Consider the following 142,107-nt stretch of genomic DNA (forward strand, 5'->3'; position numbering starts at 1 on the left):
TAAATAATTACAATTTAGAAGATATCATTTGGCAGTGAATGTATTTTTTTCTACCAACTTGAAAGGTTAAACGATGTTCATCCCTTGTCAAACATTTTTCAGTATAACCCCCCAAAAGAAATTCTTTCAGTTTAGAAATTAGAAGTCTTTTATATGCATTTGACATCATAAATTGGAATTTTTTTGTGCAAAATACACCTTATCCCCTTGTGATTTAGTGATTTTTCACATAATCCCGCTATAATTTTAAAAACTATGCATAACTTTTTCATAATTCGGATTAAAATATCAAAGTGAGAAAAATGATCCCCTATAATGGAATCCATAAAAATGTCGAGATTATTCTTATTTAAAACCAAAATGGTTCAAGTGATCAAAAAATATATATAGACATCAAAAAATTTTTATAAATCATTTTATTTTTATCTTTATCATTTATTTCTATTTTTTACTTTTTTTAAAACAAATTATTATTATTGAAAAATTAAAAAAAAAAGAAAGCAAAAAATTTAGTTATTTCATCTCACTTGTTGTTCTTTATTATTATTGTTTGCAGAAAAATCAAAACAAAAGAAAAGAAAAAGAGAACAACAAAAACCAGAAATTTTGTATAAAAAAAAACCTCCGCGCGTCTTCTTCATAAGTTGGTACAGAAACCAGCATGGAGTACGCTTTTCATGCTGGCATTTTGGAACAATTTTGATGCATTTTTGCTTCCTTTTCTTTTCCTCCAAACCTTGCCAGTACAATGCCAACTCATATCAATCGGAATCATCGGAAAGATCTAGAAAAAAGGCCATTAAATGGCTCCAAATGAGCCACAAAAACCCAACTCTATCTCCACCTTTGTTCTTAGATTTTGGGGATTTTATCTCATATAAATAGCAACAAAATGCAAGGATTAGGGTAAGAAAGGGTGGGAAAGAGCGGCGGAAAACGCAAAGAAAAAAAAGGAGAGGGAAAGAGAGAAAAAGAAGAAACAGAAAACCAAAAAAATTTTTTTGGAAAACTTCTTGACCAGGTTGAGCTATCAGCCTGCTTTATCATCAAATTCGGATCATATTTGGAGCTGTTAGAACGATGTCTTTGCTTCTACACTTTCCTGGGATGTAGTAGAGGAACTTTTATTTAGGAAATTCCCCGGAATAACATTTCCAAACCCTCCAAATTTCAACTTGAAATCCGCCCATCATCAGTTCTTAGACACTCATCAGCAGATGTTTGTTGGTTCCAATCTTGCATTCGGGTGCATTTTCTTTAGCCTCTTCATGTTCATTTGGCTCCATAAAGTACTAAGAGTATAAATAGGGCGAATTCCATCCCATTTAACCACTATTTCAAGAGAGGTATGTTCTATTATTATTTTAAACCCTTTTATATGCTATTATGTGTTTTTATGCGCGATTGCATGTTTTGAGTGCTTTTTCTTTTTTTTTTTACTCATTTTATTCATTTTAAATTTCATTTATTGTATTTAATTTTGATGATTATTTGAGAGACATTTAAATGTCAAATTGTAATAGATAGATACCCAGGAAATGTATTTAGTTAGACTATATAATAGATAGATTTTATTTTTACTAAAAAAATATAATTAGTTAGATAAATGTAATAGTTAGGTTATTATTTTTCAAATTCTCCCCTTAGAGTAGTTAGAGTTCCAAATATAATAGTTAGATTTTTATGTGCATTTCTTTAGTTGTGTGTATATGTGTTTATTCGCTTTCTTTAGAATCTTTGCATCTAAATATTATGTTTATGTGTTATGTACTCTATGTGTTTATTTTCTTTAACTATGTTTTGTATAATTTATTTATTTATGATAAATACATGACATCACTACACTAGTCCAATGCTAGTTATGGCATTTCTCTCCGATTTCTCACTAGTCCAACGTTAGTGAGGACTTGTGAAAATGGATTAGTCCAATGCTAAATCCTTTAGGCCGTTTTTACGCTAGATTTATATTTTTTGCATAACATTCATCGTGCTTCATACATATTTTTTCATTTTTAGGATCTTTTCTCATCTTGCATGATATTTTCTCTGTATATTATCTCTCTTATTCCTATATGTGCGAAACATGACATTTAGACTTGTATTCTATATAGAAAATTATAAGTAGGCTAATCCATTTGCTTGATTAGGTTACGAGAGTCACCTTTCAAATATGAAAAATGAATGAATGTGGTTTCTTAACTTTAGTACGCTCTCCTCTATAAAAAGGCAAATTGAGTCACGAATCTTAGTCTCTCATACCTGTTATGTTGCATTCCCCTGTCATAGGTTACATATATTTATCTAATATTATAATTTTTCTTTCCTTCGAATGTAATCTTTTGCATATTCGTGACCTTCTTAAAGAATCATTTTTGGGTTTCACAATTAATGTGATTGATCCCAATTAAATTTTATAAAGACATTTCGACCCTCCCGATATTTTCCTAGGTCTAGATTTGCATCCATAGGAAAACATTCTAATGTGATAAGTTTCTAGGTTAGATTAGGAAAATTTTTGACTAAATCTTGTAACTAATCTTAATTAGATTAAAAGGGTGCCTTAGATCAAAATTTTGACTTCCCTTTTTGTAACCGTGACTCCCGAACCCTTTTATCTTGTTTTCGAAAACCTGAAATTGTTTAAAAAGGGTTTTATTTATTTTATTATTTAAAAAATATATTTTGGTTGACTTGGTACACCTAAATTTAATATCAAATGACGACTTCTATTTTTTCTTAAAAAATCCTTTATAGACTATTATTTTGGATCCAAATTGTTGCATATTTTAACTCCCATTTCAGACGCTTCTTCTTTTAACCACTTTAGACCCTTTAAAAAACTCATTTTTTAAAACCACTTTTAACTTCCATTTTTCCAACTTCACTTTTTTCACTCATCTTTTTAATAGAAAAATTTCTACAATCAAAAACTCTTTTTTTTAACAACACTAAATTTATATTTTTAAAAATGGGATGCGACAGCTGGCAACTTCACTGGGGATTCCCCAAATAAGTCCAAACACTTGATTTAGTTGATCTTTTTTTCTAATCTTTTAACATATTACATTAGGATGTTTTAGATTGCATTTTTCTTTTCCTTCTTCTTTTTTTTTTTAGGATTTTTTGCATTCCACACACGTAATCGTTCTTCGTTATCCGTATATGCGATGAATGATTTATTTATTTACACATATTTATGTATTTGTATCGTACTTTGCATCTTGGGTAAGGGGTATAGCTATCCTAAATCCTTCACACGTATTTAATGGTATTTAATCTCTTCCCTTGAAGGAAGTACTTCATAATTCATATGTGTATGTATTACTTTTATCTTATTTTTATTTTTTTCATGGGTACCATCCCACATTTCCTTACAGGATTATGATTGATTTCCTTAGGTAGGCAAATGATGTGCTCTGCGCCCATAGCGATGCCTAAGAGATCACTCAAGCTACCAACTGAAGGCTTTGAGATTGATGACCCTTCGCATCTTGGTCTAAAGGTTCGGGAATCTAAAATCTTATAGAGTTTAGATGCATTAGTGAGTTCAACCTCATGCATCCATGTTAGAAATCGTCTAGAATCGAGTCAAACTTACCTTATTAGGCACACTAAACATGAGAAGAGGGATATTACCCCTTTTCTCTTCTTATTTTTGTATCATTTTATTGCTCCAATATGTTATGTGTTACTTATCAATTGAACTAATCTTTTTTTGGTTTTGCTTTTCTTGCATTCACAAACCTTAGAAATAAGAGTTCTGGTATGGTACTCGTTTATGACAAACCACCATTTTGTAAAAAACACGTTTAAATTTTAGTTATTGCATTAATAATACGTATATATTGCACATCATTTTAGGTTTATCCCAACATTTAAATGGGACAATTTTAGGTCATAGTCCAATTATCGCATTGTATATTTACTCGCTTTAATAAAGTATCGTCATACATCAACTATAGAAGGAATACAAAATAGGGGATCCCATATTAGAGATAAGCCACCCCATGTCTGGAATATATAATCCAATAATACTCGCATATTTATAATTTAATACTTCCTAAAGGGTAAAATCCTGAGATAAGGTATTAAAATTGAATTTCTACTCAGATGACTCCTAGCAGAGTGCTGAATCAGATATCTCAAGAACTAACCGACTAGAAAAATAACATGTCTAATGAGACGAAAAATTGTTCAAATATATGGGCACTTGTCAAGTCTTCTGAACGTGACACCTAATGTTGCAATCATCCAAGCTTTACTTGAGTATTGGGATCCAGAGAGTTTGATTTTTCGATTTGGTGAATGTGAACTGACACTATCTTTGAAAGAAATAGAATGACTGTTACAAGTACTAGGGAAATATCATCCTATGGTATATCCAAATAGTGGAACGAGAGAGTAGTTTTGTAAATTTTTGGGATTGACAAAATAGCATGGACCAACATCCGGATGCAAAATCATGCCCGTTAAAATTTTTGTATAAACGGTTTGGGAAAAGAGAATCCTATAAACAATGTCGCGTCGATTTTTTCAAAAGTAAGAAACACTGGAAAGAGAAGCATGCTCAAACATTTGGATTAGTTTTGATCAATTTGTTATTGTTCCCGCGAAGGCATGAAAAAGTTACTTTTCAACTATAAACATGATTCAGAATCTCTTTTTGGGAGTCAATGGAATGACACCCACTTTTGCACTTGTCATTATTGTCGACATCTTCACAGCCACTACTGAATGTCAAAAAAAGATGTTCTTCTATGCATCAAATTTGATACTTCAAATATGGGCAATGGAGCACCAAACGAAGAGAATGCTCAACCCCTTGAGATTTTATCTCCCAACAGAAAATTAGATCTTATCACATTGAGAAAGGGTCAAAAAGTATTACTGAATAGCATCTCCCAGTCAGTTTGTTCAAGAATTCGATAGCTTGACACTGGATAAATACAATGGGTTCTGAATTAGAGAAAAGTTAGTGATCCAGTTTTCAAAACTACTTAGCACAGTTTTATCCCTCTAGCGGGCACCAATGGATTGGTCGCATATATGCCGTAACGAGTCATGAAATAATTTGGGTATCCACAAAGAATTTCGATGATACAAGAGATTAGGAATATCAAATTCAACACAGTTGTTGAGTTGAAACATGGTACTAGAAGTCTGGGGGACCTTCGTAGTTTAGAGAATCTGCACTTAGATCAAGTGAACAAATCGGAACCTAAAGTCATTTCGGAATATGATGAATGGATTAAGCTAACAGTAGAACAAGGAAGAGAGAGGTCGCGGTCTACTCACACCAGTCTTGAAGAGCAGATAAAGAAGCTATAGAAGGACTTAGAGAACTATCAATTGCAACTTGTAGTAGTCGACCATGCCTTGGAAAACGCCCGATCGCAATTAAAGAGAGAGACAAGAAAAACTAAAAAGTTGGAGAGAGCATTGGATGCATTTGATAAAATCCAAGAAAAAAATTGAAAGTTTAGTATAGGAAAATCTAGAGAGTCTCAATGTACTGGTTTAGGAAGGCATGAGAATTTTGTAAAAATGGTTAGTCAAACCATCAATGAAGCTGTAAAAAATGATTGAACTTATTAGTGTTTAATGAGAATTTTTACTTTGGTTTCTATATTCACTTACAGGTTTGAAATTGAAATTTTATCCCGAAGGAATTACATCATATTAGGCTAACCCTTGGCATAAAAATAGCTCCCCCATAGGACATGCATCCAAAATTTATTCAGATATCTACTAACTCATGCCTTTTTTTTTCTTTGAATAAACTACAGTAATCTGATAGAAAACGCAATTCTGAGCCGATTTTTTTCCTTATCCCTAGGTACTTTCCAAAATAATTACCCATAGAAACTCCATCATTACGCGGTCTTGCAGTTGAGTTTTGAGAAATCGTGAAAACATGAGTTCCTATCCGGAACCATCGGAGAGGTCTGCAATAATTTCATTATCAGACGTTGCAAATCTAGGGGCCCAATTAAGTGAGACACTGAACAAATTCAATGAATTAAGTGCTGAAATGGCAGCGCAGAGGCGCATGATCGATCAACCAGTCTTGAACAACACTGGCAATGTCCAAAATGACCATATACCTATCGACAATAACCAACATAAGGTAGAAAACTCACCACCTCACATGTCACACATTTAAACCACTTTTGTCCCGTCTTTTACAAGTCCACCCGGAGGCGCCTTTACTTATCCTATTGCTAGTTTACCACATACATATTCGAGTAATATTTTCGTCAACCCAACTAGCTAACAAATTTTTCAAAGTTACCCACAAATCAATCTGAACATTCCATCTAACTCTCAAGGATCCCATCACCCCGCCACAAAGCCATTTATGTTGAACACTGTCTTTCAAGAGAAAGCAAAAATAAATGAGCCCTATGCTCCGATTCACAAGAATCTACTAAAAAGGTTGGACCGATCGATGAGTTTATAAAGAAGAGCCAAGGATTAAACAAACATGGAGGATTAGACTATAATGAGCTATGCCTTTTTTCGGACATGTAGATGCTTTTGGGTTTTAAAACTTCTAAATTTAGCAAGTATGATGGAACTAGAATGAGTTGGTGGGATAAAATTCAAATCCAACAAAATAACGGCTGGTGGGATAAAATCCAAACCCAACAATATAAATATAATATGCATGACACTTTAAATCCTTATGATATTGTGTTTTACTACATAACCAACTTATCACATCACTCACCTATCAACTAAAACTCCTTCTTCTTCCTCTTGCCTTGGCCGAACTTTCCCTCCCCATTTCCCCTCAAAACTTTCAGCTACTTGTTCTCCATTTTTGCTCCACAAAAGCTCTCCAAATTTGCTTCTTGTCTTGGTTCTTTATATAAGCTTGGAAGAGGACTTGAACAAGGAAGAAACTTTGGTGATTTAAGAGCTCAATCCCTAGTGTTTGCTCTTCATTTTGGAAGCAAGGTAATCATCCAAGAAACCCTCAACTTTTCCTCTCAAATCTTAGTAGTAAGTTAGTTTTGTTAGTTTAGTTGTTGGGTTGTTGATGGGTTCACAAGAACCTTGACATTAGATAGTAGACTTGAGGTGGCTTGATAGGTAGAGGCCTTGAGGATTTTGTGTGTTTATTTGCTTGTTTGTTACTTGCTTTAATGAGATATGGTGTAGTTCTAGTTGGAAAGTTAAAAAAGAAAGCTAAAGGATAAGAAATGTTTGCTGGCCGAAATTTGCTGGTTGTTCTTCTCTTGTTAATTTTAAAATTTTGATGTTATTTTGGTGCAATAATGCTTGATATATGATGGTGGTTATGTGTGTTAAATATCTCCCAAAAGGCTTTTATGTTAGTTAGGGTAAAGTGGAGTGAAAATGAGGAAGAAATCTGGAATTTTTCTGATCAGGTATTGCCCAACCAGTGTTGTTTTTTGTCATAACTTGTTGTCTGGGAGTTGAAATAGAGTGCCGTTTGTGGCATCCAAAACTAGAGCTGTAGTGAACCAGTAAAGATCACTGAAATTCCTCACTGCTTTCATCCGAGATACAGTTTTAGCTGCGGCTTGTAACTCAATTTTGCCTATCTTGCAAACTGAATTTTAAGATAGTTCCTTCTAGTAAATTGTATAATTTTGAATCTAGTTTCCAACACCATAAATCACACTAATTTTTGAGCTGCGTAGCTCTAGTTTTGATCAGATTTTGAAACTCTATCCAGTACGTCAGAACTGGAATTTCGTAAAACAAGTCCTGAAAATCAGTTTTTTTAGAACTATTGTATCTTGGTGTAGAAAGGTCCCAATTGAGTTATGTTTGTTGCATTTGAAACTAGATTTGAAGTTCTAATTGTGGTATAAATTTCAAAGGTTGATTCCATTTCTGCGAATTTTGCCAAATTTTCAAACTTTACTAAATTTGCAAGCCTGTTTTGCTTTGTCCTGTCTAGAACAGTGATTTTGAGCTAAATTTTGAATGACTTAGACTTGGATTCTGAGAAAAGTACCTTCTAGAAAGTTTTAGTGCTTTGAGTCTAGTTTCCAACGGTATAAATTTTTCAGTTTTTCAACTTACGAAACTTGAGATATGATTTTTCCAAATAGTGTTGCACTAAACTGGAAATTTTCTGGTTTCATACAAAGTACTCTTTTAAGCACTTCCAACCTTTCTTTGTGATTGTTGGCCCGTTTTAAGTTTAATTTCATAGTTGGATACAAGGTTCTTTTGAGTTTTAAACTTTCATTTTAAATCTTGGTTTCTAAAGGATTAAACCTCTCTTAATGCGTTTTCTTGGTTGTTCAACTTCCTTGGTTGATGGCACCTCTTTTCATATTTGAAAAATGAACTTCAACCACTAGTTTTATGCCCTTGATTTCCCTGACATTTAATTTTAAAAGTTGAACATTTTAACTAGAGCAAATCTTGGAGAATTTTAACTAGTTTTCTACTCAAAACTTGGAACCTTTGGCTTTGACATTTACGATGAAATGAGTGAAGTTTTGGACGAGTTTTGACTCCATTAGTTTGAAAATGTGAACGCTCTTTATATTTTAAAGTTTGAACATGAGATTAGAAGTTTTGAGGAATGAGAACCATCTACTCTTTTTCTCGATTTTCATGCTGAAAGTAAATATGGTACTTTCTTTTGGAATTAAGATTTACTTACCACGACATGAATCAAAAACGAACTTTCTTCTTTGTATGCTCGATGATCTAGGATATCCGTGAGTGATGGTTGGTTAATATTTCTTCAGGTACTCAAGAGGGATTCGAAAGGAATTCCAACAAGGAATTTAAAGAAATTTCCTGCTCATTTGTTTTTGAAATTGGTGAGTGTCAAATGCATGACTTGTTGCATAATACTTGAACTATTTCTTGTTGAATATGTGAATTGGACTTGTTGAGATGAGTGTGTACTTTATCGCATTCGTTCTCTTTTACTTGACTTGATAATTGATCTGCTCGTACTTGACAATTATACCTGTGTTTGACTTGGCGTCAATTTGAGAGTAATCTCATCGACCACTCATACTCGTGAGGACGCCCAAATCCAATGGCTAGTCATTTAACTCAAGCCAGTAAGGGCTTGGTTGAGGAGTTTGGTGAACCATGGGATACTACAAAACTTGATCTTTTGAGATCTTGCTTGGCATACTCGAGTAGTATTGCCATCAAAACTTTTGACGTTTGAGCCTAGTTAGTGGGTGTAACGGTGGACGGAAAGTGATGAAAAGTGGGGTTCTACGGACTTGTTACTTGTTCGGTTGACGAAGTGTCAACAGTTGGAAATTATGGATTAAGACTATCAATGAAGCAGTGTGGATTTAGCTCCTGAGAGCTCCCGTATCCTTATTGATTGTGCATTTAATTTCTCTTGTGAGTTTACCAATGTTATGGCCGCATTTTGATTTATGTGTTAACACTGCTAGTTGTACTTACATGTTGCCTGCTTTTCTTGGTCTCACTGAGCGTTAGCTCATCCTCTTAAGTTTGTTTTCCTTAGAAGGAACTTGAAGTGGAAAGATTTTGGAGAAGCTAGCTTTGATTGTCTTTTGGCCCAATTGTGAATGTAAAAGTTCTAGTCAACTTTTGGTGGTTGTATTTTGGGAAATTTAATGTAACTTTTGGAAATATTATGATGTAGAATTGGTTGACTATCGAAGGAAGTGACTTTCTTTATATTAATCTTCTTATTGGGCGTTTAGTTCTAAGTTATAATATTGACTTGTATTGAGTCCTAGCGAAAGCTAGGCAGGCGGCCTGTCGAAACCCTAAGATTCGCTCTAAATAGAAGTGGGGTCGTCACAATTACTCTTGATTTCTATGGAGATGATGCACAAAGAACTTTTTCCTTGTCTGAAATTCAATTGCAAGAGGCAAAGGCTAGCAACCCTGCACACATACTCTTTAAGTTAACTTCACATCTGAAAACATATTACAATACATTTTTAATTATACATATACAACTGAAACACGATTATTTGCCATAAACTGCAATAAAACAACTAAAACCTAAACAACAATATTTATAAATAAATTAAAAAAACAATTGTACACCTATAAACTAATATTCCACAACAATAATAAAAAATCGAACGAAGCAGAACGAATCTCATGCCATCAAGCTTAAAAGTCAGATTTTTCAAGCTATAAACAGTTAAAATTTCAGGCTGCAATTTGTAACCTTTCATACAGACCACTGCAGAAAACTTCTCTCACACCATTTTGACACATTTGAAAAGTATAACTGAATCACAAAAATAAGGACAGTCGTTCCCAATTAGCCATAGTGTATATATGAGCAACTATTTTGAAAATAGTTTCTGTTCAGTAATTACGATGAATATAGTAGTCTTCAATGCAAAACCGTAACAGCTAGTGGATGGCATTAAGAGTTAAAATAAGGTGGAAATACGCTTCCCATATTAAAAACTACAAATGGTCTTTAAACAAATTTAGAGGCCATAAGTCATAATAAGAAAAGTTCAAAGAAAATAAGTGTTATATATCTAGTCCAAGGGCAAAAAGTTCCCCGAGAAAAGAAAAGACCTTTTCAAAAATTTTCCATTAAGGGTCCGTTTGTTTCGGGTGAAAATGTTTTCCAGAAAAATATTTTCCTAATTTCCCGTGTTTGGTTGCACAAAAGTTACTGAAAACATTTTCCTATGTAAAATATTTTCACTCATCTTATGGAAAACAACTTCCCTTCCAAACTTATTGAAGTTGTTTTTCGAAATGCATGCATCTTGCCTGTAGTATGTTCCAAATAGGGTTGCAAACGAATCGAGCCGCTCGCGAGCCGCTCGAGTCAAGCTCGAGTCGAGCTCGTTATTAATCGAGCTCGAGCTCGAGCTCAAAATATTAAGCTCGTTAGCTCGCGAGCCGGCTCGCGAGCTTGGGTATATATATATATTTTTTATTTTTATTTTTATTTAATAATAAAATTACGTATATTATATATATATATATTTTTTATTTTTTATTTTTATAGTAAAATTACATATATATCCTTAATATTTTATTATTTATTAAGAAAAAAATATTATTTTATTTTTTTTAAAAAATAAAATAATTATTTTTTATTTTTTTTCGAGCTCGAAATTTGCCGGCTCGTCGAGATCGAGCTCGAGTTCGAGCTTGGTAAAATTTAATCGAGGCTCGGCTCGATTAGCTCAAAGCTCGATTCGGCTCGGCTCGTTTGCAGCCCTAGTTCCAAACTTACTGAAATCATCTTGTAGTATATTCTTTTTTTTTTTAGTGTAAACAGGAGGACTCGAACCCAAAACCTCTTCCTAACACTCCCTCCCCCGTACCACCCAACCCAACCCAACCCTCCCCCTAGTATATTCAAAATAAAAAAAAACCTCATTCTGCTCATCCTATACTAGTAATTAATTATGTATAATAGGGACATTCTTTTATAGAGAAACTTTCAGCAGTGAGAGTGCAAGATATATGTCACAATAAGCATTGCATGTGATTGATATTTGACACTAAATGGCCATCAATTTGTTTATTACTTAAGGAGATATTTTTTATTCATATATACATTTCTCCAAGATTTTTTAAAGTTAAACAATGAGATAAATTTTCTTATTTTGCATGGGAAGAAGTATGTAGTTATAATGTGTAGAAAGTAAAGATAGAAATAAAAGTGAAAATATTTCAAAAGTTAAACAAATACCAGAAAAATGAAGTAAGAAAATATTTTCAATAAGCTAACCAAACACCTGAAAATGATGAAAGGGAAATGATTTTCATGGAAAATTACTTCTACGGAAAATATTTTCCCAAGAAAAACATTTTACTTCCAACCAAACAAACCCTAAGAATACAAATTTCTTCCAATATACTCTTTAGGCAAATGTGCTCACCAATTATACCAAGGGGCTAAAGTGCAACTGCCCCCAACATTTGGGTGGATTTACGTTAATCAATTCTTTGATTTACTTGTCTTGCTACTTCCAAGAGCTCATCCTTTTTATCAGAATATATCACGTATCGTTCGATACATAATTTCATGTGGTGGTTAAGTAAGACCATAGTCCCTAGTAAATAAATCGAGTTAAATCGAGATACTTGTTAACTTACTCGTGTTGACCCAAATTGAGCTAAGCTCAAGCAACTCAAATATTTTGGCAAGATCAAATCTGAGTAAATATATAACATCAAAAGCTTGTGCACTTTAATCGATGCCGAAATGCATATTTTTTTTTTTTTTTGTCCTTATTTATGTGATTTGTTTCCCTTATACAAAAACGTAAAATAATTTTTTTCCGTACTCAAAGAATTATTTTTTTTGTCGATGCCCAATGGATCAACTTCGTCATCCTGGAATTCAATGACAGATTGCCATGTAAAAGGTGTGTAGTAAACAAAGTTGCACCTTGCACGCAAGAGTCGACAGCTGACTGGCTACCTGTAGTCCCAGCTAATCAAAAAGATAATAGAACCATACAAGAAATGAGCTCAAACAAGCAAACAACACAAAAAAAAAAACACACACACACACTAAAACAAAAGGCAGGAAAGAACATATAAATTGCACCAAAAATAAAACTTTCTTGAACCAAGTATAAAGTAAAATAATGTAGTCAACTGATAATTAAGCTCAATCAGTGAACTATAGAAAATAAACAAAATAAGCAAAATGTAAAAGGGTAGGCAAGACAGAGTAAAAGGATTTCACAAGGATTTACCATCAATGATGGAGTTGAATTATTCTACACACTTGAGATCACGAGAAGCTTCTGCTGGATCTTGCTTGTCTTTTGGTTATGCAATGTCTAATTATTTGTGCAAATTGGTAACATCAATTATCCACATGATGAGTAAAGATGCATCAGGAGGAAATTGGATCAAGACCTTGACAAGGCAAGGTTGGATTATATATTTTTATGAGTAAATCTTGGATACATTGACAGTGTATACACTATCACCGTTAAATCCATGGCATATGTTTAAAAGTTAAATTTTAAATTCAAATTTTGTATATTTATAATTCATCCAACGCTAACAATATATACACTATCAATGTAGGAAAAATTAATCATATTTTTTATTACCTAATTGCTACTTGGAAATAAACATAGGATACTTCATTATTTGATGTGGGAGGAGGGTTGGGTTGCTTGGTAAGATGGATGGGATTGTAAGTAGGAAGTTTTAGATTCAAGACCACCTACTTTATTAAAAAAAAAAAAAATGGGACAAGTCAAGTGTAGCAATAATATTGCCATTAAAATTACAAACAAGAAAATAAATCCAACTTGTACATATGCTTCAAATCAAGATTTATACCTTCCGATGCAGGAAAGATAGCAACTCTTAGTTCTTTATCATACCCCAAATGACACAAATTGGTAAAAGTGAATGGTTAATGGAAAACTGATCCACTGAATAAGAATGGCCAACCATTTAAAATTTGGGGCCATTTCATAATATTCGTATTTTTTCGTTTCTGTTCTTTTATATAAATAGAACGAAACAGATGTTCTTTTTTATGGGTAAAACAAAACATGAACATGTTTCTTTTGTAATATCATTTGAAATATAAGAAAGATAAACATATTTAGTTGGATGTTTTCTTTTATACCTTTTAAAATAAAATAATGATTTACTCTCACAAATTAACAGACCAACAAAATTTCTACAATTGCATAACTTTTCAAGGAAGCATTTTTTTTCCTGTCATAAATCCATTAAATAATGTTTACTTACAAATTTGCATAAGAAATTCAAGCTTTACCTGATTTGATCAAAGGTCACTAAATTGATTTAAGACTTTTTTGAAAATTAGATATAGTTTAAAGACTTTAATATAATTCAGCTGAAGTCATTAATTCTATGATGTCTCTACTTTAATTGACAAAAAAAAAAAAGGATTTTTTCCCCTCTTTAGATTGTCCTACATAGATTTTTTTCATTTTTACCCCTCTTAAGCCAGTTCATATCTGTCACATGCATTGCTTTCCGGCTTAATGCTGGATTTTCATGCAATAACCAAAAGGTTTTTTTTTTTTTTTAGTTAAATGACCATTTTGAATGAAAAAAAATAAAAAAGGGATACGAAAAGAGAGTGCTAAATGCTATAGTTACATTTCATGCCATTTGCTTTGAATAATACTAGGGCTTTCCAAAATGCCAATAAATAAATGTTTAATAGGAGGTCTTTCAAGATTAATATGCCACCAACCACACATAAATTACTTTCTAAAGTAGGGAAAATGGCAATTCTGATCCCTTATCTTTGAGGTCTTGGCCAATTTAGTCTCTTATCTATCACTACGATCATTTTAGTCCCTTATCTTTAAAAAAAAAAAAAAAAAAAAATCAATCTTGGATGTTTGATGGAAAATTAAAATTTCTAATGGAGTTGGACACGTCAATACTTGTGCATTTTTAAAAATGACCGTTTTCATCCATTATCTTTAAAGTTGTATCTAATTTTATTCTTTCAACAACTTTGAACCCCCATCCTCACAAAACAAAGTCAATATGGGACTTTTAATGAAAAATTTAAAAACCCTAATGGAGGCGATTCCATGCACTGTAAGTCTAACTTTGAAATAAAAGAAGAGTATAATTTTTTAAAAAAATGCAAACACACACTAATCAGTATATGGTGACATACAAGGAACAAAATTAGACATAACTCTAATGATAATGGAGCATAATAGCTATTTTTAATAGTGCACAGAATGGGGGGATGTGCATGAGACTAGTTCCATTAGAAATTTTTAATTTTCCATTTGAGGGCATAGTTTGGCTTTTTATAGAAAAGAACAAGGATTAAAATGGTCACAGTGATAGCTAAGGGACTACAAAATGGGTGAGTTTCAAGTACGAGAGGTGCCCAGACTTCTGCTACAATTGTGGAATTGTCGGGCACAGTGAGAGAAACTGCAAGAGACTGGTCCTTGTAGATAGAGGGCATTTAGAAAACCAGTATGGGACGTGGATGAGAGCTGGCAATGGTAATGGTAGAAACTCTCCTCAAAAAGAACCTCTGGTCAGGAGAACTCCCAGTGATAAGCATCATTGGAGGTTACATAATGGGATTTGGGTGGAAGTGGTAAAAAATAAACAGATGGACCCTGGCCAGGGTAGCAGCGTTCCAGGTATAAATCAAGGGGGTGCATTAAGCAATGCAGTAGAGCTACAGAATCAGGATATCAGAAAAGATAAAGGGGAAAGTGCTACGAATAACAATCCAAAATCAGGCCCGAAAGCTATGGTTGATAGACAGAGTAAGGAAGCCACCATTGTAGCTTCTCTTGACAAGTTGAACATGGAATCTGAGAAGGCAGAAGGAAGGGCAGCGAGGGTGCTCTCTGTCAGGGAAGAGGCCCCCACCAGCATGGCTATGGGGGAATCCTCCCAAGATGTGAGCCAGGCAGATGTACAGATGAGTGAGCAGAAGTTGGCTAAAGTAACAGCAAATCAAGAGGAAGGAGGCATAACTGAGAACATGTCAGGTGAGGTTACTATAATGGACTTAATGGTCGAGGACAAAAAAAAGGTAGCTGTAACAAGACAGAATAGGAGGATAAAGAAGCAGCTGAGAACTCCTACCAAGAGAACACCCCTGAAGGAAATTTGCATCAATTCCAAAGAATCAGGAGTGCAAGGTAAAAGGAAGTTTCAATTACGTGATGAGGAAATGGAAGAGGCAGATGACAGAGAGATAGGGGGTAAAAGAAACAAAGGGTGTCCTGAAGGTTACTATGATGTTCAGGTTCAAGAGGGGGAGGGGACCAGCCTACTCTGGGCCCCCAAACTTCAATGAAGGCTCTGGTGTGGAATTGCCAAGGTGTTGGGAGCACCTTGACAATTCCCCATCTGAGGGAGGTTTCCAACCTTCTCTCCCCAAGTATGCTGTTTTTGAGTGAAACTAAAAATAGGAGTAAATATATGGACCGAGTGAGACAAAAGCTGAATTTCGACAGTAGTTGTGTAGTGGAATCTATGAATAGATCTGGGGGCATGGCCCTGATGTGGAAAGAGGAAGTAAAAATAAAAGAGATAATCAAAACGGCCTTTACTATAGAAGCTCATGTGGAAGACAGGGAGGCAAAGACTACATGGTGGTTCGTTGGAATATATGCAAGCTGTGACAACCTGATCAGGAAGAGTCAGTGGAAGGTAGTGGAAGCAAGGAAAAAACTGTGGGGAGAAAAATGGATAATAGCTGGGGACTTTAATGACATTCTATCAAATGAGGAGAAGTGGGGAGGCAGATGGAGAGAAGAGAAGAGTTTCACAGATTTTAACAACTTTATAAATGATAACCAATTGATTGACATTGGATTTGAGGGGAACCCCTGGACATGGAGTAACAATTGGGAGGATGAAGGGGAAGTCAGAGAAAGACTCGACAGGGGCCTGTGTAGCATAAACTGGTCACTTGCGTTTGATAAAGCCAAGTGCAAACATGTTGACACTTTTGCTTCTGACCACAGCATGTTAATGATAGATACTAATCCGGATACTAGGAAGAGGAAAAAAAGGTTTTATTTTGACAAAAGATGGCTCAAGAAAGAAGGGATCCAGGATGTGATTAGAAAAGCATGGGAAAAAGATTATGAGGGGTCCAGAATGTTTAGGGTCAAATGCAAAATCAGAAACTGCAGAGTTGAGATATTAAAATGGAAGAATAACTCCAACTGCAATGCTAAAAAGAAGATCATTCAGATCAAAAGTCAGCTGGAGAAGCTTCAGTCTAGCACTCAGTCGGGCAACAGAAAAGAGACAGTGTTCCTAAAAGAGCAATTGAAGGAGGCCTACAAGGAGGAGGAATTGTACTGTCACCAAAAAGTTCGAATAAACTGGATAAAGGAGGGGGATAAGAATACTAATTTCTTCCATGCTCAAGTCAAGGAAAGGAGAAGGAGAAACAGAATGTTGAATCTGCAAAAGGAAGATGGATCTTGGACTGAGAATGAGCATGAGTTAGAGAAAGAAGTGGCAGATTACTACAGGCAGCTTTTTACTAGTAGTTGGAATGGCAGCTCAGAGGAGATCCTTAGAGGTATTCCATCCACCATCACGGCTAGCATGAATGAGCAACTGGCTAGAGGTGTTGATGAAGAAGAAATCAGAACAACTATTTTCTCTATGTCTCCTGATACAACTCCTGGGATGGATGGTCCCCCCATTTTTTTTCTAGAAATTCTGGTTTATTATTAAAATGAGATAGTCCAGGCTGTCCAGAGCTTTTTTCATTCCAATTCCATGCCAAGAGCCCTGAATCACACCCTAATCTCCCTCATTCCTAAAATTAAAGATCCTGTCAATCTGAAGCATTATAGGCCTATTAGCTTGTGTAATGTGCTTTATAAAATGATTTCTAAAATTCTGGCTAGTAGGCTCAAAGCTGTGTTAAATATCTGTATTAGTAAAACCCAATCTGCCTTCATTCCTGGTAGACAGATTCTAGACAATGTTATCCTTGCTCATGAATACATGCACTTCCTGAAAAATAAAAGGCAAGGGAAAGAGGGGTACATGGCTGTTAAGTTAGATATGTCTAAAGCTTACGATAGAGTGGAATGGCATTTTTTGAGGGCAATGATGCAAAAAATGGGTTTTTGTAGCAGGTGGATTAACTGGATTATGAAATGTGTTGAAACTGTCTCTTATTCTTTCAATATTAATGGTGAGGTGAAGGAATACATTGTACCTGAGAGAGGAATCAGACAGGGTGACCCCCTCTCACCCTATCTCTTCCTAATGTGCTCAGAAGGCTTCTCAAATCTGTTGACAAGAGCTGAAGAGGAAAAGAAGATTTCTGGACTCAAAATCAGCAGAAATGGACCTAGACTAACTCACTTATTTTTTGCAGATGACTCGTTAATTTTCTGTAAAGCAGACACCAACCAAGCTGAGGAGCTGAAGAGGATCCTGGTGACATATGAAACGAGCTCTGGACAGTCGATCAATATGGAGAAGTCCTCTATTTTCTTCAGCAAAAATATGGAGCAGGACAAAAAGCTAGAAATATGCTGCAAGCTGGGGAATATCCAGATGGTCAGCCAAAGCAAATACCTGGGGCTGCCTATGGTGATAACGAGGACTAAGGACCAAATCTTTGGTTTCATCAGAGATAACATTCAAAAGAAGTTTGGAAGCTGGAAACAGAAATTGCTGAATCAAGCAGGGAAGGAGATTTTGTTAAAAGCAGTGACTCTAACAATGCCAACTTATGCTATGTCATGCTTTAAACTACCTCTGAAACTGTGTAAAGAGATCAGTGCACTAATGGCAAGCTACTGGTGGGGAGATACTGATGGAAAGGATAAGATGCATCTTTGCTCCTGGAAGAGAATGTCCCAAAACAAGAATCAGGAAGGACTTGGGTTCAAAGACCTGGTCAATTTTAACAGAGCATTGCTTGGTAAGCAGATTTGGAGGTTGCTTGTAAATCCAAACTTGCTTATCTCCAAGGTTATGAAAGCGAAATACTACCCTACAGGATCCATCTTCAACTGCAAGTGCCCACAGAATGCTTCATGGATCTGGCAGAGTCTAATGGGAGCTAAACAATTGGTGGAGGATGGCACCTGGAGCAAAGTTGGAAATGGTTGCAGTACAGATGTCTGGGAGGACAAGTGGATTGTTGGGAACAAGGAAGGAAGGCCCTCAACACCCAAACCTCCAGAATGCAAAGTGCAGAGAGTTCAAGACTTAATCATTCAGAAGAGGTGGAATAGAGTGGAAGTGTTCAGAACTTTTAATAGTGAGGATGCTGAAAGAATCCTAAATATTCCTATAAGCTTAGCAGGAAAGGAGGACCGTAATTTCTGGATGCACTCTCCTACGGGACAGTACACAGTGAGCACAGGTTACAAGGTACTCATGAAAGAGAAGGTGGCACAAGAAAGAATTGGCTATAAGGGTGTTGGTCCTAGTACACAGAATGCAGCAAAACAGATGTGGTCCTGCCTATGGAAACTAAACATCAAACAGAAACTAAAGACCTTCATGTGGAAATGCATCAATAATGCACTCCCAATCAAGGAAGTAATCTTTAGTAGGTCTAAGAAAGGAGATCCCATCTGTAAAGCATGTGGTGAAGGGGAAGAGACGGTGGAACATGTGCTGCTGAACTGCAGACAGGCTAAGCAGGTTTGGCAGATTGCTCCAATACAATGGAGGGGTGCTAAGGACAAACAAGGCTGTTTTAAGGCCTGGTGGACTGAAATTACAGGAGCCAAATCGAGGCAGGATGGTAAAGAACACCTTGCTCTAACAGTTAACATCTTGTGGCAAGTATGGAAAAGCAGAAATGAATGGGAATTCAACAACAAACAAAGGCATGCAATGGCAACTATTCAGAAAGCTCAAGAGGAATGGATGGAGTTCAGCGAAGCCTACAAACAGCAGGAGCAAGCGAGCACAGCAGAAACAGCTGCCTACCAAATGCAAAGGATAGAAGCAGAGAATGCAGAGGTGATCCAAGTTAAGGTTGCTGCACTGAGCAAACTAAACAGCAAAAAGGTTGGCATAGGTGTGACTGCTATGACTGAAGGAAATGTTATTGTTGCAGCTTGGGCAAGCTACAGTTGTCCACAATTGGACGAGGCCGAGGCTATCAAGATAGCTATGAGTAAACTGGCTGTCAAAGGCTGGAGAAAAGTCAACATCCAGAGCTGCAACAAACACCTACATCAGCAAATTAGTGCGGGGAGTGCATCAAATATCAAGCTGCATACTCTAGTTGAGGATATTCTTAGCTTGAGAGTGTTGTTTCAAATGTGCTCTTTTGGTGTTTTATCTAAAAATGATAATCATGTTAGTACTACAGTTGGGGAGTATGCCTTAGGCATCTTACATGATGAGGAATGGATCAATCCTCTGTGCTATTGAACACTTTTGTATAGAATTAGGGGCCTTTGCTCCAAGTGTAAAGTTTAGTTGAAGGTTAATATATGACTAATATCGTTTCGGAAAAAAAAAATAGCTAAGGGACTAAATTGGCTAAAACACCAAATATAAGGAATTAAAATGGCCATTTTCTTTTTTTAAGTAAGGCAAAAAAGAACAAACTAAATAACCACAATATAAACAATAGCATCCAAAATGTATTAATGAGAACCATTGTGAAAAGGAAAACTAAGGCATCAACACATGAAAATTGTTATTTGATTTGTAGGCCAGACAATAGCTTCATCACCAATTCTAGTTCCAAGCTAAAGGACAACTGAGTCTAGCAACTCTAGGGAACATATTCCAGCTTTGTCCCCAGTGCTAATTATGGTCCTATGCCAAATAAATGAAATCACACAAAGTTAGCAACCAACATAAATCAGTTAATAGTTCATATTCTCAATCATAGTATGTGTGTGTGTATATATAAATATATATGTACTTTTGTATGTATGTGTATGTTGTACATATATGTGGCATTTTAAGCTTATAGTTCCCAAATATGTCGTCGACCCATAGCAAGTAATTCAATACCAAAACAATTGATCAAAGCACCAATTATAGAGCCCGGCACTCAAAATTAGGTGTTTGCAACAACCACGTACATACATACCCTTCAATCCAATACCAATTTGAGGAGATTTCCTTCCTTCAATCATACAGGAATTCAAACTTTACCTTGATTCTCTATTGTGGCAAAAGTCTGAACTCCTCCTCTCCACAACGCCTTGAACTTCCTTGGTTTCTCACTTGTGGCTGTTGGCCTAGGTCTCAATGAGGTAATGGCAAAAACACATCTACAAGAAGATACGAATTATCTTACATTAGTTACTACCTCTAATAGTCCTCCTCCAATTTGGGCTCATAAAACTTATCCTTTCTGTAAGTCTATCCACATAGCTATTGTATTCTCGGCTCAAAAATTCGGGGGCCAGGGCATAACAACTTTTTTCAAGTCTTTGACAGAGACATACGGTCAATAAAATTAACAAAAGAAAAGGGAGAAACATTAATATCACCCGTCATCATTAATTGTACAAATCAGCAGATTTAGAATTTTTTACAGTGTTATGAGCCTACACAAATGGAGAAATGGAGGAAAAAAATTACACCTTGCATCTAAAGTAAACTAAAAACTTAACTGCAGAAGTAAAATAAATAATTGGGAACTTAGTCAAGCTATTATTACACATTCTTCTATTCACCTGTTGAATTTCCGCTAAACTATCACTATTAAACCTCTATATGACAAAAACTATTCGCGGCTTGAAGAACTCCACCAGAATAATGGCTAGTAGCTGTTATAGATGGTACAACCGTGACTCCTGATCTTTAAGCTTTCATGTGGCCATTTCCAAGGTGACCGTAAGTTGCTAACAAAACTTAACAAGCATATTTCAAGGCATCTTACTTTGTATCTGCCGATGGACATGTACTAGAAACTCAACGTATGACAGGCCACTCTGGATCTTGTCTTCTACCATGTAGGAGAAGAACAACATTCCTGACAAATGAAAGCAACATAAAATAGGAAGAGCATGAGAATCCCAGGATAACCTCCAAAGAGAGGAACAACATGAATTCAACTATTCATGCCAACACATCAAGAACGCCTTTGGTCCTGGATTTGGCTAAAGTTCAATGAACTTTCTGTGTAATTTTTTTTTTTGGGTAAAACAATCATATGTTTAATAAGACAAAGATATAGTTAGCAGCTTCAAAGAAAAAAAAAAGCACAAAAATCAAAGTGTAGATGGTGAAAATAGGAAGAAAGGAAACTGGTATTCCAAAAAGAGGTTTTAGTGTTATACTAAGCAAATGCAACAGGCCAATCTTGGGAGAATCATACCTCCTCTGCATGCACATGTTAGTCAGGCAAATACCACAAGACAAGCAAGTGAAAAGTTGCAAAGAAAGGCAACAGTAAGCGACTTGCAGTGGCAAAGGAAAATGGTGGAAAATGAATAAAAAAGTGTTCTTCAACGTTCTAAAAATAACCTTCATTATTGGGATATCATTCTATATAAATGATGTAATGTCACTTTAATGGATTTCGACAATGGTCGTATAGTGTAAATTTACTTTCCCCTGAAATATGGAAATAAGTAGGGATCCTACAGCGATGAATAAAATCCCCATAAAAATACCACTAGATCGAGCACCAAATGATTTCGCATCGGTCAATATCTTGGATAAGCATTTCACTGGTAATTTTGTGAATCAACTGTCACCTGCTCTCTTAGTTTTTAGCACATTCAGGGAATGTGCCTTGATCACTAATATCTATTCAAAACAAAAGACCGAATTACCAACCTGATGAGTCACCTTTCTTGCATAACCTCAAGCTGCATATTAAAGAACCAATGAAAACATGATGAGAAACAGAAAGGTTCCATAAATCAATAGACAAAATACAAAATGCATATTCTACACTAATGCAGAGCTTCCATGGAAGGGGGGAAAGGGCAGGGGCAGCCGGACAGAGTCGTACCGGAGATAGGAACACCTTTGGCGCCTTATCTCATTCATTACTTCATTTAACTTCTTTGACAACGGATTGTCATACTGCTGCAGTACAAACTGAGAGCAAAAATGTTAAAATTCGAAAACGTAAACAGACAGAAGCTATCTGAGTATAAACAGATAAATTAATACTTCATTGCAACTGGTGATAAGGGCACACCCAATGTGTATACAATTTAAGAACAAACACTTTTTATATGGAAGAATTTAGTATAAAATTTTCATAAACCAAAAGATAAACTTTGATCTTTTAAAATTTTTTTTAATAGAATTTTAACTAACTTAGTGGTTACAATGTTTGCAGGTGGTTATGGGTGAAAATTAGCTTTGGTTACATTAGTTGGCAATATGGACATCCTGTAATCAATGGTAAAGGTATACTTAAAAGTGATTGTGAGGATAAAGTTGGAAATCTAAAAAGTGACGAAAAAGTTTACACCAAACCCACTGCTCTCCCTTTATATATAGTATCGAAACATCAACTGCTTTCACTGCCCAAGAAATATAACCGATAGATGTTCCGGTGAACCTATTTCTAAAGTTCTATCAACCAAAACTTTGTAATATTAAAGTGATTGCAAGGGTAAAATTTTGAAATCTAAAAAGTGACGAAAAAGTTTACACCAAACCCAATGCTCTCCCTTTATATATAGTATCGAAAACATCAACTGCTTCCACTGCCCAAGAAATATAACCGATAGATGTTCCAGTGAACCTATTTCTAAAGTTCTATCAACCAAAACTTTGTAATATCAAGCAAGCATAAATGTACAGAAAAAATAAAAGAAGAGATAAGAAAAGATGGGAAGGGGGTGTAGGCTCAAAGCAAGTCAAACTACTGGCCAGAAAAAATTTAAAAAGTCATTGAAAATGGTACCTGAGTAGGAACTTCATCAATGGATGAGAAGCCTAAAAGTTGTCGCATAACATCTTGATCAACGTTGGATCCAACGTAAATCAAGCAATCCTCACCATTCTCAAGAAGATAGATTCCATTGTCATTAATATGCTCACTGGAAAGTGGAATAGAAGGAGGAATCAGATCCTCTCCCGAATCCTGTCAGTTTGAGAACCAAGCAGTAATATTAGCATTAAAATAGGGATAATAAGAACACGAAGGGATATGCGGATCCATACCTTTGAGCCAAGATCATGAATAGCTATCATCCGTGGATAAACCAGAGGGATTGCCAGAAGAACAGAAAGAGGGGCAACATAATTTATCCAAAAGGATCTATCATCTACACGAGCATCAGTTCTTAACCCCACGCTTTTGATCAATGCTGAAAAGAATGAAAAAGCAAAATCACTCATCTAATCCAGATAAACACATTTTATGAGGTGTTCTCATTCAGCAAGACAGTGTTTCTTTCCTATAAACTGAATGCGAAGGTAGGTAAGGATGAGAAGAACAGCAAGAAGACAGAACGTGAAAACAAACATAAGTCATAGCCAGAGCTCTGGCATTCTTTCTTCATCCATAAATTACAATTTTGTCTGGAATGCACTTCTGTTATTTTACAAGTCACAGCAACAGCCAAATTCATGGGTTAACACCCAAAGATTTGCTGCTTCAGATGTAAGGTTATACGACTAGGGCAAATTAAGTGTTGCATTAGATCTTTATCCAGTTTTCCATTTCCATCACTAGAAGATTTGCAAGTTGCTAAACCTGAAGTGGCATTACTTCAAAATAAATAAAAAGAATTTAAAAAAAAAAAGATGCAGTACAAAACCACATATCCAAAAGCAAAACAGCTTAGGACATACCAAGCGTATACAGAGGCAATAATTTAAGTGCCTCAGGGAGAATGAGCTGTCCAGGAGATGTTACTGTGGCACAGAATTTACGGTATGAGTGCAGAATGTTGATACAAAGGTTTGTTACTTGCTCTCTTACTTGCACAAGTGGAGTAGAAGGAACTTCATTAGCCGCTGTGGACATAAAGAAACTCAGTCAGAACTAGCGCTAAAGGTATGAAAAGGAAGAAATAGAAAGCAAGAATGTGCTATGCTCTACCAAAGTCCTAAAAAAGGAAAATAGCAAGAAAGTTACTTCATTAATGACCAAACTAGGCATAAAAAAATTAGGAATGGCAAAAAACATGAGAAAAGAATGGCACATAATCTGCAATAAATCATATTACCTTGCTTCAACATACAACCAAATTGTGTATCCAAGTCTGCTGAGCGGAACAGATTGCTCAACATGTTTGTACATGGCAGAGACAAAGTTGAAATACGGATTCTTCTTTGACCATATACAGTTGTGTATAGAAGAGCAGACTGAAAGGAAAAAAAATCATTTAACAGAAAACAGCTGCTGCTTCAATTTTCTTCATTGGCAACAAAACAGCATTGGTGAAGACAGCAATAAACTTTCTTATTCTTTATGATAATTTCTAAACTTTAATTTTCAGAAAGTAAAAAATAAATTCTAATGATCAGGAATATATATATATATATATTTGCTTTTTCAAGATGATGTAGTTTTATGAAAACAAAGTGCTCCTAGAATAAATGTCTTCAGTCCCAGTACCTGAAAAGCACATTCAGAGCCATCCTGCAATTTGTCATCATGTTTTAAAGTTACCATGATTGTTTTGTCACAATCAATCTGCACCAAAAAAAACTCACTCAGGAAGGGAGCCGATCAGTCTATTATTCTACCACAATAGCCTAAATCTAATCCAAGCACAGATTCAGACGCAATAAGTAAAGGAAAAATTAGATGAAATACTTCTGCTGTAGTATAATACACCAAGGCACATCTAGACAAGTTTCATGAAGCAGCGTAATAAAAACCAGAGACATGAAAATGGTCAATTTAAAGCCCTACCCAATAAACCTATCTATAACACAGATTATGCTAGTCTGGATTATGGCAGTGAATACATGACTACAATGGGCTTCATCTCGTTTTGCTTCATCCTTTTCACAATCATTCAAAGAGGAGGGTTTTGGAAATACAGTTTGTTTGGATAGGAGTTTATTTGGATGATTTATTTGAGATAATTACTATAGCACTTTTTGTGATGTGATGTATGTGAGATAAAAAGGTGATTGAAATTTGTGAAGTAAATTTTTTTATTTCAAACCTTCCTAATCCAAACACACCCACTATTTAAAAATTGCCTTTGTTGGTTTGATTTTATAAGAAAGAGAAATGGCTATTAGCAAATATCAAGCAAACAAGAAAACCTGGCCACATAACCCTCACGAAATTCAAAAACAGTGCCCAACAAAATCATCATTGAAACTAAACGTAGTTCTGGCAATTGAGTGAAAACCCAGAAAATATAAATCAGCCATTACAAGAATGAGACCCAAGATAATATCGTTCTGAAGGGTTTTCACTCATTAGACCAAAATAATATGTGATTCTGAACAGTTTTTAATCATTATCATTCTAACTTCTCTTCTGAGCTACGTGAAAAAAAAATTGACCTGTAAACTTGGTGAACAGTTCAAAATTTTCACTTAATAAAACCTCAAAGCAGGTCAGTCCACTACTACTACATTATTCATAGCAAAAGAAAATAGCATCTCTTACCATATCCAAACACGTAACATATAAATATTTTAAAAAGAAATAAAAAATAAAAACACGTTTCTAGCCTTCAGGGTGCCAGGAACTACATACTAAACTGATTCCAATGACCAAAAAGGAATCAAAAACTGCATTTGCCATACATCACAGACTTATAACTTTGAATTTCAGAAATTTCCATCAGTAAGCTAATGCACCAGGGTTATAACATTTGCTATATCTAGAGGAGATACTATTAAAGAAAATCTATCGAGATAAATATAAAACAATTAAAATAGGAAAATCACCATCAGGTATTAATTGACAAAAAGATTAAACCACTCTTAAATCAAATACCATTATATATCAAGCAGTTGACCAAAATACTCAAACCAAAGAAGTCTAAACTTGAGCATTAGCAGCCTAGTACAAAGTCGCTAAATCTTATTGATAAATCACCATTCATACATGCGAAAAAGTGTTATGCTACTCATAGACGAAGCAACAGTCATTAATACCCAGCACCATCAAACAGAATACAGTTGTGACACGCACGCACACACGCAGAGAGAGAGAAGAGTGGAGAGGAAACATACCGCAGGTAGATCAACATCTGTAGGAATATGTTTACAGAAATTTCCAGAATAATCCTGGACTTGGAGACCCTGTCAAACACAATGAAATTCAATAATAAGATAATAGCCTTTTGTCAAGCACTGGTCACAAGTGACTCTGTCAAAGACTCCTGACGAATAGGAGAATTTAAGATGCAAAACGATCCCATTACATAAATGTAACTCACCAGGCTGCATCTAACACGCATTACAGCCTCAAAGCCTTGTGGCCTTGTAATATTCCACCGGAGATCGTTTGCAAGCTTAGCCGGATCAGAAAGTGCAGAAAATGGGTAATAATAGTACACCTAAAGAAGGGTGCAATATTTCAAGTCAAAACCCCAAGGACCACATACAAAAGGCACAAAAAAGTATGCAGCTAGGTAGAGAGGAAGACAGACATGAAAAGCATTAAACACGCACATACAAACACAAGGCAGAAAAGAGCATGATTTTCCATTTACCTGTCCTCCTGTAGTTCTTGGGATAACTGATATAGAAGCAATGTCCATGTATGATTGAGTTGTAATAAATAAATCAACAGAGACCTGACAATATTTGTGACATGATGGAATAAAATCATAAACTATAGATTCATCAAATTACAGACAGAAATTTGTGTAATTGTGTGCAAATATATAATTGCGACAAATTTTTCAGAATTTGAAGGGGACAGAGTGGCACAGGAAAAAGGTAAACATACTTGGTACTCAGCAAATTCAATAGCCATGGTTTTCAGAGTTTTATCCACAGGCTGGAGCAACTTGTGAGCCTCCTGAGATCAAGCAAGAAACTTAGATCTTACAAGCACAAGAATTCTAGTGTTGAGCACTCATGCTTCACCATGAAAGGCGTACCATCAGAATATAAAAAGAAAAAACAGACTTTAAAAAAGTGCTGACTTAAGTAACAAATTTAAGAAAAATCAAAACCAGAAAGCAGAAGTCATACAAGCTGTAGCCATATACATTTTGTCTCATACCAAACGACATATGGTATGGTAAAAAGCATCATACTCAATGAAAATTCAACCTGAGATGGGAGAAAATAATTAACCTCATACAGAAACCTAGATCGGAAGACGGTCAGAGCTCAAAAAAAATCTACAGGATTACAACTTGTTAGTACTTAACTTGCTCATGTCATTGACAAGAATGCACGACAGACAACAATTGGCAATAGATTTAGCACTTTGAGGGACATAAATTACAATTAATAGGACAACAAACAAAGAATTATTCCAAGAGCTAATCAGTGGATACTTGTTTTCTTTTACACCCGGCTCATCAGTGGAAAAATACTTTAGTCAAACCCATCCAAGAGTCTACTGACTGTCAAAACTGATGAAGGTCTCGATTCTGCATTACAGGAGTCATTTGAAGATTTAACAGTTCCTGGCCATGTTCCTTGTGACTCCATCCAAGTTGAAGAATCAAATTATAGCCGAGACCTAGCATTATGGTATGCATGCTGATATATGAAAAGATCAATGAAGTATAAGATGACATTGCCTAGGAAATTATTAAGGGTAACTGTCACAAGACAGTTTGCATTTCCTTCTTTAGAGGGAAAAAAAAAGAAAAAAAAAATGAACAAGAGGAAACCCCAAAAGGATCTGAAGACATCTCCCAAGTAGCCAATTGGTTCTGACAGTTTACTTTTGGGTCAGGCTCCTGGCAGCATTAGGTTATCATTTGCAAGTATGAGCCACTAGCAGCAGAAAAAAGTGAATGGTAGATTTTTGGATTGCATTGTTCTTGAAGCTATTTGATCTTCTTAGTTCTACATCTTCTTCTCAGTACCTAAATTTGTTCGTGAACCAAAATATATAACCCCCCCCCCCCCCAAAAAAACAAAAAAAAACCCACAAAAATGGGGAAAAGTGACCAAGCCTAAATCTGCATGAACGCTTCCATTTAAGAAACAGATAAGTGGAATTGAAGCAGGCCTCCATTATTTCAAAAAATAAGAACCAACATCGAAAAGAAGCATGCCTCCATTATTTTAAAAGGGTAGAGGAATAAGAACATTGCTATGGAAATCAAGCTGTATTTTTCTCTTAACGCAAAATTTAGAAGTCCTTGCATTCACAAACTCTCTGAACTCTGAATAAGAAGGGGTGCAACAAAGAACTTGCATCAGATAGATTTATGGTGAAAGTAACCAGAGGTGCAAGAATACCTTCTCCCCTGCTGATATATTAGTCCTTCCTTCTGCCTCTCTAGCTGAAAGGGCTCCAATGCCAACAGATGGCAAAACTGTAACGTGAACAGGCAATCATTCAAAAAAGATGCAGAAATTATCCAGCCAGACAGCATAATTATATACAATCATCAAGATCATGCAAAAACATTGTATAGCACAAATCAGAAGACAAGGCTGATGAACTACTTTATGAATCTAGTAATGCCTAACATAGAAAACTGGTAAACATCTTCTTTAAAGTTTTAAGATGTGTATTTCACATAGATATACTGGTTTCAAACTTAAGACAAAGCATAACAAAAATGTACATCAAATTTAAAGCTTATCCCAAAACATGCATAACCATAAATATTCAAATCAAAACCTTAATCTGTGCTTATGCAAGAGGTTTATGAGCTTGCCTGATTGAAATACAAGAAGTTTGCCTCCAGTACTCTTGATTGCCAAAAATGCTGCCTGATAAAAAGACAAACACCAGAACAAATGTCTGACTTATAATTTTATTAATCAATGCATACATATGCATCTCTAATGCATAAGAAAGGTCTGAAAAACAGAAATGAAATCAATGCATAAATAGTTCAGGATGCGTAATGCAGACACACTATTTCATACTAATTAGAATTTGTTTTTCCTTTTTCAGCCATTTTCACCATACTGAGCTCTCACCAAAAAGATGATAAGTTCCAGATGATTATACCTAGGAAATCCGTATTACTCAACGAAACCATTTTAAAGAAAAAAGTGAGCTTTCAGAAGTTATTGGTATATAAGCATTATCTAGCTAAATATTTAATAATCGAAATAATCAAATACCTTGACTGCAGCACCAAAAGCGGAATCAGAAGTTCTATTATTCTGAAACATTGTCGGGATACTCTCCAGTAACAGCTCAAGATGTTGACGACACTGTTGAACAGCTAAAACAACCCAATTAGTAGCACTTAAACATAATTCCACATCAAAAACATTGCCTTCCATTGAAGTCATATTAGGTTGGAAAATAACTTTTTTGGAAATGCAACAGTTTCTACTGAATAAAACTCAAGAGCAAAGAATTGTAGGGATGACCTCAGAGAGTTGAACAACAACATCACTCTCAAGAGGAGTATATACATCTTGCACATCAGGGACTATGAGCATCAATGGCTGCAAAAGAAGTAAGTTCAGTCAATAGTAAGAATTCCATTCAAAGCACATTCAATTTCAGATTGTATCCAGGAGATAGATCCGCTGAATAGGGAATTACGAGGCAGCATATTAGATTGTCTGACTTTCATCAAGTGAATTACTCAACAAATATCTTGAAGACATCAACAACTTCCACTTAAGGTTCTTGGTTACACTTTTTTAGCTTACCAGACGTCAATTTGTACCCATCCACTCCAAAATTCAAAAAACAACACATTTCTAAAAATTTGTTCCTATCACACATATAGAAAAATGCATTTTGTTCTCAATTGCAGGATAGCATACAAGTTTGCAATCCTATGTGGTCAAAAAGAAATGAAGGTACAAGAGCTGTGGAATTGAGTAGTAACCTGCTGTAATGCACGTTTTAGATTGTAGAAGTGGATGGTAGAATCAAATGTAGCGATTCCCACCATTGTACGAGGTCCCTCCTGCACCATTTAATTTTCATGTTACAATTGCAAAGTATCTCGAGGTCTATTACAACTTATACAGGTAGCAAAAATTAAGAAATAAAACAACAAAAATACAATTTACTTGTTTCTTGTGCAATCTTCTTTTCTTATCTGTTAATCCAAGAGATGGTGAAACTTTACTTTGTGGCCCACGGTAGGAAGGGCAATATACAGCACAAACAGCTTATTTTATATATTTCTGTGCTTATAAAAGCCAAAATAAATAAAAGAATAAACTGCTTTAATTCTCCACATGGGCAAAAAGCATCATGCACAGAGTTTTCCCTTAATATCTACATAGGAAACACATTGCTGTCATAACGTATCACATCCTTTTATCTAGTACATTTGATATTACCAATTAAATCAAGTTAGGTCGCCATAACATTATGAAGCAGAAAAACTCACAGGAAGATCAGCAATAACTTGGCTAATTGCACTACAAGCTGCTTCAGTGGCACCAGTCTGTATTGAGTTCATTGATACATCAATGAGAAAGAAATATACAGCAGGCATTGGATCCCTCACCTGGAGTACGAAAAATATATAGTTCTTAATATTTTTTATATGGGCCAAAAGAGCAAATAAAATGAAATTCTTGGTTCACTGAGTAAAGCAATTAAACTTGCGACAATCTCATCCAATCATTTCAGAAGCAAAACACAAAAAATGATAACAAATTATTTGTATCCACCAAATGTAATTCATATGCGAAAGCTACAACTATCATCAGAGACTATGCATTTAAAACAAGACCAATTACGTGATAAGACAGGGTAGATGTGTGTTCTCCTCCTAATGTCTCTTGAACAAGCATTAGAAAGTACATGTTAGACTAGGACTCTCCATGTTTAAAAAAGATTTATAAGGTAAACCATTAGCAACTTCCAATGCCACTTTCAATTCAGACGTCAGACAAAGACCAAGGAGTCAATCACATGTAGGTATGGACTTTATGGATCTTAAGAACAGTAAATAGGAACTCATTAGGAAAATATAGAGGCAATGCAAGTACAGGTCATTGACAAAGGGCCCAAAGACCATATCCTAGTCCCAAGGAAATTAAATTTAATCTCAAGTCAATGAATATTGAATATGAACAGAAGTAAGCGAGGAACAGTTACTAACAGTAAATTCCTTAGTTGCAACAAATTCAACTGTTCCTCTGCAAAGCTCAGGTCTTTCATCAGCATCTCTACGCCTACCATCAGGACCTAAATTGCATTGATATTCACGAGGAGTCTCATTTGTAGCTCCTGCAAAAAGTTCAGAGGATCATAAACTCAGCAGACCATACTAATGTTGATGCGTAATACATGCATGTAGTACAGAACGTGAAAATCACTAGAAACATGAGGAAACAACCAAATATCAGACATTACTTGAAAACTCCCCTAAACAGAAATGAGGATATATCCAAATCATACCATTTCAAAGATAATTACAGCATTAAGCGGTTAGCAATAATTCTGAGAGTATGGTCTGATTCAAAGGAAAGGGAGGAGACCAACAAACAACTCCAGCCATGACGAGAGCTTCACAAATTATGTCCTATTTGGAGAAGGTCAAAGGCAATGGTACTTTTGTTGGGGATTTAAAAAATAGGTGATATAAAAAATACTCCAGCCATGACTAGAGCTTCTTGTTTACTTTCTTTCATGGAGCAGGTTGACGGCAATGAAATTTTGTTGGGGAATTGTAAGGAAGAAAATTAATTACAAGGAGAATATGTGGTGTAGAAAATAGTTGACATGGCCAAAAACATAAGTTTGGGGGAATAGAATATTTGGAGACTAATAGACCAATTTTTTCATTTTTCTCTTCACAGATCCTCCTAGCCAATCAATTTGGCAAGGAAGATACAAGCTACACAAAAGGATTGATAATTTTCCACTTAATGTTGAAATTCATCGTGAGTTCCTCGTCAAACAAAGGGCACATACTATTCCCTGTCAATACACACCCTAACAATCCTTCCCTCCCACTTTCCACAACAGTCATATTTTAGTGAAAGCAACAACTTTCACATCACACCATGATGAAGTACTTTCTGATATAATCTGAACTGTACTTGGAGCAACCAGCTAAATTAGGCACAAAATAATAGGTTGTGAAGAGAAACAGATATGTAGCAACAAAAACCACATGATCATCAATAAAACAAGGAGTATGTACTCACCACACAAATTGCAGATGTAACGCCTTCCCTGATCTATAAATTTCATGAAAGGATTAATGTAAGCTTTGCAATGAGAACAACGAACAGGACCAGCTTCGCCAAAATCAACAATCTAAGTGGAGCAATAATGAACATGACAAAGGATTAGACTGCAATATTTGTAAACTAGGTTCATCAAAGGAAAGGAACATACTTTAACCTCTTAAGCCAAATAAAATTTGAAGTACAGAAATGTTAATTAATAAGCCATTCCAAAGCGCAATCGAGCCTAGAAAAGATTTTGATAATAACACCAGTTATTGAAAAGGCTGTCTCTACTCTATTAGAGAAATATTCCCAATCTTCCAACATAAGTGAACAGAAATACACCTTTTTCTGATGTACCCTTGCTTGATTTTCTTTCCATTGATAAAACTGCCAAGATTCTAGTGCATGGCAGAAATAACATGAGCCTCAAATCATGTTCATTTCTAGCAAAGATAATACAAACCATGCACTTTATTTTATCACCTAAATGTTCTTCAATATACAGACAAACAAAAAACCTAAATGACTAGACCATGAAAAGAGGCAAGCCACATATCAATACAGAAGAGCCTTGGAGGGATAATCAAATAATCTGAACTGTATTGAAGTGCTTAAAAAATGAACCCCTTATAAATGAGGAACCAAAGCATAGAACAGAACTGAATGGACTAGCTTTACTTTTTGTTGCAGGAGTCCCAAATCAGAACATTTTCAATATTTTCTGTTCATCTTACATTGATACCAGAAATTGTTAAAATGCGCACAAATTCTTTGCTTTCCCAAATTCTGGGGTTCAGCTACTTGGGGTATTTGCTCATGGATAAGATTGTATAGAGTTTTAAATCTATTTGCAGCACCACCTCTAACTTCAGCAATTAAAAATGTGAAACACTTATTGGTGCATAAAAATGTCCACCTTTTTCAAGAAACAAATAATCCAGAGTTAAAAAAAAGCATTTTGGTGCATAAATTTGAAATCCGAATTATTGTCAATAATTTGTTATTTATAGCAGGTAATTGGAAAATGCAAAACATGTAGTCCTGACCAGCGGAAGACAGCACTTGTCTTTCTACAATCAACAGAAGTAGGGAGTACTGCAAAGGAAAAAGCCAATCAGAATACCTGGATTGGCTCCTCAGAAGGATGAGGGAGGGCCATGGGCTGCACCAGCAAAGCCATCTGCATTGCAGATGTATTCAAAAGGTCAACAGTACAAGGGACCTGTCAAAACAGAATAAAAGCTCAATACCTTCAAAATTTGTAATTAGTCAGACAAATACAAATGCAATGCTGGTAGGAAAACATCAAGCTAACACTGTGTGGGTGCATCAAAATGTAGACAACAATAGTATTGCAAAATCTATGGGATGACAAACCTGGTTAATAGTACACCTCATGTAGCGGGGACTGCAATTGCCAGTGTCCCGAACAATGTAGTCACTTGTTGCAGGCTTCCAGAGAAGATGAATGAGAACCAATCAGATCAAACTTACACAGTAAATTATTAAATAATCTCCTAAAACTACAACCATAACTGTGAACAAGCGAAGCTATAAGTGCCCTTTGTGACGTAGCAAATAGTAACAGAAACTAACAAAGTGATCAAAACCTTGCTATAAAGAAAACATTGCCAAGCCTACATCCACTACCAACAGTACATAATTCATTTCTTTTGCAATTACTGGCATAATTCATTTCTTTTGCAATTACTGGCTATTAAATTACCGGGGGAGGGTTTGCTTGATTGTTTTGACGAGTTTCATGCAGAATCACTGACGAACTAGGAATTGGACGCGGAATTTGATTAGGGTCAATTTTGGATTGGCCAGATACAGCAGCGCCAGTATGAGCCATTGATTGGCCAAGAACTGGACCAGCTGGTGGTGGCATTCCATACATTCTAGGTGGTTGCACTGAACCAGGAACTGACGGAGGTGGGGCCACCTGCAGAAGTCAATGAATTTAAAAATGACTCCAAACTGCATCAAAAAACAAAACAGGGAAAAAGCAAATACAGAAAGAAGAAAAGGCATACTAGGCATCAATGAGTATAAGCAGCATAGTCATCCATCAAGCAGGTATTACCATGATATAAACAAAACTAATTGGAAATGAAATAATGGAAAATAATTCAAGACCAATAAGTACTAAATAGAAAAAAAATATTCTGTCATCAAGTGCAATTCTTAGTTCTCATTTCTGCTTGATTCATTTTGGACATCCCACAATAGAATACAAGATGTATGTGTAGGTGTATGTGAGTCTCTCTATGTGCGCATGCATATCCACAGCAAAAGAGTAACCAAACTGCTTTAAAAGTATACTCTGCAGTTTGGCTGTAGGACGAGCTCTAGGAAGAACAGAGGATGAATAATTTCTTAGGAGGAAAGTGCATTCAAGATGAGAAAGACTGAATAGCAATCTTCATAGACCAAGCAAGGCAAGTGAAAATTAGAGTAAAACCCACTCCCCAAATGGCTAGAAAAGAAAAAAATTTAGAGAAACCAACTTTATTGCCGAAGCTCTTAGGCATACATGAAAATCAAGGGAAAAGGTGCCTCGAAGGCTAGAAAAAAGGGGGGGAGGGGGGAGAAGAAGAAGAAGAAGAAGAAAGTCGGACTCTATTGCCAAAATTCTTAGGGATACAGGAAAATCAAGGGGGGAAACAACTTTAAATCAATGTTGAAGCATCTACAGATTGATGGTCAGATCCCACTTCTTTAGCTCCTTTCTCGTCCTGTCTCCAAACTTCTATTGCCATATGCTCTGCACTAAAGAGATTCTAGAATCAACTTTTGAGTAGAAAATCATTAAACTGTGGCATTGATGCTTCCTACCTGCCTAAAACGTCCAAAAACCAAAAGCACCACTCTATTTACTGATAAGTGAAAAAGCAGTGTTTCTATCTTTTCATTTCTCCAAATGGGATTGATAAAAATGAGGTAGAAGAAAATCGCCATGGAGTTAGACAACTATCATGATATGATAAATGCTTATAATCTCAGAATGACCCAGAAAAGAAAACAGAAGAAAGTACAAGTAGCACAGCCTAGAGACTATAGTACAGCTCCTGTTTCTGAAGTTGAGTATCAACACAAATTTAGGAGACCACTTCTGTTAGCTGGAGGGTTTTGTAATCTCTCTTTATGTTTGTCAAAACCCCATACTATTTGGGGTTAATAGACAGTAGACGGAATAATGCTCCCATCTTGATACCTTTCCAATCTAAGGGTCATCAGACATCACTCAGAAATTTTTTCCCACTTCATTGGAAACATCCCAACAAATACAACTTCAGACATTTTTGGATAAGCACAAAGTTATAGGTCACTGGAACTCAATGATTATAGTAATCAAGAAAAGGTACATAATTGTCGACCATGTCATTCAAATAGAAGGGAAAAAGACAAGAAAGTGGACATTAATTACTTGAAATTTTCCAATGAAATCTGACAAATTTTGTCAAACAACAAATAGAAGGAATTTGTTGCCTATGAGAGAGTTAATCAGAATAATTTTTCCGCAAACTAAATGCCTATAATTATAGTAAGTTGGTTTTGTCCATTCACTAAACTCTACCTCAAGCTCTACTTGGATCCTAGATCTAATAAAAGTAGAATTTGGTACAAATCAATTTCCCATAGTTCGCAAAACCAAGTTCAAAAACCCAGAAATTCCAAAATAGAGATCAAGTATTGAGAAATTTGGGTTCCGTAAATTCCGTTAAACTACTCATGTTTATTTAAACCAGCCAAAGAAAAAAGAAGAAGAATGATAACGAAGTCAATAATAACTAAAAGGATCAAATATCACAGTACTTGTGGTAACACAATCATCAAAACCAACAAAAAACACATGCAAATCCCCAAAACCTTCTCTTCCTTGCTTCACTTATCACAAAAATCGTAAAACAATGACAAGGAACAAATTTGTTTTCAGGATTCTGAAAATAACTTTAATAACTTTAACCAAATAAAAAACATTGGCCTCGAGATATCCTTTAGATTTCAAACAACATCAAATGTAACATTGCAACTCTTCATCACTAAAACTATTGAAAACAACCACTTTTGAACAACAGAAATAAAATCGCTAAACTTCTTTTGAGGTTCCTATTTTCAGTTTTCTACAACCAAATATCTAGTTTCAATCCCCATTCCTGCATATCCAGTCAGCAACTAACTTAGGTCTGGAATTCACTGAATCAGATGAAAATGAAGGTTTACTTATCTATCCTAAAAAGTGTTTGATGTGCAAAAAAAAAGGTTGGATCATCGCTATAGCTTCTGGTAGCAAACAAATTCAGCAAAGTTTTAGAAGAGATATCTATCTCTCAAACTATTGAAGTAACATTCCAACAATGCAAATAGAACCTAAATGCTATAAAATTGGTCATGGAATTTGCAAACACAAACTAAAAACCAAATTTATGATCATTTTTCTCATGCAGAGAAGCACTAACACATGCCTTTCATCTATTACAATGAGGAGAATTGTTATACCATCCAAGATATGACAATGATAGCATAATGAAGCAAGCCAGGTATACTTGAGTCGAATCAATAGAGGCCCCCTAGATTAAACCTCTAAAAATGGATACTATTGTTAACTCTCCAAATTTCTTGTATGCAATAACTAGTTGATGTTTCTCTTTGATCAAGGTTTTACATAGAAGGGAAATTATATCAGAAACAAGAGTACATGGCAATTGAGATGGATATCCAATCTATCTCTAAACATACAGGTTGGACATGAAAGCAAAATCTTCCAAGATAGAAAGCTATTTTGCATGTCTTATGGAAAGTTGTTTTGATTCCTTTAATGACACAACACTGCACATACTAATCAATTCTAAAATTTAGTGGACAAATATTTTCTGTGGGCAGCACAGCTTCAGAGTGAAAGTACAGACGATTCATGTACTTAGGACATATCAGCATGTAAGCTTCAACCGAGGAAGATGTGAATTTCTGCAACTAATAATATCAATAGATTCCATGTACTAGAGGGACATAATAGACTCTTATTTTTATTCTTTTTATTTATTTTTTCAGCATAGAAACTTGAATTACTCCAACTCAGATCAGAGCCCAACAGCAATATTACACATAAAGTAGGAGAACCATTATAGTGCCTTGCTTCATTTGGCATTTCTAATTCTAACACCTTCAGCCATTATTATAGGAAAGATTTGACTGAGTTTCTTGTAACACGTTGCTAGTCATAGTAAATAAATTTTAAGGAATCCTATTTTGAACATGGGAAAGTACTTAATTTGATGTATTTGATCTAAAGTATTTAGATCTTTCGGCACTATTATCAGAAAATAAAACACTAGTAACTTTGTCATAGTGGGAATGCTATGATTGACAGGATAGAATGTGCCAGGCTGGATAATCATGCGCGGATATCATGGTCTCTTACTTCCTAAATCTTTTAAACATAACAATAGTGTTTTCTATAATTCTCAATCAACATAAGAGAAGGCACAATTAATAGTTCCAACTCTGTGGGCTTTAAATGTTATCCCACATTAAACTTCCAGAGAAGTTCAATAACTGGTTACAATAGAACCCATGCATTATTCAAAGTAATAACAAAAAGAAAAATAAAATCCTCATTTCCAAAACAGCAGAACATGTAAAAACAACAAGTACTTAATATAGAATTTGGTAAAATTACCTGCCCATGTTGCATCTGCCATCCATGCATGGCCGAGCCAGAAGGCGGTGGCATCACTTGACCTTGTTGCGCAAATGGTGAGGAACCAAAAGGAGGTGGGACGCTTGGTTGTTCTGACAGAAATGGACGGGCTGATTGTGCCATACCACCTGATGCAGTAGCAGGCGGACTTCCAAACGGTGAACTCATGCTTGGAGGCTGCAGAGCAGAGGAATACATTGTTTGCGGTGGACCTGCCATTGGAAATCGAGGTGCAGTACTAGCAGGTGGTGCACGAGGTCCAGCCTGCACTGGTCCAGACCCAAATGCAGGTGGTCCATTGCTCATCAGGCCAGCAGTGCTCGAGGGAGGAAAAGTAGGACCTGATGTTAGGGGCCCAGGAAGGGGGCCCTGGCCTGGAGGTGGAACAGCACCAGAAGGTGGAGGAACAGTTGAGCCAGCAATTGGAGGAACATAGCCGGGAGGTGGAGGCCTCGAAGCAAAAGGCGGAGGAGGCTGACTCATAGGAGGAGGACCGGTGGGTCTATTAAGACCAACATTTGAAGGCAATGTAGATTGTGGGGGCCCACCAGCAGGCGGTTGACCTCTTGGAAGGACACCGGCAGGGGGTGGACCAGGACGGGATACTGGTGGCCCCCCTGCAAAAGGTGGGGGCTGTTGGCCAAATGGAGCAGGATGTCTTGGGGCATTAGCATTCATACCTGCAGTGCTAGGGGGTTGGTTCGGCCTATTGATTTGTAAATTCTGCATATTATCAGCCAAATAATTAGGGTTGTAATTTGGTGGCACATTCCCTGGCCTAGGCCCCCCTGGAGATGCCATTGTATTTTACAGCAACTCAAAGCAATGATCCAAAACCCTACGGCCTTCAATCACCTCCACCTGTGAATTCTCCACAAACCCAACTCCCTGCAAATACAAACAATTCCATTCCAATCCTTAAAAAAGTTACTATTTTCATCAAAGTACACCCAACCTCAATTTCCCACATGTATTCCCCATTTCCTACTTATTCAAAAGCATGCTCATCATCGTAAACCCTACAGATAAGACACACTTTCCAATTTGAGAAACAAAAAGGGGGTATCTTGGAGAGCTCCCGGAGGCAACCCAAATGCTTTGATCGAAACAGCAGCGGTAACCATTTTCAATTTTAAAATCAAGCCAAAGCAAAATTAACAGAATTGAAATGGCAAAGGTTTTGGATCAACAAATCCAAAAGATTTACAACACGAAATTCGCAGAGACAGCCCCCAATCTAAATCCATTCCACCTATACCCGAACAATAAAGACTTAATCTTTATTCAAAAATCCTCGAAATTCACAAACAAAACTGAGCCCTAATAAATCATCCAATAAGTATACACAATCCACAAAATCTACCTAAAGAGCATTATTAACTACAGAGAGAACAGAAATACTTGCATAATTAACATTCCTGCAAAAGGAAACCTCGAATTACCTGCGATTTTGCTGGTTCGAGAAAGCTATATGGAGAGGGGAGTCCTTTGAGGAGTTTTTCTCGTAATCCGGCAGTGCACGGCGGTGGATCGCGGGGGCGGAGTAGGAAAGAGGAGTCTGAGGGAGAGTAGAGCCGTTGAGACTTCAATACTAACCAGTTACGGGGTTCTTAAAGGCTCGCCAATGAAATAGAAATATGGCAAGGGAGTTACCAGTGTTTTTTAATGCTTTTTAATATTTTATTATTTTTTGGTGCATTGCTATTGGCTGAAATTTAGCTTATGACATCATTGGCAACTACTACTAATTTTATTTGTTTCCACTATTAGGGTGATGAACGAGAAGTATTGAGATTTTAAAAAGGAAATTTGCCAAATTGGTCCCTTATATTTTCAGAAAAAACTTTTTTATTCCATCACATTTAAAATCAGGTACAATAGTCCATCATATATAAAAAAAAAAATGTTCGTCCAAATGGTCCCAAAGCTCATTTTCATTCACTTCTCTAGCCAAAAAAAGCATGCCTCTTTCAAGTGCTCATAATTTTAATGGTAAAAATGAAAATCACTTCATTGCTACAATGACAACATGTTTGCTTCCATTGTACTTTTCAATAGGTAAATCTCTTAGATATCTTTTCTTGCTCTTCTTCTACTATTTGCAGGTAGTCATGCTGAAAATTTTCTTCTTTAATTGGGGCTTGGTGGCTTACAAATAAGGTTTTGGTAGTTGAAAATATGGGAGGAAGGGTTAAGAAAGGGTTTGGTGGCTTAGATTTTCTTCTTTTTTTTTAAAAAAAAAAAAAAAGAGGAAACAAAGTATATTTTCATTTTTGCTCTCGAAATTATGGGCGTGTGAGAGAGTGTGCACTTTTTGCCCGGAGAAGTGAGTGAAAATGAGTTTTAGGACCAATTAGGCGGACTTTTTTACATGTGAGAGACCAATTTGACAAATTTTCCATTTTAAAACAAGGTTCTATTTAATTATTAATTATTTTCCAAAACTAGGATTTAAACCATAACACAAATTAAATAATCAATTGAAACAGCAAAGTGTTTTGCTATATGTGTTGAGTACAGTTTTGCCCTTTTAACTAAATTGGGGTAATAATCAGATTACGGATTGACTGGTTGGATTGAGATCCAAGTACAACAGGAAACCTGCTGACTCAAACAGGACCTGCCAACCAGCGACAAATCATGATACCTAAGCTGAACACGAAATTTTGAGGTTGGCGGGTCACCCGAATAACCTGATATGACCTGAAACATAACTCCAATTTACTAATTTACCGTTGTAGTTTCTAATAAAACCAATTCCGCGCAAGACTAATTACATAATCAAGTAATAAAAATTTTGATAAAACAATCCCAAGTCAGATCTGAAATAAATTAAGACACCATAGAAGTGTTTTATCCCAAATTAGATCTGAAATAAAATTATGACACTATAAAAGTAGAAAATGTAATACACCATTTATCCAAACATAACAACTCCAACTTCACTAGTCAAACGAATTCTATTAGGATTAAGTGGCTAATGCCGTTGGGAAGAAATGAATAACTTAGTTTAGTTAGATAAAATATTTTTTATATTTATTAAATTATTTTTAATTCATAAACGGGTTATCGGATCAATCCGTGGGTGATTTTGAATTCGACTTGTTTTCTTTCTGCATTCATTGGATTCGACCCGATTTTGACCCAAACCCGTGAAATCTCAATCCAAACCTATTAATTTTGTGTTTGATTCGTGCCGTGTTTCAAGTAGTATCGGAAATTGCCACCCCTATTTCAATAGTAATAAAAAGCTCGGATACGAGAGATTTCCTATTATACAAATGTTCCATATAGATGCATAACACTCCATCTATATTTAGACGTGAAACTTTCTCAAAAAATAATTGTAATCTAGCCTTTGGTTATTCTGATAGTATTCCCATTTTGGTGTACTTACCTTTGATACCAAAATTTAAAAAAAAGCTAAAAAACTTATATGAGATAACTCGACTTGTTAAAATAATATGTAACTCCTCAAAATCCAAAATAGTCATCAAGATTTATATCGAAAGTAATCATGAATATTTGTCTACATCAAGTTTATGTAAAACTTTCAATTGTGATAAAACTTTAAAAAAAAAAAAACCTTAAAACTTAAATTGTTTAAATTGCTAGAGTAATCATGTAAAAACTAATTTCATTTTTTTGATAGTTAAGCTTATTGCCAAAAGAATCTTCTTCTTAATAACCTATATTGTAAATGCATGTATCTTATGACTTCAAATTTCTACTTTTGGACAGTCTAAAAATTTGATTGAATTTCCAATTATACTCGACTCAATAACTTTTTTGAGCCAAGTGAAAAATTTTGTATTTTTTTAATACTACTTTATACAATCTATAGGTTAATACCTCCTATTAAAATGTTGGTACAAATACCTCTTAAGAAATACCTTCCTACATTGATGGTGGAGACCAATTTACATGAGCAGCCCACCACAATGGCTCACCTCATTAAATGAGTTTTGGTTTCCCTACTAACTTTTACTTTCTATTAATTATCATAGATTCATAGTATATAGCATGGTAGATTTTGCCAAAAAAAAAAATCAAAAAAATAATAGATTTTAATTTTATTGCATACCCTTTTAAACCTTTTGTTTAAGTTGGCCAATAACAAATGAACATGACTTTACTGGCCCTTTGTACTTGTTCCTACGAGCATAATACTAGATTAAATCCACATCATCCAAAATTTAGAGCTTGATGCATTAGTGATTTGTAGTAATACCTATTAAAACTCGTACAATGTTCCGATTTAAGATGGAAGAGTGTTAATTCAGTTCCTCCCAAAATATTACTACATTGATATTAAGCAAGCTAAGTTTAGACGGGAAGAGAGATGAATTTGATGGTTTGGCAGGGAGGAATATAAACGAGAGGTTTCGAATTCAAACCCTCCCACTTATACTAAAAAAAAGCTAATTTAGATGGTATAACTTTCTTTTAAATCGTCGTTTTCTTTCTAATCTTGACTCGATGAATGGTTTTTTGGCTTTTTCTTAGTTCCAAAATTTGGTAACTGAAAGTATGCTGACTATATGAATTGGGACAAATATGATTGAATTAGATGCAATTAGGTACAATTGATATATATTTACATATACAATCGTATTTATAAATTGAATTGATGTACATCAGTAAAATTTGTGAGTATAATAACAAAGTAATATAAGAGTACAATTGCCCTGATGCTTCTTTTTATTTCTTTGCTGCCACAAAAAAATAGACACTGGAGGGTTGGGTTTTTGTCCTTACCAGCTTTAGGATGCTTTCTTATCTTGTGTTAATGGTAATAATTATTTGTTGTTGGGTTTTCTTGATCCGTTGGATTTCTAATCAATTTTCAGCCAATAATTGCCTTTTCGCTTCCAATGCCGCTTGAGGCCACAAAATTTTCACCTTAGTTTTTGTCGACAAAAGTCACAAAACTACTGCAAATTGGCAATTGCTAAAACAATTGGAGCTTCTACAGCTGACCTATTCTATTCCCAAATTGTGCTTTCTGCCCTCAAAGTGCCAGTCAAGAGTCTCTACTATGTTGTATTGCATTTGCACTGTGAATTCACATTCAAGTTATTTATACACAGTGAAACATTGAAACTCACCCTTGTTATTTGTTGTTGTTCTTCTTCTCCTATAGAAAAAGTGGGAGTTGCACATGGTGATGGTGTTTGGTCCCCTAAGCTTTTTTGGGGTTTTTTTGGTTTTGTTTTAGAATTTGTCTTTTTTCACATGGACTGGTCCATTATTGCTTTCTTTGTGCTTTTATTTTTACTTTGTAATCAATTGTAAAAAATTCTAAATTTACACATGTTAAATCTCACGGGAATTGTATCACTCTGTTTGGATTAGCACTTTTTTTTGAAAAACTATTTTTGTTTTTAGAATCTACAGTAACACTCAAAAAACAACTTAAAAAACATGTATAATTTTAAATCCAACTTACGAAAGTAGAAAAATCATGTAAAGAATTACTAATTATTATCCCATTTTTCTTTTTTTTCACCCACTGCCACTATTCACCACACATCATCACCATCACCTCTTTCTCCAAAATTCCATCAAAGAACAACCCCCCATCCCTATCTCCACCATCTCCCAAGCCAAGTAAGAAGGAAAAACGAAAGAGGCCATGAGGGAGGCCCCATATAATTATTTACCTCTACCCGTAAATAAAAAGGGAAGACATTTTTAAAAAAATAAACTTGTCCTATGCTTCCATTAGATGGTTAGAAATTGGACTGTTTGCCTTCTCGAAACAACAAATTGGCATCAATAGGTAGAAGTTTGAAACGTGCTAACATGGAACCTTTTAGGATGTTTTAAAAACATTACTAAACGGACTGAAAAAAACAACGAGAAACATCAAACAAAACAAAAGATTGAGAGAGCCTTGACTAGAAGGGGGAAAGGGAGGGGAGGGGATTGCAAGGAAAGAGAGAGGAGGAGAAGGGGAACGGAGAGGAAAAGGGATAAAGAGAGAGAAGAGAGGAGGGGAGGGGAGGGGAGGAGAAGGTGGAGGTGTAGTGATAGTGGTAGAGGAGGGAGGAGGAAGAAGGGGAGAGGTGGTGGGTAGGTTAGGTTTTTTTTTAAAAAAAATTAAATAAATTTCACTAAAGCCCCCTAAATTCTAAAAATATCTCAAAATATATTCTTATAAACATCCCAAAAACGCTCTCAATAATACTCCCAAAAATACCTAATCATCTACAGTAAAAAAATATTTCATATACATCACTACAAGCCTTGTTTGGCAAGCAAGTTTTTGGCCAAGTTTGTCTGCTACAAGTTTTTCAACAACTTTAGCTACAGTAACCTCAAAAAACTTCTCAAAAATTTTAAACTATAAACTTCAAAATATCCAAAAATTAACACACTTCAAAATTTTTTTTTTTACTTCTATAGTAAATTACAGTAAAATTTCAGACAAACACCCAAAAACTTCACTTGCCAAACAGGGCCAAAATTTTTTAAAAACAGCTTATCCAAACGGAGCCATTTTTATCCTTCCAAATTATTGGCACTAAGTTTGGCAAATTCTTTTTTCAAGTAGTCAATGCTTTTCTCTTTTCCCCTCTTTTCCTTATGAAATTCGGATATTTCAAAGTAGCATTAAAATGGATTTATATAGCACAAGAGCCTTTGAAAAATCCGTGGTATTTGCTCAAGTGTTTGGCTATCACCATTCTTAAAACAAACCATAGCTTCCTTCTTTTATTTTGTTTACCTTGCATAAATGTTTTGCATCTTTTGGGTTGTAAAGCTTGTTTATCTAAGACAAGAGACTGTTTTTTTCTGTCAAATAGAATTTAAAAAGCACAATTCATCTTATGCATAAAGCAAATTCAAAAGATTGACAGAAATAATTCAATTCAGACATGGCTAAATATCTAAATTGTGTATTGATTTCAACAACAATGAAAACACACTATTAATCCCACAAAATTTGTAAAGGATCTTCTTTCCCACTGTTTGTGCTATTCTTAGTTTCAACATCTATTAAATTACCATATATTTTTCATAGATATCTCTTTTTCTTTTTCATGAGAATATTCATGTAATATATATGGTGATTTAATAAATATTGAGATAGAGAATATGAGAAGGGAGACAAATGATCCTTTGTGTACAAAATTGATATCAAGTAAAATTGCCAATTAAATCGAAACCGACCAGACAGTTTATTAAACCGGAACTGGAACCAAAATTTGGAAATTGGAACCGGAATCATATTCATAGCTAGAGGTTCAGATTCAGTTTCACCAAAATTTTGAACCAGAACCGGCAGTTTGTGACTGTTGAAACTGTTTAAAAAAACAATTGTCACCTAAACTTAGTTATTCAGTTTAGATTTTGATATCAATAATCATCACTTAATACCAGCTGTTAATATTAATCCAACAATCCATTGTCCTATTCTATTAATAAGTCTATACCCTATGACTAATTTAAATTGAAAATCAATCTAATTTAATCAACAATGAGATATTTTTCATAAAATTTGCATCATTTTTCTTTTTTCTTGCACATGATAATACAATAGAGCTTTTTAATGTTCATTGTCATAATTTCTTAGAATCAATTTTATAATAATAAGTGTTTAAACATAACTAAAAGAATTGAAAATGCAATCGAAAAAAATCGGAACCGATGATTCAAGAATCATAATTATAACCATCTCTATAAGAGTCAGTTTAAGTTCCACCTTTCAAAAGAATTGAAATCATGAATTTTTAAATCGAAATCGTAAGTTTTGGAATCGCAGTCATATCTACCTCCCAAATTCTAAGTCTAGACGTGTTCGGTCCGGGTTAGGGCGCCGGGCCCGAGTCGCAAGGGATTAGTCGGGCCTCGTAAGAATTGACCTGGACACCCTTGTGTCGAAAAAAAAAAAAAAAAAAAAAGAAGTCTAGACACGGTCGCGCATCGTGCGATGCCATGCAACAGGCGTTCAAAAAATTGGACAGGTTGGGTACTTGCAGGTTACCAAATTTCAATGTTTGACCCACTATGAAACAAAACCAACTCCGTCTGAATGCAGCTTGGGTACCCGGACTTTTGATCATTACTTTTTAAGCCTACCCCTCGCATGAAGCTGAAGCCCAAGGCCCCCCACCAAAAGTTCTAAAGCATACTTCAAATGCAAATGAACATGTTTTGGTTTTAGGTCCCTCAAGTTTATTTATTTCTTAAAATGTCTTTAGTAACTTTCACTTATCTTTCGAAAATCAGAGTGACCTCCCCTTAGATTTGTCAAAATAAAGAAAACATACTGTTGTATACTTTAAACCAGGCTAATTCATTTATTCAGTTGCCAAATAGTGTCACACTAGTATTGGTCTATATTTGTGGTTGTTTGTTTTAGGAGGCTGCTGCATTGAATCAAAACTTACTCAAGTCCCAAGAAGGTTTAGGCTGTCATTGGGTTCCTTAGGAATCCAGCCAGTAAATGTTTGGATAGAAGATTATTGGAAAAAAATTATTTGGAATAATACTGTAATAGTTTTAATATCTGATATATATGAGATAAAAAAATGGTTGAAAATTATGTTTATGATGCAAGTTTAATAATATTTGAAAATTCTTTTTTGCAAATCATGCTAATTAAACAGACATGGAAGGATCAAATTTTGTGAACCGACATAGAAGGATGTCATCTACGTACACACACACACATATATATATATATATATATGTACGTACGTTGTATGTATATAGATACACACACATACCAAGTTCTCTCAAATTTTATATCTTGTTGCATGACTGCATCAACGACAAGAAATAATTTTGATATTATATATATATATATATATATATATATCAGCCTATATCGTAGAAATGTGGCATATTCAGTCCTTTGAAAGGAGATCCATGGCACATATTAAGTGTCCAAGGTGGATCCCAGTAGTCGAAGCTCACCACAGAAATTAGCATGTAGGCAAATTTGCCAATGGGAGTGAGGAAATCTCACCTTATCCACACTCCAACCACAGCCTCAATTCCATATCACCATCCAAACCTTCCATGTCAGACATAATCAGCTGTCCATAAACCAAAAATCCACTCTCCATTCTTTCTAAACTAATCCCTGCTCATCTTTAGTGACAAAGAATTTCTTTTGATCAAGAAATGGCAACCATGAACTCCAGTGTATTGGCTTGCAACTATGCCATTTCAGGCATGGGGTCATCAGACCTCAGCCCAAAGCTTGTTTCTGTGCCATCTTCAGTTGCAGTTGGTCAGAAACTGCCAATAATCAAGGCACAGCAAACTAGAGTTTCTGCATCAAAAGAATCAGAATCCCAAGGAAGAAGAGCAGCTATGCTTTGTCTTGCAGCTGCCCTGTTTACAGCTGCTGCTTCCACTTCCTCTGCAAATGCTGGTGTAATTGAGGAATACCTTGAAAAGAGCAAAGCCAACAAGGTCTCCTAGGACATTCTTGCTACAAACTATTCTGCATAATCTGGACGTTTGCACTATAACATCATACAGATGACATGAATTCAATCTGATTTGACTCAGATATCATTTTTTGTCATTGTAGGAACTGAATGACAGGAAAAGATCAGCCACAACCAATGCAAACTTTGCAAGAGCATACACAGTTCAATTTGGCACATGCAAGTTCCCTGAAAACTTCACTGGCTGCCAAGACCTGGCCAAGCAAAAGGTTTGATCAGTATACGCAATATAGCCATTTTTTTTCCTGTTAATGAATTCAACAAAATGTGCTGTAATTTTACTGTCATTTGCTCTTTTGACAAATTGCAGAAAGTGCCTTTTCTTACTGAGGATTTGGAGCTGGAGTGCGAAGGCAGGGACAAGTTCAAGTGTGGTTCAAATGTGTTCTGGAAATGGTGAACTATGTACAGTAATTCCCAGGATGACCTCTCTAAGTTATAAGCTCCCAGAAAGATGTATCTAAATTTTTGTCAAGCACTTCTAATTGGATCTAAATTGTAATGTTCTTCTCTGTGAGCTTCTTTCATTATGCTTCTATTATTTCTTTTTTTGCTTCTTTATGCATATATTTTCTTCTTAGTGATGAATGTAACCACGCGGACATGGATCATGGATTCACCATCAAACAACGTTGAGGTGGCTTTGTATGCAAATTATTATCCGTCCTCGAAATTTTTAAACAAAGAATTTTGGGTTTTAGTCCGCGATTCAACATGTCAGGAAGAAGGGAAAAAATGGAGAAGGGTTGATTTTATACACTTCTTTAATGGAGGCAAGGCAATATAAAGAAATGCAAGTAACTTTGAAGCAACAGTTCTAACTGCTTATTTGCTATACTATCTTGTAACAACATTAAGCACAAGTAAGTAGTGGACAGAAGCTCCAGTCAGAAGTTACAAGATGAAGCTGAAGCGATAAGGCCAGCAATGATCAAGGCAAAAGAACAACAGTGGCAGAAAATCAGAGTTAGCTCAAGGAAGAAACAGCTAATCACTATGATTAAAGCTGGAGCAGCGAAAGACATTGGAATGTCGACACTAGTGGAAGACATTAATAGCCTAGTTAGCTTGTTTCAATTGTGCTTTTTTTGTGTAGCAAATACCGATAATATGGATTTATGCATGAGTATTAGTGAATATGCAGTAGGCATATTAATGGATGAGGAGAGAATCTATATCTCTCCTTAAGTGTCATGGTACACTTATGTATAGACGGTTGAGTCGTTGCTCAAATACTATACAATTTTTGACTCATCAATGAAAATTCCTATCGTTTCCGAAAAAAAAGTAGCATTTGATAACGAATCTGAAATTTCCTGTCCGTTTCACTACATTACTATACATATAATATAACTATCTATAAAGAGCCAAAGTCACAAAAATAGGGGGAAAAAAACTCTTTTAAGGTCTTCCCACCAGCAAGCATAAACTATAGACCTCACGGCAAATGGTTTCAATTTGACATACAATCGCAGGCTGCTCAAACTTGTTTTTCAGGGTCCCAAATCAGGTCGCCTTGGTCACAGCCTATTTAAAGTATTGTGCAAAAGCCAATTGGATCATCCAGCTGGTACCACCACGTTGGCTTTTGGAAAGTTTTGAATGAATATAGAACCATGACAGAAAACTGGGTTGTGATAGCTAGATATAACTTATCCTTTGTCTGGCACCAGAAGAAGGATAGCAAAATGGTGATTAGTACTTGAGTTCCGGCTGGCTGTGCAAGCTTCTTTCATGAGTAATTTTTTTTTGGTACAGTACAAGTAATTTGCCACTGCTTCTTTCACGAGCAATTGTATATACAGTACAAGTGATGGATTATAGAATATTAATGGAGAAGCAGTGGCAAATTCAGTTCAAGCACACTTGATGGGAGGGCAGTTGGAATAGAGCAGCTTATACCATAGCAAATATGTCATAGTTTACAGTATTGCACTACCTTGTACAGCCCCTGGTGAAGTTGCTAGCACCTTGTTAGTAGGTAAAAAGGGAACTTTAACAGTTTAGCTAGGCCTTTGACCTCTGGCCTCATTGCAGCAGGGAAAGAACACACACTAACACATGTGTAAGAGAGAGTACGAGGATAAGAAAGAGGTCCCAGCCAAAGTATCACTATATGGAAATTAAACTGAAAATCTTGACTGAACACCAAGATATTTAGACTTTTGAAATTAGCACCAAAATTAGACATGTATAGTTTCAGCTACAATAGGAGGCGCTCAAAATTTATCTACATTTGTCCAGAAAAAAATGTTACATACTGTCAGCTGGCAGCCTTCTACAACTTTAGTTGATCGCATATGAAGAGTTGTCCATTCTCAGAGAAACAAACTCATTCGATGTAGAATCATCATTGATAATCTTACATTTCTGTGCATTCCATAAGGGTCTGACATTTGCTATTCATTGTTCCAGTAGTTCCTTAATTGTGACAAATGCAAAAGAAGCTCATCCCTCCCCAAACCAGTCATGCTACTAGTCATTATCCATGGAGGATGTCGCTTGTAGTTTTCCCTGATAAGTTGTTGGAAGTTTCGAATATTCTCATCAGGCCTCTTTGCTTTGCCTCCTTTCATTTTGTCACACTTGGTGAAAACCAAGGTCATGGGTATCTGAAATTTTGATGAATAAAGACAATGACAATCAGCAACTTGCAAATGACTCATGAAACTAAGAGAAGCTACATTGAACATTTGACAAAGAAAAGACGAAAAATAATTAGTTTAAGCCAATGATAGCAAAATCAGTAGAAGGTTGATATTAGCTTGACATAGAAAGCAGAGTACATTGTTGCGTCCAAGCCAATTTGCACAATCAAGGTCAATTTTCTGAGGTGGTACGCTAGCATCAACCAAAAGCAAAACAGAGACCAGTGTTTCCCGGTTCAAGAAGTAGCCTTTTGTGAATGCAGACCAATCCATTCTAGCAGCTTCAGGGGCATTAGCAAAACTGTAAACAAAAGAAGGTTACATGAGACAAACCAACAGTCAAACTCACACTACTCACCAAGACACCCAAGGTTAGTATGTACAAATATATCAAAAGAACTGAGATGCTAATAGGGGAAACTAATTGGTTTCACAGTATAAGCATTAAATTACAGATTAATTATGAAAGAAGCCGCTTAAACAGAATTCTCTTCAGAAATAGATGAGATACTGGTTTGTTAATGTGAGGTGGCCATTATTCTACATCCTCAGAAAACAAAATGGAACATTGTTTACAAATTTGGTAAGTAAAGCAGCTTTAGTTGTTATTACCATGTGTTACTGAAAGTAACTGCTTACTATAAGTATCCTGGTTATACAACTCCAACACCCTAGCCAAGTTGTTCGACTACGATACATTATGGCGATATTCTTCATGAACTAAACTCCCTAAAGGGCATCAAACTAATGGCAATCTTTATAGACCTAACTAATTCTGCAACAAAGCACATCAATGTAAAACAAGAACTATCTTTTCAGTATTAATTACCCAGCCACACCAGATTTAATCTCTTACTCCATCTCTTTATGTCATATTTTGAAGTGATTATTTGATTTATGTTGAAGACAATGTGAGATTTAAGTGTGGGAGAGGGAAGGATTTAGGATTTTCAGCTTTTGATGTTTTACTCAAGAAAAAACAAAGAAAAGAAACTTCTTTTTGAATTTTATTGTATGCATGTTAGGTATTTTCTAGTGATTGGGGTTGTATTTCACGTCTATCCAGTAAGTAGAACTCATCCATATCCACAAAGGCAAAACTTATGCATATACTATGAGTATATGCAAAGCTATGTTGAAACACAAAGTAAGCTTACCCATAACCAGGCAAATCCACAATATACCAACTTCTGTTCACCAAGAAATGATTAATGAGCTGAGTCTTCCCTATCACAAAATCAAATTTATATTGATTAGAACCAAACCAAAAAAATTTACAAGCTATCACTAATTTCTTCAAGTAACTTGAGAACAGAAACCTGGCTTCTTGGATGTGAGAGCAACCTCTTTCTTGCGAACCAGAGCATTAATGAGCGATGACTTGCCAACATTGGACCTGCCCAACATAGCAAATTCAGGTCGGTCATCCTTCGGACAGTCCTTGGGCCGATTACTACTTTTCACAAACTCAACCTCTTTAATTTTAGCATCACCAGCATAAGGTCCAAGCACAATATTTGAACCAGGTAAGATCAAGTCATCTGTAACCTCTTCTGGGTCAACTCCAGGGGGCACAAATAATACTTTTTCTATGAATTTTTTGGTTTCAGAAACTGGACCAGGTTTAGAGCCTTTTGTTGCAAAGGATGCATGGTTACAATAATGCAAGTTTAACTTTGGCGTTTCAAACATTTGGAGTTTGTGAGATAGAGAAAGGAGGGGGTTTTTTGGAGAGATAAATTGGGGTGCTTGAAGAAGTGACGTGACTTGCAGGGTGAAAAAACGAGACCGCAATGTAACTAGCATGTTTTCTTGTATCAATGACTCGTTGTGCATCAAGTTTTAAAGCCTTTCCTGCCACCAATTTGAAACAGGATATAAATAATACCACCAACATGTGTTTAGAAGAAACCTAACAAACCAACTCAAAGGCCGCATCCAAGTATCATTTTCTTGAAAATCTTCAGCAGTTGTCAGTTGATATAATCTCCTAAATTCTTGTAAAGTTTCTTAAATCATGCAATTATCTCGACAACTAAAATATGCCATTTTAGTTTTAGAAAAATGAGATCAGACCATGAACATAAAGTAAGGAATCAGGTCTTAGGACTTCTTTTTGGTTACTTTTGTTTGGATGAACAGTTTCACGAACTATTATTCAAACAACATCTTTGGAAACTTCAGTTCCATACAATTGGATTTTAAAGCATAATTGAACAAACCTTTTTAAACGTCAGTATTGATTCATTGAGACTCCAGGACCAAATATTACATAAGAATGGAGAAAATTGCAACAAAGTTTCTTTAGGCAGCCTTTACAAAATTTGATAACAAAATTTCTGGTCATGGAATCTTGTTCTATATGTAATTTAGAATCTATATAAAAGTATCAAGCGATAGCCATATGATACCAAAACTGAAGTTAGCAAAGCTCAACAACGAGACATAGCTAACATTTGATTGATGAACAACTATAACAGATTGACAACCTGGACCTTCTTGAATATCACATACCTGTGAGCAAAATGACACTGAGCTCAGCAAGATGGCAGAGTGAAAATCCAAACCAGCTTCACTGAAAACAATTTCAAATTTTAGCATGGCTTAGCCTGAATATTCTTGAATATCACATACCTGTGAGCAAAATGATACCGAGCTCAGCAAGATGGCAGAGTGAAAATCCAAAGCAGCTTCACTGAAAACAATTTCAAATTTAGCATTGTTTAGCCTGAATAACTTTCAGCATCACTTCAATGATTAAGCAAAATTCTTCTTCTGTCTTCCAGCTCAGACAACAAAAATAAATTACAGGACCTTACAGTAAAAAAGAAAAGAAAAACTTAAAAATCAATCAATCTTTCAGTAGCAAGATTTTGAAAACATCTTCAAAAGCTGAAACAGCATCAATAGATGAAAACGGGCAATCCGTGCAGAAACAAAACAGACATACATCCATAAGTAGCACATTGAGGTTGAAAAACTTTAAAATTGCATTAAGTTTTTTTACTTTTAACGTAAAATGTTGCATTTTTTTTCACATTAAAATGTTGATTGCCAAAGTATTCCATCACTGAAGTAATTAATGGCTCCCTCGATTAGTGTTGGACGAAATTCCATGTAGATGAAAACCCAGATTAAATTATCTGAAATGAGTCCATATTCCATAAAGCTCTGCGGAGCCAAGTCAATTTATCTTCTTTGAAGCATTTTAGCAAACAGGTAGTGGTCTTCTCAGACGACAACAAATACAAAGACACTAACAGGAATTCGTAAATACCCGTGGTAACTGAACAAGAAGACGAGAGCCCTCACCAGCACGGTGGCGGAGAAGGGATATGGCGGGTTGATGGGTAGCCACGGGGTCCAGCCTGAGCCCTGCCAGTAGGCTTGAAGGCGTGGTTCTGTAATTGTAAGGCTGTGTGTTTAGAGTAGAGCTGTTAAGCCAATCAAGTAGCTCAAAAGCTCGTTAGAGCTCGGCTCGTTAAGACTCGAGCTCGGCTAGTTAATTTTGGTTAACGAGTCGAGCTCGAACTCGAAACATGCTCGTTTAGTTTACTCGGCTCGTTTGATACTCGAGTAGCTCGTTAGAACTCGTTAATAAAGGATATATTTGTCATTTTAGAAATCAAAATTATATAAATTAAAAATTATAGATTTTTATTAATGTTAATTTGCACGAGCTCGAGCTCGAGCTCGTGAAGCTCGACTCGTTTGTGATAAATGAGTCGAGCTCGAGCCACATGTACATTTAACGAACCGAGTTCGAACACATTTTAAAGCTCGTTTTCTTAACGAGCTCGAGTCGAGCTCGACTCGAATTAAACTCGAGTCGAGCTCGGCAGCCAAATACTCGGCTCGACTCGGCTCGATTAACAGCTCTAGTTTAGAGGGGCATAATTGATTCATTAGAAAGGACAACGGGTAAATATGATAGTAAATTGTTTTTTTTTTTATGGGATAATTTCAGAAACTTCCCCTTGAGTGCCTAATACCAACTGATACGAATGCGTATTGGAATAACCAATAAAAGTTTGATAAATATCAATAGATGAATAAAGTTTGATCAATATCAAAAGTGTGATGCAGAACTGTTTGGATTGTAAATTATTTGAGATATTTTTACTGTAACACTTTTTGTGATGTGATGTATGTGAGATAAAAAGATAATTGGGAAGATAAAAAAGTGTATTGAAAATTGTAATGATGACGTAAGCAAATAAATTTTGACAAATAAATAATCCTCTATCCAAACAAATCGGTCTGTTGATAGATTGGAAATTTCAAGCGAAATTTTCAGACATGATCATTTTCCTTTAATTTGGGAATCTATGTGGCAATAAATAGATTAACATGAGAACAAAATTTGAAACAATATTAATTGGGGATTATTTTTTGAGAATATTTACTACTGGATTGAAGCTTTTCTTTCCTATTATTCTATATGGCAACCAGGATAATTAGGCCGCAATAATAACATTTTTATGGATATAAAATTTGAAAGTCAATCACATTGGAAATATTTTTTAGAAAGAGAGTTATTCTGACAAAAAACTTTATAATACTCAATCAAAAGTTCAAAACCTTTGAACTCCAAAAAATCGCACTGATCTCCTTTAATTCAATTTTTTAGTTTTGCAACACGTCTAGCTTAAGCCTAAAAAATTCAGTTAACGAGGGATGATAAAATTTTATTCCAAATTTCCCTTTCTGTTATCTCATTTGTTAAGCTCGGTTTGTTTGGATAGTGAATTCTTTGTCAAAATTTATTTACTTCCATCATCAACAATTTTTTAATCATCATTTTCTCTCCTATACATCGCATTAAAAAAGTGTTACAGTACCTTTTTCAAAAAAATTGTCCCAAATAATATTTTTACAAAATTTGAAGGGTGTAAGCTTATACACTAGCAACAACTATAAAACATATATTACAACATCTGCAGCTGGAGGCCTGGAGTTAACGATGGAAATTGGAAATGTTTGATCTAGTCAATTATAGAGCTTTGAAGTAAAAATACATTATTATTGTATCTCTTGGAATTCTACTTAGCTATTGTACTGTAATTCCTTTCTTTTTGTCTTGTTATTTGTAATTATATGTATAACATTTTAGTATTTTGTAGTATTTTTTATTAGAATACGTGCACATAAATTCTTGATAAAAAAAACAAGTGATCAAAACTGAATTTGACATAAAAGAATTCCATGTCAAAAGCAAAATGAAGTGAAGAAAAATCTCTTGCGTTCGAAACCCAAGATTATCGCTAGAAACTCTGAAATTGCCCAAATCTTTCTCGTTATTATTCTCTTATCCATACCGTGTGGTGTAAGCTGCGACCATGCGGACCTTCTAGATTTCCAACACGGTCGGTCAATAAGAAAAGTCAACACGCAATATGTCTCATTCCTGCTGTCAAGTTTCCAACATTATTATTGATGCATATTAAAGGTTTATTAACAACCCAATAACCATGAGCCAAGCTCAGTGGCAGTAGGCTTGTCAATGGACCGGATTCGGGTCGGAATTCATTATTTCAAATCTGGACCTGTACACTACATCGATCCGGATCCAACCCGTTTATCCGACGGTCTTTACTCTATGTTTTAGATCCAGATCCGGGTTTACCCGAAAAAAACTGACAAAATTTATAATTTCTAACAAAAATGAGAAAAAAAAATATATATTTATAAACTAATTTCTAACTAATACAAAAAAAATCAAATAAGAAAAGAAATCAAATTAACCTTACTCAAATACATCACCCTAATCAAATTATATTGATTAGGATCCGGGTCCAATTATATTGATTACTCAAATACATCATCATAATCAAATTATATTAATAAATATATATATTTTAAATTATTAATCCATTTATATCCGGATCCGGGTCCAATAAGTGGCACCAAGTGGGACTTAAGTTTCTCTTTGAACTGTAGCTAAGAGTTTAAATTTCACCTGTAGCAAAAAAAATTTAAGGGTAATGCCAAAGCATCCCTTTGATCTAGTAAGATTTGTGTACCTACTAGTCCCCATCTCGATAAAAAAAAAAAAAAAAAACACAACAGATTTCTTGATTTATTCGTTTTGATATTTGACCAAATTAAGTTAGGTGAAAAGAGTTTGTTACAATTGAGTGAAAAATTTTCACATCCTTTGAAGGTAGTCCACTCATTCAAGTTGGTAAAAAAACTTAAATTAAGCTATTATTTTTTTGATGAACAACATTATTATTATCATTTCATTAAATTTGCACTAATGATAGAAAGTACATGAATCATACACAGATATAAATAGATTTGGAAAACAAATATTTGATACTACGGATTTAAAAAATTAATAGAATATTATTATATTGAAGTTCCAAAAAAACAATCAAAAGATAAAATACTTTTTTCTATTGCTAGATGCATTGTGAGGAAGAATGGTCAATCATAACTCAACTAAAAGTTTAAGAAAATTTAATGAGCTCATAAATCTTTCTCCTTCTAAAAAGAAAATATTTGCTAGAGTTGATCAAAAGTTCAATCACAACTTGATTATAAATTCCCAAAAAAAAAAAAAAAAGCCAAAGGGGAGTTGGGTGGAGAACCTACCAAATATAATATTCTCTTCTGCATATTTTTTATTTTTATTTTTCAGGAATCTACTGATTCAGGTCTACGTCCAACCCAGAAGTCAAGTCTTCCTCTCTGAATTGCAAAATTAGGAAATTGATTTTTTTGGCAGTGGGAAGAAGTGGGAACTGGGAAGCATCTTGGTTGTTGCCTTTTTCTTGACTTGGAAAAAAAAATGCAACGCCTAATTGTGACAGGTCAAAGTCTCCCGGCCCCAACCCATAAGGCATCGTCTATATGCTACCAATTCTGTTTCTGAGCCTCAACAACATCAATCTCATCTTCTCCGTTCCCTCATCTCCATTCTCTCTCTTTTCTAGTATAGGACAGAAAAAAAAAAAAAATTCATGGACAAAGAACAAGAAGAAATTCAATTTCTTGGATTCTTTGGCATAATCAAAGAATCCATCAATATTGTCCCTGCATGGAGAAAAATATTCAGCCAAATTTCATTGGCTTTGATCTTTCCTCTTTCCTTCATCTATCTAGCTCATATACAAATTTCTCAATCTCTCTTCACGAATATTGTTCGTGATGAATCTATTCTAGACAGAATTCCAAGGGGAACTCCAACCTACGATAAAATTTCAGACATCCTTTCGTCCGAATGGACAGTATTTATGCTCTTCAAAATAGGTTATTTTATCTTCTTCCTCGTATTAGCCCTTCTTTCAACATCAGCTGTTGTTTATACGATTGCATGTATTTATACAGCAAAAGATATAGCCTTCAAGAAGATCATGAGCGTCGTCCCAAAGGTTTGGAAGAGGCTAATAGTCACATTCCTATGGAACTTTGTCATTATTTTTGGCTACCATATTGTTGCAATACTTGTTTTCTTTGTCTTCATGACCCTAATACCACCTGGGGTGTTTTCAGGAGCAGTTCTTTTCATCCTTTTTATGGTATTTCTGGTAGGATTTGTGTACATTAGTGTTATTTGGCATCTGGCTAGTGTGGTTTCTGTTTTAGAAGAAAGTTATGGCTTGAATGCCATGATCAAGAGCCAAGACCTCATCAAAGGCAAAGCTGGAGTTTCAATGGTGATTTTTGTCATCCACAACTTTTGCTTCTTTGGTATTCAGATGGCATTTGAATGGTTTGTTGTTCTTGGAAATGGGGGTGGCCTTGTCTTGAGAATTGGCTATGGAATGCTCTCCCTTGCATTGCTGTCCATGCTGATCCTCTTTGGGCTCATTGTTCAGACAATCATCTATTTCATCTGCAAGTCTTACCATCATGAGAACATTGACAAGTCCTCATTGGCAGATCATCTTGAAGTTTACCTTGGGGAGTATGTACCATTGAAGTCAAAGGACGTACAATTGGAGCATTTTGATGTTTGATTTTTCCTTTTAGATCCAAATGTTATGTTTGATGATCACATAAACTTTCTATACATAGTGCTCCCTTTACGGAGGAGATCACATCACATCAGTGTATTTTGTATCCATTCACTTTCCATATGGAATTTGACAGAGAATACATCCCTTCTGGGTTTTATCTTAGCATTGGACCATTATTTCTTTCTATATTGTTCTTTTCATGTATTGCCACAATTTATTTTATAGTACAAATATATTTTGTGCATCAGCTGCAAATTTTAGTGAACAAATGAAGATGAGATGTGAAGGTGTGCAAAATGTGTGTATGTCTAAAGAAAGGTCAAGAGTCACTGATATAACCTCTAAATTTCAACAATAGATCCAATAAAAATGTGTACTAAGACAACGGTAATAAGTTGATAGAAGAGAAATAGTACGTTTTCAGAATGTAAAGTATATATAAATCTGATTTAAATTCAAATGAATTTTTTTTTTGGATAAGATTTTAAGAAGATCATAATAGTGAGAGTAATACAATTAACGAACAACTAAACTACGAATGTTGGGAATTTCTACAATTACAACTCAGTAGCACTACAACAAATCCCACAAAGAGTCGGAAAACCTAGAACCAAATAAGACAGTTAAGGTTCCGGATGGTCTCGGGGTAGCCTAGTTAGGTTCCGAAATCGTGTGTTCGAATCACTTCTCTATCGTTTGTATATCCTTGGGGGACGGGGTGCACAGACGCAGGGAGATTAGTTTGGCAAAAGTTAGGATACTCCCTGTGTTGAAAAAAAAAAGATAGTTAAGGATATAAAATCAGAACATAACTTAATATTGGCTTCATACATAAAATGGACATTAATGCAAGAAAAATGGTTTTGCATGGAGCAACTTTTCCAAGGCCAATTATTGGTTTTTTGAAAAAACAATTTTCGTCGAGCAATATTTCCAATGCCAGTAATTGGTTATGCATTCCTTCTTAATTACTTTCAAAATTATACTTTTACACATTAAATTAGAAAATTGGAGGACATTACATAATTGTTACTTATTCCATGCGTCAGTTCTATCATTGCTACCCTAATAATTTCATTCCATAACATCATATGACAATTCAATATACAAACTAATTATATAGTAATTATGTATACTTCTAGGACAGAAAGAGGGGAAAAAAGCTAAAATCTTTGGAAGCTACTTAACCTAACTGGAGAAAACTTGATTAGGCCCAATAAGCACAACGCGATAACCCATATTTTTATGGAAATGGATTTGGCCCAATGAAAATTTGGGCCGCATTTTACACCCAATTTCTTGATTTCCTTGTGCCGACCATTTTCTTCAACAATTTTCTTGATTTCTTCCATCAAAAAGCAGTGCATCATAAACCCTAAAAACCCTCCCTTTCTCCATCATTATTCAAAATTCTGATTTTGCGTTTTGAAGGGAAGAAAGAAAACGTATGCAGAAATGAAAGCTGCTGGTTTAATATCTCAACGGAAGCAATGACTGAAGATGTTTTGATTTGCTTTATTGGTGTAGCCATGTTAATTATTGTCCGCAGCCTTTTGGGCAGCATCAAATTCATCAGAAAAGCTCATTCTTACCCAGTAAGATTGCACTCTGCCCCGCATTTGATTCCTTCATCTTGTGCTTTTTCACGGGAATTCATGATGTTGGTCACCAGTTTTTATTGCTTTTTTCAAAGCCCATATTCCTCAGAAGCTGCTGGTTCTAGTGGTAGATTAAATGATAAAGGATTTGACAAGGAAATGATAAGGAAAATTGTGAATGAAGGTAGATGGGATGATTTTAGGATATTGGAATTGCTTAAATCTGCTTTAGCTCCCATTTGGGTTTCCAGAATCTTGGTTGAGTTGAAGCAAGAACCTACATTGGCTCTGAAGTTGTTCCACTGGGCAAAAACCCAGGATAAATTTTGTCATACTACAGAAAATTATTGTATAATTGCCCACATTTTGTTCTGTTCTAAGTTTTATTCTGAAGCCAATTATGTTCTTAAAGAATTGGTTAGTTTAAATAATGGCAACAAGGTGTCCCCTTGTTGCAGTATAGTTGATGTTTTGTGGGCGACAAGGAATATTTGCTTTCCAGGTTATGGAGTTTTTGACGCATTGTTTAGTGTTTTTGTTGAGTTAGGCTTGCTTGAGGAAGCAAGCGAATGCTTTTTGAGGATGAGAGGGTATAGAGTTCTTCCAAAGCTACGGTCTTGTAATCATCTTTTGCATAGGCTTTCTAAGAAGGATGATGCAATCATGGCAAATAAGTTTTTTGGAGATGTAATTGACGCTGGGATTGTTTTGTCGGTATATACGTACAATATTATGATTGATATTTTCTGTAAAGAAGGGGACTTGGAATCAGCACAAAGGTTGTTTGCACGGATGAAACAGATGGGTGTTAGTCCAGATACTATTACTTACAATACTCTTTTAGATGGATATGGAAAATTTGGCCATTTGGAGGATGTGTTTGGTTTATATGAAGAAATGAAAGATGCTGGGTGTCCCCCTGATGTGATTACATATAATACATTGATTAATTGTTCTTGTAAATCAGAGAAAATGCCAAAAGCATTTGATTTTCTCCGTCAGATGAAGGACAGTGGTTTAAAACCTGATACGGTAACTTATAGCACATTTGTTGATGCTTTTTGCAAAGAAGGACTATTGCAACAGGCTCTCAAGTTTTATCTGGACATGTGGAGAGTTGGTCTTACTCCTAATGAATTTACATATACTTCTTTAATTGATGCAAATTGTAAAGCAGGTAAATTGGATGATGCTTTAAAACTACTCAAAGAGATGTTGGAAATGGGATGCAAGTTGAACATTGTTACTTACACCGTATTGGTAGACGGCCTTTGTGAAGAAGGGAAGATGAAGGAAGCAGAGGAAGTTTTCATTGCAATGGAGAAAGATGGGATAATCCCAAATGAGAAGATATATACAGCTCTTATTCATGGGTATATAAAAGCTAACAGGATAGAACATGCTATGGAAGTTCTGAATCAAATGAAAGAAAACCAAATTGAACATGACTTATTCCTCTATGCAACTATTGTCTGGGGTGTATGCAGTCAAGGGAATTTGGATGAAGCCAAGCGTCTACTTAATGAAATGAAGGGCCATGGTGTCAAAGTGAATCATGTGATATACACTACACTTGTTGATGCATATTTTAAGGCAGGAAAGTCTGCTGAGGCATGCAGTTTACTTGATAAAATGAAGGGAAAAGGAATTTCCCCAACAATTGTGACCTACAGTGTGTTAATTGATGGTTATTGCAGATTGGGATCTATACAAGAGGCAGTTGATTGTTTTAGTAGAATGCAGCAGATTGGTTTGCAACCTAATGTTGTAGTTTACACAGCACTTATTGATGGCCTGTGCAAAAGTAAACGTATTGAGGATGCTAAAAGTTTGTTTGATGAAATGATTGACAAGGGTATATTTCCAGATAAAATTGCTTATACGGCTTTGATGGATGGAAATTTGAAAAGTGGAAAGGTTGAGGATGCCTTGGAATTGCGGAACAGAATGGTTGAAACTGGCTTGAAGCTTGATCTTCATGCCTACACTACTTTGATATCAGGACTCTCAAGATGTGGTGACATACAACGAGCAAGGAATTTGTTTGACGAGATGATTGAAAATGGTGTCCTTCCTGACGTGATCATATATGGTTGCCTTATCAGGAAATATCACGAGCTTGGTGACGTTAATGAAGCTCTTTTCTTGCAGAATGAGATGACTAGAAGAGGTCTTTTCCCAGTCAGAGGTCAATATGCTGTTCAAAATGTACAAACCTGAAAAACCAGAAGGCGCTTGTTGATGAAAAAAGTTAAACCATCTCACCTGGTGAAAGAGTAAAGCAATAAGATTATCTCGTTTCGTCGTCAACCTTTTTCATCTTCCAAAATGAGGTGAGTAATTGCTGTTAGTTTTTTCCTCTGAACTCTCTTACTACCTCAAATTAATAGGTAAATGTTCCCATGTTTAAGATTGTTAAGGAAAGTTTGTATAGTAATGGCTATGGAGTTAGCTACAATTTTCACTGTATCAGTGCATTTATACATCATGCTCTTTTTGCTTTTCTTTTTTTTTTCTTTTTTTTTTTTCTCTTTTTTCCTTTTTAAACATGTACAGGACTCTACTCTTAATGGAATTAATTAACATAAAATGCACTTCTGGAGTTTGAGTTTCATGAGGGGTGAAAGTAAAGCAACTGAATTTGCACTTGGATGTTCATTTATCAGGAAATGTTTTACAACTTAAGCCTGACTATTTTTGTAAATGTAGCATGAAGAGTATGAAATACCTACTGCATAAAAGGTGCATAGGTTCGCATTTTGTATTGGAAGAGCAGTTACTGGTTTGCCTGAAGGAAAAGTGGCATATGCCCATGAGAGAGAAGTGCAGAAAATAAGACTAGTTAAGCCACTTAGTGTTAGCCCCATAGCACTTGGATTGAAGGAATGGGAGGGAAAGGAAAGGAAAGGAATTGGAGTGATTTGGTTTTTGTTGTTTGGATTGATTTTTGAAGAGGGAAAGGAAAGGATAGGGAGGGAAAGGGTCTAGTTGTTTTGTTGAGTTATGGTTTTTGCCCAAAAGTAGGTGGAAATGGAGGGAAATGAAACCAAATTAATTGAAATAATTAATTTTTTTTAATAGATCATTTTCTCTATCTTTTCCAGTAAATTAACACTTGATATTTTCCTTTCCTTTGTTTTCCTTCTTCAATCCAAACAAAAATTCAGTATTCCCTTTCCCTTCCATACTTGATCCAAACAAGATGGATGAATGCCACTTTCCTCTACTCTCCTTTCCTTTCCTTTCCATTGGTGTCCTTTCCCTTCCTTTCCTTCAATCCAAATGGTGCCATGATCTCCAAAGGGGAGAGAAACAAGAAAAATGGAACCCACTTTCAAAAATTCCATGTGTGACATTGCTTATGGAGATAATTTAATATTGTTTTCTGACTGCTTTATAAAGTAGGGTGTCCTGCAAAAAGATCCAGTTTTGGCGCACTAAGTTTCCAAGATTCTCACATGTTTTATATTGGTCATTTTCAATGGTTACCCTAGCCTATTTGAGAGCAAAGACTATTAGTAGTTCCTGATTCCATACGATCTTAAATGTGCCCAGAATGTATTTGTTTAGCTCCACTTGCACCTCTCACTCTCTTGTGCGCGCGCACATGCTTACAATTGGTTGTACTAACCTATTTTCTTTTGTTTTTGTGGGTCTTATACTTTTCTTTGTGAACTTCTTTTCTTGGTGTTTGTTTTCTTTTCTCCTTTTTGGGTCTTGTCCTTGTCTGTACTGTTCTGGATAAGGATTTTTTTAAGGTCTCTCTCTAGCTCTTTATCAACATGTCTTCTATTAAAAAAAATAAAATGGATTAACGTAGAGAAGTTATAGATATTATTGTTTTGTTTCTGAATAAGTTACCACTGCTCGATATGTTCTCTTACAATAATGCTACTTTGGAAACGCAGGTGATAAAATACCAAAAGCTGGGGATATGATTCAATATTCAAAATATGGACACTGTATTCTTTGCAGCAAATAAAAACCCAAAGAAGCAACTATTCCAATTTTTATACCATGTGAGTTGATTATTTGATCATATGTTGGTTAGCATTTTCTTTGAATTTGTGGTAGGATTCTTGTTTAGCAACATATTGCCAAGCAACTAACTATCCCCTTGATTTTTTATGATGTTCTCCTTTAGTTTCTAGTTGTGTGTCAAGCTTATCTATGTTTTCCTCCTACTATGAGCCTAAACAATTTGGAATTTATCGTAGATGGCAGTAATATTTTAGGTTTTAAAAATTCCAGTTGATTGAAATCTAGTTTCATCATATTTGATCAGAAGTTAATGTTCCATTTATATTTTATTCTATTCTGCTTACTTCTTTAGATATTTATCATCGTGACTAAAGTTCTTTTGGACATATTGGCTTCTATTTTCATCTACCAAAAATATTTTCTTACTCAAGGTTTGGTGGGTTCTGGAAGAATTACTATCATTGAGATGCTATCCTTCGATGGATTCATAATCTGAACGAGTCAGTTACTGAATATTGAATAAATTGTTTCTGCTGTAATTTTGTAGAGAGTAGCAAAAGTAGATTTGGGGGTATCTTCTGTGGTTAGTCAATGAAGATGCTGCAGAGTTGGATCTGAAAGTGAAAAGGTTGAGATTGGCTTGGAGAACTTTCTTATCAAGTTAATTAAATCTGCAACTAAATTACGCAATTAGAAGAATTCTCCTGATAAAAGGTGGATGCTTTCATTAACCAATAAGGTAAATCTTTTTCCTCACTGAATGTCTTGTCTATCAACTCATCAAAGGTATAATTTTTATTTTGAAAGTGTAACTACCCCTTGTTAACTTTCAAACAGTGTGAATCTGAAGAAAGCCACGATGTATGCAGTCAATGTATCAAATTCTTGTGGAGTGTACTATAAAGCAGGTGAACCCCTCACTTCCTATATGAGGAGAACAGATTGTCTTTCCCTCTCTCTGTCTCTCCCTCCCTCATTTTTTTCAAAGAAGAGTACAAGCACACAAACAGAGCTAGATATGCAGGCTTTTCACAAAGAAAATGAAGAAGATCCTGTTTGAGCTATTTCATCACACTAAAGACTCTTTCTGTTATCTAAGTTATGATTCTTAAGAATGAGAAGCAGGAGAGAGTGTTTAACTCTCTCTCTCGCTCTCTTCCTTCCCCACCTCTCTTTTCCTTTACAATTGGTAAGATGTTGAAAAGTAGATGGTTCCATGTTAACATTTTCTGGTGCACCTTCACATTATGTAACTTCTGAATGCATATTCATAGTCAATCAGATCCATTGTTCTTTTCACGTGCCATTCCTCTCTTGCTTTTAGCATGAAAGAAGTATTTGTATCAGTTGTATTTATTAGTGCAAATATGGCTTATAAGTAAAAAGGTATGTGCACGTAGCTCAGAATTGTTTATAATGACGCCTGAATAATGAATTAACAAGCGAATTGGCTTTTGCTGTTTGCAATATGGAATATGTGTATTGTTGGAGTCATACATTTAGTTGCAAAGGTTCAGTTCCTAGTGCTGGCTACCCTTCTAAGGTTGAAGATTTTTTGTGTAGGTTTCAGCTTGTAATGTGATGATTTGGAAGCACCAGCTTGATGACTGGAGGTATTCGATGACAGTGAGAACATTTTCAGCTGCTATTTTGAGTGTATACATCTGATACCCCACTGGGCAGAGGTGCTGTTGTTATTGGGTGCTTCCAGTAAGCAGTACAGAGATGAGTAGTAATGTGATTTTGAGAGGTAATAGTCTTGTTTGCGACTTTGTATATTTTCTTCTACTTATTTTGTTAGATGATAAAGATGGTGTATTCGAGATTGGTGTGCTGCTATTTACATTAGTAATTGGCATAGTGTATGGTATTCCTTTCTACTTTCATCTTATCTAATTCTGATAGTGTCCAGATCAATAATGTACTTGGATTTTGTTTATTTAATTCATGCTGTATCACTACATTTCGATAAAGTAGTTAAATATTGATGCAGCATGGGTTGAAAGAAGTGAGGTAAATAGTGAGGTGCAGTAGGTAGTCTTAATAATAATGTAGGTGAAAAAATTCTTTTAATTCTTTATATCGGCTCATTAACTTTTAGAAGGTTTTGTGGATGACACGTTTCTACCATAAGCTGGTCTTCATGACTGACTAGTATGTGGTAGGCAAATTGCATTAGAATCTATGCCAGGGGACAGTGATCCAGTTTAGTAGTTTTTTGTGGAAGCGACTTTGGTACTGCAATAATGATGATGCCGTATAGGAGAGGCCTATGGGTGCAAATTGATACTTGGACTTTCATCCCAGGTTTGCTGATTTCCTTGTCAGATAGAGAGGAACCAGCTGCAATATCTATTTAATTTTCCTTGATCTAGTGTTTTAATTTGTTTCCTTTGGGCATTCGGAGAATTGGAGCAATGTGTTTTTCATGCTTAATATCTTTGCGGATTTAAAGTACAGTTGAGTGTACCAATTCATTTCTTTTGGCATGTAGGTTTTCCATCGTGTAAGATCCTGAAGACCATCCCTCGAAGCGAAAGAAGAAAACTTATGGACTTCTAATTCTCGGAGGTGCTTTCAGAACAACTGAGATGATAATGTTACAGAACTTTTTTCTCATTCTTTGCTCAGATTAACCTTCGCTTGTAAACAACCAAAAATTAAAAAAAGACCTGCACCTGTAACTTAGCCAAATAGATAGTTGGCTAAGGTCATAACAACTTGCAGATTTGCAGCAGACTTGATGAACTGCAAATTCTTCTGCATTACATATCCAGAAAACCTTTACGATATGTGATCATACCTGATTACACGTTTGTAACACACTTAAACTGCATTTTCTTCTGCAATTTCCAGTCATCAATGGCAAGGCATTACCATTAATATCAACATCCCACAATGGGAAGCAAAGCTTCCATTGGATACCATGCAGTAAGTAGCTAGCAACAAGAGCTAGTCTATTAACTTTATTGTTACTAATCCTATCTTCTATGCTTCTCGTGAACGTGCAACTTGCAAACATTTGCTTTAGATGATTCACGTCCTTTAGTATTTTAGCCAGCATTGCATCATTGATAGCGGGACTAGAGATTTTGTGCAGCAATTTTCTGTTGTCAATTAGGACTTGAATTTCAGTGCAGCCTTGCTCGCGTGCTTTTAACTAGAGCCAACCTGATCCCATTTGCTAATTCCTCAGGTGAAGCACCACAATCCTCTTGGCAGTGCCCATGCTTGATTGAGACTTGATCCTTCCAGTTACTACTCCTGATGCCAATCCCAATCTTGCTGCTTGTTGGCCCCTTCTTAGCTCCTACCACATCCTTATGGATGATACTCCAGAATTTTTGGAAAAGTAAGGGTGCCATACCATCAAGCACGGGGCCTTGTTTGGATGTATTGAGAACAAAGCTTCCTTGATTTCTACATTCATTTGGCAGGTTATGTGTTGTGGAATACCTTTGAGTACTACCTCCATGTCCTTAGCAGGGTTAGCCATCTTGGCTGAGTCATAACCGGAATAGGAATGGAGGGAATTGGTACAATATTGATTTTTGAATCATCGAGTATTCCATATCGAATGCGAATCACTTTGACTCGGTCGATATTGACCGGTTAAGTTAAAACCGTGTAGTAGAATGTCACCCAAAATCTTGGAGTCGACTTGGAGTTGAATTGGTCAAATCATGAACAAAAAATAAAACACCTAATAATTCATCTCTTCTTTTTTTACTTTTACCCAAAAATTGAACTCCTAGTAATTGAAACCAAACAAAACATGAACAGAGTACAAAAGGGCACACAAAGGGCCTGCATCAAATCAATTATTGCCATACAACTACAAAGCCCTGCACCAACAAAAGGCTGTCATTCCCTTCATGATTTCTTCTTTTCTTTTTCAGCCACAATCGCAAGGGAAAGGGGAAAGGGGAAGATAAGATGAGAAAGCAGAGCACAGAATCATTTTTTGGAAAAATGTACTATCAATTTCTTCATCAGTTTGCAAGGGAACTTCTTCAAATTTGCAGAGAGGGAACATCAATTTTCAAAGAGCGAAGGAGAAAAAAAAAGTGAAAGAGAAAGGGAAAAGAAATAACGACAAGGACGGCTAAATCTGGAGTGGGAGGAACAACGCTAAAATTGGACAAGCTGGGCTTTTGTACTGGAGAGGATGGAAACAAATAAAAGAATAAATTAAAAGATCTTAAAATCCAAGTTTGGCCCAAGTAATTAAGAGATTGGACTCCTAATCTTAAACTCAAGTATCAGACCAAAAGATTCGCATCTTCTTTCAAAATAGTTTCTCAATTTTAATTTTTTTTGAATTTAATATTTAGATGTGATCTTTAGATATTTGTAAATTTATGTAATGCATTTTGGCATTTTTTTTATATATTATTAAGTATATGATTAATTGTATTAGTAGTCACTTATCTAAGTTTTAGTTGGAAAATACATAGTCATTATTTGGATACATTTTAATGATCATAAATGTAATTTATTTATTCCATGTATCTCAATTATGTAGGTTAAAATGATAAATTAATTAGAAAAAGGCAAAAAAAAAAAAAGAGAGAGTTAACTTCCAAGTTCTGCTTCGTTAAACAAAAAAAATTGAAGTAGGCAAATTGTGAAAGTGTAAATTATCTTGTACAATTATACTTGGTTGAAAAAAATTTAATATATTTAGATAATAAAAAATTAATTTTATTTTTATCTAAATAATGCATATTAACAAGTTTTGACATCACATCTATAATTATTTAACTAATATAGGGACAATGTAAAATAACTCCAAATCAAGGGTTCGGTTATTACCCTAGAGATGAGGAATTTAGATCAAATTCACCACCTTTGCCATATTTTAATCATGTTGCATCTAGTGCTTCATCAAATTTAAGAGATGAATAATACGGTTCATACATTTTTCCCTATTCACATGAAGGAAATCAAGTGCAAATGCCATATTCTTACTATAATAGGGTAGAGAGATGAGCATGATTTTGAACATAGTCGTTGTTTTACATGGTATTAATAGGTATGTAAAAAAGTAAAAATATATTTTTACTATATTTGATTAGAATTCAAGAGTTGCACATTATTCATTAATTTTAATATTTCAGTGATATTTATTTTTTTTATTTTAGAAAATTGAGATCAATCACCTGGGTACTACAGTTGATCAATGTAGGATGAAAATATTTGTTGAGAATATAGTGAAAATGCTTACTTCTTTGTGTCTTTGTATTTCATAATATTATTTGATAGGTATTTGTTTCTTTTATTGTATTAAACTAAACACCACTACTTCCTCTGTGTGCTAGGATTCGACTTGTATTATTTTAGACATGATGATTTTATTCTTATATTTAATTTTTGATCTCATATAACATAGGATTAGAAAGCACTTGATGCTAAAATCATTTATTGCTAATGTTACAAGTTTATGATAATGAAAGCATTATTTTATTTAAATAATTAGTAACTATATATGATAATGTAGGTATTTAGTAAATTTAATTTGATAATTGTGCCTCTTATGTCATTTTCTATTTTTTTTGTAAATTTTTCAAAATTTTTACAAATTTTTATATGTTATAATGTGTATATCACCAAATATCCAATTGATATACCGCAACCGCGACATACACCAAATATCCAATCATATACTGCAGTGAACCATTTTTTTTTTGTGAAAATAGGGATTAAATATTAATAAACAACAGAGTTTTGCCCTATCTATTACAAAGCAAAAGAGACAGTGACCCGCAGTGAACCATGATCCTCATGTCCTTTAACTTTTGGCACTCCCCACATTGGCATCTGCAGGCAGCAATTTACAATGCCGAAAACTTCCTTAGTCGCAATGGTTCCACGACACGTACAAGAAGCACAACTCGTGTGCCGGATCCCTCACCCCAAAAAAAAAGGCACAACTCGTAGCAACTGATGATCATGGACTGTATAACAAACGTTCTAATATGGGAAAATAAGTAAAATGATAACCACAAATTTAAAGGAAAAATTAAAAAAAAAACAATTCTCCTGCTACTTGTTTCAGCAAATTACCACGTGGGTAATTGAACCTGCACCAAAAGCTTCTCCAGTGCAGTTGCTCCCTTAGTCAACCGGCTACTGCCATGGAGGTTCCGGAGCTACCGGAGTGCCCGGTCTGCTTGAACCCCTACGACGCCGTTTCATCTGTCCCCCGAGTCCTCCCCTGCGGCCACTCGACCTGCGAAGTCTGTATTTCCCAGCTGCCCAACCCCTTCCCCAACACCATCCGGTGCCCCTCATGCACTCAGATTGTGAAATTACCAGGCCGCCCTTCCTCCCTCCCCAAGAACATAGACCTCCTCCGCCTCTCCTCCTCTCTCGTCCATCCCCACCACTCTCCGGACGACAGGCCCAAAAAGGTCACTCCACGGGAAGAATCGGCACCCCAACTTAATCCGTTCATGCCCACTTTATGGTCTCGTGAATTTTACTTGAATTGGAAGAATTGGGTTTTGCCGAACGACTGCGTTTTGGTTGAGAGAAGGGATTCTCAGGAAGAGGGGCTTTTTGGTTTATCTTATGGGAAAATTGTGAGAAATGTGGATAATTTTGATGTTAGGTGTATTTTGAGGGAGAATGAGAAAGTGGGTCTCGTTAAAGTTGGGGTTTTTAGGGATCAAAGTGAAAGACAAGATGGAAAAGAGGGGGTTTTATGTAGTAAGTTTAAGTACAGTTATGAAGCAAAGATCGTGAAAGTTTTGTTTTTGATGAAAGAAAATGAAAGAGATGAATTGGAAATGATTTTGAAAGAAAGTTTGAAGATTAAAAGAGTTGGAAAAATTTGTGGGTTTTGGTGTAATGAGGAAGACAACGGTGTTTTTATGGTGTTTGAGGGGTTTAGCAGGGGTTTAGCGAAGAGTACATGGGAATTGGAAGAGGGGTTTTTGGCGAAAATTGAAGAGGAGGGACATAAAGCGAGCAAGATGGGTGGTTTTGGGTTGATTGGAATGGAGATATGTGAAGTGGTTAATGATTTACATGTCGAAGGATTTGTCCTTGGATGTTTGAGCGTCCATTGTTTTGGTTTGGATGAATTTGGTCGTGTTTTCATCGATTTTGGTGAGGTTTTGGGAGTAGGTAGGAGAGTACGTTGGGCGATCAGTGGAAATGAGGAGCTGGAAAATGAGTTGTTCAAGAAGGTTGCGTTTGTTAGTCCAGAGGTGGTAATTGAGTCGTTAAGGAATCAGGGTATTGAGTTAGGGGATGGGAGTTTGGATTACAAGGTTGGATTCGGATCGGATGTTTGGTCGTTAGCTTGTGTTCTCATCTGGCTTCTTGCTGGGAAGTCATTCTCTGAAGAGATGAATAATTACTGTAAGTGTCTTTTCAGTGCAGTGAATGATCAAAAGGGTTGTAATTATGTGGACTTGTATATGGGTTGGAAGGAGAAAATTGCTGGCTTGTTAGAAGGTGGATTACGTTTGGGATTTGCTTCTCTGAAGGATATGCTGTGCAAGTGTTTGGAGTTCGATCCTGGAAGTCGACCAGTTTTAATTGAAGTATGGAAATGCATTAGGAAATTGACTATTCTGCCTGAGCTTGATATATCATTTCAGCCAGAGATTGATGCGATCAGGAGGATCCCAAGTCATTGTATATTGTTCGGGAATCTCTGTGATTCATCAATGAAGAGTAAGAAAGGAAGATCTAGACATGTTGCAGGTGGCTCATTAAGAAGAGATGAAAATGAAGTGGAGGGGTTGACGGTTGATGGTGACGTTAATGGCCTCTCCAATGGTCATGCCCAATGCATTAACTTGAAGGGTCATCTCGATTGTATCTCAGGATTAGCTGTTGGAGGTATGACCTATACTAGGATGCTACTTTTTGACGCTTTGCAAATGGTTCATATCACTTAAAATAAATTATTCTATGTGATCTTGCTTTTTCATATGGGTTGTTTGATTTGTTTATTTTGAAGTTTTGACTGGAATTAACATACTGAGACAGAAAGGTAAATCCTGATTCCGTATGGTCATGATTCCCTGCAAGTGATGCAATTGTTGTTTCTGATTCTAGTTTTTGCTGTGATATTAAAATGGTTATTCTGGTTACTGCATAATATGCCATACAAGTGGAGTCCCTTATGAAGGGATACCTAACTGAATCTTTTACATAATTCTTTCGGTAATATTATCACGTTTGTTGTTGCCCACTATTTTGTTGTTCTTCATTTTTTAGTTTTTTAAATTGAAGGAAGTTGGAATTTGCATTGAGATGATTGTGTTTTGTGTCAGCATAATTTGTTCTTATTTCCTGTATGCTTTGAACTTCATTGCGCTAAACTCAAATTTTCCTTTTTAGGGGGTTTTCTCTTCAGCTCCGCGCATGACAAAATAGTCAATGTATGGTCTTTGCAGGTACACAGCTTACTGGGAACTTCTTTTTAGATTGCTTTTTTGGGCTTGCAGATATGACATTATCTGCTTATTGTTTGTTTCAGGAGCAATTACCTATAGGTACTGTAAGGCAAAACTAAAACTATTTGATTGTTGAAACTGTCTTTAAGTATGCTTTTTCCACCGCTAAGATATATGCACTATGATATCTTATATTTGTCCCTTGGAACATTTTTCTGTGAGTGAAATATCTGCCTCATGATATGTTCCCATAGATGTTCTCGTTGGGATAAGTGTTTTGCAAAGTAATTGTGATTAGTTCCCTTTGAATGAACCATGGTGATAGTTGGCCGAATGCTTTGTTCTTGTAATGAATTCATAACTGGGATTAATGCTCTATCTTGATTGAATGAAGGTCTTGTTGATGATGAATCCATACTTTGATACCTCTTCAGCGGGCTGATTGTTGTGGAAGGGGTCTGTCTGTATTTAATGATAAAACTTGCTTCTGATTTTTGAATGTGATAGACTACTGTAAAGTTTTTTGGGAAGAGATATTATCTGGAAATAGGATCAATTTTCTGTTAATGACTAAATGATGGAACCTGTAATTATCTTCCTTAGGATAGGTGTTTGAAACATAAGGCAGAGAGTGAGTATCATGGTAGTGGATGAAGATCTTGACCTTTAATCATTATAAGTGAAGGGGCTTTAGAATACATGGTCGAATGGTGTGCTAAGCTTTGTTACTCACATCTTTGCATTCTCTTTAGGAGCCATTGTTGGCCTGTTATAACAAAACTTTGTAATAAAATGTCTCTTTAAATCTATCAAGATAGAATTAGGTCAACAATTGACGCTAGCTAGAAAGTGCTTCAAAAGGCACTGGCTACCTTCTTACTGACAGCACAGCCATGTTCTGGCACTCAATTAGTAACGCTAATGAAATCAATTCCATAGCCTACTCCTTACTCTGCTTTGGGTTCAAACTCTATCATACATTTGTGCTTTCAAGCCTTTATGCTGTTCTAACCCAAGATATGTATGAAAACCCTATTATCAGTTTTCTTCCAATTCACATAGCTAAGGCTCTCATTTTGAATGAGATTTGTTTGGCGTAATCATTCATTCCTGCATGGATTTACTGTGTATTTTACTACAAATAACAAATTTCATATTAGCTGCGGTATGAATGCTGGGAATTATGTTCAATGATTCCTTTATCAACCGGCATATTTTGAATTGTAGAAAATAATTAAATGGCATAACATGGTTTAGATTCCTAAAGATTATGAGGGGACCACACAAAATCTTTCCCAACAAATTAGGTATTTTTATGTGGAGATCATCTATGAGATTTTGAAAAATATTTGGAACTAATGAATTATGGTGTACGTATAACGATGAAAAACAAGAAATGCAAATTAGAGGCATGCAATATTGGCTGAGGCTTCAACATATAGTGTTCTTTCCTTTTAAAATTTGCTATGATGCATCATGATTTCTTCTAAACTTGGATGCATAGATTGAGCTTCTTTGCAATGCTTTATTTTTTCAGGATTTTTCTCATGTCCATTCATTTAGAAGCCATGAACATAGAGTTACAGCAGTGGTTTTTGTGGATGAAGGAGAACCGTTGTGCATAAGTGCTGATAATGGAGGTGTTATATGCATCTGGAGTGCCAAATTTCCCCTGGATACAGCACCAATAAGGAAATTGTTTGAGGAGAAAGATTGGCGCTTCAGTGGTATTCAGGCCCTAGCTGTTTCTGGTAATGGATGTCTGTATACTGGCAGTGGCAGCAGGTCAATAAAAGCTTGGTCATTGCAGGCAATGCCTTATATATAATTGCTCTTTTTTTCCCCAAGTTATCCTGCAGAAACCATATTTATTTGACATCATCTAATTTTCTTCAGGATTACTCTCTGATGTGCACCATGACTGGTCATAAATCAATAGTCTCCTGCTTGGCAGTTTCCAATGGGATTCTGTACAGTGGAAGTTGGGACGGAACTGTTCGATTATGGTCTTTAAATGACCACACTCCTTTGGCTGTACTAGAGGATGAAAGACCTAATGCTCTGAGTCCTGTTCGATGTCTTGCTGTGGATGGGAATTTGCTTCTTGTGGCTCAGGAGAATGGCTATGTCATGGTAGTGTATAATTTCTACAAGGACTATTGCTTTGTATCATTCGAACTGGAAATCAGCATCAAATCTTTCATGTTAAATGTGGAAATCAGCATTACATTTTTCGTTTGCTATAAGTAAAAACATTTGTCATTCTTAAAATTCTGTTTAGTAGCAGTTCTTAGATTATTTGTTTGCATATATTGTTAGCAACATTACATTATCTGAAGTATTTTGTTGCTTCAGAAAATGTTACACAAAGGCCATTTTGTTTTCTCTGATAGTATTTTTTGTTGATGCAGATGTGGTACAATGATGTGCTTGTGAAGTCCTCTCAAGTTCAAAATGGTGTTTTATTCTCCATTAACAAGAGTGGAAAGTGGCTTTTCACCGGGGGTTGGGACAAGACTGTCAGTGTGTTAGTACGTATTAAAAAATTGTATTTATCCATCCAAATCGGTTTTGTCGAGCTTGGGCTCAACTCCAGATATTGGATTCTGAATCTATTTTCAATGCAAGTTTAGTTTTAAAAAAATATTGGCCATCAAGACTTTGATCATTTCTTGAACTTTTATGAACTCATGCTATTAGTTGACTTCTATTTGGTAGCATGAAGAATGATGAGAGGAATATAGCATTTTATTTCAAGTTTCTTCTTCTTCTTCTTTTTTTTTTTTTTAAGAGGCACACCTTTTCTTTTCCATTTATGTTTTTAGGCGTTTTGGTCCCTTATTGGATTTGCAACTAATATAATTAATTTGTAGGAGCTTTCTGGAGATGGTACCCAAACAGAAGCCACCCTGACTGGATCAGTTTCTGTTGATTCTATTGTAACTGCTTTAGTTTACTGGGAAGGAAAGCTGTTTGTGGGGCAGGCTAATGGTGCTCTCAAGGTATGCTGTTAATTTGAATATCTTCTTTGGTTTTATGACTTGATTTCTGGTCAACATATATTCAAAGTTGAGGCCAGTGTTTATCTGAAAATGTTGCTAGAGTTTGTTAAGCCTTTTACTAGATGTTCCTAACCTTTGTTGTTCTCATTCATAATTAATGTTGCAAAGTATAAAGTCTATTGGAAGATAAGTGAAGAACGTGCAAAGAGATTATGTCTTGTTAAATATGATTTACAAAAACATTCTTCTTTTGATAACATCAAAATTGTCTTCTTCTATTACAATCATTTTGCAGTCTTCCATAATCTTGAGGAGAAATAGATCTAACCTTTGAAAAATGAAAAATGAATGTGGGTGCCTCATCAATATGATGTGTTGGTCAATAGTTTCCATTGGAAACTCTTTACCTGTAATGTTGGAGCAGTTGTGGTTTCTGTGTTTTTGTCAAATAAGTCTCTTAACAGTGGTATGTGGTATCGTTCAAGGAAATATTTTGCTTATAGTTCTAGTACAAGGAGGAAAGGAAAAGTTCAACTGGGCCTCTTGTTTCATCTCATGCAAAAAAACCACATCATTAGAGACCATAAAGCTCCCCGATATACAGTGGAAACCTTTGAAAGTGCTCCCTTCCATCTAATTTAAGGGAATGGATTTTTACAAAATTTAGTTACAGCATCCAGCTCTTTTCACTGTCATTTCCGCGCTATTCTTCTGTCAGCAAAAACACTGGAAGTCATGCCTCATATTCTGCAGGTGCATTTGACTCATCAATCTCACCCCAGTGGAGAGATTTGAGTTGTTTTCGATAATTTATGGTCGAATATAATCTTGATTATACAAGTTTCTTTTTACTGAATAGCAGCAAGCAGGCACAGCCTGCACAGAACTGGTATCTCTAGAAAATTGCATATTTATATAATCCGTACGATTTTACAAGGTGTATATTTTCTCTAGACTAACAAAATAGACAAAAGAAAAATGCATTAACTCCCTTATTTCATCTATCATGACCTGGGTGCACCAGTTAAAGGTTATATAACTTGATGTTAATACTAGAAGCAGGTAAATTTGGTATGCGCTGTCTTTACAACTTTCAGCCACATTTAAAGGGCCATACAGCTAACAAGTAGCACAGAGAAGACCTTTTGAAATTGTGTCTTTGATGTTGGAACATTGAAGGTGCATAATCCTCCTGTATTAGCATGCATAATGTATTCAGCCTTTTGAAATTGTGGCTTTGATGTAGACACAAAAAAAAAAAGTGACTTTAGTTCATACATGCAGTAGTGTTCTTGCTCAATTCGTTGTTAAGCATTGATGAACGCATGCAATAAACTGATTTAAGTAGATTACTTGTCTGGGATAGCAAGTTACTGAGTCACAATTGTTGATCAGTGCAAGATAGCTTAGAGTATGTAGCATGCTGGACAATTCTTGGTAGCACTCGTTATCACATGTAGATCATCTTAACCAAGTACCCAACTTCACCAGATTCATACTGTACAAAGTAATCAATCTGACTCCTTTAAATTTGTAGCCTCTGCGAAAAAGTCAGCTGCTTCAAACATTCATTTAGACTCGATTCCTATAGAGAGGGTCAATGTCAGAAGGAGCCATTCCTATAATGCAAGTGACCATTGACAGCTAAAAAGACTTCACCTTGTTGATATACTTTCGTCCCATTTGATGTTTGGGGTTTTTGTACTCACAAAGTTGATAATTGACATCAAATTAGACTGCAGAATCCAATTCATGCTTCAAGCTCTCTACTTCCCCGCCCTTCCCAAAACCAAAACACCCTCCTAATTTATTCTCATTTTCCCCAAGTCAAAATTGGGTCTCGCTCATGACTTTTCTCATTTTCCCCTTCTCAAAGGTGGAGTATAGAGAAAATGTATAGAATCACATACCATCTGGAGTTGTATATCTTGTCAGCAAAAGAACTGGAATCGAAAATCAAGTTCAGTTCTCATTCAAAGCAGACTAAAGCCAAAGTCAGTTGGCGTTACTTCTGAGCATTCAAACTTTGTATTGAACATTGTTGGAAATTTGAAGGTTCTTGTTAAATAAAATTTCAGCGACTACGCTTATTCAGCAATTTGTATTTGGAATATTTCAGGTGTGCTACTCTGGGTTATGACGAGCTCGTGCAGGACGTCTGCTGTATACCGATAGTACAGGATGCCTATACTGTTTTTGATAAACTTGATGCCTATACTTCATTGTCTGATAACAACATGTAAATGAAAAATTCCAGGAAAAAACTGCATGAGATTGTATAACTTGATTCAATGCATATGAATAGATTTATCACGTAATCTTTGTATATATGTACATAAATTTTTTATTCTGAAAGATGTATAATCATTCTCCAGTTGGTAATGATGACATGATTAGAGCAAAAGTGGTTAGCTTTGTGCAACAACAGATATTTGAAACTACAACTTCTGCATTTACATTAATTATCTTGTTCATGGACGCGAACCGTTCTGAACAGTGTAACATTTTTTTTGAACGTTTTGTAACTCTATGTAAACCTCTTGTACATCCTTCCAACAATCAGAGGAGTGATATTTTGTTATTGTTCATGTAAGTCTCATATGTAATAGTTACGTCTTTATTGTTTAGTTTTACAAATAGTTCATGTAGAGTTACACCTTATACAAGAAATATTACGTTACATTGTTCCGAACTGTTGTTATCCATAATCCCTTGTTCATTAGGGCCCCTAATGTGCCGTCAAAAATGAAAATCTACATCATCTTCTTGGCAGAAGCTCAGTAGTCAATTATTCTATGTGCATTGCCATAGAATTTACAATCCGACACAGCTACAGATATTGCTGCAACACAAACCACCACCCCCCCCCCCCCCACCCCAAAAAAAAAGGGATGAGAATATCACTACTCAATTGGCTCCTTTCTTTCCTTCCTTTACGCTTTTGTACAGGTGATTTATGACCCATAATATTACCAACTTATTGATTTCCTCGTAAGAGATTAAACTCAATATGAATAAACTTTAGAGGCTACTGGCTAGAGCATTCAAAAGATGGCCAGAAATTGATATCAAGAATACATCCTGAGCTAAACCTCGGACAGACCCATGATAAGTTGTTGCAAATTACAAAGTATAGCAATGGAAAAATAGAAACAAACATGATAAACGATTTCGACTATGAAACTTGAGAGGTTGATGCTTTTAGTGGATCGATTTCAACTTCAAGCAGGCCAGAGCAAGTTGAACTTGCATGCTGCACGAGTCTTGTGGAGTGATTACTAGTTATCAGTTGCCCCCTAATATGACCTTTTTTTTGTCAAAATGTCAAAGTTACACACAAGTTAGATTACAGTTAACTGAAACACTTTGAAAGTTGAACCTAAACGGGATCCACAAGAAATACCCATCCAGCTCATTGGTGACAGGAAGGTGCTCCCTAATATGACCGGAATGCCATTAAATATACAAAAACGATAACCTCAAATCCTACCTGCTTTTAGTTGCCTTGCAAGCCAAGCCAATTAAATTGGATATTTCTATGGGCTAAACAAACTTTCTCTGTATGGAGTGGTGCTGATGTTCTAGCGTCTTTCCATGCCTTGCCCAGATTTGTTCCAAGCTTCATTCTCCAGCCTTGTATGATGTGTCCCCTACTTCCTCCAAAAAAAAAAAAAAAAAAAAGATTTAATTGTCTTACTTATTACATATTATCTCCTAAATATTTTTCAGTGAGTTTGACGGGTTATGAGTTTACTTGTTTTGGTTATCTATACCCACTAGTCATTGGATCTGAATTAGATCGGGCCACATTAGATTGGTTTGATAAGCTCAAATCAAACCGAGTTCACGTGGATGTGATCCGATTAGAATCATTAATTATATCGTACAATCAATCACACATACCCCTCATCGCTAGTCATTACTTAATTGGGCACTAGTTTGTCCAGCCCAAATTTGTCCAAACCTGTATTCTACCTTAAAACATTTATGCTTCCTTTTCCTCTATTCCTAATTTTCATTTGATAAACAAGTATATTGGGATATGCTTATGGAAATTTCTGGGTTATATATATCTAGATGTATCCACATTTGGTTTAACACAAAAATAAAAAAATCGTTGTGATTAGGAAAACTAATTCCCTCATTTTCTTGGAGAATTTGCAAGTCTGAATTGTTTTGCAACTAGATACTTTTAACCAAAATGAGGTTAAGGTCGGCAACTTTTTTCTCCAAAATTTTGTATTCAGGCCATCAGCTTTACTTTGAAGAGTTTCACACCTTTACTTGTATCGATACACACTGCACGCTAGTAATTGCTTCACGAGGTATTGGTAATTTGTCAAAATTTACACCCAAACTAAAAATATTTTGCTCCCTTTTACACTAGTCTTAGAACTTGTTTGGATTATTATTTGAGTAAATCTTATATACACTGATAGCGTATACACTATTAGCACGGTTGGATGCATGACACATATGCAAAATTTGAATTATGTGTCATATATTTAATGGTGAAAGTGTATACACTGTCAGTGTATAGAATATTAAATTCTTATTATTTTAGGAGTTTTTGAAGAAAATATACGGTAACGATTTGATATATGTGAAGAAAAAAAATTAATAGAAAACATGTTCACAAAAATATAATTTTTTTAATGAAAAATCACAATCTAAAGGCTAATTTTTGAGAATATACCCAAAAAAAAATCTATTAAATATATGCCTAACAAACGTATTGTACAAAACTATACCTGCTGTGTCCAGTCAGGAAGGTATGAATTTTTTTTCCTTTTGCAGACTACCGTGCTGACTATGCACGGAAGCCTGCGGCCAATTTTATTATTTTTTTTAACATCGAGCTTGCTACCGTGCACAGTCAGCACGGTAGCAGGTAGGCGATCAAAAAATCGTACTCGCATCGGGCGACGCAACTACTCCGAATTGAATATGAACCATCGGGAAGGGGTAAGCCTGCTGCCAAAGCGTACTCCTTGACCCAAACTTCCTTTACATCATCGTCTCTCAAACGCCAAATGCTCATCGTATTCTGTTTCTGTTTTCTAAAACCTTCCATGCATACACAACCAATTGTGTCTCCCAATTTAACGAGTCTGTAATTCGTCACTTCATCACTTGGAAATGGAAATGGAAATGGAAGTGGGAAGGATCGAAGTTCTTCAGACCATGTGTCGAATGATCCTATCGTGCTACTGTCCGCTTTCTCATCTTCCTCAGCATTCTTCCAAAACAGGGTTTCGTTACAGTCGATGTAATCTAGGTTCCAAGGCCTGAAAGGATTGTAAAAACAGAGGATTGTAAAAAGTTGGGAACATGGTGAATGCCTGCTTGCTACCGTGCTGACTACGCACGGTGGCAAGCTCAATTTTTTTTTTAAAAAATTGGTCGTAGGCTGCCGGGCACAATCAGCACGGTAGCCTGTAGCTATTAAAAAATTTTTTGTGTTGATTGGACATGACATGTATAATTTTGTACAATGCCTTAATCAAACATATATTTGATAGATTTTTTTTTTGGTATATTCTGAAAAATTAGCCCAATTTAAACAAGGCATTAATTTTTCCACTGCAAAGAGGAAAAAAGTAGTAGCCTTGGAATAAAGAAAAGAGCCGCCTACGACCCCTAAATAACGTTAGTCTTTTTTTTTTTTTTTTTTTGGAGTAGGACTAAATATCGTTAGTCAAACAAAGGCAACATTAATAAACATCAAAATAAACAAATAAAAACCAATTCAGTAACAGGATTGCATATAGGATTGCCACTACAGCCAAACTATCTTCAATTCTCCATCAGCCAGGGCAGGACAGATTACATATAGCATAGGGATAAAGTTGCACAAACCCGGGTAGAATAGAAAACTAGTAGAGAAAAAAAGGAGGGGGGGAGCAGGCTGCAGAGCAGATGTCTGTTGTGATGGCTGGAGTTGGGGTGCAGCCTAGATGGGTGGGCATAGGGATGGCTTCACTTCTATCTACTTCTTCTTCTCCTGGTATTAATAGCAACGGAAAACTCAGAATTAAGATGGCTGTTACTCCAGTTGACGAGAAGAAAAAGGCTTACACTCTTCAGAAATCTGAAGAAGCCTTCAGCAAAGCCAAGGTAAGCATATATCATCTTCTTGCATACTGATAGTGCTTGATTGTTGGGATAAATAGGATGACTGAGTTTTTCTTGTCTATTTTCAGCTTTTTGTTTTATTGTTTGAGTATCTGGAGAAGGGTTTTGCATAGAAAGAGAAGAAGATTTGGGCTTTGATTGGTATCTGCAATGTGTGTTTGATATCTGAATGTCAGTGTGAATGTTAATGTTATGAGCCAAGGAAAATGTTGATTTTACTGCACTGGTTTATTAATATTTCTGCAAATGTGAACTATTTAATGTAAATATCATCAGATATGCGGTTGAATAAACATGATAATGGTTTGCAAGGCTGCTTTTTTCTTGGAAGCACAAGTAGACTACACTGTAGTTGATTATGAAGTGAAAAAAGCAGCAATTAAGAGAAGGATGAAAAGAAGTTTTAGAGAAAGATGAAAGGATTACAGGGAATGCGCTGTTCGGTTTTTGGAGACATTAAGAAAAAGAAAAAACTAGTAATTTAGGTGATAATAAAGTCATTCTTTTGCTTCTTAGGAGCAAGAGGCTGGGGAAGAGAAGAGGAGGAGGGGAGGTTTAGAGGTTCTCTTGAATGAACAAACTAACTGGATAATGAAGAATGACCTGTGGTAACTGTGAGTTCCTGCAAATGAGTTTCCATTCCAGTCTTCTTCTAAGACAAGGAAATTTAAAACATCAAGTGCGCATTGCTGTAAACTTTAGAACCTATTAGACAATTTGCTCTTCAGCTGTGAAATGATCAGGCTATTGACTGCGTATACACAAATTAAAGGGATATTAGTTCCTAGTTTCCTGCTGTTTTTCGAAACATACACTTGCTCATGAGTAAGGTTTACAGTTGATCTATTTATTTTTGTCATGCCTGTAACTGTTGTTGAGAGTGAAGTGTTCGTGTACTTAGAGTTGGGACAAATAGTCAATAGATTATTTGAAAGCTGTCCAAATACCTTCCACCACAACCAATTTACAGACCTTGAAAGTTAAGAGGAGGCTTGGAGTTGTTCTTGCATGCTCTTCACCTCACCTAATTCATAAGTGACACTATACTGCATATTGTAAATTACACCCTTTGGCTTGCTGCTTTTATAATGGCATGCACAGACTTTAGAATTCTGTTGTAAACATTAAGCTTTTGGCAGCTTTGGATGGATAGAGACATTGAGCATCAAAAGACTTTACATTGAGCGTGCAATTTCTCCCAAATTTTTATGTATATTGGATTTTCTTTGTATTCTTACAAAATTTTTATCAAACATGATTTAGTTTTTTTACAGTGCTAATGGGCTTTCTTCACAAGAAAGCATAAGGCTGTTGATGTTATTATCTATTATAGTTCGTATTTTTATATTTAATTTCCATTTAACTCTAGTAAATCAAAACAATTATGGTGATAAATTATGAATGCTGCCTCTTGCTTGAATCATGTGGACTTCCTTTTGTCATAAGTACCCAGTTACACCTTGGTTTTCCTCTATTTTCGCTCTAAAAAGTATAATTTGTTTATAGTTTATTAATGATCTGATCGTGGTATTCATGTTCACAGGAACTAATGCCCGGAGGTGTAAATAGCCCTGTACGTGCTTTCAAATCCGTTGGTGGGCAACCTATACTGTTTGATTCTGTTAAGGGCTCTCGCATGTGGGACATAGATGGTAATGAATACATAGACTATGTTGGTTCATGGGGACCTGCTATCATTGGTCATGCTGATGACGAGGTTATTCCTTTACTAACTTACACTGATCTGAAAATCTCACTAGTTAAGTGTAACCTTGATAATCCGCCACGCTTAACATAGGGTGTTTGCAGGCAAAGCCCCCTTATTTTCTGTTAGATTTCTTGCCCTTGGAATGATCTTTTTTTTTTCTTCCTTTTTTTTCCCTTTTTTTCATATATTGCATAAGAATTTGTCATCTGCAAGGCCATTAGTATGGTCTTTTCAACTTTTCTGGAAAAAGTTGTAGCCTTTCGTATAGACTTTTGTTGCTTTTTGTTTTCCTTTCCAGTTTGATTATTACGATGTTTAATGTCATGTTCTGAGTTAGGAATTCCTTGAGAGTTGTCTAGTCTGTCTACCAAGGGGGAAAACATTTGTTTGTCAATTAGGCTTTTGTTGGTTCCTTCGCATACTCATGTTTGGTTCACTGGTATACCTGCCATAATTAGCTAAAAGGAAGTAGAATACGGTATCGGAAATTTTGTATGATCTACAATTTAGTTTGTAATCTTCTAGATTCTTACTTGTAGGTATTGGGTGCCTTGGCTGAGACAATGAAGAAGGGAACCAGCTTTGGTGCACCATGTCTGCTAGAGAATGTTTTGGCAGAAATGGTCATTGCAGCAGTCCCAAGCGTAGAAATGGTTCGTTTTGTCAATTCAGGCACTGAGGCATGTATGGGTGTGTTGCGATTGGCTCGAGCTTTCACTGGCAGGGAGAAAATCATTAAGTTTGAGGGTTGTTACCATGGCCACGCGGATCCATTCCTTGTTAAGGCAGGCAGTGGGGTTGCTACCCTGGGTCTCCCTGACTCTCCAGGTGTTCCAAGAGCAGCTACCTTCGAAACATTAACTTCCCCTTACAATGACATAGAGACTGTTGAAAACCTCTTTAAGACAAATGAAATTGCTGCTGTTATTCTTGAACCTGTTGTTGGAAATGCTGGGTTTATTCCACCGAAACCTGGTTTTCTTGATGCCTTGCGCCAGATCACTAAAGAAAACGGTGCTCTTCTTATCTTTGATGAAGTAATGACTGGTTTTCGTTTGTCATATGGAGGAGCACAGGAGTATTTTGGCATAACTCCTGATTTAACTACACTGGGGAAGGTCATTGGTGGTGGCCTGCCAGTCGGTGCCTATGGAGGAAGGCGGGAGATTATGGAGATGGTGGCACCCGCAGGACCAATGTACCAGGCAGGGACGCTAAGTGGAAACCCATTAGCAATGACTGCTGGGATTCACACTCTTAAGCGTTTGAAAGAACCAGGATCATATGATTACTTGAACAAGGTAACTGGTGAACTTATTCAAGGGATTGTGGATGCTGGAAAGAAGGCTGGCCATGCAATTTGTGGTGGCTATATAAGTGGGATGTTTGGCTTTTTCTTCACTGATGGCCCTGTTTTTAACTTTGATGATGCAAAGAAGAGTGATACGTCAAAGTTTGCAAGATTTTATAGAGGAATGCTGGAAGAAGGTGTCTATTTTGCCCCCTCTCAGTTTGAGGCTGGATTCACCAGCTTAGCACATACTACAGAGGATATTCAGCAGACGATAGCAGCAGCTGAGAAGGTTTTCCAACGAATATAACTTTGTCGTGGTTGTTTGTTTGCTCATTGCCTCTTTCTGAGGTTGCTCTTTTTGTAGGCGAGGGGAAACCATGTCCTTATTTTTTTTTCTTCAGGTAGAATCTTCATGTACTTTTGATTTATGTTTGTCATTTTTGTTTATTTGAGATGTGTATTTGTACCATTCCTTCTGCACCATGTTAACTACTAATGCTAGTCCATTGAGAAGCATGTTTTCATTCTTTTAACTGCTGATGATTTACACGTTTCTTGGGCTCTTTTACCTCTTGCAATATTGGCAATCAACAATAAGTAGACTCTTCATATAAAAAATCCTATACTAAGTAACATATGACAGAAACAAACCCAAAGGATGACCCACTTTTTTGATGCTAGAATTTTCATATTTGTGTCTAGCGCTTGCTTAGAGATGTTTGTGATTGACGGTGGATTTTTTTCATGTGAAAAATTCAATATTAAATAACATACGATAGAAACCAACGTGGAGTAAGAGCCACTTTCCTTATTTTAGAGATTCTTATATTTGTGTTTATCGTAATTCATGGCTTTTTTTTTTTTTTTTTTTTTTTTGGATAAGTGGACTCTTTTCAACTTTTTGTATGCAGAATCTTTGTATTTTAGTGTTAGTACTCTCTCCCTTTTTTTATAACTGGCGTTTAAGGAATTGCACGTCAATTAAGAAAAGTTTTCATTGCTTAAATCTATACACCACTTTCCTTTTATACCCTCATTAATTATTCCATTCACCCATGTTTTCTCTCACTGTATTAAATGGTGCTGTTTGCAATGCAAACTAACTAGGAGTAAGAATATGGAAGGGCAGATAGAAGCAATAATTACTAGGAGTAAGAGAGATAAAAGGGTAAAAATGTGAAAAAATAATAAATGCTGTATAGGGATAGTAAAACGACAGATAAAAGTACTGAAGAGCAAATTCCTTAAACGACAGTTATAAAAAAAGGGAGGGAGTAATAAACACTTTGGAAAAGAAACTACGTATATCTCCCAATAGATGCTCTAAATATTCTAATTTTTCAGATTTTTCAAATTTGTCTCACATAATTAACTGTAAAAACTATTGATACAAGTGTCACATAATTTCTTCTTTCTTTTTTCCCCATGAAAAAGCCACCTTCATAGGCTAAGCTGTCATGCATGGATCTCTAAGGTTTATCATCCAAGAAGATAAACTTGATAAAAAAAAATCATCCAAGAAGATAAAAAGTACAACGTGGGAGCCATGAACATGTACTAATATGAATAAAACATTGAAAGGATTAGGTATCCAAATGTTACTGAAAACCACGTATTAAACTGAATGCATTGTCAATCAATAAAAGCCTAGAAAGCGAGGCATTGCAAAGCCTTTTTATGTCAAAAATAACAACAACCAATTATACTGGTAAGACCATGTCAATAAGAATATGCTATTTTTCCTCACGTCCACAAGGCCAAGAGAGACTCAAGGAGACCCTCTGATGCCTTCAAAGAAGAAAAACCAGAGACAAACCAAGCAATCTCTGAAAAACTTCCCTTTCTCTTTGGCTCTTTCTCTTTCTCTCCAGAATCCAGATTTTATGATCAGTTCCCATAGAATTTTGCAGCAGCCTATAGACCCTTTAATCTTGTATCATCTGGTTTCCTGAATTGCTAGTTACTTATCCAAATATACCTTTCTTGTCAAATAAATCACCAAGTTTTACAAGTTTTCAATTTAATCACTGCGTTTATTTTGTGTTGAACATTGTCAATTGAGCTTCAGTCGAAAAAAAATACTGGCTGTGGAATCAACAATGTCAAGCAAGCTAAAGAAGGCAATTGGTGCAGTGAAAGATCAAACCAGCATCAGCCTTGCTAAAGTTGGCAGCAATACTACTTCAAACCTTGAGGTTGCAGTGCTTAAAGCAACCACTCATGATGATGTCCCAATAGAAGAGCGGTACGTGAATGAAGTTCTCTATCTCGTTTCTTCCAACAAAGCTTATGCTGCAGCCTGTGCACGAGCCATTGGTAAGCGTATAGGCCGGACACGAAATTGGATCGTAGCCCTCAAATCTTTGATGCTTGTTTTAAGAATATTTCAAGATGGTGATCCTTATTTCCCTAGAGAAGTCCTTCATGCAATGAAAAGAGGGGCAAGGATCCTCAATCTTACTAGTTTTCGAGATGACTCAAACTCAAGCCCTTGGGATTTCACCGCATTTGTTAGGACTTTTGCTCTCTATCTCGACGAGAGATTAGATTGTTTTCTAACAGGGAAGCTTCAGCGTCGATATACTCATAGAGTGAGGGAAGCTTCAGGTCATAGAAACAGCAGGGCTAATGAGCCGGTTCGTGACATGAAACCAGCAATGTTGCTTGACAGAATTTCATACTGGCAAAGATTGCTCGAACGAGCAATTGCTACGCGGCCAACAGGCGCTGCAAAGACTAATCGATTGGTGCAAATAAGTCTTTATGCAGTTGTGCAAGAGAGTTTTGATTTGTACAAAGACATTTCTGATGGACTTGCACTGCTTTTAGACAGTTTCTTTCATTTGCACTATCAGAATTGCGTTAGTGCCTTCCAAACCTGTGTGAAGGCCTCAAAACTGTTTGAGGAGCTCAGTGCTTTCTATTCCTTGTGTAAGAGCATGGGTGTGGGGAGAACCTCAGAATATCCAAGTGTGCAGACAATATCCGAGGAACTAATCGAAACTTTACAAGAGTTTTTGAAAGATCAATCCTCTTTTCCAGCAACTTCCAAGTCCCCAAACAGGCTTTTGCTTCTCCCTGCACCACCAAATTCTGTCGCGAGATCAAGCCGAGGAGATAGTTACGGTGGTCTGTCAGAATTCTCAGTTACAACAGACGGATATTCAGAGAGGACCTCTGAATTTGGTTCACAATGCACGTCATTGGAGGATCTAATAAGTGCGACAGAAATAACGGGAGCACCACCATCCATTTCAATCGATTTAGAGGACTATTCTGATCAATTTAGCAAGCAATTACAGCATGAAAGATCATTCAGATTAAGTGATTCTGGTTCAACGCACTCTTTACCGGTTTCGAGCTCCATGGCTGATCTTGTATCTCTAGATGATTGGCCAGACGAAGAGAAACAATCGCAAGACCAGCAAGAACAGGAAAAAGAACAAAATGACAAGGCAATTCAATCTTCTTCTTCAGCCTCAGCCAAAGATTGGGAACTTGTTCTAACTGAGGTGATAGCAACAACACAAGGGCTGCCTACTCCAAGCGACAACTTCAATGCCTTCCCAGAACAAGAACAGCAGACACAAAGATTAGAACAAAATGTCCCTCCTAACTTCACAGCAACTGGTTGGGAGGTTGCAATAGTTGTTTCTCCTCCGCAAGCCCCTCAACCAATAACCAGCGCCTTCGATGGATCGACTCTGGATAGTTTATACAATCAATCTTCAATGCCAGTATCATCATCACAACAACACTACAATCCCTTTTTAGAGGATACACCGGCATTGCCTAGCATGCCATTTCCAGACTCCATCACCACCACTGCTGCAGCTGCTGATCAGTTCCAATTGGAATTTCCAGCTACCGAAGCATATTCATTTGCACCGACATTTCAAGCAGCCGAACCTGCAGTTCCTACATTTAAAGCATCTCTTCCACCAACCTTTTCAGCTCAGGATCCAACTGGTACAGCAATGGTTCCAGAGTTGGAGAATGATCCTTTTGCAACAGTTTTTTCCAGCGATCAAATGTTAAATGCTTCCATGAATCAGCAAAATTTCCTGCATGAGCAACAATTGTGGTTGCAAAACCAAACCAAGATTATAGCAAAGCATACCGCTTGATTGAAAAATTTACATGTAATATAATGTACATGTTTCCATTGATTAGATAATGAATCATCTGGCCAAGTAAACTTGTCGCTTTGTTGTACCTGAATTAGCATTCTTGATTATTTTCATGTGATTATTGCTTTATCTAAATGGTTAGCGACCTAATTAAAGATCTAGTAGCACAGGGTCACAAAATACGGGACCTAAAAATTAGAATAACTTTTTTATACACGGTTAGTATCAAGATTTTTTATATAAACGAGATTAAATCATATTCACATAATATAAATTTAAATTTGAAATTCAAATTATGTACACGTGATATACATTAAAGACTATTAATGTAAAAAAATCACTATACTATCAATACATAAAAAGTTAATCCAAAAAATTATATAGTTTCTAGTAATTTTCATAGGTTATGTAAATTGATTATAAGAAAAAAGCCTAATATTTGCAATTTTGGTTTGAGAACTTAAAAAAAAAAAAAGCACTCTGGGCAAGAATTCCCTCTTGTTGTGTGATATCCTTTCCTTCCCTTTTCTTCAATCCAAACGCTGCGTTAAGGCTCGTGAGCTCCAATTTCAAACTCAGTGATAAATACTAGCATTCTAAAACCTCCGAACCAAAAACCCCCACCACAGAAAATGCCCACAACAGCCTCCTCCTCCGCCACTCTAATCCCACTAATTCAGCTCCACCACCACCGCAGCGGCGGCGGCGGAGGCTCCAAAATTAGAACTCTCTTCTGCTCAAAACCCCTTGCTTTCCCTCACCTCCTTATATATTCTCCTTCTCGTTTGGGACTTGGCCGTTCCAATGCCTTTCCTTCTCCTGTTATCTATGCTTCTTTCAAGGTATGAAATAACTGATCAAAACTTCTCGAAAGTTTGAGAATCCTGTTGATTGACATGCTTTTTTATTTTAAAATTGACAGGAAAATATTGGGAAGATTAAAAAGAAATGGTGTGACTTAACCAGCTTGAATTATTGGGTAGTGGGTGACTATTACCGCCTTGTCGATTCAGTAAACTCCCTCGAGCCTCAAATTCAAGCGCTTTCTGATGAAATGGTTGGTTTCATTTTTACTGTAATCAAATTCAGGATTTATTGTCATTTTCATTTGCAGTATCTGTTTGGTGTTCGAGTTTAATTACAGTGGTTATTACTGTTCTTATTATCTGTTGATTTACGTAGCTGAGTGCAAAGACTGTGGAGTTTCGGCGGCGGTTGGAGCAAGGAGAGACGCTAGCTGACATTCAAGCAGGTTTTCAAAATTTTGGTTTAAGATGTCTTGTATGAAATTGAATAGTTGTTAATTAAATTTACTTATGATGCTTGAAATTTTACGCCACAAAGTTCAATTCTTTGAATTGAAAAAGATTCACAATTTGCTAACTTTCCGTGGAGCGAATGACATTCAAGTCTAATTTGGAAACATTATTGTGTTTTGTTTAACTCTTTTCGTGTTTACATCCTAGTAAAATTTTTGAAAAGGGTGTACTTGGATGTCTATTGGACAAAAGGAGGCAAAGTTTTGGGCATATCTACAGAAAAAAGTGTACATTTGGGGTAAAAGTCAACAAAATTACGATCATCTCATGCATCAAGCAACTAAGTGCACCCTTTTCACAAATTTTCCTGGACACAAAAGAGAATAAAATATTTTCAGATATTACTTTATTTTATCTCAATATCTTTCAGCTAATTTGTAATTACATGATCCTGTATCTCTTTAATGACGTACTTCTAGTTTTTAACTTCACGTCTTGAAATTTTTGAAAACCTTCGTTTGGCAGTTTATTTGTTTTACTGGAAATTTTGTTTTGGTTAACAGAAGCTTTTGCCGTTGTTCGCGAAGCTGCAAAAAGGAAGCTTGGAATGCGGCATTTTGATGTTCAGGTCTTCCTATACCTGTTGCCCCTTAATGTTTTTTCTTGCACTAGGATGTACTTCATTAACGTTCACTAGTCTAACCTTGGAGTGGTAACTTTATGCATAGTGATGTGTACTAGATAAATTATTTCGATTCTGTGTAACTGTAATCATCACTATTTTTCTTAAAATGGCAGATTATAGGTGGTGCAGTGCTTCATGATGGGTCTATTGCAGAGATGAAAACTGGGGAAGGAAAGACGTTGGTGTCCACATTAGCGGCCTATCTCAATGCCCTTACAGGCGAGGGTGTTCATGGTATTTTTTCTCCCAGCAGTAGTTACTCTAAGTAAATAATGGATAGGCAAATTTTCAAGGTTATAAAATGTTTTTTGAGAGATTTTGTGCATGCTTGGAGATGAGAAGAACCATTGACAGCTTGAGTTTTGTTTGTGCGAGTGCATTTTTTTTTTATCACCTTCATCATTGCTTTTATCTCTTTTGGCAGTGGTAACAGTTAATGATTACCTGGCTCAACGAGATGCAGAGTGGATGGGACGCGTTCATCGGTTTTTGGGTCTTTCTGTTGGTCTTATCCAAGTAATTATTTATCACAAGTTATCAATGCGCAAATATTCTATTTTTATCGTGCATCCTTTCATGGCAAACAGCTACAGTTAAATAGGTTTGAGTGTCAGTCTAAAATTCTTTATTCTGGAAATTAATTAAGTGAAACTCAAATATCACGGAACTTGAATATGTCTTTTATTTTGTACTTTACCATCAATGTTGTAAATTTTTTTTCCTATGCTTCAATGGATGGTCAGAGTGTCTTGATATGCAGGTTTGTTCTCAAAAAATATTTTTGATGAGATGCTGGTTGCTTGAATGTGTTCCAACTTTTTTTGATTTTCAAGCATTTGGCTAATGTTTGTCATTAGCTACTGCTTCAAAATGGATGAAGCATTGTTGATAACAAATAAATACGTGTTTATGTTGTTGCTCGCATGGTTCTATCGATCTTAAAGCATATATGCATATCTCATCTACACATGCTTGTCCATATGAACATTCTAATGCATTCTTTTTTTTTTGGAAAAAATACACTTAGAGCATTCACATTTGCATATTGCTTTAGAAGTAATTGTATGTGTTTTAAGCATTATATACACTATATATGCTGTACCTAGGGGTATGCTGGAGTTAATACATTTGAATTTGAATATTCTAAATGCAGGTTGATCTTAAAATCTTAAAATGTTTGTTGTCAAACACTACATGCATGCAAATCTGAACATTTAGGAGTCAAGTAATAGTTGGTGGTGATTTTGTAGTATGTATACAGTAGTTCTTGAAATGTGCATAAAGTACAAATGTGCAAAATGGATCCCTAGAAATTCATTATCCTTTTGAACTTGAAACAGCCTATTAAGTGTAGACACGTTTTTGATGGTGGCTTATTGGTATGTTGGATTTGGAGATATGCACATGGATAGGACTCGTCCATGACACATAAGATCTGTTTGGATGTTGCTTCTTTTTAGCCTGCAAAACTGATTGCCTCCAGGACAGCCTGGACATGCATCTGGCATATTCTTGACATGGAGAACAAAAAAAGACAACTTACTGAAACTATATAAGAAGAAATTTTGAGAGCAGATAAATCTAAGTAATGCTGCAAGTTTCAGCAAGTGAAGGACTTTCAATTACCTGGAATTGATGTTTTGGAAGCCAAAAATAGTAGCATTATTTGATCAATGTCATGGTTACCTTTTCCTCTACTTCACTGCAACTTCTCCATGTTTCTCCTCGTCACTTTTTGTTTTCCCCTGTTCTTTTGTAATTTCCAAATTTCTGTCTCATTCTCCTGAATCTAAAAAGTCTCTGCATCCTTTACCATTCTGACTAGGGTATTTTTATGGGCAACCTTTATTTTGCTTTTATTAATTGCTGATACTTTAGTACATGATTGTTGCCAATGCGTTCTCTCTTAATTTTCTGAAAAGAATCTGGGTTGTCAATTCCATCATGGCTAGTTTCACTTGCTCGTTTTAAAAGCAGATGTTTTTGGAATGATGTCTAGCTTCAATAATCAAGCTCCTTTGTTAGTCTAAAACATGTAACTTCCAAGTTTTAATGCTGTTGCTGAAATGAAAAAAGAAACATTTTTAACTTGTTTTATTTGGCAATCATTGAATATGAACTAATTTCAAATTATGGCCTCTTTCCTTTTTCACTTCATGTCTTAGAGACGGATGACAGCTGAGGAAAGGAGATCAAACTATGGCTGCGACATAACGTACACCAACAATTCAGTAATTACTTCTAATTCTTTATACTTCCCTCCCTGTGTCTTATTGTCTTTAGTGCTGCCATGGTTGCTTATTGGGCTACTTTCAGTGGTTAATTGATGTAGCTGACTGAAGCAATGCATTTCTTTCCATGTTTCTTTAAAAGTTTTCATTCCCACTATCCCCATCTATTTGTCCACTTGACTCATTTGCCAGGAACTTGGTTTTGATTATCTTCGAGACAATCTAGCCAGTAGCAGTGACCAGCTTGTGATGAGATGGTAAACTTGATTACCTTCACTCTGTGATGTTTCTGGCTGTTCTATTGGGTAATTTGAATTTATTCTCTCCAATTTAGGCCAAAGCCCTTCCATTTTGCAATAGTTGATGAAGTTGATTCCGTGCTCATTGATGAGGGGAGAAATCCTTTGTTGATAAGTGGTGAGGTAATTTTGATATTGTTTTGTTGCTTGATTAGAATGTGCCATTCCAAATCCTCTGCTTCATTGTTTTTTCTGGGGTATTTTGGTAGTTGAGTTATCTGTTGATAGAATCTTTGTGATTCTGCATTTCAGGCAAATAAGGATGCTGCTCGATATCCAGTTGCTGCCAAAGTGGCTGAGCTCCTCATACGTGGCCTTGTAAGTTGAGTTTTCTAGCCTTTTTTCTTGTGCTAGGCCAAGAGTTTTCTTTTGGGTCGCTAAGATCTTGCTGTTATATGATAGAATAAGATTTTCTTGTGTTGACAGCATTATAACGTGGAGCTTAAGGATAATTCTGTGGAACTGACTGAAGAAGGAATTGTGCTAGCTGAGATGGCTCTTGAAACAAATGATTTATGGGATGAGAATGATCCTTGGGCCAGGTGATGTTGGTTTTCTCAAGTGGAAGGTCCAACTAACAAATAATAGCAATTGACGGTACAACTTGTATTATAAAAGACTACTACATACAACTAATATAACACTTGTTTGACGCTTACGAATCACACGTCCAAAGACTTGACTTTTGAGCTCTAACTCTTGAATGGTTTGGAGGCTTCACCTTCCCAAAATGCTATTTATGGAGGACCCAATCAGCTATGACTGTGGCATTGATAATGCTACATCACTCTCTCATTTGCGCCACAGCTTGAAGTGGCAATTCTTGTTGCTTTTAATGCCAACTTGTGGACTTTTCTGAACAAATTGAGATGAATCTAAATGAATCCTTGGAATTATCTAGAGCATTTGGTGAATCCCAGCAGACCCCTTCAGTGCCTGTTTTCTCTTGTGCTGCTAGAATCTTCTTCTTTCATGTAACTCGTGTCCACTCTAAATTCTTTACATTTATGTTTGAAAATTTCATCTTTTATGGTGACTTTGGACAACTTATCATCCAAAGTCTCTTCAATGGTAACAAATTCTCCAGCTGTGCTGTTGTTGGTTGTTTAGGCCATCCGCGGGTTGCTGCAACAAGATCCTTGAATTCCAGTCTTAAGCCGAGGATGATAATTCTTCTCATTTTTGTCTCATTAATTTCATTTTCAGTATCTAATTTTATATTCCTTTACATAAAGTTTTTACTTTAGAAAATGTTGACTTTCAGTGAGGTATCACTATGAAAAAGTGGCTACTAGGATCCCATGTTCCTTGGTGATGTCACTCAGTTTATCCTTTGCAGTTGCTCATCTTCTATTGCAACTGTCAGTGCATATGTGGCCTTTCCACATTTTCTGTTCCATTCCTTGGGAGCATATTGTTGTCACTTGGTGGTGTGGTGTTACTGCCACCAATTATCTCTCACAATTCTTTGCCAGTGAGATAATATCTCATCCTGGGTGCTGCAATTCCATAATTGCAGTTTTGAGCTTCTTCACATCAGTTAATGAACGGCAAAATCTGTCATAACTCCTTGGTGTGTCTGGCACTAACCAAGTGTCCCAGACTAATCATTGTCACAATCCCGGACTGTGTCTTGACGAGAGCACCTCGTATCTTGTTCAGTGGTTCTTGACTGTTCCCTAGAGATTATTAAATCAAATAAGTTGATCCTTAGATTTGAGATTCATGTTGGGATGAGAACAGAGTTGAAAAGTGTTCCTTTTGTCCACACTTTTCGTAATATAATTTTTTTTTTTCACATTTCTGCTTATGAAGAATATTCTCTTCTAAGTTTTGACTGAAGATTCTTGCAGTTAGTTAACGTTAGATTTTGGTTATGTTGTTGCCTGTTGTTTTAGTAATGTAGTTACGAGCATTCTAGATTCTTTTTTCTTTTGAATTCAGAAATTATAGTGCTGATTATGATTGGTTTTTTTAAAGCATAAAGGAAACAATTGTCTTCGAAATCATTGTTCTCATCACTGGATCAATAGAATAAATTAGGCTGCATGTACTTGCTTTCTTCCTGGAATTTACTTGTTTGCAATAATGAAACTATAAATGTGAGAAATTTGGTGTAAGTTGATTGGAAACCAGCATTAACTTTGAAAAATTTTTGTTTTGGAAACTAGATTTCATCTTTATTTTCATAAGCTTAATTTGTTTATAAACTCTTTTTTTGGGGTTAATCTTAAGAATGGCTAATTATAATTTAAGCTTCTTTGTGGTTCAGCTGCGGAGTCAGTTCAAAAATAGACTGTCAGAAAAATTATGATAGTCAAAATCCAAGTTCAATGGTGTGGTAGAATTTGAGAGAAGGAAAGCTGCTTTTGCCCATTAAAGAATTCAATACGAACTTAATTGTGTTAATCCGGAAATTCCTATCACATTTTCTTTTGGCTAGCAATGCCCCTTTGGTTGCTTTCATTCCTTCACCTCTTGACATAATGCATAACTCCTTCGGTAGGTTATCATATTATCTTATGCCTAGCAATGCTTCTTTGGTTGCTTTAATTCCTTCACCTCTTGACATAATGCATAACTTCTTGGGTAGGTATCTTGACATTATATGGCTATGAAATGTTCAGATTTGTGATGAATGCTTTGAAAGCCAAAGAGTTCTACAAGCGAGATGTTCAATACATTGTTAGGGATGGGAAGGCTCTTATAATAAATGAGGTATTATTAGTGTCTGCCTTTTCTCTCTTTTTTTTTTGTTGTAATTTGTCACTCCTCTGTAGTTTCAGTTATTAGCGTACTAGTATATATTTTAATTTTGTTCCCTTCTTCCCCTTTCTGTTAGTAGAGAATGGCTAATAATATAGACTGCTGTTGGAGGATTCTTCTTAATAAGGTGTTACTGGAGCATAATCCAGGAAGTTGAGGAATAATGTTTGAATAACCTTTTTATACACTGTCATTGTATAATTTTTTTTTTTTAACACTAGCAGGTTTAGATCATGCCACATAATATGAATTCAAATTTGAAATTCAAATCATGCACATGTGGCATACATCCAAAGTTGCTAGTGTAAAAAAAATCACTACACTGTCAATGCATAAAAAGTTAATCCATAGTTTTAATGGCTGTTCCTGTTAGTGATTTACTCATTCAAGATTTCTGCAGTTTATGCATGGAGTAAGTTTTAGTGATGCGTACAAACTAATTTGTAATTGATTGTACTGAAAATAAGAAAGAAGATAGTTGAATCTAGGACATGACTTGAAATACTGGGATTGTCCAATAGGTTAAGATTGCTTGAACCTCATATAGATGTATCCTTTTTTTGTGCACAAGAAAACATGTCTTGTATTATTCTTCTTGACAAGATATCTTGCCTAGAAAGGCTGGATGAAATGTGTCATAACTAAGTGTTTGCCAGAAAATTACAGGATGCTCCATTTTGATAATGAGTTCTTTTGTAAGGATTTTTCTCAATTTGTTGTTCAAGTTGCCCATCTTGATAATGAGATGCAGTCCTATCAATTGTTTTACATTACATTTTGGTAAATATAATGTGTCATGGTCAATTATTATCAGTTATAAATTCGTATTAGGAAAGCATTGTGCTTTTGCATTACTTTTTTACCTTAATTTTAGGGAAAAACTGTAACCTAATTTTCCAGTCTTGAAGTTTCAAATAAGAAAGGTTTTTTCCACCCCCTCCCCTTTCTGAGTTTCTATGCAATAGTTAACATCTCATGACAATCAGGCTAATATGGTTGGTGGGAGGAAGTTGGAGATTTAGCTGATAGGTTTAGAAGCAACCCAATACTGGAAGCAATAGCTTTGATCTGTGTTGGGCTGTGCTACCAAACTGAAGTAGTATCGTGATTAGGGTAAGAAAAGATTTGAAGCTAGCTAAAGCTTAAGCCAAAATCTATTCCTGAGTGCTTAATTTTTTGACCATCAATGATGTTTTACAAGAATTACACTTAGACCATGTTAATTCTAGCTCGTATTAACTGAAGGAAATTTCAGGTTATATTCATGTAGAACTGTTCTCAAAATTATTATTATTATTTTTAAAATAAAACCCATTTGAACTTCATTCACAATGATGTTAGTTAAAACACATCATAACATCCAAAATGACTTTTTATCTGGTAGTTATAAAATGTATCATCCATGAAGAAGTGTGAGTTTTCAGAATATGTTTGACAAAAATGTTGATGCATAAAAGATTTTTTTTTAAAACTTTTTTTTTTAAATTCATTTCTGATAGAAGCAATCATTGCTTTTTTGTCTGCAGTTGACAGGAAGAGTAGAAGAGAAAAGACGATGGTCTGAGGGGATTCATCAGGCTGTAGAAGCTAAAGAAGGCGTCCAGATACAGGTAACTTGATGTCTAAATGTTGCTTGCTTATTAGGCTTATGATCACATACGTGTAACTTATCCTACTGTTGATGTTGAATGTTTGATAGGCTGATTCAGTGGTTGTAGCACAAATCACATATCAGTCACTATTTAAGTTGTATCCAAAGCTCTCAGGGATGACTGGGACAGCAAAAACTGAGGTAGAAGGAATTGGGGTTTCATTTGTAGTGTTCAGTTGCTTTTGTGATACCATGTAAAATTTCCTCTCATTTGTTGCAGGAGAAAGAATTTTTGAAAATGTTTCAAATGCCAGTTATTGAGGTGCCAACGAATCTGCCAAATATTCGACTAGATTTACCAATTCAAGCTTTTGCTGTAAGATACCAACTGTTTTTAAATTGATTTTTGTTAAGTAAGTTGTTCCTTCAGTAACAGAAGTAGTCTGTCTATTTGTCTTGATTATTGCTTGAGATATACATGGTTTCAGACTGCACGAGGAAAATGGGAATATGTTCGTGAAGAAGTTGAGTACATGTTTGGACTGGGTCGTCCTGTTTTAGTTGGGACTACTAGGTACTTTTACAGCAGTATTCTTTTCATGTCTATTCGCTCGATCATCTTTTAATTAATTCCCTCCCTGCAATTTCCTGCTTTTCTGGTAGGCTTCTTTTGTAACTATTTTATTCACACATGGTTTCGTCCTGTGAAAGCCTAATTGGGCCTGAGTAAAAGAACTAAAAGTAGATTTTTTTCAAAGAAACTTCTGGCGTTCTTCAGCGCATTGGCAGACAGATTAACCTCAAATTCAAACAATTTCTGGTCTTCTCTGCTCTAGAAATCTATACAGAGAACATCTGACGTGGGTTGACGCCAAATTTCCTTTTCATATCATATCAGAACAGACAGACAAATTTGTTATGAAACATTTATGCTGTAAACTTTCCGGGGCTTTCATGAACAGCTATCATTCAAGCTTGTTCTATTAGTAAATTAATCTAGCACAACCGTCGTGTTTAGCTTAATTATTAGTTTGATTGAACATGAGTTTGTACTTGAATGCTCATCTATGTATCTCAAAATTGGTACAAATACACTAAGTCTACAGCAAGTGCTACACTTGACTCTCTTTCTGCCCCCTATGTCTAACTCTCATCCGTGCCTCTTTCATCTTTTACTACAGTTTAACTCATAGATTATAAATATTTGTAAACCCATGCCTCATTTGTCAACAGATCAGTCTTCTGTGTTGCTTTTCTGTGTCTCCTAACCATTGCCTTCATGCAACATCAATGGCTACCTCTTGTAGCATAAATTACACAAAATTGTGCATGTCATGGCCCTAACACTTAGAGTTGGATTTTGATATTTAGTAGTCAGTTTATCTTGATATCAGAAGTGATTACAAGGTCTACCCTCCCTGTTTATTTTATCTTATTAATATCTTGTACTTCCCCTTAAGAATGGAGTACCTTCTTCCCACCATCACTGGTTATGTAGGACGGTGGGGAAGGAATAATAATAATGGAAGCTACTTAATGAACTTGAAGATTGTAGGTAGTAAGAGATTTAAACTGACTATGAGCATCATGACTTAAAAGTATGTTTGCTTTCACAGTCATATGTAGCAAGTGATGTTTTTATATTTATAGCATCAAGTGACATTTTTAAATTGTTTGCTTTCTAAGGTGTCAGATTTAAAGTTTGGTTAGACTTAAAAGATGACTGACATTATCTTTCAGCCATTGTTGTGAAAAATTAGTTTTGTAGGATGTGTTGTTCTTCATTTTTAATGAATCTTATTGATTTTTTATGTTATTCATTTGAAGTTGGTGACTAATGTGTCTAAACCATTTTTATTGGCCTTAAGGAATGCTTCCTTGTTTCCTCTGACCTTTACATTTAGCATTTGACAGTTCTTATATTGTTCTTTTTTGTTATACCATGCCCAATGCTTTGATTTGGATGCAGTTCTTATGAACACATTTCTTTTGGTCATTAGAAAACGGTGTTGTTAAAAGTAGAATGTAGGAAGCCAGTATATGGAGCACGATCCTGTTTAAGTAATAATTTATGGGTATGTTATGCCCTATCCTCTCACCAACTTCATGCATTCTTTTGGATCTTTGTGTAGCCATGATACGTATTGTTCTTTGATATTCTCAAGTGAGATGCTGGTTTACTTCCATTTTTAGTTCTTAACAAATTCTCCATTCATCATCCAAATTTTTTATAGTGAATCTTTTGAAGGCCAACATCTGTGATCTTATATGCTTATGCTTTTGTATTACAGTGTTGAGAATTCTGAATATCTTTCTTCTTTGCTGAAGGCAAGGAAAATTCCACACAATGTTCTCAATGCGCGACCAAAGGTGTATTAGTTAGTGACTCGCTGGATTTTCTTTCAAGTTATTCAGCTCTATTACGGCTTTGATTTCCTTTTTCTAATAGGATTTGCCTATTCGTTAATCTTTAGTTTTTAATAGGATTTGACTTCATGTTCTATCACTTTGCAGTATGCTGCTAGGGAAGCTCAAATTGTGGCCCAGGCTGGGAGAAAATATGCAATAACCATATCTACAAATATGGCTGGTAGGGGAACTGACATAATCCTGGGAGGAAACCCAAAGGCAGGTATCTTTAGATAGTTTATGCTTCTTCTTAGCAAATCAAAGTCAAGCTGGGGATTTGGGGTCATAAGATTATTTGTTATAGTTGGTGCATGAAGGAAGGGTTGGTGGTGAACTCATTGCTTTTTGTTTCCTTGGATGGTGAATTGTGAAAAAGATTTATTGGTTTTGAGAACTCTTCTATTCTGTTTCATTCTTATGATGGGAGGATTTCTTGGACTTTTTAAAGATGCTTGCAAAAGAAGTACTTGAAGATAGCTTGCTTTCTTTCCTGACAAAAGATGCTCCTGATGTTGAAGTATATGGAGAGCCAAGCTCAGAAAAGGCAAGTTGTTTACTTTTACTTAACAAAGAAAAGCAACTTTCTTAGTTCTGCTAGGAACTGGTATTTGAGAGTAACCTTGTGGATGAGGCTTCATCCACTAGGAGGTTTGGATGAGTCAGCTGGAAGGTGGGTAGGCAAGGCCAAGAGGCTGATGTATTAGATTCTCTTATTGTTCCTGTAGGTCTTGTCAAAAATGAAAATTGGACCATCATCACTTGCTTTGTTGGCTAAGACAGCTCTGATGGGTTGGTTTCCTCTTTCTAAGATCTTTAACTGCTGTTCCATCTTAGTCTGCATAGTTCAGAAACAGTTGTCTGTTGTCTTTATTTTATACATTTGTAATTCATAAAGTTTTGTTTGTTCTGGATGAGTGCACAGCTAAATATGTTGGCAAAAGTCAGGGTAGATGCACTTATCAGGAAGCAAAGTCAATGATTTCTGATTCTATTGAGTTAAGTCAGTGTTTGGACTCAAGAGAGCTCCAAAGGCTTGTTGATGAACAATCAGAGATGTATCCTCTTGGCCCATCGATAGCTCTTACTTATCAATCGGTTCTTCGAGATTGTGAAATTCATTGTTTGAGTGAAGGACTAGAAGTCAAAAGGCTTGGGGGCTTACATGTCATTGGGACATCTTTACACGAATCAAGAAGAATCGATAATCAGGTAAGCATGCTAATTCGACTGGAGTTTTAAGAAGAATACAAAGGGCTTAATTAGTTACCAGTAATAAAAATTATTATCTAATTCATGCATATATTCTTAAGTTTTGTACAGAAGACTCACTATATTCAACTTGCACATTTAGGCATATTGCCCATGCCATATTGCCCTTTATAACAGTTGGCTTTTTGTTTTCTTGAATTTTGAATTTTCTTACAGCCAGATTAATTTAAAATTAGTTCCAGCAAATTCCATTAGTACACTTTTTATGTTGCATTGATGGTTTGCCTTCTCTCAATAGCTTGGGTGCTTTGCTCGAAAAGCTAATGCAACTACTTTCTTTGTTTTTGAATCTGTTCATGGTCTTTTTTCTGGTTTGGTAAGAAGCCTTGTTTGCTGAATAAGTAGAGAACAAATAACTGGTTCATTCATCTTCAGTCCTTCCTTTGGAAGAAGACTCTCAACTAATTGTTTTTTTTTATGTTGGTTCTGTATGAGGGCTTCAGAATTTATACTGCTGTTTCTAGACCTTTAGTTGGTATTTATTCCTATGGAACTTGCAAAGTGATGCTAAAACTTTGAGATGCAGCCCTTGATGTCAGGATTTGCTCATGCATGACAATTTAGGAATTGCTGTACTGATGAACTATATGCCCCTCTTTCTTCGTTGGATTTGATAATTACATGTCTAATAAATCATCACGGCATTGATTGTTTGATTTTCCTTTGCATAAATTCGTCTAGGAGTACTTTTCTCCTCTGTTAGGTGCTTAAAACTTTAGCTAAGAAGGTGATTTCTTTCCTACAGCTTCGTGGTAGAGCAGGCAGACAAGGGGATCCAGGATCAACACGTTTCATGGTTAGGTAATACTGAATTGTTACTCTCATGCTTGCACTGATTATAGCTATTGCTTGATGAAAACAAAGAAGAAATTTGATGCACAAATGACATGTATACAAGAATTAAGGCACAAAGAAGACAGAAAACTCCACAAAGAAGGGACAGTGCATGAAGTGTTAAGGCACAAATGTCTACAAAGTTTTTGGTTGCAAGGCAAAATGTGGGAAATTGAAGGAAAGTTCGTTGTTTTTTTGCGTGTTTAGTTAGCAGGAAAGTTATAGAAACTTTTCTTGCATTTTTCTGCTTCTTGTGTCCTGCAAGATTTTGGAGCTATAAATGAGCTGAGCCAAGTATCTGGCTTTTGAGCTAAAATTAGCCTAAAATTGTGTTTGAGCTCGACTCAGTTATTTAATGAGCCTAAAATTGTGTTTGAGCTCGAACTTGAGCTTGACTCTAAAGAAAATCCCGAGTTTGAGCTTGACTCTTTTAACACAAACGAACCAAGCTTGAGCTCGGAAAAGCTTAAATGAGCTTGAAAATACTATACAAACCTGCAATCCACCAAATTTAACCTATTTAGTTGACCTACTAAATAAGCAAAATTTCACCAAGTACAAGAAGGTGCCCAAATACCTTACAATGCATATTCTTAAGAGTCAAGACAAGCTAAATGTACATAATCACCAAGGAATATTAGACATACTAGCTCCAACAAAGTATAAACGAGCTGTTTGCGAGCCAAGCTGAGCTCAGTTCGTGTATTATATGAGCCCAATTTAATGTTCAAGCTCAACTTGTTAAGTTTAATGAACGAGTGGGGTCGAACCAAGCTCACAAACAGATCAGTTTGTTTACAGCTCCACAACATCTGCAGGATTTTGAAGGAAAATAGTTACTTAGACACAACAATTTGAATTACTACCACTGATGATCACTAGCTTCCCAGTTTCTCTGATATTTTATATTATTAAGCTAACACGGACTGGAAAGTGACTTTTGCTTTCCTTTAGTTTGCTTTCTTGTAAGTTTGCTTTCTTGTATTTCACTTTCCCACATAACTTTCCCTCTATTAAAACAGGATTTCAACAAAATTGAAGTGGGATAAAACTATAAATGTGCTAGGATATAATTTCAAGCATTTGGAATTTATATGACCTTTTTCAGATATATTTAGGATGGTAGAATGAAGCTGCGTAGTTCCTCATTCAAGATCTAAAGTTCAGCATTTAATAGCTCATGCTGTTTATATGACCATGTCTAGGATACGTGGTTAAGAAACATTGAGGCTATTAAATCAGGTGCGAATATTGAGAGTGAATATCACTGAGCGAGCCAAGCTGAGCTCAGTTCGTGTATTATATGAGCCCAATTTAATGTTCAAGCTCAACTTGTTAAGTTTAATGAACGAGTGGGGTCGAACCAAGCTCACAAACAGATCAGTTTGTTTACAGCTCCACAACATCTGCAGGATTTTGAAGGAAAATAGTTACTTAGACACAACAATTTGAATTACTACCACTGATGATCACTAGCTTCCCAGTTTCTCTGATATTTTATATTATTAAGCTAACACGGACTGGAAAGTGACTTTTGCTTTCCTTTAGTTTGCTTTCTTGTATTTCACTTTCCCACATAACTTTCCCTCTATTAAAACAGGATTTCAACAAAATTGAAGTGGGATAAAACTATAAATGTGCTAGGATATAATTTCAAGCATTTGGAATTTATATGACCTTTTTCAGATATATTTAGGATGGTAGAATGAAGCTGCGTAGTTCCTCATTCAAGATCTAAAGTTCAGCATTTAATAGCTCATGCTGTTTATATGACCATGTCTAGGATACGTGGTTAAGAAACATTGAGGCTATTAAATCAGGTGCGAATATTGAGAGTGAATATCACTGACCTCTGACCACTATCCATTCTATTGTAAGATGGATCTCTCCTCTACTTTTCTGAAATTTCAGAGACTTCCTTCTTGGTTGGGATCACCCTTGCTATTTTTTTTTGGAAGGTTGTTAATCAAGATCACCATCAATATCTCTTGGTCTTCTTAAAATAACCATCAAAACTTTTCTGTGAAACTTAAGAAGCACAAACCAAAAACCAGTTAGTCAAGTGAACCAAGCATAGTGAGTTGTGACATGTATTAGCTTTTGTGATATAAAAGAACGATCATTTAGTAACTAATTGATACAAAGGATCTCCAAAATGTATCGGATGACACTGAAGCTAACTCTCGTGTTACTATGCGATGACAAAGTTGAGAGTTTAAAATCCTTGCTTTATGTGTGTGTGTGTGTGTGTGTGTGGCTCTCTCATCCTGCTTCCCATGCCCAAAATGGTAAGGCAAATTGGTCTTGCACTTTTTACGACTGTTTAATTGTCTTACCCATATGCAATTATTGCATACTGCAAGAAAACCAGTTTCGGCTGATTTGAGCTTTTACCGGGAGACATGAATACCAGTTTAGTTTCTGTCTTTTATTGATGTTGCTATAATTGGCTAGTGGGTTGTGGCTGAGATCGTTAATATGACCTCAAAGGTTCATGGGGCTGTATGTGTTCATTGGGCCAACTTACCTTCTTAAGGATTCTAGATTTAAAATTTGAAGATTTCCAGATTGTTTTAAAAAATTTTACTACAACCCACCTAGTTGGGTCTGAGATAAAAAGTATTTGACTGCACAGCTTGCTTGTATCAACTCTCCAGTTGTTTGAAGTACCTCAGTCTAAGGTGTCACTTCATACTACAGCTTGCAGGATGAAATGTTTAAGAAGTTCAACTTTGACACAGAATGGGCAGTGAGACTTATCTCTAGGATTACAAATGATGAGGATATCCCTATTGAAGGTGACACAATTGTTAAGCAGGTATACTTTATTCTTGCCCATTTATCTGTGCTTTTCTGTGTATGCGTATACACATCAATAGACACACACACACACACGCACGCACAGATATATATATCCACATGAATATGCATACAAATAATAGAAATTTTCCAGCTTTCTGTCTTTTCTGTAGATATAAGAACATTAAATAAATATTATAGATTGTTTTCTGTCTCATCTGAAGTTTAATCATTGTCTCCAGCTTTTGGCACTACAAATTAATGCTGAGAAGTTTTTCTTTGGCATAAGAAAGAGCCTTGTCGAGTTTGATGAAGTTTTAGAGGTAAGCATCTGAGCTTAATAGTGATGTTTTGGTACCGCTTTCAACTTAAGTGTTTTAAGCTTATTTTTTCCATAAATGCATGGTTGCAATAAGTGACATATTCCAACTTTCCCAGAAAGCAAATTTTCTGAGAATTAGAGTTGAATGATCTACAAACAATTAATCAAGAATGGCATTATCTTTTTGACAGGTGCAAAGGAAGCACGTCTATGATCTTCGGCAATCAATCTTGACAGGCAATTCAGAAAGTACCTCACAGCACATTTTCCAGTTTGTGCCTCACTATCATAAGCTTTATGGAACTTATCTTAGTGCTTTCCACATTTACGTTCTTGCCAGGGCTCGTTCTGATGCTAAAAGAAGAAAATCATATGAAAAAGAAATCTCGGTGGGCATAATTATTATAGGTTACGTGGCTGTAAAAGAGTCTACAAACTTTTTGATTTTTCATTGCAGCACAGATAATCAATGGAGCCAGTGAAGGATGACTAAAACATCAGAAGCAGGGACCACTAAGCTAATGATAGGGGCAAACTGTTTTAAAGCCATGAGTTTTCAAGAATAGCAAGGGTGGTAGTGGTGTCTTTTCTAATTTGCAGCTAATAATTTTCTCTACGCTGGACAGGCAATGATTTTAAGTTAATTTAAAAAAGGGGCTTTGGAATGATATCATTGTCGAATAATTAATCATGTTAGCTTATAGAATGCAGTTTGTCCTGTTATATATCACACTAAAATTTCATATCATGATCTAGGTTTTTGCTTATAGATCCCAATATTGTAAGTTAGAGCTCCAATAGGATATTGCGGCAACAGAGATGCCTAAAACTAGATGTTTCCAATGGAGGCCATTTTGCTATTGGTTTATTGATTTTGGTTTTGCTCATTTGAATTCCCAGTTGACTACATAGACAATGTCAGTCAGTCATGATGGAATGATTTAAGTCTATCAGGTTGGGTTTGCTTCACACTTTTGCTGGTCAATGTATGCTTTTAAGCTGAAGTTTCTGGATTGGTGCTATGAAATTGGATACGCAAATGAACACAAGCAAAGTCCATCCAGAAGTGATCGTAGAGACAAATCTAGGAAAATGAAATTGATAAGAAAACACTGTATCTTGGCACTTGAAAGCCTGTAACCTAAGATCTGCTCTATGGACTTGAACTACAGAAGAGTATGTCTTATATTTTTCACTTTTCGCTTTTTTATTTTTCTTATTTTTATTATTTTTTTACATTGATGAGAAACAATCCTTTACTAATTTCTCTGTAGTAGCTAAGCATGAGTGACCGGACAGAGATTCAGTTAAATGTATGAATGCTGCAGTTTCTAAGATATTCAGGATTTGAAGTTAAAGATTAAATTTGGGTTTGGACCTTCGGAAATGGTTAGCTGCATGCGTTCTGTAGATTTGAGTTATAATTGGTTCCTGATTTAGGTTGGAATGTTAGTTTTCCATTACAAGGTCACTTGCTTTTTTAAATTTGGTTTGTCTGATGTTGATCAACTGGTTGTCTGCTGTGTTTCTTTTCTAATGACAATGTGTCTACCAGATACATGCAAGCAGTGGTGGATGAAATTGTCTTTAAAAATGTTAATCCTCTTAAGGTAGTAAAATATCTGAGATCCACTATTTTCTTTATAATTGATAATGTTACGAGTCAATTTGTCTATTTATTTGTTTATGCATCTCCTCTTTGCTTGTGAATTTTGTAGCACCCAAGCTGCTGGTCTTTGGGTAAGCTTTTAAAGGAGTATAATGACATAGCAGAGGAGTTATTGAATGGTACTTTCATAATTTTCAAATTATTTGTCGAATTAGATATGGTGCCAGTTACTCATGAACTGATTCTCCATTTGCTTGGGAACATTGTAGACTGTTTTGCAGGGATTACGGAAGAAAGTTTTGGGAAATCACTCTCTCAACTTCATGAATTGAATTCTGTGAATATCAATGACTTTCACCTTCCAAATCTGCCCAAACCTCCTAATTCTTTTAGGGGAATCCGTGCAAAGAGCTCTTCATTGAGACGTTGGCTTGCTATATGCACTGATGATTCAACACCGTAAATCTTAATGCCTCTTTGTATTTAAGTTTTTAAGACCTCAATTTTTGGATGGAACGTAATCATTACTACTATTATGTATGTATAATGACCAGAGATGGGAAGTATCGGGCGACTGCAAATCTTCTTCGCAAGTACCTTGGAGATTTCATGATTGCTTCATACTTGAAAGTCATTCAAGCATCTGGTTATGATGCTATGTACATTAAGGAAATAGAGGTAATCTCATTATTTTACACATTGCAAACAAAATTGAAATCCTGTTTTCTATGAGAAATCTTGTTCGCAAAATCAACCAATTAGAATGTGTCCTGGCTTAGTTAATTCATGACTGAAAATCGATAATATGGATTAGAGGAAGTTGTCGAAATTTTTGAGTCCTGAGGAGCTAAAATCTTGATCTGACCCAATTCATTGTGATATGCAATATCCATTCGTGAACTCATGGACTTTTAAAGAGAAAATTAGGCTATGCTGCTCCATTCATGATTCTGTACCACAATCTGAATAAAGAAAAGTGATTTTTATGAACTCTTCCGACTGTTAATATTTTGGAATGACTTTTGATCTTTGTTATTGCTCCTTTGAAATCAATGGTACTTATTTCCTGGTTTACAGAGGGCAGTTCTTGTTAAAACTTTAGATTGTTTCTGGAGGGATCATCTTGTAAACATGAATAGGCTCAGTTCAGCGGTAAGCTACTTTCCTGTTGATTTGACATTTTTTTTTTGTTTCCTTCAGACAATGCTCTTATTAGTTGCCTTGCTTGCAGGTGAATGTCCGGAGTTTTGGGCACAGAAATCCACTTGAAGAGTACAAAATTGATGGTTGTCGATTCTTCATTTCGATGCTCAGTGCTACAAGAAGGTTAACTGTAGAGTCACTCATACATTACTGGTCATCTCCAATGGAGTCCGAAGAATTATATGTATAAATTAAAAGATGTCAATCTTACTGATTTGACAGGTTAATTTTCCCTCATTTCCTTATTTAAATTGCCTTCTTTTTCATAGTTGTTTATAAATGCTATACAACTTGTATAGGTAAACAATATTGTTGCTGGTATTTTTTTCACTCTCTGTATGCTTCCTCTTGCTTTGTTTGGGTCTTGGTTTCAACTTCTTGTGTCTCCAATTGTTACTTCAATTTGAGAAGTGGATAAATGATTCCAGAAAGGCACTGGTTTTGTTTTTCATCTTCTCAGACTGATGCCTGGGATGACCGAAATCTGATTGGTGTCACATTTCTGGGAGTCGAGATGGATTATGACATAGTTTAAAAACTTGGTTTCATGTTAGATTTCTTCAATTGCCAACATTTAGGATTGAACTGCATCAGATAATCAATTGCTTTCTTTCTGTTGAAATAGCTTTTCTTTATGGGCGACGTATAACCATCTTATAATTTCACTTAAGTAATGAAAAATGGATATCTTTAAAGCTGGGATGTTTGGTGGGTTACTTTAATGATGTTTTTTGTCACGTGTCAAATGGTTTGTCAGCATCTAATTGCCTGAACTATGTGAATCTCTTTACCTCCACTTTGGTTTGCTTCCTTTCGGAAAAGAACAAAAAGCCCTCAGAGCCGCTTCCTGTTTGAGAGATGGATTGAGCTACATGGCAGCCTCTGTTATGGTTAAATAACTATCTGCTCCGTTGTGGTTTATAAAGGTCTCTGTGGCTATGTTATGACTGCTACACTAAAACGTGGAGCACCTGGGATATGGGGGTGATTTTCCCGTTTATATTCTCTCCTGAGGCTTAAAATTCTTCCTTTGCCGTCCACTGTTATTATCTGACAATATTCTAATCCTAATTGATAAAATGTTATCCAGCTTTAAGGTGAACAGAACCTTTACTGAACGAAGCGTGGAACTTTGGGGGCTTGACTACATTACCTTTTGCAATGAAATTAACATTAAGTTATCTCTTTTTTCTATGCATTAGATTCCTTTCATGAATAACAATATATCTTTCAGGAGGTAAAAAAATTTACTTGAACTTTACTCTACTGCCTTCTGCCAATGAGAAGAATTCAAAAAATAACATAATAATGTAAACTCTAAACATCTCCATTCTGCTTGTCAATGTTTCTTACAGGTCCCTTGAACCATTTCCTGGCGTCCAAAGCCCACCACAGCATTATCAATGTCAAGGCTACAAAGAGAGCAGCGGGAGCATAGTTGAAAGTACTCCATGTAATGGGATAGAGAGTTGGCAATAGGAAGACTGAGCAGGTGTAGCATATCCACAAGAAGGCTACCAAGTACACCACCTTTCCTGCTCTGCCCATATAGAAGGGTCCTGGTTTGAATTTCTCCTCAGCCATTACCAATCTTGCGAAGATGGGGACAGCATAACTACCCACCCAGCCAACCGTGCTAATGGAAATTATAGCGCTGAAGATGACGTTAAGCTTGAGGATGGGGAGTCCAAGAAGGATAGCTATGGCTGCAGAAAGCCACACCGCATTTACTGGAACCTTATGCTGCGGGTGGAGTTTTACCCAAACTCGTGAAAATGGAATTCCTTCATCCCTTGAAAGCGCATATATCTAGGGCCAAAGAAGCAACTGTACATCAAGATATTGGAAATGACGTGCAAATGTATGTCAAACTGGTATAAAAAAGAGCCTCTGGTGTTAGGGAAACATCTGCATCCTTATTACGAGGATTGATGACAGTTTTCATTTACACCATCGGTTTTAGATGTTTGCCTGTATGTGCAGTTTTTGCCATATCTTTGGATTCTTTGCTATGGTTTATGTCTTTTACTACAACCTAGACGTAGACTCGAGGATTGAAAATGGTTCTGACTTGTACTAAGAAAATCAGGTGCATGAGCTTAGCCTAAACACTATTGAGTAGATTGTTTTGAATTGCTGTGCGCATTTAAATGAACATGCAGGCAAGCCATAGTAAAAGATTTAGTGGAATTAGGAGAATAGATGGAAGATACTGACAACTCTTGCAGCACTAGTTGTCACTGAGAGGCCACAGAAGAAGAAAGAACCCCATATAATCCAGAGAAACACTATTGCACCAGTAACATTGTGATATCTTCCATGGAATGCATCATAAATTATCTGGGCTGGTACCAGTGCTCCAGCAGTCTCATTTTTTGGATCATATAGGTAAGAAAAATCCTGAAAAGAAAAATATAGAAATAGAGATAGAGATTGAGAATTTCAGTCTCATGTATCACCAAATTTATGAAGATTTAATAAAAGCAAATTCTGATCATTTTCAGCTACTATTTGAGTACCTGGATGCTGAAGGTAAGAGCAACATTATATGCCCAACCAAAAACTGTAATGATACCAATGCAAGAAAGAATGGCAAAAGGTCCAGTTCGATCAGCTCCTTTTGTTTCTTCAGTCAAGTGAGCAGCAGCATCATAGCCATATAAACAATAATGGCTCAGAAGCACAGCCATTATAACTGCATAGGGCGCACTACCTATTCCAGTTGAATCAGATGACAACTCAAAATGAGAAAACACATAAGATGCTGGTTGTCTTGTCTGTGCCACTAGAGGAAGCATTATAATCACCACTAAACCACCAATCACCTGCATATTACAAGAAGCATAAACACTCACTAGCTAATTGTGACAAATTCTTGAGTATTCAATTTTCTTTTTCTTTGTCAACCATTAAAATCTTGTTATTCTCACTTCTTTTACGGAAATCCGTGGTTAATTTCACTTTCTGTCTCCACGGTTTCGAGCACTTTTGGTGGTTTGCTCATCTATTATAAGCTAGTGTGGTTCTATTTCTCACAAATAATGAATGTAGTTGCGCTTTATGTTCTTGAACTTTTTAGCTTATGAATGCAAATGAAGTGAGATAAATTTGGGATGATCAATTACATTTCGTCATGTAATTAAACCAGACTGAACCACTGAGCTTTCGCTCAATGGCCACCAAAAAGGGATTTAAGTCCCTCTTTGGGCTACAGGTCAGGGGTTCAAATCTCACCTGTAGTGAAAAAAAAAATTTAAAGGTGGTGTCAGAGCACCTTTTTGATCTAGCCAGGTCTGTATACCTAATTAGTCCGTTACATGGTTGATTTTATTTTGACTAATAGGTAAGTAATTAGTACTTGAAAATTTTTCATTTTTAAGCTGCAATGTGGATTCTTGAAGTCAATAAATCATTGTGACAATCCTTACAATATGCCATAATGTTGGATAAATTCTGGAGGGCTACAGTTCTTGAGTATAATAATAACAAGAGTAATACTAATAGCTTTATTGTTAGACAAGAACCGTGTACCTGCCACCAAATAGAGATTATGTTGAGGTAGGCAATTACTTTGAGAGCAAAGGAATTGAGTACTGCCCATACGAGGATGAAGAATACATATATGCCCAGGAATACACTTTTAGGAGCAAAGTATCCTCCACCCTTGTTTGTTCCACTGGACAAAAGAATGATTATTTGCAATGCTTGTGCTCCAGAATATGCCTGCCCATGAACAAAATTCGTGCACGAATACATAGATTTAGTACATAATTTGGTTTATTAGCAATGGACCATTTCTTTTTTTCTTGACAAGATTACAACTAACCAATAATGGCTTTGATCAGATCACAGATCAATACTAACAAATTAGGAAGCAAGAGTATTACATGTTGATCCGTACACGGTGGAATGAAGACTAACATTCAAATGTTGCAACAATAATTTGTTGATTATCCCTTTTCAGAAAACAAATGTCCAATTATTTGCTCAAAGAAAACGTCCAATTTATTTAATTTTGTTCAGCAACATGATGGTATCTAAAGAATGGAGTAGCACCTGAGCACCTATGCCAGAAACAAGACCAATAGTCTCGAGCCAAGCACAGCACCATGATGCAAATGGCCCCCAGCGTGGTCCGGCCAGATGTGCAGCCCAGAAGTAGAGCGAGCCAGTGGTCTATGGATTGGAATTTCCAATTGGGAAAAAAAAAAAAAAAAAAAGAAGAATAGTATGTTATATTGTTGGATGAAACAGGCCGCAGCTAATGAAAAATTTGGGATGTCATAAAAAGTTTATATTTTATTATTTTTGATTTAGTGCCAAGAACTAGGGGAAGGAGAAGGAAGAAGAAGCATACCGGAAAAGAAGAGCAAATTTCAGACATAGCAAGTCCAACAAACCAGGTGAAGAAGGAGACAACCACCCATCCCCATAACAAGGGAGCAGGACCAGCGTATAGCAAACTTTGACCATACAAGGGTGTACCAGTGAAAACTGCCATGCAAGAGAATGTTATTGCCATTGTCTTGAAAAGGCTCTGTCCAAAAAAAAAAACCCATAAAAACAGGCATCAGGAATTCATGAAAACAATTAACTGTCATCAATTGATCACCTCAAAATATAACTTCATTTTTAAAAAATTCCAGAAATTTTTAAAAAAAAGCTGTTAATAAGCAAGCTAGGAGTACCATTTCTCTCTTGAGCTCTTGCTTGTATCCAAGCTCATTGAGACGCTTTTCTCCAGAATCTATTTCCATGGCTTGCCTAGGGATGGCCATCTTCTCCCTTCTTCTGTTTCTTTCACCTAGCCATGAAGTCCAAACTGAAAGTCTTATATTTGAGGAAAAGTGGGACCATTGCAATGTATACATACATACCCTCCCTCATCGTATTTGTATATTATTCTTTTGAAGCTGCTGACATATTCAAGTTTGTAAGGTACTATATTAATTTAACTTAATTTCCTTGAGTTATAGCTTAATTACATAACTTTCATGGGTTTTTCTAGAGCTCTACTTGTGTCCATTTAAATTTGAGCATAGCTACTATAGAATGTCAGCTTGCCAAAAGTAATTTTAAAAAAATCCGCAAGTGCTATCACCATTTATCCAAAAACTCAGGGGTAGCCATTGCAATTTACCTTAAGTTGTAAGACTGGTCAAAAAATTCACACGCCATAGAAGAGAAAAATACCTGTGAACTTGACTTGATTGTCAAATAAAGGTACAAAAAAAAATGTATATATAAATCTACCGTTATGTTTGAAGGGGTCAACTTTATGTTGGATTCATCTTTACCTTTTTCGGATATATTTATTTGAAGAATTGTGGAGTTCAAACTGACCCAAATACTCAATCAGGTGTCCAGACCCGATCATATGCCCCATGGAAGAAATTATGTCAAAATGTCCAAAAAAAGATGAGGTTAAATCAATATGGTTTTTTTTTTTTTAGTAAATCAAAATTCTGTACTATTCTGTTAACTATATATTGTCTTTTCTTGTCCAAAAAGTCCAGCAAAATTTGCGTTCCATTTTCCAGATTCGTACCCGCTTTAAAAGGCCATGGTTGAATGGACCCGGACCATCCAGTTTGACGGACTGGCATTTGGCAGGCGCGAATTTGTCTTATGTGAAAGACGTCAAAAACTTTGGCAGGAGCTTTAGGCTCTAGTTGCTTCTTTGACCATCTTAAACAAACTTTCAGTTGAACACTGGTTGATTCAATTGTTAAAAATATACGATCTAAACGATCTATGGGTCGCGAAAGCATTCTTTAATCCATGATGATGATCGAAACAGAACACATTCAAACATTTTCCTACCACAAAAAACTAAACTTTACTTTCTTGAATGACTTGTCTTTTTCGTTTTTGTGCAAGTCAATGATGTGCAAAAAAGCTGGACATGGTTGGAATTACTTATGGGACATTTATGTGCATGTTTGAATATTCTTGCCTAGGATTCTACAGCTACACAGTGTCTTTTTTGTTTTTTTATTTCTTGATAAATTAAATAGTTTGACTTGTGACTCTGCTTGAATTGCTTGTTTTCGTCGGAAAATATTATCATTTTCCGTAATCACATTTTTCTATCACCTTTTTCCCTTACATATATCAAATCGCTACAGTAATTTTTTCATGGATTGCTTGTTTCCGTCGGAAAATATTATCGTTTTCCGCAATCACATTTTCCTATCACCTTTTTCCCTCACATATATCAAATCGCTACAGTAATTTTTTCATGAAAAATGACGAAAAATGCAATCCAAACACAACTTAATATATGCATGTATGCAAATAAAACAAATACAATTTAAAGGTTTTATTTTCTTTTTGAAAGCGATGTGATGCAACTCGATTTGTGTGTGTGTGTGTTACTGAGGCTTTTCTTTTTTGGCTATTTGATTTGATTCGATAGCTAAGAAACATGAGGGATTTTTGGGTTGCCCGTTAGGGCTAATAAAAGTTATCATATGCTTAGAGCCAAAGACAAAGATGGATGTATTATACTGAACAAGCTACAATTTTTTTTTTCTTTTTAAGATAAGCAGTAGTAGTTTTCCACTTATTTTGTTACTTCCCTTGATTAATCGAATTCATGACTTGTTAATTACAGGTGAAACATCTTACTAATAAAACATTGTCATTGACCAAGCTACTTAAGTTAGACAAAAGTTGGGAATCCAACCTCCAAAAACAACGGGGTTAGAAGCATTTAAAAGTTTATCGCATTAGTTCATTTGAAATATAGCAATTTGTCTTTTTTCAACAGCGTGAATCAGACTTTTGTTGTTTTATAAACCTAATCCCAGAATTAACCTCAAAAGCCGGCAACTCTTGAGGCAATAGTTACCAAGTTATTAGATGTTAGTTATGTTAGAATAAAGAAGCTTCAGAGTTTTAGACTCTAATTACTTCTTTGACCATCTTAACTACTTTCTTGAAAAACTTGTCAATATTTGTGCAAGTCAATGATGTGCAAAGCCCCTCCTGGGCAGCTCATCTGGCAGCGTACGCCTCCTTAGGAGCGCTTGCCAGGGGTTCGAGTCGTGCAGGGTTACCGTGTTCGGGGGGATGGGGCCTCTCCTCCCGGATTGCAGGGGATTAGTCGGGCCACCTTCGGGTCTTGACCCGAACACCCCTGTGTCGACAAAAAAAAAAAAAAAAAAAATGATGTGCAAAAAGCTAAACATGGTTGGAATTATTAAAGTACATGTTTGAATATTCTTACCTAGGATTCTACAGCTACACAGTATCTTTTTTTATTTCTTCACAAATCGAATAGTTGACTTGTAGTTGTATGGAAAGAGTTAATATATGCATGTATGAATGCCAACAAAGTGCAATTTAAAGACTTTATTTTCTTTCTGAAGGCGGTGTGATGCATGCAAAGTTAATATGCTAATTTAAAGAGATGAGAAATGAGTTAACTTATAAATTTTAACCTGAGATTCAATTCCACCATTGCCTTGGCATATAGGAGTATACTTATTTATATATTGTTGGGTAAAATATACGAAAGCCCGTTAAGGTTAAGTGAACATGCAGAAAAACCTCCTAAACATACACTCTGGTACCTCATGGTTTGAACTAATTTCAAAAAGCGACGGAAATTGTTTGAATGAACGGGTTTGAAATACATGCATTTCTTTTGCGAGTATCTGTACTGGAAACAAATAAATTTTCAGTTGATATACCTATTATATCTTTAGAGTTATAATATAGAAAAAGCCCCTGTAGTTAAGCAAATCTACAGAAAAAGCTTTTGTGGTTTCAAATTATACAATCCAGTATCTCGTGGTTTGAACTAATGTGAAAATTAACAAAAATCATTTAAATTAATGAGTTTGAGGTTGCTTGACATGGAAAACAATTTTTTAATTCAATTTTTTAGCTAATATACCTATTAAACACTTTAGAACTCATAAAATTTTCAAAAACAACCCAAAACTCCTAAATACAACTCACTTTATTTCTATACATAAAATAAATAAATAAAAACTTCCAATACAACTTACCTTATTCCTATGAACTAAGTAAATAAATAAATAAAAACAACATGAAACCATAGGGGACTTTTCCATAGGTTGGTTTAATCACAGGGGTTTTTTCCGTAAGTTTGCTTAATAAGATAGTTGTTAGAAGGTCTTTTATTGCTTATATATATTAGGGTCATTGTGTCATGTCATCTGCCTCCGTTAATTTTGACTATTTTCATTATTGTTTCAAATTAATAAGGGACTTTTTTGCAGGCTAGCTTAACCACAAGGGATTTTTTTTTTTTTTTTTGTATTTTAACCTATATTTTTTTATGTGTATTTCTGAGGTTGGGGATGTGGGGGGACTCAATTTTTTTCTTGGTCAATTGGGCACTCCTTAACATAAATAAGAAACCACCTAATTAATTAATGCGTTAATTATTTCATATTTTGGAAAGCTATTTTTAAGGGATTCGAATGCTAAATGGTATACATAACCTTTTTCCTAAAAATAAACATCACAGATCTTCTGCTAATACTTGCCTTTCTACCCTCGAAATAATGAATTCACCATGGTACCAAAAGCGATGCTTTTAACGAAAAACCACAAAAATGGAGCCATCAAAATGCATAAAACTCATATTTAGAAATACAAAAATTTTTTAACTCGTGTGTTAAAATCTTCAATGTTTTGAGAAAATATATTAAAGAAAAAACAAATGCAAAATCCAATAAAGAAATTATCATTTTAGTTGAAAACGTTCTTGTATTGAAAGCTCAACTCATTTTAGTTTTTGACATATTTTCACATTAACATCATTAATTTAGCTCTGACTAGTGCTGTAAAAAGTCACGAGAAATGTGTTAAATTCATTTATTAAATTAAAAAATAAAACCTAGTAAATCAAGCATACACAATTTGTTTAATTAAGAGAATTTGTTTAAAATTCACCTAAAGAGTGCTTGCTTGTTTTATCAATTTTTTGAATTTTCTTTTTTACGTCTCAAAAAATTTATTATTCCATGTCTTCTTCCAAAATAAATTGTATTTTTCCTTTCAATATGTCATTTGTGGAGGATAAAAAATTCCAAGTTCATAATTGTTTTTCTTTTTTTAGTTATAAAAGTCTTAATTTGGTTTGGTTTAGAATTTGGGAAACTACTATCTCTTTGTAATTACAAAGAAATAAAAGTACAAAAATAAGTTACTTTAGCAACCTTGACAATATTATGCATCTTTTAGATCCACAAAACGAGTACAAAGTTGACCGCACATTTGTGATTCGGTTTACGAAAATGAATTATTAGATTTATGTTGCAAAAAAAAAAAAAAAAAAAAAGACAACTAAAGAGAAAAAGAAAAGAATAAAAGGTGATAAAATTGAAGAACAAATAGTTAAACTTTCTCCCTATCTTTGTTGGTTTATTTGAAATGGTCTTTTTCCATCATTTGCAAATTTCTTTCCTTGCTAGAAGTTTTTCAAAACTAAAGACATCACCTCTTAAATGCTAAAATTCATCAATTATGGTAGTGTGTGAAACAGCCAAGAAACAGGAGTAGCAGAAATAATTAAGGCAAATAAAAAGTTATCATAGACAAAGAGGAAGATGGGATGTTATACACTGAACAAGCTAACCTCCAAAAACAAGGGGGGAAGAAGCATTTAAAAGTTCATCAAATTAGTTTATTGGAAATATAAATAGTTACCAAGTTGTCGGATGTTAGAATAAAGGTAAATTGGAAAGAAAACGTAAACAGAAAAAATATTTTTTCTTTCGACATCAATAAATTAGTTTCACGTACACTATTTAATTATCTGCATGAATGAATAGTTGGATGAAAAATGTATGGCGCAAATTCAATTTTACTCACCTTATTTATAGAATAGATTTAGGTTCTTAGTATGAATGACTTTTGTTAATGTTTTCTATCCTTAACGAAAAAAAAAAATTTTTTTTGCCCTCACAAAAACCTCGGCAGTTTTATATTACGCACAGCAAGAATTTTGGTTCTGTATCTGTTAGTGAGAGTTATATTGCAAATTCACACAAAGCATTCATTATATGGAAGAAAAAAATCTCCTTAGAAATAAAAAAAAAGTGCATTTAAAAGAACAAAATTCAATGAGAAGACTAAGAAATTCTTGTTGGAGTGTGTGTTTAGTTGTAGTATTTCCTTTTCTTTTTAACTCCCAATAACAAGTCAACGCATTGGGAGGATCAATCTTTACGTGAACTTCGCGCAAGGCTACACAATACAATTGAGATTTTTTGAATATTAATTTTGTGTACTGATGTTTGTTAATATTTACTAATTTTTTAGTGGTTTTTTTCCAATTTCTTCACTCACCATAAAGAAAAAGATCAAATAAATAATATATCTTTTCCCTCCCTTTCTTTTACTTCCCATTCTAGACAATATATACTAGAGATTCCTTTCTTTTTCTACTTTTCCTTCTTTTATTCCATTGAAGTCCTCTCCTTCCCATTGGGTTCATTTCCTTCAATTCAAAGGATGCCCAAGTGATATGCACACATTTTTTTTCCATCTTAGAGGATTACAAGCCTACTACACCTTACATTTTCAAGAAGTTTTCAGCATACTGGTTTCCAACTATGAAAGTTCTTTCTTTGGATAACATTCTCGCGATCAAGTAAAAGGATTTTTCTAAGGAGTGTTTGGAGAAGTATTGGTTAATAATATAGTTATATTACACATAACTTATTATGTGAATGCACACACTCATATTTAATTTGCCCTCTCGTGCATCTAAATACTTTCCAAAATCTCGAAATTATCCTAACAAATGTCCTAGAACGCTTGTTAACCAAACTTCATGTTAAGTTACCAAGTTAGATTAGATCACAAATTTAACAAATATACTTTAATAAATATAACGGTGGACCAATTAAACTTGTTTCCTTCTCCCAATCCAAATTTATTATTGGGTGTTAAAATGGACAGTTGGAGAAAATGGCCAATGGTAAACCTAATTCAAATAAAGTTTACAGCTTGGTCTAGATAGGAAAATAAATATTTGGTATAAGCGTGTGGGATGTGCTGTGGCTCAAGTCCGAGGAACAACCCATAATATTTGTTTCTTACTTGCTCAATTTCCAATTTAGTTTTCTCTATTGAATATTAAAATCCTCTCTAGTATAAAATATAACCCCCCCCCCCTCCCCCTCTCTTCTGAAAAACGCCAATTCGAAGCTTTGTACAAAACCACATCCAGCCCAGGAAAACAATGATTTGATTTTGAAATGATCAAAACTTAGTTGATTATGAAACTTCATTGTGGAAGTAAAAGTAAAGATGAGTGAATGTAATTTATTAACTCACATACTGATTTTATGTAAAATTACGAAATGAAATTACAAGTTTAAAATCCAAAAAATAACTACAGAAAGAGTGCAATCTGTCTGGGTTGAATTTGAATACTTAAAAATGTAAAACCTCCAAGCTGGTACAAAAAGGGAACTACTACCAAATCCTTCGTAAAAGGAAACTCGTGAAGAAAATAAATTGGAGTTTCTTCGAAATGGTAAATTACTAATACTGTGTTTTACAACCAATATTAAACATTCAGCTTCTACACTTTCAGACGGGTCAATATTTACTCTTTGGCAAAAACATGTAAACCAAAAATGGTACTACAAAATTTTCAAGAAAATGAAAATTATGATGCAGCATTTCTTGTTCCAAATAGACAGCCAAGGGATCACCTCCGGTATCTATATCTTTTGAAGTTGAAGTACAAATGCAGTATTCCACGTTCAAATGTGCACTTGAACCCTTTCTTGTGTGAATACTCCCATTCCTTGTTAACTATCCGGAATGCCTGTACAGAAACAACCACCGACTCAGTTTTGCTCAAGCAATTTCCAGCAAAAAGACCAGCCAAATGATGTTGTGCAATTGTAGGTTAGTCAGAGGAGGAAACTTACAATGTCTTCATAAGGTGGCCCTGCATGGAACCTGATGATGCAGGTCTCTGAACTATCGCCATCCTTCTCGATGGCATAAGTTGGAGCTTTCCCTTTATCAACAAGATCTGGATAGAAAATGTTGAATTTGTAGCCTTGTACAATCTTCGGGGGCGGGTTATCGTGGTCATAGTGGGTTTGATTGTATTTATTCCACTCATAACCAGTGTGGACACGATTGAAATACTTCGGCTTTCTTGGTCGGTACTTATCATGCCACCAATAGACCTGCATCCACACCAAATTAGAGAAAGAAAAATGAGAAACTAGAATTTTGATGAACACGGGCTAGAAGCACACATATAGGCAAGCTGACATACCTGTGAATCAAGATTTATTTCGTCATTCGAGCCAAATACTGCATCACCTTCCTCCATGGCTCCCATTGCTTTCATGGCTTTCTTCTCGAAGTTATCCTCAGGAGGAGTAGGCCTTACGGTCAATTCTTGGAGACGCCTTTCTTCCAAGACAGCCATACGCTTCCTCTCCTATACATAGGGATCAAATATGCATAGCTTCAGCATATTGTAGGAAAAAAACAATACTTCTCTTTTAGCATAGTCAGATAATCTACATAAAAAGCACAACAATCTCTGTGTTCTTACCAGTATAGCCATATCCTCTTCTGGGTCAATTGCTTCTTCATTTTCATCGCCATGAATCAACTGCGGCGAATATGATCCAGCCTCTTCATCCAACTCTGGAGTCTCTTGACGCATTATAGGTTCAGGAGAGAGTGTTTCAACACCTGCACAGAAGAAGAAGTCAGCCAAAAATTAAGGTGCAAAAGTAGAAGGAGAAGTCCTGAACATGACAAAATTTCAACACCTTTTCCATCACTACTGGCATCTTCCTCGTCAGGCTGTGGAGTCAACTCTCTTTCACTATCTCCAACTTCCAAAGGTTTCTCAAGGCGCTGTAAATGCTTGCGTAGCAATTTGGCATGGATTTCCTTCAGACAAGCCTGAAATTGGAAATAGGAATTAATCAGGCAAAGCGCACCACAAGCCCTAAAGCAGTATAGAAGCATCACTGCACTGTTTACCTTAGCCTTGAAGATGTGGAGACGTTTAAGAACAGCTTCCCAATATTCAACCACCTTAGCTGTACCAGACTGCATCTGTGCCTCAATCTGAGACTGTAGAGCTTCTAGTTCGACATAGGATTTCCCTTGTAGGAGCCTCTTGACATCAGCCTCAATGCTTGAATGCATTCCCCTCTCTTCAGCAAGTAACTCAGGAGGTAGTCGCTCTCCACGCACTCTGGCTCGATCCAAAGCATCCTTTTTCCGAACTTCAGCGAGTTCCCAATCACAAACCACCAGCAGTGCCTGCAACAATTCCAATTTGCACAGATATGAATTAATTGGGAATTACATCCAGAAGTTTACAAGTATTTCCGACATAGTTTAAGAAGGATCTTCAAACTAAAGTTAATTAGAAATTTAGATTATAGCATTCAAACACCATTTATCTATACTGCGAATGATGTTAACCAGAAGTTCAAAAACTGCCCCCAAAAAAAAAAACCACAAGCGCAACATGAAAACGTACTTGATAAACAATCTTGACAACAAATCAATCAGCTGAAGCTTTAACTAAGTTAAGGACAGGTATACACCTGTGCTGAGATTATATGTCTCAACAGATTATCTAACCAGTTTTGGGTTGTTGACATGTGATCGAGAAACAGATGAACAAACAACTTTCACAATGTGATACTAAAAAAATTATCATAAAATTAAGATACACTATCAAAGAAGGAAAGAAACGAAGTCTGAAAAGAGAATTTGCAAAGACATTGAAAACGCAGGATATTTCACATAGAGTAGAATGTTTCACTCACGGAGACAAGTAGTCCTAGGATTTCATAACAACTAACACACTAGCTCGATATGTGGTAGTATGAACACTTTATACAAGTTACTAGAAGTTGTAGCTGATTCACATAACAAATTGATTTGACACAAATTCAACAACCTAGTCAACTTCCAACAACTATCCTAACACCTTTATGTGAGTTAAAATTTCAATTAGAATAATCCTCCAGGTAAGAATAATTCCACCACACTCAACCAGATAATTTACTTTGCCCATGTATGCAGATCAGGCATCATTATTCAGATGAAAGTTGTGATCCATCTGTCTCACCAATTAAGACCAAATGAAAGATGACATAAATTAAATATACAGGTAAAACAATTATTTACACATAAAATTCAATAACAACCATAAAATCAGATTTCTAGGTTCAATATCCAGACACTTCCATTCATTTGCAAGGTCAGATTACTAAGGCCGCAGCACCTATCCAGCCTACACAACCATAACAAACTTGAAGGTCTTGTGCAGCAAATATCATGACTATGAAGCAATTTTATTGAGTCTATCTTACACCATGAACAACTAAGCCAAAAACAAACCATCCTAATCCAGTTCCACTTCCTCCATCCTCTTAATCCAGTTCTACTTCCTCAATCATTTCCTTCCAACAGCATGCCACCAGGCCAATGTCCTGAAGATATGATTCACATTGTTTTCGAAACTTTTCACTTATTGCTCTTCCTTTGTACATTGTGTGACTCTCGATTTATTTATTCGTGTTCAAATTCATTGAGGTAGTGGGTGTCCACCAATCAGGAGAGGGATTAGAAACGTGTAATCAGCAAAGAATCAAAGAGAAAGAAAACAAACAAGGAAATATTTTCCTCAGTAGCAGAAAATGTTAGCAATCAGAGCACTTTCTAAGCTCTCTTACATCAAATTTGCAAGAAATGCTTATTTTTGCTGCAGTTGCTCATAACATCCTGACCACCTTGGTCTGAATAACCAAATGTGCAACCATTGAATTATCAGATTAGATTTATTAGAATGGACCAATAAGTCAGATATAAATGCAGAAGAGCCTACTACATTCCAATCTGCCACTAATAGGACTTTTTGCATGAAGCACTATTGTTTCTTCAAGAGTAAGATAATACTTTCCATAGTGCTAGTTTGTCTGAAGCCATAAAATGTTCACTTGCATCATAGAAAGTAAATCGCCAAACAACACACAGGCTACCCAAAATATCAGCAAGTATCCACAAGTTGCAGCTTTTTAGCTAAAAGATTAACATTATTTTGGGATATAATAGAACCAAGATTCATAAAAAGAGTTACAAATGCTATACTATACCAGTGAAGTACTAAGAGAGGAGCATACATCTCAATAAATCCTCGACCCAACAAAGAAAGAACAGGTGATAAGAAAAGAGGAACTACCTCCCAATACTGGACATGTGTTGGCGTTGACCTGTCCAAGTCGAGATGCATTTTAATGTCTTCATGAAGTTCTTCCATTTCTTTTACAGTTAAACCCTGCATTGCACATAACAATCATAGAATGTTCAGAACCACCAAAGCACAGGTATGCCACTCAATTATCAGAACAGGACAAATTCATAGTCAGCATTTAAGAAAGCATAAAAAACACAAGAATGTCATTCAATTGTGCAAAACAGGAAAATTTAGTGTCAGCACTCAAGAAAACATACATCCAAGGTTCATCTAAGGATAACCACCATTTTAACCCACCTTCTGCTTCCAGATGCAACTGGATTTCTTTTCCTCAGTAGAAAACCTATTAGCTATGCAATCTTCATTTTTATGCTTGGGCAGATTCACAATATAGACCATTATACTCACAAGAGAACAAAAAAGAAAAAGAAGAACTGAAAGATGAAGATTTAAAGATTTACTCATAAAAAGCATAAGACCTCTAGAGCAAAATTTCCCCCAAGGTTTAGAGACACCCATCCCCATAAGAATATGAGAATGATTTGAGTATCATTGCTGCCATAGCAGCATTCCTTTCCTATGGCACTTAAGAGACTAATGTGACCCAAGAAAGAGGGTACAGCCTCAAGTTCACTTAGCATGAGATGCCAAAGCATTGCATCCAGATTACCAATTGAGCAGCAAGACTAGTAAATGTCTTCAAAAGTATAAACTACTTAGAATTTTTTTTTTCTAAGAGGATCAATAGTGGTTCCCCACCTACCCCCGTGATGAAAAAATGATTAATACTTCAGGTATTATTGCTATTATGTAGCAGCAAAACTAGATTGGGATAGTACTCAAAATAAGTTACTGAGATTTGACAGGAATTAAATAGTTGCACCAAATGATTTATACTAACAGAATATTCATGCACCATACACCCTATTAACCCCAGAAGTTGGTACTATTTTAAGCCTCTATATTCTCCTGATAAGTAATACTGTCACTACTTCAAAGAAACATGAATTTGCAAGATCATGAGTTTGGTTCTTCTTGTGTGAGGTTAATAATAGAGATAGAATGCACATATTAGTAGCTAATCAGTCAATTGAATAGTGAAGCATATGAAAAAGAGGACAAAGATGGTCAAGGATCATTATGATAGCAAGACACTGCATTAGAGAAAACAAGTAATAATTACCTTGAAGACCATGTATGGTTCATTTATTTCTATATCCAAGTCATCTGAAGGATTGAGATGCTTAGTAAGAATGTCAATCGGCTTAGTGCGGCCTTCTCGCAACCGTATCTCTGACCTAACCTTGCTTTGATCAAAATGGAACTGCAAGCAATAAAATGAGTTAACATAGCAGAATTGGAATGAGCAAAACATCCACCTTACAGCAAAGAATTGAAGAAGCTTCTTTTTCCCTGTTTCATATTTTAATTATCAGAAAATTTTATTACACATATTGCAAAAGAAACAAAGGTCATGAAAGATTTGAGACATCCACCTCTTCTTCTTTCTTCTCCCAGTCTTGAAATTCAGCTCGAGCACGTTCCCTTGCTAATAATGCCTGTTCAATCAAAACATGGTAAAATTGCCAAAATGCTGAAACATTGATAAATCAGAAAGTATGTCCTAAAATCCGTCATCAAGAACTTTAGATACCAAAGACAAACAATATTACCATTTCTTCTTCATGCTGTGCCTTCTCGATAGCCCTTTCTTCCCTTCTTTTCTTCACCTTTTCAATCTCTGCCTACAATTTTAATTCCATTGAGTACTAACTTAACAAAAAGTAAACGTCTTCTCAATATTTTTCATGAAACTGCTGCAGTCATTGCACAACTGGAACACTTCAAGGAGGAATTTGGAAAAAAAAATCAAATTATGAATACATGAAACTAGAATTACTACTGCTGGGTTTTAGGTGAGTAAAGTAAGGGATGCAGACCTGTACATAAAAAAACAGATCTCAATGCTCTGACTTGTGAAAGAAAGCGACAAGAGGGGAAACGATTGGGAAACGATTTATTGGACAATGAAGATAATCATGATTTGTAGGAGTGAGAGATGCATGTACCAGTAACCAATCAGTCAAGTGCAGTATTTCATACAGCATGCTTCATTTACTCTAAGGAACATAAAAAAAAAAAAAAGCAATACTAGTCTATAAAATACCATTCTTTCTCTCTGTCTCTTTTTCTCTGCCTTTAATGAAAACGTTTCAAGTGGCATGCCTTCGGTGATATCGCGTTCAATCTTCTTGCGCCACACAAATCTGCAAGGGGACATTTTTTACACAGAAAATTCAAGGGACAACTAGATTTTTTCAAAAACAAAATAGTAAACTATGATAAATTTTTCAATATTGTTGTCCACAGATTCTGGTGGAAAACTTTTATATAAGCTCTCCTAGCCCCATCTTTTGAACAAGAGAAAAACTGATACAGTGTCCAAAACTACTTCATGCATTAATTAAATAGGTTAAATGAATATACAAATGAGAACATGCACATAGGCTATTAGCCTTATGTTACTGAAGAAGCACACAGAGGCACAAACACAGATGGAAAGGGTGGGAAGAAGGAAAACCATCACCAAGTTCACTAACCAAAGAGGTACTAAATTGCCCTAAGATGCACTAGCCTATTTGAACTATCACATAAAACTATGTAAACAATGTTCTCCAAAATACAAACTTCTTCATAAACATAAAATATAAGAAAAGCCTGCTGAATCACACTCAGGGCCTAAGGTTTGAACAAGCTATAGGCTAAATTTCATAGTGTCAGCTAGATGCCCTTCTTAGTCAACCTTTAACCGAAAGATTGAGTCTATAGATTACAGTGAACTAATTTCCCCTCTTGTTCAATATTGATGAGAGTGTTAAAGTATCCTTTTCTCTTCCTATCAGTCATAAATGTTTCTATGATCCTAAGTATCAACCATGAATCTCAAATCTCTAGCTTGAATTCTTTTTTTTCTGAAAGGGACTTACTATTTCTTATCTAATATCTCATTCTACTCATCCTTTTAGTTTACAAGCCTGAGTTTTCACACAAAGGTAAAAATGCACTACCAAAGCAAACTTTCCTGGAATCTTATAGTGAAAATGCAAAATTTCTGTTCTTCAAATACGTTTCTCCATACATAGGTGCTCGTTGACAAAATAAAGCCAGCTTTTTGAGCCCATGACCAATCAGAAAATGTACAGGGCATCATGAATAAAGATACCACAATCATTTCAATGGTGGTCATGGTAAAAAAAAAAACCTCCACACCAAAGCCTAAACAAAGATAAAATTATCTAGCCTCATTCTGAACTTCAAAATAAAAACACAGTTAAAGCAAACTTGGTTACCAACACTAACATACATTCCTGACATGTCCGCAATTCAAAATACAGAGGAATATAATTTACCTTTCATTTAGATTGGAATCTCCAAATGGATTTGAATCATTACCATATCCAGAAATATTCTGGGCCTTCAATTTCTTTGCAACTTTTGCTGCCTAAAGTTTAAAAAAAAGGTTGAAGCTGAATGAAATAGTGTCAATCAAATTAAAGTAAAAGAAGATAAACCAAATGGTACTTATAAAGATAAAAACAAACAGAGTTACCCTTTTTTGAGCTTTCTTTGCCAAGTACTCGGCAATATCATCCTCAGTGATTTTTCTATTCTTCTTTTGATGTCTGTCATCATCGCTGCCACGATTATGACTGGACTTGGATGAGGATATTTCCCTCCTGCTTCTACTGCTCCTATCGCTGCCCATGATGAATTTAAATCTGCTCTTTATTCCTGCGTACAAATAATGCAGTGGCAGTTATTATGGTACTGAAAAATCAAGATATGCATCATTTGATAGAACACTAAAATCATATGAAACTGCACCATAAATAAATTTTCATTGACCTTCAGGTTTAAAAAATTTGTTCTTTATGTAACTGTTGTTGAGCCCCATTTTTTTTAAAAATAAATAAATAAAAATTTTAGGTTAAAAATGGTTTTAGAATTTTTGTTTAAAATTGATTTTAAAAAAATAAGGAAAATAAAAAGAAAAAGCGCCTAAAATGGGACTTGGCAAAGGCAACGGGTTTGGGCCCACTAAAGTCTTGAAAAAGGATTTTTCAACAATTTGGAGTTGCCTCTCGGTATTGGATTTAGGCGTACCAAGTCACCTTAAAAAAGGTAATTCTTTCTTTTTTTTTTAAAAAACACAAATTTAACCCTTTAATCAGACAACTCCAGGTCTTTCGAAATCAAAGCAATGAATTCGGGAGCTACAATTGTGAGGGGGGAAGGTCGAGACTTTATCCTTGAGCACCCCCCTACACCTGGCAAAGCTGGTTGCAAGTTTAATTTTATTCTTTTAATTTTAAGGCCAAAATTGAGTTAATTTAAACTAAACACATAACATGCAATAAAAGATTGTCTAAATAAAAGCAAATATAACACATCAAAACAATGTAGAAGGAGATGACTAATTCCATGACTTACATTGGAAAAGCCATGGGATAACGCGCTCGTGGCCCACTTGATCACACACGACAAAATAAACAGTGGTTGACTATAACTAGAAGAAAAGAAAGGAAAAAGAAAAAGAAATTTACAAAAATTAAATGCTCCTATGCCCCTTATATGGGTGTTATCACTTCTATGAAAGAAAAATAAAATAACTACAACTTGACTTGGCAAATAAAAAAGCTAAGTAAACTAATGGTTGAGTAAATAATGGCTAAGGACCTAACTGAAAGCATAAAAGTAAAGTTCTGGGGTCAAATTATGAAGTTCTAAAACTCTGGAATTAAATCACAAAGAACGGGAAAATTGAGGGACTGAAATTATAAATTTAGACAAATAATCATCTTCTCCAAACGGGCTAAACGTCAGCTGCCGTTTCGTCCTTCTTCTCCGATGAAAAACACCAGAAAGTTCGACTCTGGCCAATCCCAAAAGAAAATGAAACTCGCACAAGCTCCCTCTCACACAATCTCATGGCATAACTTGAGTTCATACAAAGGAAAGGATAAGAAAAAGAAAAACTGAAAAAGGTGCAAAAAGAAAGCACATCAAGATCTCTCAAAACTCTCCTTTCTACCCTGAAAATCAACTATTATGTTTTGACAAGCATTGAACTTGCTGAACATTCGTTTTCCTCACACGCAAAATGCAGGTCAATCGTCCTTCAGGTAGAACTTTCAGTTGGGCATTTTATCAAACAATAAATGGGCATGAAGAAATTCAACGATTCCCTGCTCAATCGAAGTTATAACTAGCCTCCAAATTCTCAGAAACACAAGGGATTTCAATCCAATCAACACATAAAGCATGTATATTCACAAAATCGTGGATAATCAACAGGAAAATTGCAATAGACAAATTCAAGAAAGATGTGCTTTGAGAGCTTCAAGAGTCTGAGCTTGAAGAGAAACTGAAATTTAAAGGAAAAGGATAGCTTACAGTGCTCTCTCTCGGTGAAGATTCGCAGGTGGTGGTGGAAAGTTCCGGTGCTGGCAGCGAGCTACAATTCCTCCGCCCAGTCTTTTGCTATGTTTTCCCTTTCCTTTTTCTTTTGTTCCCTTTTCTGGATTTTCTCTGTCTTGCTATTTTTTGATGGGGCTTGGATTTTCTCTGTTCCCAAGAAAAATAAGAGTATAAAAGAGGAAACAGACCTGGAACTATAATTTACTTATAAATCATTGTGATATATGTAATAGCTATAACGTAAAAAAAATGATAGTGACTGACATATACACGATGATATAAGAAATTCATGCCATCGACTATTACATCTCGCACATGGTCCGCAAATATTCCAGTCGACCAAGCCAGACAGGTATTTGTTTCTTCCTTGGACTACTTGCCAAAACAACCAAACTGAAAAGTACAGACCAAAACATTGAATTACCAGCCACTCAAAATTTCACAACTGGGAGGACTAGTGGAAAGACGTTGGCAAATGGAATTTTTCTTCTCAAAAACTGGGTAGATTTGAGAAGGTGAATTACTTGCCCAAGTGGAAATTGATATCACACGACCAAGAGAAAACAAGTATATGTACTTTTGTTAATAAGAACTGCTTCACGTAGTCAAGACAGACCTCAAATCAATGAGAGCCACAGTAGTCAAGACAGAAAAGGCTAAAAGGACCAAAATTATTTAGTAATCTGTTAAGGTAACGATTTCCTATCCTTCTTTAACTAACATCCAATATTTGACATTCCCTGTTAAATGGATCACCAAAACCTCAAATCAGTTTAGAAGGTCGAATGTAAATATTTCTTTACCACTCGAACAAGTTTTACTAGTAGAGAAATGACCAAGATCAACTTTCTTGTTGTATATATCACAAGGACAGTAATCCTCACTATGCATTAGAGTTCCATATCAGGATGCCTAGAATGCCTAAAATATGGATTTTCTTGAAAGCAGAGGGAACACCATGTGGAGATCCGTGGTTTTCGCTGTAAGGATGATCGTTAATCTCGTGGCAAAGTGTAAATTGAGTAGATTTTTTTCCATTTAACGCACTGATCATGAAAACTTACCAATTTGAATGACCATTATAGATGTCCATAAACATATTGTGCTGAAAATGACTTTGGCGAATTCTCATAAACTTTCAAAGTTGTCTTAAGAAGGTTAAAACTTCCTTAGAAACCTATGATAAGCAGCTATGATGCAATCAGTTAACCAAATCAAAAGGGCAGACAATTATATACTTGAAATGCTCAACAGAATTGCAAAAATTCTCTGCATCCAAGCAATGCAGAGCTAAAAACACCATAGGATCATGCCTGTTGAAATAGCAAAATCCATTTTCTTTCAAAATCTGATTTATGGGATCATGCCTATGAACTGCTAGCAATGTACATACATAAAAATAAAACAGGTAACACAGGGACAGAGAAGTTTGTTGGTGGATTGTGGCTGGGGTTAGAGGTGGAAGGATGGACTGGAGACTGTAGTTGGTAAATTAGAAACACAGCAGACAGAAGTGTCTTGGAATCTCATGACTTGGGAAGCTGCCCTGCTTGTGTTTCATTTCGTTTGAGGAAAGATTTCAGTATATTAAGACAGAAGTGTTTCCACGGTTATATTCCCTTTTCAATCAAGCAGCTACGGCAAGAACCAGCCAGTGGCTTCACAAACTCAATGAATTCACTAAAACTTTTACAAATGGTCTCACCAGATTGTAAGAAAAACACTAGCCTACCCTACCCTACCCGGATTCTGACTCCAACAATCATAAAACCCCCAATTGCAATTCCCTTCCCTTTTTTTTTGGTTTTCACTTGGACAATAACCAATTGCAAACATTGGCATATCAAGCCTTAAATGAACCATCAGAGGAGAGATTTATAAAACTAAAATGTTAGGTAAAAACCCATTAAAAAATACACAAAAAAGACCAGATATAGCCATCAGTCAAACATCAAACAAGCCCAACGGCTGACAGAAATCAATAGCAACACAAACAGGAAGTAGATCTTCAATGTCAAAATTCATATCTCAAATAGAAAAACATCATACCTTTATTACAAAACCCCTTCTTCACTGAAACAGTGAACAAAAGGGCCTTTCCCAGATTGCTCAGAATCCGCAAGATTTAGCAGAGAAAATGTCCAAGGAAACGGACATAATTTATAAAAATGGATTGTTGAAACAGGGTAATTGTTGCTTGATGGGAAGGGGGAAAAAATTGGCTTCTGGGTATGGGATTATTGGGTCACTTAAAACTACTACTACTAATAAATAAGGCGCATGTTACAGGAGGCTAAGAACTAAGAAAAAGAAGAGGGAGAAGAGAGTGACAGGTGGGGGATGGATGATGCCAGGAAGAAACGACGGGCAAGAGAAGAACGAAGGGGAGGAGAAGGGCGCTTTGACAGATTTTTAACGTGGTGAAGAAAAAATTGAGACATCTTTAACAGAATTCTGCCGGGCTTTTTTTTTTTTTCTTTAAATTGGACTGGCTGCCCTTTCATAACTCATAGTTTTTTGTACGAGTGTTTCGATAAATGGACTCTGCGAAAACACTTCAAATTGGACTGGCTGCCGCTCGGGCTTTTTTTTTTTTTTTAAAAAAAAAAAAATTGAACTAGCTGTCGGGCTCAATTTTTTGTTAGTCCGGCAGCAGTGTCAGAGTTTTAAAAAAAAAAATTCGCTTTTTTGGCTGTTGGGCTGACAGCAGTCATAATTTTGCAGTACCCCATTGTTAGACCTGTATATGTCAAACTTTTCCTTTTTTCAACAATATTCTGAGTAATTAGCCCAATGATAGATGGGGAAGTTATTTTCCTCCTTAGGGTGTAACTTATTTCTTGTCAAAAATTATTTTTCCAAATTAATTGACAATCAAACATGGAAAAATATGGCAAATGTTTTTCGGAAAACCTTTTTCACCCAAACAAACAGACCCTTAATCTCCCAAATATTAGAAACATTTACCTTTCTCTTCCCTTCTTTTCTTTTCTGCTCAAATCTTATCTCCCAAATTAGCTATGGAAATATCTTGAAGAAATATTCAGGCTAATTATAGTAAAACCTATGTGTTTTAGAATTAGGAATTAGGATAGGCTAATTCCAATAAATTTGGCCCTAATTATATCTTATCAAAGAGTACCGTAAATTTGGCCCTAATTATATCTTATCAATCAAACCTATGGTAAGAGTTGGAGTTTGAAATTGAGGCTCCAATTGATTCGTCCGGTTATTTCACAATTTTTGAACCTTTTTTTTTTCTTTATTGTCTTTTCACGCTATCATAGTTTCTTGGGTAAAATACAATAAATCCCCCTATGATTTATCAATTGTACATAAAAACTTCCTCATTATTTAAAAACTCCCACATAACTTCCCTATACTTTGGACTTCTTTGGAACTTGGATGAAAAGCATCCAAAATAACGGAGTTTGAGATACACTCGTGTATTAAATGAGTTTCAAGTGACATTATCAAGCACAATTCAGTATTTTGCAGTTTTTTGTCAATTCCTTTTTTTATTTCCTTTCTTTTTTTTTGTTTATTTTCCTTCTCTATTTCTTCCCTGCTCACAACCAAACTGGTCAACAACACTAAAATGATCAACGACACTGATGAACACCAATCATCATCAGTACCGCCACTGATCACCAATAGCTCCACCATCGCCACCAATCACCAGCAACTCTACCACCAATCATCACTGATTCTATCGCTCAATTATCCCAAAATAACACCAAAAAATTTCCAAATTAGATAGAGCGCAAAATAACAACAAAAGTTCTCAATCTAATAGTCTCAAAATATTAACAAAAAATTCTCAATCAATGATCCCAACCTAACACCAAAAGCCTCCAATATATCAATCACATAGTGGCTCTATTATCAACTTCAAATTAATCACAAATTCAATAGAAACATGAATAGCAAAATTAGATCTGATGATGGTCATTTGTCGGTGGTATTAGTTGAAGGACGAATAGAAGGAAAGGAAAAAGGAAGCAAAAATATAAAAATCAACCAATGGGCAAGAAGGAGAAATCGAGGTCCACTGCCTTCATGTAATTGGAGCGTGAAGACCCTTTTGGCTTGCTTGGAATACTGAGAGGCCAGAGCCTCCTAATCAACTATCATGGGACCAAGACCTTCGAACGATTGGTGATGAAGATGCAGGGGAAAGAGCCGGTTTTATCGCCTAAGAAAACTAATGATTCAGAAGAGAAAGAGACCAAGCAACCCAAGTCTCCAAAGAAAGTTGCTGCTTAGATTTGGGTTCTTAATTTTACAGAAGAACACATGAAAAAGTCATGAATCTAGACTAGCGGTGATAGAGATGCTGTTGAAAATAAAGATGGCGAGAAGATGGCAGCAATGAAAATGTGGTGTTGGCTGGATTGATGGGGCAAGAAAAAGAAAGGAAAATCAAAGGGGAAAGGGAAAACAGGAAAAATGTTTAAAAAAAAAAGGAAGAAACAAAAGCCCAGAACGGTCTGGCATTTCCTCGAAGAAGATGATATATCTTATAAAATTTCAAATGAGCCCCTTACTTTTACCTTTGTTTCAAATGAAGGAAGAAAATTTTTAAAACTTTAACTGAGCCCTAAGTTGACCTTTGATTTAGTTTGGAAATAGGGTTAATATAGAAAATTTACATCTTTCCGTCAATTTGGATGATTTTTGTCCATTTTCCAAATTAGTCCAAAGCACAAGCAGGTTATGTGGGTGTTTTTAAATAATGAGGGAGTTTCATGTATAATAGGCAAACCACAGGAAGGTTCTACGTATTTTACCCTAGTTTCTTTGGGAGTAGGCTGCAAACGAGTCGAATCAAGTCAAGTTTTGATTTAATTGAGTCGAGTCTTGACTCCATTTTATCAAGTTCTAACTTGACGAACTTTCAATGTAAAACTGGAACTTGAAATTGACCTCAAATTCGAATCTAGTCGAAGTCAAACTCAAGTATACTTGAACTTTAAAAAATAATAATAATAAATTTTTTTAAAATGAATAAAATAGTTATTTTCCTTAACAAATAATAAAAATATTAGGGATAGCAAAATAGTAGTATAAGCGAATGGAGGTGTTATTAAACAAGCAGGAGATGTCCCGGGCAATAGGATAACGTACCAAATAACTATTCTACCAGTTTCCTATTGGGTTTATAAATGAGGAAGCACTCACCATTTCTTTCTTTACAATATCCCAATAGAGTCACTAAATTTGGATGTTTCACAGTGTGATAGGCTTCTAACTTCCCTCAGAAAAGTCTCGCTCCCCACCATTAACTATGTGCTTTGTTGCAGCATGCTGACTACATGCCTCCGTTACCTATGGAGTACATTCAAATTACATGTAGAACAATTAGCTATGGAGTATGTTCAAAATAAGCGTATTAGATTTAGGATATGCCTTCGAGACCATATAGGTCGCCCATCATGCCTCCCGGATGCCCTCATATCAACAGTGGGATTCGCCCACCAACACAGCTCTAGTGAAATTTGATGAACACATGATATTTTGTGAGAAAGTCATCTGTTCTTGCACACTGAGCCAACTTGTGTTGGCATATAAAAACTAGATGTATATATATGTTGTTTGCCACTGCATAAGTAGTATTATTACAAGAGTTCTGTTTTAAAAAATTAACTAAAAATCTCGACATGCTTACACACAGAAGATGTGGGAGTAACAACAAACTAAGAAGTGAGTCATCTTTTACTTTGCTTTTATCGCTGATTCGTTTGCCTACTATAATATCATTTTTCTTACTACAAAAATATAGTAGCTATTTTAATTACCCCACCATGGAACCATGTGTGCATGAATGTTACCCCATGTCACTTCTCCCAAGGCCCAACACAAGTTCGATCTGGTTAAGTAAAAATATGACTCGGTGAACTGAATGTGAGCATTTATTCCTATTCTTTTTAGTTAAAATAATCAAGTCAAAGCACTCTATAGGTTTTGCATAATGTTATTAAATTTAAATTGATTAAATATCATCTAAATATAGTTACTTAATAGAATTTTCCTTTTTGTCTAGTGAGACCCACTAAATGAAATCAATTTAACTGCTTCATGTTACAATATCAAAGGTGAAGAATGGACGAACCTAGTCACTTATGGTATGAACGGTTGCTTTACTAACATCTAAGGTAAAGACTATTATTCTAGATTGAAGCATGTAGGGATGCAAGTAGTAAATATAAATTTACAATTTGACAATATAAGTTAGAGATGTAATCAAGCCGAGTCAAGCCTGAGTATCACCATACTCGAACTCGACTCGACTTTTAGGAAGGATGCTCTCGTTTGAGCTTGAGCTCGAGCGAGTAGCATTACTAGAACTCGAGCTCGAGCTCGATGCTCGATGCAATGCTTGTAGAACTCAAACTCGACTCGCATAGGGTCGAGTCAAAGCAAGCCTTATCGAACTTGAGTTAGGAATATTTAAAGATTTCATTTTTTTTGATAAATTTTAAGCTAAAAGACATTATCATCCTTCAAAAAAATTTTATACAACCTAAAATATTTCATAAATTTAACCATTCTTGTGGGCACAAGGGTAATTTCATAATACTAATATATTAAAAAATTAAAATTTAAAAACTCGATAAGGCTCGACAAACCTTCAAGTCTTGCTACTCAATACTCAAACTTGACTCGTTTGGCCCTATTGAGCCACTCGAACTCAACTCGAAATCGGTCAACTTGAGTTTGAGTCAAGTTTTTAATTGAGCTACCCGCGAGCAGATTCGATTACAACCCTAATATAGACAAGCTACTTATTTGTATATTGGGTTGAGCTTACATTACTTGATAGGTTTGAGGAATTATTTGTTTAGGTGAGGGTTGGGCGACTTTTGGACGAGTTGGTGTTAGGTTTTATCTATTTGAATTATACCCAAGTCGTCCAAGCATAAATTGGGTTGATGTTGGATTGGATCATATTGATCAATTCAAACCCATAACCCAAATAAGACCCAATCAATTATTTCATATATTTTGATACATAATACTCTCTCATACACATTTACATATATAAAATAATTTTTTCTTACACATAAACATAGTTTCACATACATAAATACTAAAGCATCTCCAACTCGATTTTGGTCTAATTATGTCGGTTTGGATATGTTTTTTTGGTGTTAGTCTAATGACTAGTTTGGGGGTTTAGGATAGAAAAGAAAAGAAAAGAAATGTTAAGCCATGAAAGAAAAGAAAATAAGAGATATGAAGAAAAGAGATTTAATATTGTTTGGGAGTTTTAAAAGGAAGTAGAATGATTTTAGATATACTTGTCAATAAAATTTCATTCAATAGTTTTGTGAGGATAAAATTGACAATTTGAAAAAGTTTTGCAAGGTTCCATCCGTTTTCCTTTGCTTTCTGCATGTTTTTGGTTGGGAAAATTTTTTTGACTATGGCAGCACTTGGGATCCTGCAAAATCCATGCGTTTCTTTTCTTTTCCGTTTCACTCGAAAGTTTCAAACATAAAAAAACTCAACTTTCTCTACCTTTTTTTTGGTTTCTGCTGAAATCTCACTCCTAAAGGCACCATAAAACTTTATTATAACTTTCTCTACCTTTTTTTTTTTATTAAAACTTTATTTGTCTAAAAGACTCGAAATATCCTCTAGTTTCCAAAACCCAATCTCCCATCACCTATCACTTAACTTTTGCCATCCACTATCAATATCCTATTTAAAGTACACTTTTTTTTTCTGTCACCCATCACTGACAACTTTTGATATCTACCATCAGTATCCTATTTAATGTACTTTTTTTACCCATCACTCATCATTGACAACTTTAGCTATTGACCTTCGGTACCCTGTTTAATGTATTTTTTTTTTTTGTTTCTATAAAACTTGTGGGTGCTTTAGAATGTTATTGTACTAGAATTCTGACCCAAAGAGAAGCTCTCCTATTATATATGGGAAATTCTACAGTCCCTTTATTGTTTTTAAGGGAACTATTCTCTTAATACATATCCAATACATTATTGCCACATCATTTAATAAGGATAGAACTCATACATAGTAAACTTTCTCCTAAATGCTTGATAACTTGCTATAACATGCTATAGTTTTCCTTTAGTATGACAAATCTATATATATCTCATAAGAAATCAAATTAACAATATAAACTACTTGTATTAATGATTATGAAATAGTTATAAGAGACAACTTTTTAAAGTGTACTAGTGACATATATTATTAAAATATTATAATTTCTAAAAGACGAGTGAATTATAGTATTAGTATTGTCAAATACTTAAAGAAGTACTATCAAAATTGAAAATAGAACTATTCAATATAGTAAAACAACAAATCATATTGTCATTATTTAAATTTTTTAAAAGACAAATAAATGATTAAGTGATAATATTAGTATTCTCAAATACTTATAAAAGTATTACGAAAATTCAAAAAAGATAGAACTGTTTAATATAGCAGTAGTATTAGTATTAAGTGATACTATAAGAAATCAAATTAACAATATAAACTACTTGTATTAATGATTATGAAATAGTCATAAGAGACAACATTTTAAAGTGTACTAGTGCTAGATATTATTAAAATATTATAATTTCTAAAAGACGAGTGAATTATAGTATTAGTATTGTCAAATACGTAAAGAAGTACTATCAAAATTGCAAATAGAACTATTCAATATAGTAAAAAAAAATATTGTCATTATTTAAATTTTTTAAAAGATGAATAGATGATTAAGTGATAATATTAGTATTCTCAAATACTTATAAAAGTATTGCAAAAATTCAAAAAAGATAGAACCGTGTAATATAGTAGTAGTATTAGTATTGCGTGATACTAGATGAAGTGCTACGAAAATTTTAAAAAAAATAAGGGTGACAATCGGGTCGGGTTCGGGTTGACGGGTCGAGTTGAGGCCTAAGTATAACAAAGAACCTGCTGACCCGAACCCGACCTGCCAATGCGAAACGGGTTAGGGTACCTGACACGAACCCGAAAATTTCGGGTTGACGGGTCGACCCGAAATGACCCGAAACTTAATTTTAATTTATTAATTTATCAATGTAATATTTAATAAAATCAATTTTTCACAAAATTAATTACATCATCAAGTAATAAAAATTTAAATAAATAATTTCAAACCAAATATAAAATAAATTAAACACCGTAAAAGTGTTTTATCCCAAACCAAATATAAAATAAATTAAAACAGCATAAAAGTAAAAAATAACATAATATATTATTTGTCCAAATATAATAATTTTAACTTCACACAAGTTAAATAAATTCATTTAGGATTAAGTAATTATTGCCTTTGGAAAAAAAGAATGATTTAGTTTAGTTAGATAAAATAATTTTTATGTTTATTAAATTAGTTTTAATTCGTAAACGGGTCACATCATGTCATATTAGGTCACCACGAGTTGACTCGAAATTGACCTGTTTTCTTTTCGGATACATCGGGTTCGCCCCGATTCTGACCCGAACTCCTGAAACCTTGATCCAAACTCATTAATTTCGTGTTAGTTTCGTGTCATGTTTTCGCGTCGTATCAGGAATTGCCACCCCTAAAAATAAACATATTAGTATCTGATGTATATTATCAATATGTTATAGTTCTAATATTATCAAATAGTTGAAAAAGTACTACGAAAGTATTTTCCGATTTAGTAGACGCACTACTGCATATAACATTAGTACTATGAATAAGTTATGGTATTAATATTATTAAATGGTATGCGAAATAGCACGAAGTAAAAAATATTGCTATCAAATGCACTACTATTACTCTCTAATATAGTATTTGAAAGACTACAAAATAAAAGGGAAAATCGTTCAAAACGCCCCTCACATTTTACAAGATGACTTTTTTCGTGCCTCACTTTTAAAAGTGTAATTTTATGTCCCTTACAAATTCATATTGACCAAATTTGGTCCCTACCTAAGTTTTTGACTAATTTTTGGCGGGAATCCACCACATGACTTGCATGTGATCATTTTTTAAGAGCAAAATTATCAAATCAAATTTTTACATAATCTGATTCATAGTCCTCACATTTCACAAAATGAATTTTTTCGGCCATAACATTTTACAAAATGAATTGTTTCGTTCCTCACATTTCAAAAAATGAATTTTCCATCCCTCACATTTTTTAAAATGAATTTTTTATCCCTCATTGATCATGAGCATGAATAACTTTTTTTCTATAAACCCACGTATATGTCTATTCGATTATACCTGAACAGTACGAATAACATGTAATTTATCTCTATTGGATTTCATCTAAATATGCTAATTGTAGTTATACACATGCTATTCAATAGATATATATAGGGGTTAAAACTAATAATTTTGTTTGAAACCCATGTATATATTTATATGATTTCACCATTTGAACCTATTCAATTTTTGTGACATTTGTCTTTTGGTAATAATTTATTTATTGAATTGTATAATAAGGTCATCTAATTAATGGGTTCTAACTCAAATTCTATAATTGTGCTAACAAATTTCATTTTAAATATGAAATTTTTACTCGACACTTTTAAGACCAACAGTTGAATTACTTGCCTTGTGATTGTCTTAAAATTTGAAAATGCCAATCACTTATTTCTTTTTGTCATAATTTTATTTTGTTTATTTTTTTGTCCAAATTTAATTCGATATAAACACTCGATAATATTTATAATTAAATGTCTTCTTTATTTTCAAATTTCGAGTAAAAGAAAATGGATATAAGTGAAAAACTAACAATTTTTTTAAATCCATGTGTATATCTATTTGATTTCACTTGAGCAGTACGAATAGTATATAATATATCCATTTGATTTCACATGCTATTCGTACTGTTCAGGTGAAATCAAATAGATATATACATGGATTTAAAAAAAATTTATTCACACACATTATCAATAAAAGATGAAAAAATTCATTTTAAAAAATGTGAAGGATGAAAAAATTCATTTTGTGAAATGTAAGGGACGAAAAAATTTATTTATGAAATGTGAGAGATTATGAATCAAATTATATAAAGTTTGATTTGACAATTTTTCCCTTAAAATATAATCACGTGCAAGGCACGTGGTGAATTCCCACAAAAAACTAGTCGAAACCTAATTAGGGATCAAATTTAACCAATGTGAATTTGTAAGGGACGTAAAATTACATTTTTAAAAGTGCAGGATGAAAAAAGTTATTTTACAAAATGTGAGGGACGTTTTGAATGATTTTTTCAAAAAAAATATTTTCTTAAAAAACCAAAAGATGAATAATTAAGTAATTTATTACTATCAAAAGTTGAAAGAAGTATTATTAAAATGAAAACATAGTACTATCCAATATAGTATTTTAATATTGTAAATAAGTAATGCTATTAGTGCTGACAAATACCAAAAGAAGTACTACTAAAATGAAAAAAAAAAGTACTATAAAGTACTGTGCAATATAGTAGTAGTCAATGTTTTGGAAATCGGACCGGATCAGCCGGTTGAACAGCAAACCGTCATGGCCAGTTCAAGTCATAGTTGACTTTGTCAGAAAATCGGTCAAGAACCGATCAAATCGTGAAAAACACCATTGAACCGATTTTCAACCTTCCTTTTTTTTAAAAAAATTTTGCAAAATGCAGCTATCAAGATTCGAACTCAAGACCTTTGTAATAGTTTTTTTAAAGTTTTGCAAAATGCAGCTATCAAGATTCGAACTCAAAACCTTTGTAGTAGAAGACCAATGTATTAACCATTGCACAATCACATCTTATTAATTTTTTTTGATAACTTATTTATATAAAGCAAGCACTCATATTTCTTTTTTTCCATTTTTCGTACAAAATCTCATGCTCTCATGACTCTTTTTTTTTAATTTTCAACTCTCTCTCTCTCTCTTTATCCTCTTTTCTTTTGTCACTCCCTTTTTAATTAAACCTCTTTATTTTTAATTTATTGATGTTTTCTTCCATCTTTTAATTTTGTTTTTGTCCATTAAAATTAAAAAAAGTTAAAAAAGAATTATTTTTTTAACCCAAATTATTTAATGCCACAACCACTCACTTTTATCTCATTTTTTGTTTCTTATCAAGTTTACATTTCTATTTTCGATTTTCTTGACTTCCTTCGAACTCCAAACTTTCTTTTTTAAATTGTAATCTCTAAATCCCAAAACTTAAATTAAAATTTAAGTTCACAAAATCTAAATTCTCATAGACGTGAATTTTGTACAATTTCAAAATATTTTGATACTTTTGGGTTGGATTTAGATATAATTGAAATTGAGATGAAATTTATTTGTTTTAACTTATAATTTAAAAAATTTATTTTTAAAAATCCAAGTTATTAAAAAATAGTAAACTTTTCATCATATAAAGTATTAAATTAGTCCATTACATGTTTTATTTTGTACATATATATATTTATATAAATTATTTTTTAAAAAATTCATTGAACCGAGATTGAACCGATCCGACCGGTTGAACTTCGACCCTTTCACTTTACCGGTTCAATTAACGGTTCGATTTTTAAAACATTGGTAGTAGTACTATCCAGAGTAGCATTAGTACTATTATTAAGTCATAATACTAGTATTAAAAGTACTGACCGACGTAGTAAAAAACAAGTATCCAATTATTTGACTAATATTATTACTATCACATATTACAAAAAATACCTCTTAAGAAATAATATATCGAAATTTCATTAGCATTGTTGTATTAATGATCATGAAGTAGTTTAAAAGACAAATTTATTAATATATGTTAGTGCCAAATATTATCAAAATTTTGGGACTTTCAAAAAAGATCACTACATTGTACTATTAGTAATATCAAGCACTAAAAAAAAGTACAGTAAAATTAAAGCATAATATTGTCTGATATAATAAAAACTACTACCAATTGCTTTGACTAACTTAATTATTGGATATTGCAAAATATTATTTCTTAACTAACAATTATTTCAAAAATTTAAAATGACCAAGGGGTACTTGTGAAGGGCAACTTTGATAAGTGGACCAACGACATAAAAACCTCATAATGTATAACTAAAGCCTTAATACCATATAATAAAACAGATCTCATTATCAAGATGTCCTAGTAGTTCTACGTAACTCGCATTATGTACTATCCTTTTGTCTAACTATTATCCCAAATTTTGTCATTATTAACTGAAATTATATCACAAGTTATCTATGACAGACTAATTTCACTAATAAATGGTTGTGGAGCTTCATAAGATCATGAAAGAATAACATTGCTTTAATCATTTTTTTAGAACACAATGAAACAATATACAAACTTAAACTAAAGTGATTTGCAGAAAAAAGTTAGAATCAATGAATCATTAGTTTAATACTTTCAGATGTGATCTTTATATGATAATTGTCCTATATCAGAATTGCATCAAAATTTTATAAATTAGAGACTAGATGATTTAAC

The 142,107-nt window shown here is 35.2% G+C and overlaps 13 protein-coding genes across 20 annotated transcripts in view; 9 read left to right on the forward strand and 4 right to left on the reverse strand.

Annotated features, from left to right (window-relative positions):
- The first annotated feature begins 15,768 nt into the window (after positions 1 to 15,768).
- Positions 15,769 to 17,172, forward strand: LOC140015986 (uncharacterized). The gene has a single exon (XM_072068824.1). It carries the CDS (start codon positions 15,769 to 15,771, stop codon positions 17,170 to 17,172), a length of 1,404 nt encoding a protein of 467 aa, XP_071924925.1.
- A 2,874-nt stretch (positions 17,173 to 20,046) lies between these two features.
- LOC113715147 (protein transport protein SEC24 C) lies at positions 20,047 to 39,977 on the reverse strand. Of its 4 annotated transcripts, none has more exons than XR_011822688.1 (27): positions 39,781 to 39,977; positions 38,318 to 39,226; positions 34,361 to 34,579; positions 34,012 to 34,086; positions 33,758 to 33,856; positions 32,608 to 32,719; positions 31,557 to 31,684; positions 30,837 to 30,956; positions 30,324 to 30,404; positions 29,854 to 29,931; positions 29,599 to 29,691; positions 29,184 to 29,238; positions 28,759 to 28,835; positions 27,281 to 27,349; positions 27,042 to 27,125; positions 26,766 to 26,885; positions 26,560 to 26,628; positions 24,974 to 25,051; positions 24,582 to 24,720; positions 24,205 to 24,369; positions 23,572 to 23,717; positions 23,312 to 23,491; positions 22,403 to 22,491; positions 22,225 to 22,256; positions 21,323 to 21,415; positions 20,590 to 20,708; positions 20,047 to 20,244 (listed from the first exon to the last, which is right to left on the reverse strand). XR_011822688.1 is itself a non-coding variant. In XM_027239361.2 (26 exons), the coding sequence occupies exons 2-26, from the start codon at positions 39,137 to 39,139 to the stop codon at positions 20,683 to 20,685; spliced, it is 3,252 nt and encodes a 1,083-aa protein (XP_027095162.2). In that variant the 5' UTR covers positions 39,140 to 39,226; positions 39,781 to 39,977; the 3' UTR covers positions 20,274 to 20,682. The 4 variants fall into 4 exon arrangements, 1 of the variants encoding a protein (XP_027095162.2); XR_011822686.1 differs by having other exon boundaries at positions 27,281 to 27,352; XR_011822687.1 differs by having other exon boundaries at positions 20,525 to 20,708; positions 27,281 to 27,352.
- Positions 39,978 to 47,296: 7,319 nt separating this feature from the next.
- LOC113714757 (photosystem I reaction center subunit N, chloroplastic-like) lies at positions 47,297 to 48,332 on the forward strand. Its single transcript, XM_027238814.2, has 3 exons — positions 47,297 to 47,767; positions 47,889 to 48,014; positions 48,116 to 48,332. Exons 1-3 carry the CDS (start codon positions 47,474 to 47,476, stop codon positions 48,203 to 48,205), a joined length of 510 nt encoding a protein of 169 aa, XP_027094615.2. The 5' UTR covers positions 47,297 to 47,473; the 3' UTR covers positions 48,206 to 48,332.
- A 1,596-nt stretch (positions 48,333 to 49,928) lies between these two features.
- Positions 49,929 to 54,015, reverse strand: LOC113713381 (GTP-binding protein At2g22870-like). 5 transcript variants are annotated; one of them, XM_072069506.1, is made up of 7 exons: positions 53,766 to 54,015; positions 53,106 to 53,148; positions 52,968 to 53,028; positions 51,773 to 52,307; positions 51,611 to 51,680; positions 50,592 to 50,754; positions 49,929 to 50,417 (listed from the first exon to the last, which is right to left on the reverse strand). In XM_072069506.1, exons 4-7 carry the CDS (start codon positions 52,287 to 52,289, stop codon positions 50,205 to 50,207), a joined length of 963 nt encoding a protein of 320 aa, XP_071925607.1. In that variant the 5' UTR covers positions 52,290 to 52,307; positions 52,968 to 53,028; positions 53,106 to 53,148; positions 53,766 to 54,015; the 3' UTR covers positions 49,929 to 50,204. The 5 variants fall into 5 exon arrangements, with proteins under 5 accessions (XP_071925607.1, XP_071925606.1, XP_071925608.1 ...); XM_072069505.1 differs by having other exon boundaries at positions 53,731 to 54,015; XM_072069507.1 differs by lacking the exon at positions 52,968 to 53,028 and having other exon boundaries at positions 53,088 to 53,148.
- Positions 54,016 to 57,811: 3,796 nt separating this feature from the next.
- Positions 57,812 to 58,417, forward strand: LOC113714169 (uncharacterized). The gene has a single exon (XM_027237963.1). It carries the CDS (start codon positions 57,812 to 57,814, stop codon positions 58,415 to 58,417), a length of 606 nt encoding a protein of 201 aa, XP_027093764.1.
- Positions 58,418 to 59,742: 1,325 nt separating this feature from the next.
- Positions 59,743 to 66,887, forward strand: LOC113713478 (uncharacterized). Its single transcript, XM_027237205.2, has 6 exons — positions 59,743 to 62,348; positions 63,924 to 64,034; positions 64,544 to 64,735; positions 64,834 to 64,904; positions 65,560 to 65,746; positions 66,491 to 66,887. Exon 1 carries the CDS (start codon positions 59,908 to 59,910, stop codon positions 62,233 to 62,235), a length of 2,328 nt encoding a protein of 775 aa, XP_027093006.2. The 5' UTR covers positions 59,743 to 59,907; the 3' UTR covers positions 62,236 to 62,348; positions 63,924 to 64,034; positions 64,544 to 64,735; positions 64,834 to 64,904; positions 65,560 to 65,746; positions 66,491 to 66,887.
- A 3,111-nt stretch (positions 66,888 to 69,998) lies between these two features.
- On the forward strand, positions 69,999 to 77,816 carry LOC113714429 (uncharacterized). The gene is made up of 7 exons (XM_027238256.2): positions 69,999 to 71,850; positions 72,355 to 72,410; positions 73,948 to 74,220; positions 74,307 to 74,543; positions 74,822 to 74,941; positions 75,284 to 75,412; positions 77,532 to 77,816. Exons 1-7 carry the CDS (start codon positions 70,134 to 70,136, stop codon positions 77,550 to 77,552), a joined length of 2,553 nt encoding a protein of 850 aa, XP_027094057.1. The 5' UTR covers positions 69,999 to 70,133; the 3' UTR covers positions 77,553 to 77,816.
- Positions 77,817 to 81,170: 3,354 nt separating this feature from the next.
- Positions 81,171 to 85,082, forward strand: LOC113714432 (glutamate-1-semialdehyde 2,1-aminomutase, chloroplastic-like). Its single transcript, XM_027238259.2, has 3 exons — positions 81,171 to 81,529; positions 83,091 to 83,264; positions 83,795 to 85,082. The coding sequence occupies exons 1-3, from the start codon at positions 81,332 to 81,334 to the stop codon at positions 84,854 to 84,856; spliced, it is 1,434 nt and encodes a 477-aa protein (XP_027094060.1). The 5' UTR covers positions 81,171 to 81,331; the 3' UTR covers positions 84,857 to 85,082.
- A 1,420-nt stretch (positions 85,083 to 86,502) lies between these two features.
- Positions 86,503 to 88,770, forward strand: LOC113714430 (clathrin coat assembly protein AP180-like). The gene has a single exon (XM_027238257.2). The coding sequence runs from the start codon at positions 86,649 to 86,651 to the stop codon at positions 88,674 to 88,676; it is 2,028 nt and encodes a 675-aa protein (XP_027094058.1). The 5' UTR covers positions 86,503 to 86,648; the 3' UTR covers positions 88,677 to 88,770.
- A 443-nt stretch (positions 88,771 to 89,213) lies between these two features.
- LOC113714428 (protein translocase subunit SECA2, chloroplastic) lies at positions 89,214 to 110,064 on the forward strand. The gene is made up of 32 exons (XM_072069063.1): positions 89,214 to 89,521; positions 89,602 to 89,736; positions 89,862 to 89,931; positions 90,502 to 90,566; positions 90,737 to 90,857; positions 91,048 to 91,139; positions 92,789 to 92,854; positions 93,047 to 93,111; positions 93,189 to 93,276; positions 93,406 to 93,471; positions 93,580 to 93,695; positions 95,781 to 95,871; positions 97,446 to 97,529; positions 97,619 to 97,711; positions 97,791 to 97,886; positions 97,999 to 98,084; positions 99,802 to 99,880; positions 100,025 to 100,138; positions 100,368 to 100,463; positions 100,645 to 100,708; positions 100,842 to 101,128; positions 101,934 to 101,989; positions 104,723 to 104,840; positions 105,064 to 105,144; positions 105,335 to 105,414; positions 106,699 to 106,753; positions 106,862 to 106,931; positions 107,022 to 107,211; positions 107,307 to 107,430; positions 107,830 to 107,904; positions 107,984 to 108,177; positions 109,311 to 110,064. Exons 1-31 carry the CDS (start codon positions 89,312 to 89,314, stop codon positions 108,143 to 108,145), a joined length of 3,195 nt encoding a protein of 1,064 aa, XP_071925164.1. The 5' UTR covers positions 89,214 to 89,311; the 3' UTR covers positions 108,146 to 108,177; positions 109,311 to 110,064.
- LOC113723413 (amino-acid permease BAT1 homolog) lies at positions 109,123 to 112,797 on the reverse strand. Its single transcript, XM_027246496.2, has 7 exons — positions 112,644 to 112,797; positions 112,313 to 112,492; positions 112,012 to 112,131; positions 111,487 to 111,678; positions 110,475 to 110,780; positions 110,173 to 110,355; positions 109,123 to 109,764 (listed from the first exon to the last, which is right to left on the reverse strand). The coding sequence occupies exons 1-7, from the start codon at positions 112,731 to 112,733 to the stop codon at positions 109,273 to 109,275; spliced, it is 1,563 nt and encodes a 520-aa protein (XP_027102297.2). The 5' UTR covers positions 112,734 to 112,797; the 3' UTR covers positions 109,123 to 109,272.
- Positions 112,798 to 119,451: 6,654 nt separating this feature from the next.
- On the reverse strand, positions 119,452 to 133,158 carry LOC113714527 (splicing factor Cactin). The gene is made up of 15 exons (XM_027238415.2): positions 130,727 to 133,158; positions 128,654 to 128,824; positions 126,810 to 126,991; positions 126,610 to 126,701; positions 125,367 to 125,466; positions 124,873 to 124,944; positions 124,696 to 124,758; positions 124,383 to 124,523; positions 123,185 to 123,280; positions 120,967 to 121,251; positions 120,750 to 120,885; positions 120,527 to 120,669; positions 120,242 to 120,409; positions 119,883 to 120,149; positions 119,452 to 119,776 (listed from the first exon to the last, which is right to left on the reverse strand). Exons 3-15 carry the CDS (start codon positions 126,963 to 126,965, stop codon positions 119,657 to 119,659), a joined length of 1,839 nt encoding a protein of 612 aa, XP_027094216.1. The 5' UTR covers positions 126,966 to 126,991; positions 128,654 to 128,824; positions 130,727 to 133,158; the 3' UTR covers positions 119,452 to 119,656.
- An 8,235-nt stretch (positions 133,159 to 141,393) lies between these two features.
- Positions 141,394 to 142,107, forward strand: part of LOC113714170 (cyclic nucleotide-gated ion channel 18-like) — a 5,085-nt gene continuing 4,371 nt past the window's right edge. The window contains exons 1-2 of the mRNA XM_027237964.2: positions 141,394 to 141,398; positions 141,521 to 141,531. Of these exons, the coding sequence (XP_027093765.1) occupies positions 141,394 to 141,398; positions 141,521 to 141,531 (16 nt within the window). The remainder of the gene's footprint in view (positions 141,399 to 141,520; positions 141,532 to 142,107) is intronic.

This window comes from Coffea arabica, chromosome 10c (genome assembly GCF_036785885.1).
Source record: "Coffea arabica cultivar ET-39 chromosome 10c, Coffea Arabica ET-39 HiFi, whole genome shotgun sequence".
Taxonomy (NCBI): Eukaryota; Viridiplantae; Streptophyta; class Magnoliopsida; order Gentianales; family Rubiaceae; genus Coffea; species Coffea arabica.

Bases quoted from the DNA above. Each gene is read 5' to 3' on its own strand.
- LOC113715147 (XM_027239361.2), bottom strand. From the start codon at position 39,139: ATGGCATCTCCAGGGGGGCCTAGGCCAGGGAATGTGCCACCAAATTAC. The intron at 31,685-32,607 runs GTGAGTACATAC...AACTTTTTGCAG, and splicing joins TTACATCTGCAATTTGTGTG to GAGCTACAAATGAGACTCCT. The intron at 29,692-29,853 runs GTCATCCCTACA...GCTGTTCAACAG, and splicing joins TTGTTGTTCAACTCTCTGAG to TGTCGTCAACATCTTGAGCT.
- LOC113714169 (XM_027237963.1), top strand. From the start codon at position 57,812: ATGAGCGTCGTCCCAAAGGTTTGGAAGAGGCTAATAGTCACATTCCTA.
- LOC113723413 (XM_027246496.2), bottom strand. From the start codon at position 112,733: ATGGCCATCCCTAGGCAAGCCATGGAAATAGATTCTGGAGAAAAGCGT. The intron at 112,493-112,643 runs GTACTCCTAGCT...TTTTTTGGACAG, and splicing joins AAGAGCTCAAGAGAGAAATG to AGCCTTTTCAAGACAATGGC. The intron at 111,679-112,011 runs GTGCTACTCCAT...GTTCATGGGCAG, and splicing joins TTTCTGGCATAGGTGCTCAG to GCATATTCTGGAGCACAAGC.
- LOC113713381 (XM_072069506.1), bottom strand. From the start codon at position 52,289: ATGCACAACGAGTCATTGATACAAGAAAACATGCTAGTTACATTGCGG. The intron at 51,681-51,772 runs GTTTCTGTTCTC...ATTTTGTGATAG, and splicing joins TCTCACATCCAAGAAGCCAG to GGAAGACTCAGCTCATTAAT. The intron at 50,418-50,591 runs GTACTCTGCTTT...TCAAAATTTCAG, and splicing joins ATTGGCTTGGACGCAACAAT to ATACCCATGACCTTGGTTTT.
- LOC113714428 (XM_072069063.1), top strand. From the start codon at position 89,312: ATGCCCACAACAGCCTCCTCCTCCGCCACTCTAATCCCACTAATTCAG. The intron at 93,472-93,579 runs GTAAGTTGAGTT...TTGTGTTGACAG, and splicing joins AGCTCCTCATACGTGGCCTT to CATTATAACGTGGAGCTTAA. The intron at 101,129-101,933 runs GTAAGCATGCTA...TCTTTCCTACAG, and splicing joins CAAGAAGAATCGATAATCAG to CTTCGTGGTAGAGCAGGCAG.
- LOC113714757 (XM_027238814.2), top strand. From the start codon at position 47,474: ATGGCAACCATGAACTCCAGTGTATTGGCTTGCAACTATGCCATTTCA. The intron at 47,768-47,888 runs GTCTCCTAGGAC...TTGTCATTGTAG, and splicing joins AAAAGAGCAAAGCCAACAAG to GAACTGAATGACAGGAAAAG. The intron at 48,015-48,115 runs GTTTGATCAGTA...GACAAATTGCAG, and splicing joins AAGACCTGGCCAAGCAAAAG to AAAGTGCCTTTTCTTACTGA.
- LOC113714432 (XM_027238259.2), top strand. From the start codon at position 81,332: ATGTCTGTTGTGATGGCTGGAGTTGGGGTGCAGCCTAGATGGGTGGGC. The intron at 81,530-83,090 runs GTAAGCATATAT...TCATGTTCACAG, and splicing joins AAGCCTTCAGCAAAGCCAAG to GAACTAATGCCCGGAGGTGT. The intron at 83,265-83,794 runs GTTATTCCTTTA...TCTTACTTGTAG, and splicing joins TTGGTCATGCTGATGACGAG to GTATTGGGTGCCTTGGCTGA.
- LOC140015986 (XM_072068824.1), top strand. From the start codon at position 15,769: ATGAAGGCTCTGGTGTGGAATTGCCAAGGTGTTGGGAGCACCTTGACA.
- LOC113714430 (XM_027238257.2), top strand. From the start codon at position 86,649: ATGTCAAGCAAGCTAAAGAAGGCAATTGGTGCAGTGAAAGATCAAACC.
- LOC113714429 (XM_027238256.2), top strand. From the start codon at position 70,134: ATGGAGGTTCCGGAGCTACCGGAGTGCCCGGTCTGCTTGAACCCCTAC. The intron at 72,411-73,947 runs GTACACAGCTTA...TTATTTTTTCAG, and splicing joins TCAATGTATGGTCTTTGCAG to GATTTTTCTCATGTCCATTC. The intron at 74,544-74,821 runs GTAGTGTATAAT...TTGTTGATGCAG, and splicing joins AGGAGAATGGCTATGTCATG to ATGTGGTACAATGATGTGCT.
- LOC113714527 (XM_027238415.2), bottom strand. From the start codon at position 126,965: ATGGGCAGCGATAGGAGCAGTAGAAGCAGGAGGGAAATATCCTCATCC. The intron at 125,467-126,609 runs GTAAATTATATT...GTCCCCTTGCAG, and splicing joins GATTCCAATCTAAATGAAAG to ATTTGTGTGGCGCAAGAAGA. The intron at 119,777-119,882 runs GTAAGTTTCCTC...GTTTCTGTACAG, and splicing joins GGCCACCTTATGAAGACATT to GCATTCCGGATAGTTAACAA.
- LOC113713478 (XM_027237205.2), top strand. From the start codon at position 59,908: ATGACTGAAGATGTTTTGATTTGCTTTATTGGTGTAGCCATGTTAATT.